Source organism: Abrus precatorius, unplaced genomic scaffold (assembly GCF_003935025.1).
Source record: "Abrus precatorius isolate BTA unplaced genomic scaffold, Abrus_2018 Scaffold4, whole genome shotgun sequence".
Classification (NCBI taxonomy): Eukaryota; Viridiplantae; Streptophyta; class Magnoliopsida; order Fabales; family Fabaceae; genus Abrus; species Abrus precatorius.
In genome coordinates, this window is record NW_020874384.1 from 18,698,124 (window position 1) to 18,837,845 (window position 139,722).

General features: G+C 31.6%; 20 protein-coding genes across 44 annotated transcripts; 9 read left to right on the top strand and 11 right to left on the bottom strand.

Moving 5' to 3' along the window:
• Nucleotides 1-1,034: 1,034 nt before the first annotated feature.
• LOC113864787 (adenine phosphoribosyltransferase 1-like) lies at nucleotides 1,035-4,937 on the bottom strand. Of its 2 annotated transcripts, none has more exons than XM_027498899.1 (7): nucleotides 4,628-4,935; nucleotides 4,435-4,548; nucleotides 4,243-4,353; nucleotides 3,469-3,561; nucleotides 3,088-3,237; nucleotides 2,516-2,574; nucleotides 1,035-1,562 (listed from the first exon to the last, which is right to left on the bottom strand). In XM_027498899.1, exons 1-7 carry the CDS (start codon nucleotides 4,800-4,802, stop codon nucleotides 1,509-1,511), a joined length of 756 nt encoding a protein of 251 aa, XP_027354700.1. In that variant the 5' UTR covers nucleotides 4,803-4,935; the 3' UTR covers nucleotides 1,035-1,508. The 2 variants fall into 2 exon arrangements, with proteins under 2 accessions (XP_027354700.1, XP_027354699.1); XM_027498898.1 differs by having other exon boundaries at nucleotides 1,169-1,562; nucleotides 4,435-4,551; nucleotides 4,628-4,937.
• Nucleotides 4,938-10,170: 5,233 nt separating this feature from the next.
• LOC113864821 (zinc finger protein ZAT10-like) lies at nucleotides 10,171-12,323 on the top strand. The gene has a single exon (XM_027498964.1). The coding sequence runs from the start codon at nucleotides 10,301-10,303 to the stop codon at nucleotides 11,009-11,011; it is 711 nt and encodes a 236-aa protein (XP_027354765.1). The 5' UTR covers nucleotides 10,171-10,300; the 3' UTR covers nucleotides 11,012-12,323.
• A 5,573-nt stretch (nucleotides 12,324-17,896) lies between these two features.
• LOC113865980 (LOB domain-containing protein 38-like) lies at nucleotides 17,897-18,461 on the top strand. Its single transcript, XM_027500826.1, has 2 exons — nucleotides 17,897-18,084; nucleotides 18,176-18,461. The coding sequence occupies exons 1-2, from the start codon at nucleotides 17,898-17,900 to the stop codon at nucleotides 18,448-18,450; spliced, it is 462 nt and encodes a 153-aa protein (XP_027356627.1). The 5' UTR covers nucleotide 17,897; the 3' UTR covers nucleotides 18,451-18,461.
• A 4,339-nt stretch (nucleotides 18,462-22,800) lies between these two features.
• On the bottom strand, nucleotides 22,801-25,338 carry LOC113866264 (QWRF motif-containing protein 2-like). The gene is made up of 6 exons (XM_027501142.1): nucleotides 24,688-25,338; nucleotides 24,484-24,603; nucleotides 24,219-24,335; nucleotides 24,005-24,094; nucleotides 22,997-23,128; nucleotides 22,801-22,944 (listed from the first exon to the last, which is right to left on the bottom strand). Exons 1-6 carry the CDS (start codon nucleotides 25,336-25,338, stop codon nucleotides 22,801-22,803), a joined length of 1,254 nt encoding a protein of 417 aa, XP_027356943.1.
• Nucleotides 25,339-30,007: 4,669 nt separating this feature from the next.
• LOC113865460 (transcription initiation factor TFIID subunit 4b-like) lies at nucleotides 30,008-39,024 on the top strand. Of its 17 annotated transcripts, none has more exons than XM_027500031.1 (18): nucleotides 30,014-30,187; nucleotides 30,877-31,015; nucleotides 31,114-31,219; nucleotides 32,631-33,154; nucleotides 33,272-33,367; nucleotides 33,474-33,537; nucleotides 33,613-34,031; nucleotides 34,230-34,376; nucleotides 35,572-35,690; nucleotides 35,781-35,868; nucleotides 35,967-36,102; nucleotides 36,209-36,264; nucleotides 36,341-36,397; nucleotides 36,484-36,624; nucleotides 36,768-36,833; nucleotides 36,941-37,178; nucleotides 37,701-37,874; nucleotides 38,372-38,732. In XM_027500031.1, the coding sequence occupies exons 2-17, from the start codon at nucleotides 30,977-30,979 to the stop codon at nucleotides 37,871-37,873; spliced, it is 2,469 nt and encodes an 822-aa protein (XP_027355832.1). In that variant the 5' UTR covers nucleotides 30,014-30,187; nucleotides 30,877-30,976; the 3' UTR covers nucleotide 37,874; nucleotides 38,372-38,732. The 17 variants fall into 17 exon arrangements, 14 of the variants coding, with proteins under 14 accessions (XP_027355819.1, XP_027355829.1, XP_027355822.1 ...); XM_027500030.1 differs by having other exon boundaries at nucleotides 32,631-32,864; nucleotides 32,952-33,154; nucleotides 33,474-34,031; nucleotides 36,941-37,202; XM_027500029.1 differs by having other exon boundaries at nucleotides 30,021-30,187; nucleotides 36,941-37,202.
• A 5,698-nt stretch (nucleotides 39,025-44,722) lies between these two features.
• Nucleotides 44,723-47,286, top strand: LOC113865016 (subtilisin-like protease SBT1.7). Its single transcript, XM_027499325.1, has one exon. The coding sequence runs from the start codon at nucleotides 44,838-44,840 to the stop codon at nucleotides 47,124-47,126; it is 2,289 nt and encodes a 762-aa protein (XP_027355126.1). The 5' UTR covers nucleotides 44,723-44,837; the 3' UTR covers nucleotides 47,127-47,286.
• A 579-nt stretch (nucleotides 47,287-47,865) lies between these two features.
• Nucleotides 47,866-49,597, bottom strand: LOC113865451 (protein arginine N-methyltransferase 2). Of its 2 annotated transcripts, none has more exons than XM_027499998.1 (3): nucleotides 49,286-49,597; nucleotides 48,820-49,215; nucleotides 47,866-48,338 (listed from the first exon to the last, which is right to left on the bottom strand). In XM_027499998.1, exons 1-3 carry the CDS (start codon nucleotides 49,560-49,562, stop codon nucleotides 48,022-48,024), a joined length of 990 nt encoding a protein of 329 aa, XP_027355799.1. In that variant the 5' UTR covers nucleotides 49,563-49,597; the 3' UTR covers nucleotides 47,866-48,021. The 2 variants fall into 2 exon arrangements, with proteins under 2 accessions (XP_027355799.1, XP_027355801.1); XM_027500000.1 differs by having other exon boundaries at nucleotides 48,820-49,207; nucleotides 49,286-49,565.
• A 1,830-nt stretch (nucleotides 49,598-51,427) lies between these two features.
• On the top strand, nucleotides 51,428-54,271 carry LOC113864908. Of its 2 annotated transcripts, XM_027499138.1 has the most exons (5): nucleotides 51,428-51,806; nucleotides 52,075-52,189; nucleotides 52,267-52,842; nucleotides 52,958-53,141; nucleotides 53,698-54,199. In XM_027499138.1, exons 1-5 carry the CDS (start codon nucleotides 51,730-51,732, stop codon nucleotides 53,721-53,723), a joined length of 978 nt encoding a protein of 325 aa, XP_027354939.1. In that variant the 5' UTR covers nucleotides 51,428-51,729; the 3' UTR covers nucleotides 53,724-54,199. The 2 variants fall into 2 exon arrangements, with proteins under 2 accessions (XP_027354939.1, XP_027354937.1); XM_027499136.1 differs by having other exon boundaries at nucleotides 52,958-54,271.
• Nucleotides 54,272-56,258: 1,987 nt separating this feature from the next.
• LOC113864909 (protein TRIGALACTOSYLDIACYLGLYCEROL 5, chloroplastic) lies at nucleotides 56,259-71,451 on the bottom strand. Of its 2 annotated transcripts, XM_027499139.1 has the most exons (6): nucleotides 71,387-71,451; nucleotides 71,264-71,308; nucleotides 69,554-69,586; nucleotides 68,197-68,348; nucleotides 56,846-56,896; nucleotides 56,259-56,664 (listed from the first exon to the last, which is right to left on the bottom strand). In XM_027499139.1, exons 1-6 carry the CDS (start codon nucleotides 71,424-71,426, stop codon nucleotides 56,311-56,313), a joined length of 675 nt encoding a protein of 224 aa, XP_027354940.1. In that variant the 5' UTR covers nucleotides 71,427-71,451; the 3' UTR covers nucleotides 56,259-56,310. The 2 variants fall into 2 exon arrangements, with proteins under 2 accessions (XP_027354940.1, XP_027354941.1); XM_027499140.1 differs by lacking the exons at nucleotides 56,259-56,664; nucleotides 56,846-56,896 and adding an exon at nucleotides 67,922-68,143 and having other exon boundaries at nucleotides 68,178-68,348.
• A 710-nt stretch (nucleotides 71,452-72,161) lies between these two features.
• LOC113865348 (3-oxo-Delta(4,5)-steroid 5-beta-reductase-like) lies at nucleotides 72,162-74,591 on the bottom strand. Of its 2 annotated transcripts, none has more exons than XM_027499827.1 (2): nucleotides 74,430-74,591; nucleotides 72,162-74,345 (listed from the first exon to the last, which is right to left on the bottom strand). In XM_027499827.1, exons 1-2 carry the CDS (start codon nucleotides 74,466-74,468, stop codon nucleotides 73,215-73,217), a joined length of 1,170 nt encoding a protein of 389 aa, XP_027355628.1. In that variant the 5' UTR covers nucleotides 74,469-74,591; the 3' UTR covers nucleotides 72,162-73,214. The 2 variants fall into 2 exon arrangements, with proteins under 2 accessions (XP_027355628.1, XP_027355630.1); XM_027499829.1 differs by having other exon boundaries at nucleotides 72,909-74,342.
• Nucleotides 74,592-77,909: 3,318 nt separating this feature from the next.
• On the bottom strand, nucleotides 77,910-80,186 carry LOC113866265. Its single transcript, XM_027501144.1, has 2 exons — nucleotides 78,338-80,186; nucleotides 77,910-78,019 (listed from the first exon to the last, which is right to left on the bottom strand). The coding sequence occupies exons 1-2, from the start codon at nucleotides 80,184-80,186 to the stop codon at nucleotides 77,910-77,912; spliced, it is 1,959 nt and encodes a 652-aa protein (XP_027356945.1).
• Nucleotides 80,187-87,028: 6,842 nt separating this feature from the next.
• Nucleotides 87,029-87,524, top strand: LOC113865713 (peamaclein-like). The gene is made up of 2 exons (XM_027500437.1): nucleotides 87,029-87,125; nucleotides 87,226-87,524. The coding sequence occupies exons 1-2, from the start codon at nucleotides 87,041-87,043 to the stop codon at nucleotides 87,408-87,410; spliced, it is 270 nt and encodes an 89-aa protein (XP_027356238.1). The 5' UTR covers nucleotides 87,029-87,040; the 3' UTR covers nucleotides 87,411-87,524.
• A 2,147-nt stretch (nucleotides 87,525-89,671) lies between these two features.
• LOC113866266 (putative pumilio homolog 8, chloroplastic) lies at nucleotides 89,672-92,589 on the bottom strand. Its single transcript, XM_027501145.1, has 6 exons — nucleotides 91,796-92,589; nucleotides 91,468-91,630; nucleotides 90,657-90,820; nucleotides 90,310-90,568; nucleotides 89,866-89,950; nucleotides 89,672-89,706 (listed from the first exon to the last, which is right to left on the bottom strand). The coding sequence occupies exons 1-6, from the start codon at nucleotides 92,587-92,589 to the stop codon at nucleotides 89,672-89,674; spliced, it is 1,500 nt and encodes a 499-aa protein (XP_027356946.1).
• Nucleotides 92,590-95,403: 2,814 nt separating this feature from the next.
• On the bottom strand, nucleotides 95,404-99,129 carry LOC113865058 (metal transporter Nramp2-like). The gene is made up of 4 exons (XM_027499413.1): nucleotides 98,474-99,129; nucleotides 98,225-98,361; nucleotides 97,449-98,101; nucleotides 95,404-96,120 (listed from the first exon to the last, which is right to left on the bottom strand). The coding sequence occupies exons 1-4, from the start codon at nucleotides 99,019-99,021 to the stop codon at nucleotides 95,899-95,901; spliced, it is 1,560 nt and encodes a 519-aa protein (XP_027355214.1). The 5' UTR covers nucleotides 99,022-99,129; the 3' UTR covers nucleotides 95,404-95,898.
• A 3,276-nt stretch (nucleotides 99,130-102,405) lies between these two features.
• Nucleotides 102,406-104,429, bottom strand: LOC113866267. The gene is made up of 8 exons (XM_027501146.1): nucleotides 104,317-104,429; nucleotides 103,977-104,196; nucleotides 103,794-103,893; nucleotides 103,626-103,685; nucleotides 103,125-103,345; nucleotides 102,970-103,027; nucleotides 102,520-102,886; nucleotides 102,406-102,484 (listed from the first exon to the last, which is right to left on the bottom strand). Exons 1-8 carry the CDS (start codon nucleotides 104,427-104,429, stop codon nucleotides 102,406-102,408), a joined length of 1,218 nt encoding a protein of 405 aa, XP_027356947.1.
• A 1,733-nt stretch (nucleotides 104,430-106,162) lies between these two features.
• On the top strand, nucleotides 106,163-109,601 carry LOC113866268 (agamous-like MADS-box protein AGL104). Its single transcript, XM_027501147.1, has 10 exons — nucleotides 106,163-106,347; nucleotides 106,679-106,732; nucleotides 106,855-106,870; nucleotides 106,972-107,033; nucleotides 107,130-107,157; nucleotides 107,260-107,321; nucleotides 107,441-107,540; nucleotides 108,955-109,091; nucleotides 109,178-109,266; nucleotides 109,516-109,601. Exons 1-10 carry the CDS (start codon nucleotides 106,163-106,165, stop codon nucleotides 109,599-109,601), a joined length of 819 nt encoding a protein of 272 aa, XP_027356948.1.
• Nucleotides 109,602-113,476: 3,875 nt separating this feature from the next.
• Nucleotides 113,477-115,125, bottom strand: LOC113866269 (putative cyclin-A3-1). The gene is made up of 8 exons (XM_027501148.1): nucleotides 114,880-115,125; nucleotides 114,547-114,776; nucleotides 114,378-114,453; nucleotides 114,199-114,275; nucleotides 114,082-114,115; nucleotides 113,845-113,994; nucleotides 113,617-113,751; nucleotides 113,477-113,539 (listed from the first exon to the last, which is right to left on the bottom strand). The coding sequence occupies exons 1-8, from the start codon at nucleotides 115,123-115,125 to the stop codon at nucleotides 113,477-113,479; spliced, it is 1,011 nt and encodes a 336-aa protein (XP_027356949.1).
• Nucleotides 115,126-116,330: 1,205 nt separating this feature from the next.
• LOC113865637 (putative cyclin-A3-1) lies at nucleotides 116,331-118,475 on the top strand. The gene is made up of 9 exons (XM_027500332.1): nucleotides 116,331-116,660; nucleotides 116,741-116,973; nucleotides 117,068-117,143; nucleotides 117,249-117,325; nucleotides 117,410-117,443; nucleotides 117,532-117,681; nucleotides 117,795-117,929; nucleotides 118,019-118,258; nucleotides 118,414-118,475. Exons 1-8 carry the CDS (start codon nucleotides 116,367-116,369, stop codon nucleotides 118,082-118,084), a joined length of 1,065 nt encoding a protein of 354 aa, XP_027356133.1. The 5' UTR covers nucleotides 116,331-116,366; the 3' UTR covers nucleotides 118,085-118,258; nucleotides 118,414-118,475.
• Nucleotides 118,476-119,383: 908 nt separating this feature from the next.
• On the bottom strand, nucleotides 119,384-124,458 carry LOC113865418 (WD40 repeat-containing protein HOS15-like). Of its 4 annotated transcripts, none has more exons than XM_027499939.1 (14): nucleotides 124,386-124,458; nucleotides 123,819-123,962; nucleotides 123,347-123,715; nucleotides 123,148-123,242; nucleotides 123,011-123,057; nucleotides 122,188-122,338; nucleotides 121,995-122,058; nucleotides 121,715-121,873; nucleotides 121,499-121,620; nucleotides 121,240-121,314; nucleotides 120,821-120,874; nucleotides 120,667-120,740; nucleotides 120,222-120,296; nucleotides 119,384-119,685 (listed from the first exon to the last, which is right to left on the bottom strand). In XM_027499939.1, the coding sequence occupies exons 1-14, from the start codon at nucleotides 124,444-124,446 to the stop codon at nucleotides 119,466-119,468; spliced, it is 1,710 nt and encodes a 569-aa protein (XP_027355740.1). In that variant the 5' UTR covers nucleotides 124,447-124,458; the 3' UTR covers nucleotides 119,384-119,465. The 4 variants fall into 4 exon arrangements, with proteins under 4 accessions (XP_027355740.1, XP_027355742.1, XP_027355743.1 ...); XM_027499941.1 differs by having other exon boundaries at nucleotides 123,347-123,707; nucleotides 123,817-123,962; XM_027499942.1 differs by lacking the exon at nucleotides 124,386-124,458 and having other exon boundaries at nucleotides 123,817-123,943.
• Nucleotides 124,459-126,251: 1,793 nt separating this feature from the next.
• Nucleotides 126,252-127,092, top strand: LOC113865673 (MFP1 attachment factor 1-like). Its single transcript, XM_027500382.1, has one exon. It carries the CDS (start codon nucleotides 126,343-126,345, stop codon nucleotides 126,832-126,834), a length of 492 nt encoding a protein of 163 aa, XP_027356183.1. The 5' UTR covers nucleotides 126,252-126,342; the 3' UTR covers nucleotides 126,835-127,092.
• The last annotated feature ends 12,630 nt before the right edge of the window (nucleotides 127,093-139,722 follow it).

A 139,722-nucleotide genomic window follows, 5' to 3' on the forward strand; every position in this document is an offset into this window, starting at 1 on the left:
CCTGTGAAACTACTAAAACTTAGAAAGATGTTTCTTTGACAAACAACAGGTATGATAATCGACAACCAAAATATGAAAATAGCTGGCCCATTCTTAGAAATTTTAATAGGACTCCATTTTCCCTTTCTACCTTTTGAGAAATGAAAGGAAACAGATTCTTCATACACAACCAAAAAGTGTGCATTTTAGAAATTTCCAACCAATTCGATTATACTCTTTTCTAAGATCAAGTTTAAACATCATAAAAACATATTTACCCTGCGGTAGGTTTCATCATATTACACTTATTTTCAGCATTTCATTACAATTTTTTTTAAAAAAAATAAGATGATAATTTAATAATTATATATATATATATATATATATATATATATATTAAAAAAAACTTAATAGCCCCTTATATTTTCCTTCTTTAAAAAATGAGTTAACCCACAAATTAGTGAATCATATTATCATACATTTTAGTCTATAAAAGTTTCAAATCCCTCTGAAAACCCCAGGCCTTCTTACCAAACAATATCCACTTTATATGCTTATATTTATAATCTCTATTTTTTTATTGTAAAATATATACTCTTAATAGTGAATGCACCTTCCAATAATATTTTATTTTTGTTTTTCTACAAATTTAGTGTCGGCAATAATTAATTTTTAAACATTTTGTTATTGATTTTAATATTTTTAAAGATCTAAAAAATTTCAAACATTTTTGTTGTCAATTTTAAAATTCAATTTAAAATATTTTAAAGTCAAAATTAATTGTAGTCATAGCTATCAGCCTATCATGATGAGAATTACATCGAAAAAAAATTCTAAAAACCTCATTTACATTGAGATAATTCAACTACAATATTTATTCATCTCTCAGGGCAAGAATGTATATTAAAAACAAGAAAATAAAATAAAATTTAAGAATATCTGAGAAGTGAACAATGTAATTTACTCTTCAAAAGAATAAAAACTATACAAGTATTTACGTAATGAAAATTTCAAATGTCAGTAGATTTCAAAAACTTGAAGGAAATATAAAATTGAAGGAAATGTGAGCATACATTGCATAAAATATAGTTATACATCGACCTAATAGCAAAGGTTGAAACCCCAACTTACCTTACATGTGATTGTGCTCATTACATGTCATTTCAGTAACTTAAACATAGGCTCTTCGGTTGCCAAATGGCAAACAAGTCCTTTATTATAGTCATAACTCCTCGAAACCTTAGTACCAAAATAGGGTAATGTTACACAGAGATCCGTGTGGGCTCTCTATTGGTGCTTTACTATATCAAATAATATAAATTACGACTTTAAATCAAAGGGAAAACACAGAAATTGAAAAGAAAATAACAATAATAATAATTAAGCAGACTTGAGCGCACAAACACCCGAGCTTTCAGCAGCAAATCCCATCAAATTATATCTTAGAGGAAATGTAAGCAGTCACCAATTAGCTCCTAACAAGTGCCGGCTCAAATTGTCAATAACTATAACAATAACAAGGACAAAGATCAGGCTCCATTAACTAAGACGAATAGCGACTTGTCTCCCAGCCTTTCCCGCCCCTGAAAAAAAAAACAGAAGAAGGAAAATTAGTTTATACTTTATAGCAATGAATTTTCAGTCCCAACTCTTTAAGATTTGGTATTCAAAATTGTCACGTAATGCACTCAGGAGAATACACTAAGGAATGTCATATAATGCACAACACTTTCCAAAAGTAGTTACGCTTACTTAGTTAAGAGTAAGAGTCAGACCCAGTTAAAATTTATAAGCATACTTATTTCAGTACGATTCAGAACAAAAGAATGCGGGAGGCTATGTCCTTTCTTTTAAATGCAAAGTAAAAACTCCTACATTGAAGTATGCTGAGAATCATAAGTGCCTGCGACAACTTCAGGACCAGAATTACTAAATAAACCATGTAGACAATAATCAGTAGAGAAGAAGAGTTCAGGTGGTCACATAACTTTTGACGAACCACCAGGTAGATTTGCACTAGCATCATTTTAAAATCAAACATATTAGATCAAGGCAGGACCAATGATGGCCCCCCGAAGTCCACATAATTTCTGCAATCATTGCTTCTTTTCACCCCAGAATCATGGAATGCAAGGGACTAATGAGATCTTATTGAGTAGACATGATGCATTTTCAGTTTGGAAGTATAAGACTAGTAAAATACAGTTAGTTTGACAAGTCTTATCAGGAGGTACTTCAATTTGAAAAGTCAGACCAAGTCATTCTCTACTGGCTCATTGCACAAGTTACTTTGCACATCTCAAAAGACAATTTTCAAAGATGTAATGTAATTCAACTTCTACCGTCATTCTTTAGTTCAAAAATGTTGCTTGAGTTCCTACAATGTAAACTGTAACTTATGAAGATAATAGCCACCAGATTACAGTGTTTATTTATTTTATTATTTTTTAAAGTTATGACATGTATCATACGTGTAAGAAACAAATTAAGCCAAACAATTAGCCAAGGTAAGGAAGAACATATGTAAAAGCCATACCTTTAACTCCGGTAACTCAATCACACAAGCGCACTCCACAACATCCACCCCAACACGTTCTGTAATAGTGTAACAGAACAACTAAGAATGTATTGAAATACTGATGTTATCATTAAACACTATAAAACGTGCTTCCAAATTAAACAGCCACTTGAAAACATGGTTATAGTGGCAGATCAAACAGGTGCTATGGGTTCATTAGTTACCCAGAAGCAAGCTTTCCAATTGTCTCCCTACTAATGATACATCATGCATGTATTATTAGTCTGAATGTAATAATAAATAGAAAGAAGAAAGAAAATCAAGAATGCTGAAAACACTGCTAGGATTATCTCTTTTGTGGCTCAATAGGACCAGGCCATTTTGATCATTTTCACAACTTATAAAATCTTTCTAATCCATAAACAAACTACAAATTCTTTCCTATATAAGATACACAAACCCTCCTTCCTACAGTATGATATCTAGGCTGGACCACTCATGCACAGCTGTAAAAAGGGAGAAAAATAGCTTTCACATTCATAATGGGTTTTCAATTGTTAGCCTAGAAGAGTTCACGTTGATAAGTTTACCTAGTAGCTTAATTGCAGCACATAATGTTCCTCCAGTGGCAATAAGATCATCTATGACTAAGGCTCGTTCTCCAGGTTGTACAGCCCCTACATGCATCTCCATTTTGTCCGTTCCATACTCTAAAGAATACTCTTCTGAGATAACCTCCCCTGTAAAGATAATTGAAACACAATCATTCAAACAAATCAAAGAACTTCCCCGTCATTGAAATTACAAGAGCATTCAACAACTGAAAAAAAGCAGTTACTACAGAACTTAGAATTAGAAGACTTTATGCAATACAGAGATTCAAAAATCTTAAACCATAATTATATGCTAAGAAGGAATTTCTGATAACGTTATATACAATTATGTCAAAAAGAATAATGAAAAACATATACCTGGCAATTTATTGGGTTTCCTCATGGGCACAAATTTTGCTCCAATAGCTAATGCAATGGGTGGGCCAAATATAAAGCCTCTTGCTTCAATGCCTGCATTGGGTCATGAATGAAGCTATCAGACACAAATTAGCAGCTTATTTTGAGCAAAAGTACAAGAAAATAAACCATCTAGAATTCTAGTGACTCGATGGCTGATCGGTATTTAATTTTGCTTCTACTATATTCTGATTTTGGAATTAAGGAAAAAGCCACTGTGGCAATCTGTATGGAACTCGGTGGATATTTGGTCGTTGAAGAGATCACTACATTGAAAAGAGAAGGTCACAATTATCACTCGTGCCCATAGGCAAGAAAACAATGTTGCCTCACTCCTCACAAATTAAAAATCGTTAATTGAAAAAAAGAGGCGTTCATTGTCATAATATCAAAAGTTGAACAACATAACGGTGAAACTCTTACGCATCTAATAGTTAAATCGCAAATTTGGATCCTCTCATGTCATCAAGTTACATGACAATGTGATGTTATAAGAGAGAAAGATACAAAAACAATTATAGTAGAGCTCCAAACATAACTTTGTCGCGTTCGTTACTAACATGAGATTTTTCTAACTCCAACTATACCCAAATTTGCAATAAAAAGTTGGGGCTACAAGGGAAAAGGACACAGTAAATAAAAGATCGTGAGTAGAACTCTGCATCAGATTTCCCTTGCCCTGACAGAAACAGGTATAACACCTACTAAACATGAAACTATGGATAGAAACAGTACCTGCGACCACAGAAATGTTTTGATCTCTGTACCTCTCAACAAACAAGTCAATGGTGTCTTTGAAAGCCTTCGTATCAAGAAGCAGCGTGGTTATGTCTTGAAACATGATACCTGACACAAACAAAGAAAGCAATATAAGCACGACGAAAACCAGGTCACGTGTCTGGATCAGAAAAAGAAGAAAGGAAAAACCTGATTTAGGAAAGTCAGGGATGACTCGAATTGCAGAGGAGATTCTGGCTAAGCGTGGGTCTTGATCTTGAGCATTATTGGAAGCCATTTCAGAAACGTGCGTGGAGTCACTAGCTGCTCAAGAAAACAAAAAGGAGTGATTATGTTCCAAGAAAGGGAAGAAAGAATGGTTGCTATTGAAGAAAGAAATTACGCGAAGCAGTGGCGCGAAGAGGTGAACGAGTTTGAAAGCGGATCGAAGACGACGACTTTAAATTAGCGATCAACGGAGGAAATCTAAGACGCGCCGGAGAGAGAGAGGGAAGAGTAGCAGTGACGGCTGAAGCAAACAAGGAATTGGAGGAACACACAAGCCTACTTGATTGCATTCTCTTCTCCTCACTTTTTCTCACACATCCTCAAAAATTAAAATTAAAATTAAATTAAATTAAAACATAGAGAAATAAAAAGGATCTGTTGCTTGCAAGTTGCAATTGGAGAGACAGACAGCTCTTAAATTCTGCTTTTATTGGAAGGCAAATCAACCGGATAATAATATGCTTTCTCTCCAAAAACATTCACAATTTTAACTTAATTTTTATAAAATATTTTGATTTTTTTATGAATTATTATTTTAATAGGAAATTAAGGATGGACAATATTTTAATAGAACATATCAGATAAATTAAAATAATAATTTATAAAAAATTCATTTTAACAATATATTTTATAAAACTAATTTTAAATTATGTAATTTTTACACAGATAAAATATTTACTTAAGTTCAACAATATTAAGGATTTGTTTTCCTTTATTTCTTGGCTTTCCATTTTTCATCATTATTAAAAATAATAAATTGTCATGGGAAGGGCGTTATGGTCCGTGCAGGAGTGTCCTTTTTCGTGGTTCATGCCTTGCGTACTCTCTGTTTACTTTTCGCTTTCGCACTCCAATCTTTAATGGGTTGGTGAGGTACATGTTTTATAAGCTGTATTATTTAAATTATTAATAATTAAATTACACATTATATTGTGTATTAATATTTGTATTTTATATATATATTCTATAATTATTTTAATAGTACATGCTTTTATATTAAATATACAAATTAAATAACTTTTTAGAAGGACTGAAGGACTAAAATAAAAGGATTGTGATATTTTTTAAAATTAGTTTTTTTTAAGCCTGTATTTTTTAATTAAGAATATACAAGCAATGAAACATTTTTTTTTATTTTATATATATATATATATATATATATATATATATATATATGCGCGCGTGCGTGTGATAACTATATAGTTGGATAGATTAATTGAACTTATCTAGATTTAGGAGGTCTAAAATAACTAAAAAAAATAAATAGGTAGATTTTTATGGGTCATGTGTGATTGGTTTTAAATTTAAGTAATTTTGAGTTTAAACGTGAGTGTTAATCCAACTCAATGATATCTAACCTAACTTATAATGTGTATAAAAAATCTAAATAATTTAATCATAATTTATATTTTTGTCTCTACTTTGTTCTTTTTTATCTTTATCATACAATTTCATTTTTTTTCTCTCTAATCTCCTCTAGTTTATCTTATTTTTAAATCTTTACTCTCATTCTCATCCTTTATTTCATTGTTTTTTTATTTTTCTTTATTTGTCCGCAAGTATTTTGCTTAAACTTGGTTTTTTTTTCCTATGGATCTTACCCCAATCTTAAGAAGTGAGATGGGGTGTAGAAAAATAAAACAAAACTTTCTGAATTATGAGTAAAATGAAAATATTTAAAAACTGTTTTTACATTTAGATTTCAAATTTTTTTTATAATGTTTAGTTCTTTTATCTATTATGTTATAAATAACAAGAAACTGTTTTAATAGAGATAATTAATTTGTTATAAGTTGTATCATTCACATATATTGTGACTATAATTAATATAGATTTTCTATCGTTACAGCGAGAAATAAATAATTCTTGAAGTTTTATTTATGATTTTTAAGTATATTTTTTTTATTGTTTTTTAGTTAAGAATATGTATTTGATTTTTAGGACAGTAAAATTGTTTAAAATTACTCGTTCATCATCTTAACTAAAATCTTCCCATTTTAACTGGTATCTTAAATAAAAATATGTCATAATATAAAGATATTGATTTAATTTAATTTGACTGAATACAATCATGTCAACCCTTAGATAACCATTATTATATATTTTAAGTACCATTGTTTCATACTATGAGTAGAAATAGATAGTTGCAATATATATTTAATAACAATAATAATTTGAATTTTTCTCTTTTTAATTTTAATTCTTTAAATATTTTAAGTTCAATTAATTTTAAAATTAAGAAATTTTAACTTTGCATAAAAACTACATCTTTAAAGATTAAATCAACTAAATAGTTTTTATTATAATCATTCTGGGCCCTCCATGTATGACATTTGTGCCATGTCTGATCGGATGCATGCCCCCAAAGCCACCGGATTCATGAATATGTCTGTTTTCCTTCTTCTAATTACTGTAATGAAATATGATCATGATCTTTAATGTTCAAGATAAATATCAATCTTTATTGAACAAGTAGATGAGTTAATAAAAAATTATTTTATTTTACTTTATGGAATTGAATTTAAGTTCAGTACATACTACAAAAATTCTGTAGTCGATAAAAAATATTAATTTTAATATAATAATTCAATGATCCATACAATGCCCTCTAATTTTATTTTAAAATAAATATACAATTCAATAATTAAAAAAATTAATTTTATAAATATACATTATAAAATTAGTTTAAATAATAATTTTTTAAATAAACTATTTTGACTTAACTTTATAATTACAAATAATATGCATAAAAATATATAAATTAATGAAATTAAATAAAATTTTCTATTAAAATTAAATAAATTATATATATTAATAAATTTAAGAGATGTAAAACTTTTAAAAGTAATTATAAATTTTAAAAATAAAATTTTATCAAAAATATAGAAATATACACAAAGTAATAAAGGAAATTTAAGTAATAATCTTAATTTCTAAAATTTATAATAAAATTAATAAACATGTAGATAAAAAGTAAAATTATTGTATCATAGAAAAATATAATTCACACATCAATTTTAATCAATTCTAATATAAAAGTATAGATGTGATAAACTATGAATGAAAGTAGTTTTATTAATTAATTATTTTTAAATAGTAAATTATTTTTTTTTAATAAAAAATTTTCATCATATAAAAAAATAATACTTTATTTTCTAAGTAATCAGTACTTTTCAATATAATTTATTTAATATTTTTAATCAATTCAATATAATATTCACCTTTAATGTTAATTATCATTATGTAAATTATAAACTTATTTAAAAATACATAAAACATTTAATACATCACACTTAAGTTTTTCACTGAATAAAATATTTTTTCTTAAATTAATTATATAAAATAATAAATAAAGGACTAAATGTGAAGCAACATGAATGTTAGTTTCATTAATAACGTATTAAAATAAAAATTTTCTTTTTTTATTTTCTTTTGCTCAACGTTTTAACAGTTATTATTATTCTTTATTTATATTAAGGTTGTGGATAATTGTTTCAAACGATTCAAGTAATAAAAATGACAATAATAGTTTAAGAAGAAAGGATTTAAGTGTAAAAATTTTAGTTTGATAAGATTTTAGAAGTTTTAGATATGAAGTAATTTGTAAAGACGTAGTAGTTAATAACGGAATACATCTTTTATTTACAATAATAATATCTATCGAGTTATATATATATATATATATATATATATATATATATATATATATATAAAATGTATGAAGTCTTATATCTAGATGGAGTATACAGATTATAAGAATATAATTTGATAAAATTAAAATAAAACAATTAAAAATTATTTGTTAATAAATTTATTTTAAAGTTTTTGTAATTTTATTATTTTCCTTTTCAGATGATTAAAAGTTATATTATTAATTCTAATGATTTTTTTCACATAATAAAATCATATTAAATAAAATTTAAAGGTTGTATTAAGAACACCTTATGACATGTAAATTAAAAATTAAAGGGCTGAAATATCATTGTAGTATTTAATATTATTACTTTATATAAAATATAGAACAGCTTAAATTAAATATGATAAATTTGTATAGTATTTAGTATTATTAATACATTAAATTACATCTAATTTATAATTTATAATAATAATTTATTATATTTAAATTTTATCTTGTACAATATTGTACATTCTAAAAAAATATTTTAATAATTATAATGCAACCACAACTGTAATTTTAAATATTAACATACAAAAAGTTTTACTAAAAGTTGCAAATCAATAATTAATAAAAATGTTTTGAAAATTATACTATGCTTCTAAACAATGCAAACTTTCAAAACGAAGGCTTAATGCAATATTTCTTGAATTAAATATAAAACATAATAAATTTTGGTAGTACACAAATTTATAACAGATTAGTTAAGAAAAAAGTGAGAGTGCAGATTACAATGCTGAATGTCCTCTTTTTCGGTTCATGAATGTTAGTTGTCTTATCTCTTATTCGGTCAACCAATTTGGGTTTCTGTTGACCCATAACAATTAGTACGACGACTACGAGTAGGGCCAATCTAGAAACTATAGAAAATTATTTTGAGAAGCGCACGTGTGCATTTGGATGCTTCGGGTAGCTTTCTAAATTTTCGTTCTAATAACTTCTAGATTCTTGTCTGAATAGAGGTATTCAAATGCAATAGTTGTTACTTGTTATACCCTATCTTCTCCCTTGTACTAACACCCAGGAGAGTCAAAAGTCAAATCTCTAAAATTGAACTCCCTTCACCTCCACCCTTTCATTAATTTCACATGACGTTTTTTTTAACATAAATATAAATTAACATGATGATTTAAATAAAATAAAATTAATTTTTAGTTCTATTTTAAAACATTTTAAAGTTAATTTTTTACTTTTAACTCTCTAAGAAAAACTCTCAGCTACCCTGAATAATCTGAACTCAGTTGGAACAGTTCATCAGCCACTCGAATCATTAGAAAAAAAGATAGCAATAGCCAATTAAAACTCTACATTCTGGAACCTTCTAAAACAGGTACAGTGTGATCCACTTGTTCGATCTAGTGAAGGCAGGACTGAAAATAGTAGTAACAGCACCCATGTGATCTGGCCCTTTGATTCCTCAGCCATGTAACAAACCAAGGGCGTGGCAATTATTTTTTATTTCTTAATTTGTAATTAAGTTTTCATTCCCTGAATGATGCATGAACGATTCACTTTCAAAGTTGCCAAACAGTACTTAGTTATCCAAGTCGGCTCCTAAGATGTTGACTAAGAAGAGTCGTTGGTGGCTTCGGCTGCTGTGGTGTGGAGTACTAATTTGGACCGCGTACCCTTTTCATCAAAAAATAAGAGAGAGAAAATTTATTATTTTACTTTTTGCTGATTTTGACTTTTGAATCAGAGAACTCGTCTTCCTTACTTCACTTGTACTTGGATTTCTATCACTCACCGCTTCTATTTTTCTTACTTGCTAAACAAAATAATAAAAATAAAAAATGGTAGCAGTTAACAACACTTTATTTGACCGACTTTGGAAAACAATTTTCATGACTAAAACACGTGCTCCACTCTTTCTGCCACCTGTGTTATGTCTTCATCATTAATCTTTTTATTTTAATTTGAATTAAATAATAAAGATAAATCTATTATAAGTTGGGCACTGCGCCTACTTTCTCAGCACTTGTCACGCAACTTCCCTCAATTGTTCACCTTCACTGTATATATAAACCCACCACACCCCAGCCTTCACTCACACTTCACCTCCAAACACAAACACAAACACAAACACACTCTCTCTTCTCTTTCACGCAACAAATGGCTTTGGAAGCTCTCAAATCACCCACCACACCTACACCTTCCTTTACTCCCTTTGAAGAACCCAATCTCAGCTACCTAGAAGCACCGTGGGCCAAGCGAAAGCGCTCTAAGCGTCCCCGCATGGACCCTCCCTGCACTGAAGAAGAGTACTTAGCTCTCTGTCTCATCATGCTCGCTCGCGGCGGCGCAGGCGGAGTCTCCACCGCCAAACCTGCTCTCTCCGATAACGAGTCGGCGCCGCTACCCGCAGCCAATCTCAGCTACAAATGCTCTGTGTGCAACAAAGCCTTCTCCTCTTACCAAGCGCTGGGTGGACACAAGGCCAGTCACCGGAAATTCGCCGGCGCCGCCGAGGATCACTCGACCTCCTCAGCCGTGACTACCAGTTCTGCGTCGAACGGTGGTGGTAGGTCCCACGAGTGTTCGATCTGCCACAAGTCGTTCCCCACAGGACAAGCCTTGGGAGGACACAAGCGTTGCCACTACGAAGGCGGTGGCGGTGGCAGCAGCGCCGTAACTGCCTCGGAAGGAGTGGGGTCCACCCACACAGGGAGCCACAGCCACCACCGTGAGTTCGATCTGAACCTCCCAGCTTTTCCAGATTTCTCAACAAGGTTCTTCGCAGACGACGAGGTTTCAAGCCCTCTACCATCGAAGAAGCCTCGTCTTAATTTGACCATACCCAAGATTGAAATCCCTCAGTACTAATCAGTATCTCCTAGAAAAAATTCAGCTTTCTTTTTTTAATTAAATTATTCGATATTAATTTGTTGCTGTACATATATAGTGGTTGGAGCTTATTCGCTAGTTTTAGAATTTATATTGTACTTTGACAGTGGTAATTTAATTCAATTCAATTCATTTAGTTATGGGAATGGAATTATCTAGAATCGCAATCATGAAATAGCAGAGCCGCGTGATCGGTGTGGCATATCTTTCTGTGACGGTTTTTACTGTTGCTACAGGTCACACAAAAAAACAGCCACGGTCCCCCTTTCTACTAAAAATAAACATTTTTTAATAAAAACTTTGATGATTAAGATTGGGAATGAATATTGAACAGTGATTGAGTAGCTGGGCCTGGGTGGATGACATGGGAGGAACACGCCGGATGTTTCGCGTTTGGTGTGAGGATAAGAACGAAAGTTTCGGATTTGGCCATCTACTCGCTGTGATGATAAGGACACGTGGAATTACTTATCCTCACGTTGTTGTTATTGTTGTTGTTTTGAATTGTTAGATTCAAGAATGCCAACTATTTTAATTTTATAGCATTCTGGTTGTTGTGACACGTTATTTAATGGTCCTAATTCAGATGGCTCAAGGCCAGAGTTTTGGTCTGATACGCTTTACATACGCATGAGCATAAATGAGTTTAAGCTGCCTTTAACAGGTGTAAGATTTAGCTAGAAAAAGGCAATTGGGTTCATTGTATTGTAAGTGTCAATTATTTACCATACTTATCTTAGTCTTCCTTTTCGCTCTCGCAATTGCTATGCCACAGTCACACGCGGTATCCAACCTTAGAATTGGTAAATACTAAAAGAGAAGGCGTCTTTTAGTTGGTTAAGGAGGTGCCCAATTTTATACTCAATTCTGGTGGTGTCGAAGATTCGCATTAAATGAACCATATTCCTTGTAGGCTTTCAACTTTCAAGTATCAACTCTATGTACCTTCTCCCTTTCCGTGTTAGCGGAAAAAAACGTCCACGTTAAATTAGTGTTCATACTGGGAATCTGGAATGTTTTCCCTTTGGCAATCAACTAACTCGTGCATAACGCGTTATTTGCATGTTTTCTAAATGCGGTTTCACACGAGCGTTAAGACAGTTTTTATATACTTCTCGAATGATCATTTGTTTATCATGAATTCAATATATAGTAAAATTTATATATGATAACATGTTAAGTTCGTTGTTAACAAATAAGTTTTATTGTCACTTAGTGATGTACTATCGTATAATTTATTGGATTCGATATTTGAGCTCTCAGTTTCATTGAATAATATGTATTCTACTACATTATTGAATGATTGTGCAGATTTCTTATATCCCAATATTAAAGTTAAGATTTAATTATTAATAAAATTTATTTAATAATAAGTTTAGATAAGAATAAAATATTCAAACAAGGTTCGCACTCAAAATGTGGGTAAGATATTTAAATATGGCTATCTACTTGTTAATGTAAGATGACTAATATTAAATTCAAAATCTTGGTCAGTATTGTTATAGCCAACTAATTTTAATTGACAATTCATTTGAAGATATTCGATAAAGCCATGCAACTCATAATGTTATAGAATATTACATGTGGACTTTTTTTTAATATATATATATATATATATGAAGTTACTCTAATAATGTCAAAAGCGTATATTATCAAATAATGTAAACATTTTCCAGTGTTTCATTTTAAAAAATATATGTAAATTGTCTGCGTTAACTTTTTTTTTAATTGTAATTTTAGCTTAGAATAATCCAATCTATCACTGATCCTTAATTTCTCATATTTGTTTCATATATAACATTGAACCAATGTTATATATTAATTGGTTCAATGTTATATATTAATTAAATCACATTATACTGTATAATAATATACTGAACCAATGCTAACTTTGATGATTTTTGGACTTGGCAACAGGGCAAGATGTTACTCAAATTGGGACGTGATTATTTAATAATGATAATATATAAAATATCTAACCTAAGTCTTATCCCTGATGTTGAGGCCATGTGCTGGGTTGGATGGATAAGAACCAGAGACTATGGAAGATTGCAAGCCTAATGAATTCGGCTGAAAACTCGTTTGTTGCAATGGGAGAGATTCGTCTAACTTTTCAACTGCCATGAATGTCTTTGCACAATCTTCTTGCGGGTCCACGTTCTTCCAATTTTGTTTTTCTCACTTCCTAAGGCGGCGCCTTGATGCTTTAATTAGAAGCTACTCTACAATGATGTGAAAATTTATAGACAGATATAACAGTTATAAAATTAATGTATATTTCTCTAACAAATAAAAATAATTAATGCTTGATTGTATACAGATGTTTAAAATTTTAAATATATGTAAACTGATTAAGGTATGTATGTCATCTAATGATTCTTCTGTATAGGATTTTTTTTAACATTTAATGATATTGGACATACAACACTGGAAATTCACGAATCCTGTCAGATATGTGTTGACCTCATCCATTGTTGCATCAGATCACACAATGAACATCGTTCCTTGTCTTCTGGAACAAACATATATAATCAGGGTCGATTCAGTGAACAGTCAATTCTTATCTTGTAATCCCTCCGACACCTTGTGCTTTATCTGATTATTGATAATTAATGTTAGCACGATTTAATTTATCAGAATTAAGCAGAGCAAATGGATTAAAGGTGGAATCAAATTGTATAATAATGATAACTGATAATTAAATGACAGTATGATCCTAAGAAAGTTTCATTGAGAGAGGAACAAGAAAATAAAAGCCCTCCTTCAGCAATTTGTTTTGCTTCAGCACTTTATAAAGACATCTTCCATTATGAACGATATTTTGAAGATGTATGAATTAAGCTAAATAAATTTATTTCAAAAAGTAAAACATTTTCAATGTTTACGTTTTATTGTTGACAAGATTAGACTCTGAAACCTTAAATCAAATTTCTTATTATTTAGACTAACACGTGCATGGTAATCGGTGGTTAACTTTTCCTGCCAAGAAAATGACGAAAAAAAGTGAAAGCCAATGAGTACCGACTGTGCTCCTTTCAGCATCGTAGAGTAATTTTACACAATCAGAAGAAGAAAAAAACGTGTGGTTTTTTTTCAGTGACATAGCATTAGCAAGTGCAACCCCTTACTCTTAAATATTACATTGATGTTGCGACGTGAAACGTAGTTTGTTTGCATTCATGTGGTCTCAGCTGCAGCCATCACCAAACACGTGGCACTCATTCGGACACGGACATATCCAAAATTAGATTTAGAAAAAAGACGAAAAATTATATATATATATATATATATATATATATATATATATATATATATTCTTCATAATAATGCGATTAATTAAAAATTATTACGTGTTAATTTTTTTAATCACATCATCACTTAAAAAATTTAAAAAGATTATAATTACGCTAAGGATTGGATGACAGAATGGCAGCACGCCAACCCAGTGACATGAACTTCGGATTTCTATAATTTTTGTTATTAACCAAAAAGAAAAGAGGTCTTTGATTAAATTAACTGGACAGATGGAAAGTGATAATCCTTGCAAAACTTGCTCCATATAATCTGTAAATAAAATTTTCGAGATGGTTAATTGTGCTAATTGATCCAAACAACCCTTTATACACAATATCCGTGACAAATCGAAGGAAAAAAAAAGCAAAGGGATCTGAAACCCTCACAAATCAAAGAAAAGACGCATAATCTTCATTAGACGGGAGACAATTGGGGGGAGTAACGTGCTCAAGCTATAGATTTTAGGAGATAAGGCAAATACCCAGTATCCTTTTTTAGGTAAGCAAACTAAATTTTGTTAAAACACTTGAGTACAATCAAAAGAGTTAGTAGCTTATATTATCCTTTCAGGTCCCCATTTGTAAGTCACCTTTCTGCGATGGTTAGAGATGGTCGTTGTAGTTCCTGTTTATGAATCTTCCACTTCCTTCGACAACTTTTGACATTGGCTTCTATGCAGATTCAAAATAAGGAACTTGAAACAACAAATGATATTGGTAACCAATGGCAAAATAGCAAAGCATAGTAACTGCAAAAAACAAAGATAGACGGTAGACTAAGAGATTAACAACAGAAGTCAACCTGTTTTCGAGCCACTTCTTGCTCCTTTCTTGGCTTGTTACCCTTCACTTTCCACTGCGACAGGAATGAAGCCCTTTGCTTAGCTTCCTGTAATATATTTTTAGAACTGATGTGAACAAAAAATATTTTAACGCATCAAGTGTTCCATAATTTGAATTTTTTGAGAATCAACATCTCTTAAGACTTCCAAAACTTCAAGTTCTCACCTCAATGCTTTCGTCTTGGCTTCATATTCATTCATTGGCGAAACAATTTTCTAGAGTCAATCATGTATTCAAAGTATCAACAAATACTTTTATCTCAGCTGAAAGGCCGAACAACATCATCTTCTGGTATTTTATCTTGTTAGAAAAAAATAACAAATTATATGAAACGAAAAATAGTAACATAACAATGCTTATCACCTTAAGCATTAAAAATTAAGCGCAAAGAGGGGAAGAAAGTACTTGTTAACTTGAGAGATTGGTATGAGAAACCCACTTTCAATTGATTAAACGAAATTTGAAGTTGCATGGCTCTGACTTTAGCACATTGAATGTTGCAAGTTGGGAAAACAAGACGGGGTTATGTGTATTGAATGCCTCATGATTAGAGTCTAGCTAGATCTTTTTCAGAATTCTGAATTTCAATTGCTTGAGAATTATGTGTGAAAGTTGTACAGTCTAGCCTTGGAGACATCTTTAGATTATTTATGAAATAAAGGACATTTATTTACATCCTGGACAGCAACATTCAGTTGTTGTTTCACGAGAGATCCATCTTGTTTCAACTCAATTCAGATGAAGGTTGGTCTTCTTGTGGTGAAATTGTTGGGACTCAATTTTGAGTGATTCTGATTGCCATACATGGCCACTATAGTAATGAAAGACCAAACGAATGGTTGCATTTTGTAGACTAAAAAGCAGCAGCTATGATTCCATAAAAAAAGCGCATTAATAATTTGTGAAACAAATACATAAGTCGCTTAAATCAACAGTCAATCAGACCTTGCAATGTAATTTTCCTGGGAATAAAATGTAACTATAGAATTAGAAGGAAAAAAAATGTAATAAAATAGTGTGAGAAGAATGAAAATAAGAAAACAGGAATTCATCAGTAAGAAAACGATTACTTAATCAGTATTGGCTTTAACGGAACACACGGGATAAAAGACGAAATCAAGTTGAGACATTGTTAATTGTTGTCAGCCACCAGTATACTTCTGATTGAATCATCAAATTAACATAAAGTTAGGGTATGTTTGTTTTCTATTTTTAAAAGAGTTTTTAATTTTTTTTCTAAATATAGTATAAATTTCATACTATATTTAGAAAAAAAATTAAAAACTCTTTTTAAAAGAGAAATCAAACATATCCTTAGGCTATGTGGTTTTAATTTTATACAAGTAATTTTATACTATATTTAGAAAAAAAATTAAAAACTCTTTTTAAAAGAGAAATCAAACATATCCTTGCTATGTGGTTTTAATTTTATACAAGTAATGCACAGTGTTGAATAGTAGTGTAATAAACCATAACAATGAAGAAATAGAAAAGGCCAGAGTGAGAGAGCATATTATCCATTAATGTGTGCTGAAAAGTTTCCACGCCCCTTTAATACATCGCTCATTCTTTGAACATTCATTTTAGAATTACATAACCACTGGACTGCAATTATCCAAGGGCGTTCCTTCTATATCCATTTTAATTAATTGTCAATTTTAAAATCACGAAAACTCAAATAATTACATTCATCATGCTCATTATTAGTTTAACTTTCTCAGTTGCAAACACTAATGACATATAATTAATTTGTATATATTAATAAATAAATATAAATTAATGACGGATCAAATCTCAGTTATTCTATTATTAATTATTAAATAAAATTTAAGAATATTGAATTTCATAAAAATCCTTTGAAAATTTTAGAAAATAACATGATTCTATTATATTTTAATTTTCACCCTTTAAGTCACGTGTGATATCAGTTTTAGTAGCTTTTTTATTATAATGTTAACCATTTATATATTTTTTATTTTTAATTTATATAAATTAATATTATGTCATATATTTATTATATTTGTATTGATTATTAGATAAATTTTAGAGTAAGAGACTTTAATAATTAGAAAATAAAAATATTAACTTAAAGGACTCATTTTAATAAGCTAATAATATGTAATATTCTATTAAAAATACTTGTTACACTTTTATAAATTTAATATAATGAATGTATTTTTTCAATAAAAATATAATATTTTTAGATGGTTAAACTAAACAAAATTCATTAAAAAATTATGAGAATAAAATATTGAAATTAAAGAAATTTATTATATATTGCAAATAGAAGTATAAAGACTAAAACATAAATAAAATAAAACAGCTATTAACATTCGTCATGACTCAACAGCTTTATCAAAAATATTCTTTTAATGTTCAAATTTTCAATTATTTTAAAATCACAAATCTATCTTTTATATGAAATATTTTTTTAGTTAACTTTCTCAACGCACAATATTTAAAAAATTAACATATACTGCTCAAACTAATACTTGTAAGACAAAACATTTAAAGAAGCATTCTTTTTCTTCTTCTTTTTAACTTGTTATCAGTTCTCTGGCAGATTCCACGCCCTAATAAGGGCGAAACTTATAATTCTGTTTTACAAAACAGCCATAAATTCCGTACGTAAGTGCCATCCCTAACCCTCGAAAGATTGTTAAAATATTTGGAACTTACTTTTTCATCTTGAGAGAGAGAGAGAGAGAGAGAGAGAGAGAGAGGAGATGATGATGAGCTGCAACGGTTGCAGAGTCCTCCGCAAAGGGTGCAGCGAAAGGTGCATCCTGAGGTCATGCCTGCAGTGGATCCAATCCCCTCAAGCACAAGCCCATGCAACTCTCTTCCTCGCTAAGTTCTTCGGACGCACCGACCTTATGTCTTTCATTTCCTCCGTTCCCTTTAACAAGAGAACCGGTTCGTTCCATCGTTATTTCTTCGTGTCATTCCATTAGTTACTTTTTTTTTTCTTCTGGCATAACATTATTTGTTAATGTTTCTTCAACAGCGCTGTTTCAGTCTCTACTGTTTGAAGCGTGCGGACGAACAGTTAATCCCGTCAACGGTGCTGTTGGACTTCTATGGAGCGGTAACTGGCACGTGTGCCAGGCTGCCGTCGACACCGTGCTCTCCGGAGGCGTTATCCGGCCGTTACCGGAGTTTGCGGCCCCGATCTTCGGCGAATCGGATCAAGAGTGTTGCTACAACAGCACAAGTTCAAAGAGAGGCAGCGATGATATCATTAGCGACAATGAGAAAAAGCTTTTGAATCTTTTCGTGTGATTAATTAATTAAGACTGCATTTTATATTATAATTAAATACAAGTGTATAATGTAATGTTAGAGCTTAGACCCTCAGGGATCGATCGAGACGGAGATTGGGTTCTCCAACTCTAAGTGGAATTATGCTAAAAAGACATTAGAAAGAAAGGAGCTACCTTTCGAAATTGTATGTACGGAAATGAGTTTTGGTAAAATTTTGGCTCAATTTTAATGATTCATCGTTCTTGTTTAATTTTGTGTTATCATAATTTCTATTCTTTTTCGTAATTTCGCTTCTTCCGGAACTCAAATGTAATTTGAAACACGCGAAAGGAGGAGGTAATTAGGGAAGTGTAATTGTCGGTTTGTGTTATCTTCTGTAGCAATGTGACGACGTGCGAGGGCATAGTCTGGACCGTGCAACTACATCACACGAGGTTTGTGCAACAGCTGAGTTTTATTGGAAATGTTTTTTTGTTTGGTACCGTTAAGGTTTGAGAATATAATTTTACGATAGATGTATATAAGAAAATAAAATTAATAATGTACGGAATCATATGCTAAATCAAACTTCAGTGGTTCACATAATTAAATTAGAGTTTTAATTATTCATTAGATTTTGCATAAACTAGGGTCGTCAAATACAAGCGAAACACCTGCACCGGTGCCTGCCATGTGGGTATTGATTCTGTTTCCATAAACTGGGATTAGGCGAGTTGTGTCCAATATTCCACTCATAAACTAATGTTTTGTCTTCCATGAACCGTACCGTTTTAGTTTTCCAACCAGAAAAACGTTTTAAAAGTCGTAAGATTAGCTCAAATTTTGATTAGAGGTCGTAAAATTGGATTTAACTTATATGACGCTTGAGAGCCATATGAATTTTTTGGGTCCAAATATAGAGTCGGGGTGAGATACTTTAACCCACTTTGGGGTGATGGTTGGTGCATTACTTTAACGTTACGCCGCATGTGTGTCAGAAAAATTGAGGAATCGACACGAAAGGAGGTCAAAAAGAGATGGGAGATAGCTATTTTTTCTTAGGATTTTGCAGAGCAAATCCACGTGATAAAAACGACGATGGTGCGGTGCACGTCAAACATGGATTTCCTCCACTAGAAATGGGTTCCACGCCAAAAGCCACCATACACCATAGTCTTACTTTGACATGAAATGCAAAGAAAAAACAATGTAAAGAAAATACTTTCCATATTTAAACTATTAAGATTTATTTATTTTTATTATTGTATATACACATTCCAAAAATAAGTTTTAAAATATAAAGAGATTCATTCTATTTTAGTTGCAAAACAATACTCGATCTTTAAGAAGAATGGTTTTTTGGTTTATTTTTATGCTTTAATAATTTTATTTTTATCGTTATTTTGTAAAATTAATATGTTAATTATTTTCTTAATTCTGATACAAAACTTTGAACGTAATGAAACGAATACCCAATTGAGTCGCTTCGCCGCGTGTCGCAACATGTCTTGTCATTGTGGATTCCTAAATTACTCATCAAATCCACCACCGCAAATTAATCACGCCCCGGTGTCTACGTGTCAAGCATCGGAGGGTTTTGATTCATCAATCGTCGTATTCATATATATGGAGACAAAATAATAAATATGCTGTGGGATATAATCTTTTTGGAAGAAAAAAAGTCAAGAATAAAATGAACAAAAATGTCATTTCATTTGAAAATTAAGATTCATTGAGTATCGATTAGCATTACAGTAAAGTTTGCCGGCACCAAAAGTTAATAACATGTTAAGCTTAGCTGAATGAAGGAATTAACTCCTTACATTAACATTTTAAAATCAATATTTTTAAAATTTTAAATATGTTTCTATTCCCAATATATTTGCAGCACTTTATTTTGATTTTTTTCTAACACAGTCTTACAAAAATGAATTGTGTTTCATTCTCTCAATTGACATTATCAATAATTAAAATTGCTGAATTTGAAAAAGAAAAATACTGTTTGTACAAATAATAGAACTCTTATGAAAAAAACCGGTTGCTTTTATAAACTAAGATCGCTTATAAGTAATTGTGACTTCATGATACTCCAATAGTGAAACTCAACTTAATATTAAGGCATCGGTGATTGAGATAAGAGATGCTCTAAGAAATGGTTTCCTTCCTTTTGTTTACATTTTTAATATTCTTCCAAGTCTTGTCGAAGGAAATGCTCACAAAAATGAATAAGGAAGGAAGATTTTTTTACCTGGTAACTCATATTCAATACCAAAGCAACGGTTTTTCGTCTGATAAAATTTGAGATTGTAACAAATATAAAATCAAGATAATTAATAAAAAGTTAAAACTCAATAAGATCACATGTTAAACTTAAACATTTATATTACTTAATAATTTTTGTTATGAGATGCAAGATTAATTAATTAACAGTTAAAATATCTTATGTTATCTTCATGATTATGTATGATAATTTTTTTATAATTTAAATATTTATAAATACATTATTTAAATTTTATATTTATTTATATTTTAAAAGTATATTACTTGTTAAAATAAAAATAATATAATAAAATATTTATTATTTTATATTTATACAAAATTTTATAAAACTAATTTATTTAATAAAAATCCACAAACTAACAATTAGACTTTTCAACCATAAGTTTTATAAAAAATTACTAAATAATATTAATATCTTATTTCGACCAATAAAATATTTATATATTATTACATTTCTTAACTAGCAGTGGTAAATCACTTTAACAAATGAACTGCTACAACTTTATACAAACTTTACCATATAATGTAAAAAATTTAAATCTTAAAAACATTAAACTCTTATATTATAAATTTGAGTTTTTATTCCTAAATAAAAGTATTTTTAAAAAATATTATTTTCCATATCATACTCCATATATATATATATGCTAATAATTTTTAAAATATAATTAATATCTGAAGGTCATATCAATAATTCCTTTAAGACACTTATTAGGCTTTTTTAAAACTTTTGTTTAGGGGCTAGACCGATATAAGCTAATTGCACTTTGCATTGAGCTGCTAACGAAAGGTTTTGTTTCGGATATAAGCCCAAACAAATAAGCCCGTCAGAATGACGTAAGGTAAACAAAATTAAAAATGGAGCACCCACTTGCGCCGTGAAAAAAAGAAGATAGAGCACCCACTAATTTTTGTTCACTAAGCCCTGTCTTGAGAAAACTTATTGACCAAAAAAACAAAAGAGCAGAACTTCAAAATATCCGTCTCTCTATTTTAGAGTAATACAATTGTAAAAAGTAAATAATTTTTATAACAAAGACAAAGACGAAAAGTAAAGAATAATGTTAGTCATTCAGCTTATTGTTTAGGTGAATAAAGTAGAAACAAGAGAGAGAGAGAAATATACTTTTTGGAACAAAATATCCTCACATTCATCTTCTCTTACATATTATTTACATTTGCTTTTTTTTTTTAATCTTTTTTTTTCTTATCACATCATTTATAACATTCTTATTTTTTTTTCTCTCCTACTTGAATCGATTCCACACTCTTTTCTGGAGCGCTTAGTAGAATGACAATGCCGTAGCCCTTGGAAAACTTGCGTCACCTTTGCTTTCGCAATTCCCCACTGACCAGTAAGTAATCAATCACTTAGGATTTACCTTTGTTGTGCGTGTTTCAATTAATGTTAAGAAATTAGTAAACATGACAATTAGTAGTGTTTGAATTTATGTTTGGATTCATAACCAGTCATACATAATCAAACATCCACGTTATGAAAAACAAAAAATTCATTGGGAGAGTGAATGTTATATTACGTGTGAATAGTGTGGGTAGTTTACCATGGGATGCATACCAACCGTCCTTATAATAAGAAAAGAAAGGAAACGAACCAGATACCTTAATAACCGCGACATAGTTATACAATTTATGAGCTAACAAATACAAATGATTCAACTAAAATATAACATGCTACACAGTTTATATACATCATTTGGCACTTTTCGAAAAAACCGAAAAAAAAAAAAAACTTGCATTTTAAAACGAGAACTTCCAATCTTGACTACTAATATGATCAATCATCATCATGCAGGAATGTCGCAAGGCCAAAATAAGCGCACCTGTTAGCAAGTAACACCATAACTTATGATATGATGCGTTAGCAGTGAAAGTAGGGCCGGTCATATACATACAGTTATATATGCTTGTTACTTTCATCGTTGAGCTTCAGGTAAGCATTTTTGTTGCGAAAGATGCGTTCTCAGGCTACATTCTCTGACCTGCTCGTGTAAAAGTTTTGCTGATGAGCTTGCAGGCATACAGTTGAGTAAAGGAATAACAAGTCCTATAACTTCATGTATTCATCTAATAAAAATGAGCAGAAGTACTTTAAGCTTCACTGCCTCTTTTAGATACAAAATTTACCTGCATGGCTTTGACCTTTGATAGAAGGTCTTTGCATTCATCAAGCAAAACATGCTCCTTTGCACTCAAGTTGGCAACTTCAACCACCAATGAATTTACATGTCCAACCTATCAATTGCAAGTGCATTTCATAAATTTTGACACGTCAATAGAACCGTACTGAAAGCCACAAGGCCCAAGGCATCACAATGTTGCCAATGTCTAACCCTTTTGATGGTAAATACTCAAAATATCTTAATTCAAGTTTAACAAGATTTTGAAACCAGAACTTAGTCGTAGCTCTGACACGAATCTCAAATCATAAACATAATGAAGTTTAAATGACGCAAACATGGAGGACAGGGTTGCACAGTCAAACAACAAGGATGAGGGTTCCATTCTTTCTCCCAAAAAATGAATCCAGAACTGACAGAGTGGTGAAGTTGTAAAAAATACAAGTCAAATTTAGAAGGGGAAGGAAATGGGGAGAGATACAGATACATGTAGACAAAGTACAACTTTTGAGCAGGTGGTAACGTGTTTACAAATAACAGAACAAAAGCATAAAAGGAAAATCAGAAGCTGGAACTGTAAGGATGGTAAATTAAGCAAAATTTTGATTCCAATCTCCACCCGCATAATTTGTAAAGAAGAGCTTCGGCAATTTGCAGCTACGACCTGGTTTATGGGGATGCTAAAAGTATAGTATTTTAGGATGTTATATATATATATATATAGAAAAATGACAGGATTATCCTAATGGGGAAGGAGAAGATGAAGCATATGGGTTGTATTGGCAACAGCTCATTTGTTGGAGTCTATACTCAAACCCTCCTTTTGGATCACTCAAAATGGCATTTGGTAACAATTTGAAGTCTTCTCTCCGAAAGTTGCTCACCGCGTATGATAGGGAATTAGGCACTGTTAAATTATTATTTTAAGTGACGAAGTAAATGAGAGAAGCAAAGAATAACAAGAAAAGTCTTTTTTATCTTCTGTCCTGCTGATAGTGTTGGACTACAAGTATATAACAAATAATATTTTACCCGCATAATCAGAATCAGAGGCCAGGATATCCAAGTAATTTAAATTATTAATAAATTCAATAAAACTTATCTACATTCATAATTTCAACCAATAATTAACATCAAAGACCCCAAAAATCACTTTGGTGAAAAGGAATATGTACCTTTGGTGACAATAAGCATAAGGAGGTTGCCATTGCCCGCATTACATCCACCGCTGAACAAATCGCATCCTTCACTTTCAGCCCATGAGCCTGACAAAAGCTTTTTTTTCATATTAATCCCAAAATATGCTAAGCTAATACCAACTAAACCAGTATAACACTATCTATTATGAAAGGAATAAAAGAATAAACAAGAAGCAAAAGCGAAAAAAACCTTTGCCACATCAACAACAGGAAGCCGGAAAGTGCTAGCCTTCAGTGCTTGAATCGCTCCTGAAAGTGAACCACTATACACCGAATCCAAAGTACCCCAATCTTCCAAATACATCATCTACAGAGAAAAAAAAAAGTTTCAAAAATTGAGAAGAATTAACCAAGTGGAATTTAATGGACAGAGTAATGGACTATGGAATTTGAAATCGAATCAAGCTAAAAAAAATGTATAAGCAATTTCGGCAGCGGGTAACGATAGATCTTACTTGCTCCCTGAGGATGGAAGTCAGCTTAAACTGTAGCTTCAGCAATTGTAACTCTCTTCTTTTGGCACAAACAGATTCTCGTAGTTTACAGGTAGACGCCGAAGCATCATAGAGACAATTCTGTTACATCATAGGGAAAAAAAATTCAGACATCGAAATTTGTATTTAATTTTAATATTAATTAAAATAAAAATAAAACCATACCTCTGCATTGAATTTCTGTAGAGAGAGGTCAGTATCTGCTCTGGCATTTACAAAACGCCATTGCAAGAGTCTGTTATACAAAAGTCTCAACGAATGTCCATCAACAATTCGGTTCTCTCCTATTCTCCCTCTCTTAACATCAACAGCAAAACTCAAAATAGAAGGTTGGTTGCTGGTTGAAGCATTATTGAGAGTAGGTGACGCTCCATTTCTGAGTCGAGAGGGGCTCACGCCTCTAGAAGAAGATGCTACTGTGGGAAGTTTGTTCGGTGATGGAGGACGTGAAAATGAAACTTGGCCACGGCTATTGAGAACTGCTCGTGGAGACGAAGAAGTATCGAACGGTGATTTTCTCGGCACGGCGAGTTTAGGTGGTGGAGCGTTGATTGGTTTGGATTTGCTAACGGTGATCCAGAACGACTCGCCCTGAAACGACACGGACAAGCTCCTAGTTGTGGTGGAAGTCAAGAGCATCTTTCCAGACGGTGTCATTTCGGTGGCGCCACTGCGAGGTCGGTTTCGCTCCACCGACTCTGATCTTTTGGAGCTCAACGGCGAATGGCATGATGATGACGTGGCTTGTCGCGGTTTGGGCGTGCGAGGTGTGAAACTGTTTTCGGGTTGTGAGGGGGTGGAAATTACAGCTACCATTGTGCTTGTGATACCGTGAAGCTTCTTCTGGTTACATAGAAAAAGCTAAGGAAAAATTATTGAAAATGTGATGGGAAGGATGTTTTGACAGTTACGCTGGTGGAAACCCAGATTTTGGAGCGTAACCGTCGTATCAAGGTTATTGAAGTGTGGGGCAAGGAAAGTGTGCCGCCGACGGTGGGTGTTCGGTAATTCTATACGGATTTACACGTCAGAGCTTTGGTCTACGTTGACTGTTCATCTTTCCTTCTTCTTTTTCTCAATGGTAATTGGTAAATGCCAAATAGCAAAAGCAAACGTTGCTCTACGTTTGCAACCACAAAAAAAAATGTTGCTTTACTTAAAATAAAAATATTTTATTAAAAATATATAAAAATAGATACACTTTAAATAGTTTTTATGTATTTTAATGTAGTTTTTAGTAAAAAAAATGTTTAGGTCCATGTGCAAATTCCTTATTACTAATCTGGTCTTATATTTGCATATTATTTAATATATTGGATCCATATAAAAATGAATATTACATAAATTATTATAAGATAAAATATTATCTTATTTTTATAAATATGACTAAATTTAGACGACTAAAATTAACAACTAATATTATTTAAGGTAAATTATATAAAGATTAAAACTAATAAAAAATTTAAACATTGCAATTAAATTTAATCATATTTATAAAGAATAAAAATATGTTTGAGTAATTATTATATTATCAAATGTGTTATTTCTGTTAATATTACACAAATCACTGTATAAACAATATTAAATAAATTGTTATAGATTAAAAAATTTATATTATTATAATTTCACGATTTACTGTGCAAATTTTGAATAGTGTAAGCATTAAACTTAGAGATTTACTTATTGTCTGGTTTAATCGGATGCAAAAGCGAAATACATTAAAAAATGCGACAGTATTCATAAGTCATTAAAAATATTTCAAAGAATATATTTAACATCTGCTGACCTATATACCTAGTAAAAAGTCATTATTGCTTTAATGTTATTTAAAAAACAAGTATAAATATTTCTATAATATATTTTTTAATTTTCTCATTTATTTAAAAATATACATTTTTAAGATATTAAATATATTTTATTTTTTTAAATATTATAAAAATACTAGTTAATAGTATGTGTAATTACCCATCAAGTTCACTGAAGCATTATAAGAAGCTATGAGAAACTTTTTTTATCTTAAAAAAATAATAAAATTTCACTTTAATATCTAAAATATGCAATTTGACTAAATATAAATTTTTAGTTTCTTAAATTAACAAATGTGTTAGTTTTTGTCATTAAGAAACATTAAAACTAAATAATACAGTGATAGTTTATGTAACACAGATAATAATAGTGGACAATTTTTGTCTGACCCAAAACTTCATATATATTTTTTAAATATAACTTAACAAGTTGAAGATCTATCAATCCAAATCTCATCCCTCGATTTCATATTTCTCTCTTTTGAAACACCCTAACTTCACATCTCTTTTCATACCTTATTGTCTCCAGTCCTTACTAAGTCTACTTTTTTTATCAAATTTGTTTTGAAGTTTTGCCAAAATCTTTAGGTGCAAGGCTTGAATCTAACAGTTTAGACAGAAAAATTCAAAATGAAAAAAGATTTGCACCATAAACGTCGTTACAACAGTGGTCAAAATAAAAGAATAAAAAAAGAGAATACTATAAAAAAAAAAGGTGCAAAAGACGAGGTAAGAACATAATTATTTGAATTTCTAAAAATTAGAAGAAGATTATTTTTTTAAATATTATAAAATAAGATTATTTTGTATATAAAATTGGATTATTACGGGTTATTTAATATAAGAAATTATCACTTATTTACTTAATTTTGATTAAATAATATTGCATATTTCAATAACCAAAGTAAATAAATAATTTATAATAAAAAAAAACCACTTAAGTAAACATGAAACGATAAAGGTTAAATTTCCATCAGAATTGAAGAGATCCGAATAAGGCTCATTGGTTATGATTCGCTTAGCTTGATGATAGTGTATAATCGGAAGTTCACCTAATTTAACCCAAAAGCACCTTTATTTTTGGGTAAAATATAAGAAAATGCCAATGGTTTTACAAGGCTGGACAAGGACAACATATCATAAGATTAAAGCCACTTTGAGCGCCCAACTGACACATCCATGCTTTTCCTACTGACACAAACGCTTTCTTTACGTGGATATTTAGCAATGCAAAATAAAGTTATATTTTTTAATTTTGGAATATATATATTTTAAATATATACATAATAAATTAAAAACAAGAGATGCAATATGATATTATCTACAAATGATAGAATTGTTTAGTAATTTGTTATTAACTGACAAATTATGGAACCGTCGTTTCGACCAAGTGACATCAAGTACTGTTATCTCCGATGCTGTTTAGTCAATGCGTTCATGAAGCATAGATAATAAAAACAATAGTAACTGAAAAAAGGTATTTACATTGCCATTTCCCCAACTGTTTGCTTAGAAGTTCAAAACATGGGAAGCATATGAATGAGTATAATTTCTAAAGGAAACTGAAGTGACTTACTCAAAGGTCGAGCACTCCATAAGAAAAGGAGAATAACATCACGAGGGAAAGTATGTGAGTGGGGTTGTTGGTTAAGAGGACCACTTAAAAGACTTATCATTAACTTGATGACCAGTTAAAACCAAACTCTTGTCATTACAGTAAAAGAATCTTCTAATTTGAGTTTCTTATTTAGATAATGTCTGCGAACATAAGCATGTTCCCTCACATTGAAAGGTTCTTGGGGCGTCTCGAATGATGCCTGGCTAGGTCCCATTGCCATGAGTTGTATAACTTAGTCGGAAGAATATTGTGTGTTTGAGCAACTTTATTTCTGCTATCTTACTTTTTTTGTTAATCCTAAATAAAGTTACATTCTGAAGACAAGTTGTTCTACACGCCGCATTACAATTTTAGTGAAATCAAGGTACCAAACCCATTAAGATACAGAATTAAAGCTGCTCCTATCACAGGATGTGTTTGGATAAATATTTATTTAATGAATTTTATTATATAATTTTTACTCTCCAGCTACTGTGCAAACTCTAAATCAACAACTGAAATCTCACTGGAGATAAAGCAATTGGCAAATTACATATACGCTGCCCTTCTAGCATATCCCGGTTTAATGTCAACAAACACCTGTTCATCATAGTCCATTTTTTATTGTCTTTCAAGTCACAAAAAAAGCCAACTTTTTTTGACATTATGCTTTGTAATAAGCATTAATAGAAGCCAAGAATAGCTATTCTCTCTTAAGTTAGATTGTAATGATCCAGATCAACATTTATTAACAGTTGTATGTTGCGTTATATTGTTTTATAAACTAAGAAAGGATTGAAAATTCTTCTAGCTCAATATAAATTCTGTATAAAAAAAATATTTTAGAAACATGAGATTTAATTCATAAAAATATTTAACCATTGGATGAATTTTTATCTAATTATGCAATTTTAATGTGTTAAAAAACAAATCAATACAACCCGTAGATATCATGAAACCAATGTCAATGTATTCAATTTTTTTTTTTTAACATTTTCCTGAATCCAAGGCTCAATGTAGGTTTTGAATGACATTTGACTTCAATTTGTTATTTATCTTCTTTATTAATAATATATGATCTTTCTTTCTTTCGTCCTCTTTTATATTTTTTTATTCGTCAAAATCTTTGCAGCCCAATATGCTAATGACTCCATTTATCAGTTAAAAAAGTAATACAGAACAATAATGATAATGATGCATAAAAAACAGTAATTGTCATGTCAATACTCAAACTTCTTATTGTGTTTTTTCTTATTTGATGTATAAAAAAGATTACATTCTACATATTTATTACTGTACATATTTATAACAAATATTATAATTATTAAGATTTAAAATATTTAAATTCATTTGATTGATTAGTGATATGGATGATTAGAATAAATGTTGGTACATGTTACAAACAAAAATAACATATTAATTATAAATTATATTTAATAAATATTTATTGAAATTAATTATAATGTTTTTTATAATTTAATAATTAAATTTTTCATTAATTTATAATTATTACCTTTAAATTATATTTAAAGAAAGTTTATTATAATTGATTATATATAAAATTTTATATAGATAGTTATATAATTTTAAAAAAGACAACAACAAATTTTCCATGAGTGATGTTTAATAAAAATTATTTAAATTTATTAAATATTAAAAAAATATAATTTCATTGTGAAATATTAAAAACAGAACAAAATATTAATTAAATGACTATTATGTTATCATGTATTTGATTGTCATTTTATTGGTAGTTTATGGATGGGAAATAGGAGAAGAGATTGAATTTTTTTTTTAGAGATTAAGTATGATCATTCTTCTAAATATCTCAATTGTTATTATTATTTTTGGTCACCACACAATACAAATCCCAATTCTTAACCTTTTGTTAGAGATTTTTTAATGCTATATCACACCTAGGGCCCATTTTCCAAGATTGAAGCTAAAATTCCGAACTCCATGCCCAAACCACAAGCCCAATCCAATTTTTTGCTGGACTGGGTGGCATTGGTCCATGCAATATGGGCCTAATACTTGATAATATTTTTTATTATATTTTATATAAAAATGGGGAATAGAGAGCCAGATCAAGAGTTATGGGGTTTGAAATCTATCAGTTTGCAGCGACTAGCAAGGACCTACCCATTCATCTCACACGCGGTGTTCTTGTCAGAAGCCGGTGACTGTTTCCTGAATTGTTCTTCAGAAATCAATAAGTTGAATTTGAATACTTGTTTTCGTCCCCAATTAGCTAATTTCCAAGGTTAGTCTCTCTTATTTTGCTCGCATGCCCCACATGTTTGATTAGTTCTAGCTCAAGTCTCTTCAGTGATACCTTTCTGGTTGGAAGGTGTCTCTAGTCCTCACTACTTAGATAGATTTGGTTTGTTTCAAGTTTTATATATCTATTATGCACTGTTTATCATCCTTATAACTAGAGACTTCTTTTAGTGCCATTCTTCATTTTCTTTATTGGTAAAGTTTATTTTACCTATTTATTTATTTTAGTAAAGAAAATTGCTGGGTATGTGGCTACAAGCAGCGTTAATAAGATATGATTAAAGTCTCCTGTCAGCACAGACTAGGTTGTTCCAAAAATTGAATGGCTAAAGTTATCGTCTTATAATCTTATTAAACTTTATGCCATAAGCAGAATACCTTGTTAATGGATGATAGCAATTTAGTTTCTTTCTTTCTCCCTGCATGTATTCCTTACATTTTTTAAACCATTGGTCCATGGGCACTTCTAAGCTAAACAACGTGCTTAAGTTTCGCTGGGCTTGGTTCTAGGCCATAGACACCTAAGACAGCCTTGTTCAACACCCTAATATAAATATATAGAGCCCCGCATGTTGCAGTGAAATGAATTGAAATCGTGTGATTCTAAATTTTGTAGTAAAACAATGAACAACATGCATATATCCTGATGCATATGTTGATCACACTGTTTAGGTTCAGCTGCTTCCTGTATTAACTAAGCATTGTGTAAAGGAAATTTCTTAAGTGCTATTGGTTAAAAAGAACAACCAAGACAGCTGTGCGTAAAATTGCTATGGACCCATCTATAGTGAAGCTTCTTGAAGATGACGAGGTTTTCTCTTCCCTTCTCTATACTTTCTTTTCAAAAAGCATCTGCTGTTACTGAATTGGGGCTTAACATATCCTATCACTGTGTTTGGATGTCCCCAGGATGAAACTATGCACTCAGGGGCCGATGTGGAAGCATTCCAGGCTGCATTAAATAGAGACATAGGAGGAGATGCTTCTACTTCTCAGCTTTCTGGTTCAGACACAGGTATCCATCAATTTACTTTATTTTCTGAGCTCATGCATTTAACAGTATTTGAGGGCATGAGGTCATGTGGTCAAATACTGGAAACAACCTTTCTGCTTGTAGGGTCAGGCTGCATACATCTTACTCTCCTTAGACTCAGGTATTAGGTTGCCCTTTTATGCCTTTAAAGGTATCTCTCTCTTTTTCTCTTATTCTGGTCCCTTTGATTTTTTGTTGTTATGCTATTAAAATTTGCCATTTCTTAAACCAATGTGAGTATTTTGTTTGTTCTGTTGATGGCAAGTTAATGTACTGTGCCTCAAGTTTCATCCCTTCCAATGTATAATGAACAAACCACCTTCAAAATTCCAAATCTAACTTCTTGGCAGAAGCTGAATGAGAACTAATCATAGTGATAACATTTGGTTTCACTTTTTTCATCTCACTTACCCTTTCCTCAAATGAAAGTAAGCATGCCTTCTCTAGCAAGCTGCCTTGTGCAAAGGCAGTTATTATAGCATTCCAAGAAACGTTTTTCCCTAGAATGTTGACAAAAACTCTATGGTCCATCCAAAACCCCACTTGAACCATAAAAATGTTACTCTTGTTACTGATAACATTCCAAGCTGCCTTGTGAAAATGCAGTTTTTGCTTTTGTTTGCAAATTGATGTGGATAGCAGATTGATTATCATCTTTTGTTATTTAATTAGTTTTCTTGCTAACAATCAATCTCTTGAAGTCTTAATGCTATTGTTTATTACCAAAAAGAACTATGGAAAACCTCATCACAAAAGCTAGCTGTTGTAGTTGAAGAGCTCTAGACTTTATGAGCCATACATTAAGATCTCATACTTTGAATGTGAGACTCAAATTTTATACTTTGAATTAGATCCCAACATCCCACCATGCTTCACAATCTCAATGCCCACATAGTTTCAGTGTGCACTTGTTCTTTGATGAATCTTGGTAAAAACCTGTTATGTCAAAGTCAGCACCTGTGTCACTCGGTTGCAACTAAGAGACATGGTTGTAAGCATTGATAACAAGTGACAAGAACCTTGGAGCACCATACCACAAAAGTTAGTTGTTGTTGAAGAGTCTAAAACTTTATAAATCTCTCACTAGGATTTCATTCATCCAATGTAGGACTTAAGTCTCATACCTTGCAATAGGATCTTAACAAATACATTTGTCCTTCTAATTCTCATTTACTATTTGAAAAGAAAAATTTGTATCTAATTGATTAGTAATAACTATTAACTTGTTCATTAGTAATGAGATATTATTGGGTCCAGTTTAAAAATACAATCAGAACCTTAGGAGCATAAGAAAATTATATTGACTGTTGATTCATGTGATTATTGTATTTGCTTGGTAAATTCTTTGTTGCACATGCTTTGTGTATTATGATTCCTTCATTTTTGTCTGAAGGAAGCAATAATTCATTGAGTCAGTCATTACCTAAGTGGCCAACTTCTAGCCAGGACAACCAAACTGACTGCCAAAATCAAGAACCTAAAAGTGCACAGCAGCAAGAGCAACATTCATCTGAAATGGAGCTAAAGGAACAAGGACCTCTTGTGGAACAGCTACAGAATGTTGCTTCGCAGGATGCAAATAATCTCCCTTCATCTCAGAAACAATCTCAAGATGAATCTCTCCAAGGTCATAATGTACAAGTTTCTAACCAAAATTCACGAACAATTGGAGTTCAGAACTCTGAAAAAGATCCTGTCTTTAACCAAGAGGCAGTTAACACGCATAATCCCAACCATGAATCGCAGTATGCAAAACTGCAGCAGATGAGTAATCAACAGGCCACAGTGAATGAGCAGCCTAGCAGCCAGATCAATCGGAATAAACAGGTACCATTTGGCCTGTTGCTCCCTATATTGATTCCCCAGCTTGCCAAAGACAGGGCCATGCAACTTCAAACTTTATTTAATAAATTGAAGGTGGGTTTATCAAACCAATTTCACTACCATGTCCTTTCCCTCCTTCGTGTTAAATTTGTAAGGCTTCGCCATATTACTAACTTTTTGTTTTGTCAATTTCGTTTCTATTTGTTCCAGAAAGATGAAATACCCAAAGATCATTTTGTGCGCCTTATGAAAGGTATTGTAGGGGATCAGATGCTTAGATTGGCATTATCGCAAGTGCAATTACAGGTGGGTAGAGAAGATGGTTTGTGTAGTGTTAGATATGGCTTTTTCTTATTTCAGTTAAATATTAACATTGTGTTAACCTAAGAATCATCCTTTTATACTGTTGTAGCCAAGATCAAACTCAGGGCCTACTGGGCAGCAGCATCCTGTAAGGATGCCAAATGTTAATTCAGGTGCACCAAAATTTAATGATCCCCATGCATTAGCACAGCTGCATCAGAGAAGTACTAATGCTGCTGCTGCTGCAGACCAATCTCATAATACTTCTACAACTGTCCAAGCGAAGAATGAATCTCAAGTAGAACCTCAAGGAGTGCAACCAAACCAATTACCACCATCCAGTTCTAATGCTGTTGGTCAAGAAACTGAAAGATCCTCACTTCACATACAAGGCCTTAACAAGCAGCAGCAACAGCATCTACATTTCCCTTCAGCATATGGTAGTAGTGGCAGTAATTACAAACCTTTTTCAGGCTCAGCCAGTAATTCCACATCTTCTCTCAGACCACAACCTCATGATTCACAAATGAGGCAAATTCCACATCAGAGCATTGGTCCAAATCAATTAGGTGGGGCAACTCAGGGTTTGATTGGTATGGTAAAACTTGAACAGCAAAATTCTTTCAATGATCCGAAGAGAATGCCAGGTGGATCTGTGTCACCTGTGGTAAGCAATAGTGTGTCACAGCAACCTTCAAATTCTTGGCAACCATCAGCACACAAAGAACAAAATTCAGGCTCATTTTCATCAGTTTCATATGTTAAAAAGGAACCTAATGACCTTTTTTCTACTGAGCATCAACATAGGCATAATTTGTCTAAATTGCATGGGTTGCATTCTGTTAATTCTGCACAAATTGAACAGGGTAGTAGTGCCAATCAAGGCACCCTAAAGGAGGATTTTTCAAGAGGCCTTCCAGCATCCACAAATATGCCACATTCAACATCTGCTAGCTTGCTGCCGCTCAATTCTGCTTCCCCTTCTGTATCTCAACTTGACCCGGGTGTCACTGTAAGTTGGAAGCTAATATGCTTGTTTTTGTCTAAGATATAATGAACATATATTGGGGGCCAAATAGTGTCCAAAGTTGTTTTTATTTTCATGCACATGATGCATCCTATATTAGACTATAATATATTGAATGCATCTTCACTGTAAAATATACAGAACACTGGTTTTTCAGTGATTTGTATTCAGGAAATAGTGTCACTTATATTGTTAATAGAAAAATCCTTTTTCTAAGACTATAATTCTGTGAAACATTTTGTGATATTTGACCTTTATTATCAAAGTAATCAATATATTCCCTTCTTTTCTTTTTGTTTTGGTAGAGTTATTACAGCATATTTGATGGATTGGGAAGCTTTGTTACATTGATTTTTTATTTTGTTCTTTTGTTTAGGAGGGTTCCTTATTCTGTTTCTCTTTGCTTCTTTTCTTTCTGTCTCTAACTTCCTTCTTTTTATCAAAAAACAAAAAGAACCAAGTTATCAAAACTAATAATCAGAATAAGTATGATTTTTCCTTATTGTCAGTAATGAAGAGTGATATTTAGAGTCCTATCTTAGTAGTTCATAATTTTTAGGAGTATTAGGATCAGTAAATTGTTACTTCAGTTAACTTTATTAGATCTATTCTAGTGATACTGTATTAATTTTGCACTAATAGGTGTGTGGTCTATAATGAGGGTTGCGTTTGCATTTCTTAGGTAATATTAGCTGATTATAATGTCCATGTCTCCTTTACTTGGCAGGCAGCATTAAAAATTCATGTTCTTTGTTGGAATTCTCCCTAGAACCCATCAACCAATTGCGCTGGCTCTGAGATTTTACCTTTTGTAACTAAATTATTATTGCTTGCAAAATTGCTCTTGCCTTGAGATGCATACTATTAAATATTAACCTTTGATCCACCTTTGTTTTCTACTGCCAATTGATGCAGTACCTTTTACATCTAAGATTTTGCAAGTTCAATGAAGAGTAACAAGGGTACAATTATGTGTTTAGTTTCCCTTTTTATATCCTTGGGCTTCCAGTTTGCAAAGCACTCTGCTATTATGAAATGTTGATTTAATTTTTTTTGTTATTTTTTCCCCCTTAAACACCAAGATATCGTTCTGTCTGTACACAGAACATGCCTTGTGTTTCTAATAATATCTTCATACTTGGGGATACCTAATTTTCTTGCACCCTTTTGTATTTGTCAGTTAAGCTCTCAGATTCCATCAAACACTTCTGGCATAAATGCAAGAACACCTCTGAAAAAGCCTTCTCCAGGCCAGAAGAAACCACTTGATGCACTTGGTTCTTCACCTCCACCTCCAAGGTGATATGTAGTATTGTTATGTTTCATGATTCACTTGTTTCTGGGTTCTCACTGATTTTGATATGTGCATATCTGCTTGTTATCCTACAGTAAGAAACAAAAAGTGTCTGGGGCATCTTTGGAGCAAAGCATTGAACAACTTAATGATGTTACTGCTGTTAGTGGAGTTGATCTTAGGGTATGATACTTTATCAGGTTGAACTAATCATATAGGTTGGAAATGTGTACTTGTTCATTTAAAACCTGATTCCTTTTCTATGTTTCTCTCTTTTAAAGGAGGAGGAAGAACAATTATTTTCTGGGCCCAAGGAGGACAGTCGAGCTTCAGAAGCATCTCGAAGAGTTGTGCAAGAAGAAGAGGAAACTCTGATTTTGCAGAAGGCTCCATTGCAGAGAAAAATGATTGAGATTAGTTAGTCCTATTTATGCCATTTTATTATTTCCATACTTCATAATTATGTGGCTATGTACTAGTCCTACAAAGTCTCATGGCTTTTTTATGTTGTTACCTGTGGCAGTAACTGAATGTGGCTTGAAGGGTATGGGTAATGATTTGGAGAGATGCTTGTCACTGGTGAGATTCAAACAATTATTCAATTTTTATTGCAGTACGATTGTATGTTATCTTATGTCTTAAAGTAAATGTTCAGTGTGTGGAGGAAAGAATGCGTGGAATAATAAGTAACATGATTAGGATGTCAAAACAGGTCAGTTATTTTCTCTAAACTGCTTGTATAAATAGTCTTTTTCATCTATGTATAAAATTTCTTATTTTAAATAATTTCGTTACCAGCGGGTTGATTTTGAGAAGACAAGACATCAGACTGTTGTCACCTCAGATGTTCGACAGCAAATCATGACAATGAATAGGAAAGCAAGGGAAGAGTGGGAGAAAAAACAGGCAGAAACTGAGAAGCTCCGGAAACTGAATGATGTGAGTTCTACTTCTTGGAATCCTGTGTTGAGTTTTCTGACACAATATAAGCCTTGTCCCTGCATGGATATACTTTTTTATGATTACTTCTCTGACCTATGTGTTTATCAGTTAAAACCTTGTAATGCTATTCTTAAGTATAGGTAGAAGGTAATACTGGAATTGATGGTGACAAAGAGAAGGATGAGGGACGAACTAAATCAACAAAGGTACTATCCTTTTTTTGTGTTTGGTAAAGGTGTTATATCTTCTTAGATAGTACATTTCACCTGTATCTACCTGGGAAATCTTATCCTTGACCGGTCATATTCTGCAGGTGAACAAAGAAGTGGATGACAAGATGAGGACAAATGCGGCAAATGTTGCTGCCCGAGCTGCTGTTGGGGGAGATGACATGCTGTCCAAGTGGCAGCTTATGGCTGAGCAAGCCAGACAGAAACGTGAAGGGGGTATTGATACTTCATCTGGTTCTCAGCCAGCTAAAGATGTGAGTCGCAAATCTTCATCAACATCAGGAAGGAGTACAAAAGACAATCATGCAAAGGAGAAAAAAGGTCCAACTTCTCTTGCAACTTCTGGTGGGTTTCTTCTCTGTTTTTTACGTATCATTTCAACTGAGTAAGTAACTCGGTAGCAAGAGGGGAGGAAAGTTTTCACATAGAAGAAGAAGATAGGTGGACTGCAAGGATATATCACATAGAAGGGAAGAACTAAGCCTTGGCCAATATCGTTGTTTTGGTTGGAAATGTTTTGGTAAACATAATTAACTAAATGTAGAATATCCCCCTCTTCCCAACTTCTTTTAATTAGACAAGTGAGAACAAACAATGTTGCATGTTTTCCCCCAAGTTCCTAATTTTTGTTATTGTCTACTTTAAGTTAGTTGATAAACTGATTCTGCTAATCCAGATATGCATAAAATAGTGTTGTAAAATTCGTAGTTCAACTTCAATAAAACAGTATACCTCCACCTTCACCGGGTAGCAAATAATGTTTGGCTTGTACATACCTACTGTCTGATTAAACTGTGCAACTTTTTAGTTGACATTCTACCTGTTGATGTTATATGCCAACAGGGGCTGCTAGAAAATTTGGGAGAAATCATGTCACCGCACCTCAATCTAGTGTAGCTCGAAGCATCTCTGTGAAGGACGTGATTGCGGTCTTGGAGAGGGAACCTCAGATGTCCAAATCATCACTCATTTATCGATTATATGAGAGGATTCATTCTTACACCTCAACTGAATAAGGTAAAAATGAAATACCTAGGTGATGTTGGGCTTCTGATTTCATCACTTTGCTTATCATGATCTTTTGCTTACCAACTGACATAAGTAGGTCCAAGTTGGTCATCTGCTGAATTGACTTGAGATTTGTTAATATCACCACACTAATATAACCTGGATATTTTACCGGTAGTTGGGTTTGCTCTTATATTCAAGTCACCTTCTCAAAAGCTGAATTGCCCATTTTTTGTCCAGCCTCTAGATTCTTCTTTTTATATTCAAATCACTATAGGGTAATTTGGAAATAGTGAACTTAAACTGAAACTCCACACCGGACAAGATTGAGGGTTCTTGGCAAGGACTTGTTCCTTTAAAATCACTGCACATATGGCTCCACCTCACTTAAAGTTAACTGTTTAACTGACAGAGCTATCAAACTGTAGATAGGGTTGTACTATTTCAATGTCCAAATATTTAGCACCGATGATGCACTGCATTCACTTGAACTTCTAATTGTACAGATCAAATTTCTGTAGATAACGGGATGTATATCAACAGTAGTTTGAAAAAGACCCCCTACACGTTCAATGGAAGGAGACCTGCAATTATATATTTTTTCTCATTTAAGGTTTATCAAACATGGGAGTTTCTCCTAGAAGGACACAACCGGACGGAAAATACTTGTTTTATAGCAGTCATCGTTCACATCGCTGCCCTTAGGGATAGGTAGCAGAATTATTGTGTACTTGCAGAGGTTGGACTTACTTCAAAATTGTGTAGATATAAAATGACATGTAAATGTATGTATCTACCATTCCTACTATAAACTGCGAAAGTGGACTTGATTTATTTCTGAATGGGAGTGATTTGTGATCTGTACATTTGAAGAGTCAAACTTGTCAAATGCCTCCTCTTGAACGGTGATTCTTTTTATCACCCTTTTTTTGATAGCTATAATACTTTTTTTTGTCACTTTTAAAATGTAACTTTTGTATTTAATATATTTCAAAAGTTAAATTTTGGAAGTGACAATAAAAGGGTGTTGTGATTAGTAAAAAAATGCGATAGAAAAAGAAATTTCTCTCTTGAATTGAGAAAATAAATTCAATTACTGATAGATGATCTCTTTTGTATTTTACAAACAAATTCACTATAAATTTTATCCTATTTATTGTCATCCTGTTGCTCACACAAGTAAAATACAAGGCAAAAGAATTTTTTTTTTTTTGGGTCAACAAGGATATATTCTACTATATATAGAAGGAAAGAACAGTTTTTTTTTTCCGTCATGAAGGAACCTTCTAATTGCATATGTGTTCATGATACTCATGTTCGACAATGGGACTTGTGGGTCGATGGCAATCGATTCACGTGAAGTAAATGTTGGGAGGCGCAATTCGAAGACAAAGCGTATATTCTGTTTGCAACTGTGACCGATGATTTATTGCGTGGCATTCTATTGCCTATTGGCAATGTCAAAATGTGTTGGTAAGTTGATAATGTTGAGCAGTGTGTTAAAAACACAAAGTCTCTTATATGTTTTCAGTTATTAGTTAATTTATTTTTATGCTTGAACTCCATTTTTCTTTTAAATTCGTAATTTTTTGTAACAAAAAATTCGTATCAATATCACTACTCTAGGCCTATATATCCTCTCTATTTAATATGATCACAAGATATTGTGAATCATGAAAAAATAGAGAGTAAACTTCATAAATAGTGAATCATCATTATTTATTTATTGTTAGTGCGTTAAAATGTAGGAGCTGCAACCAATAACTCGATAGTTATGACACCGTCGTGAGCGAGAATTATTAAGATGCTTTACATTTGTGTGTGTGATTTAATCTTTTTAATGTCTCTTAAGTTTCTGTTGTTATTGTTTTAATGTGTTATAATAAAAAAAGTATAAATTATGAGTTATTATATACAAATTTTAACTGTCCTTGTAACCTTTGGGTTCGCAATAATGTTTACTTAGATTCTTGAGGTTGTATCGTTTGAACGCATCAGAAAACACAAAGCAACAAACAACTTAACGATAAGATATTTGGCATGCGCGTCTACTCATTTGCAAAATTGCAAATGCTTTTCCAATTGCATGTGTTTAGTTGATATGTTATAATTATGATTCATATGTGCTTTTAAGTTTTGTTGGTTGTCATTCTAGTCAGAAGGAACGTAACAAGTCAACAAAAAATGAATTCTACAATTGATTTTCCTAATCCTTTTGTCTTTTTTCCGGTATGAGAATGCAACTTAACGGCTACCATACCATATAATTTCAGATCTTAAAAATTGTGTATTAATAACGTAGATTCTGATATCTTTAGTCACAGTGAATATAGGTGTGTGTATATATTATATATTTATTAATTACCTGTAAAAATGTAAAAGTCAGTCAGTGACTTATTATTTCTGCCGCAAAAAAGCTAATCCATGAAGTAATAAATTTGTGGTTTGATATTGAAATGCATGTAATTTGGCCGAGACTTAAAAGTCATTTTCTTCATATATGGGCCGCTGTAACTTAGAGACCACAAAGCAAACATCAGATTCCATTAGGTCGAAACCATACAAAGGATGACAGTGTATATATTGTAAATGATTCTTATCTTTCCTCCTTGGTGGCTTATTATTTCATTTTGTCTATTTACTTCATTTGGTGATTATGCTTACTTCCAAAATCTACAGCATGTGGGAATTGAATGAATTTGTTGTTTACTAAGATGGTACAGCTTAGGCCCCTTAAACTTTATTGTGCTTTGTCTAGATATATGGATTATCTCACTTTCTCAACTTTCTTGCGGTAAAGCGGGCCTGATTGCAAGCTCAGCAACGTTCAATTGTTACACGACTTGATTCAGAACAAAAAAAATGCTTGTCCCGCATTCGTTTTGGATGTCTCCGAACATATATTGAATAGTCTTGCAAGACAATTGGCACTTTCCATACGCGGGTATGACACGAGAGTTCTGTTAAGGCCCTAGTTTTTTGCTTTTGGTTACACCCTACTTAGGCTTAGGTACATACAAATAGTGAAAAATCTAGAAAACATCCTAGTAAGCATTGGATTGACTCTAAAACCAAGTGGAGGAAAGATGTAAGAGAGAACAAAAAAGTCAGAGGGAACGGAAAATGCAGATGAAATAAGTGGAAATAATGTATTGTTTGATTGATAAAATAAATGAGAAAGAAAGGAATCATTTTTTCTTACTTGTTTAGATAAGTGGAAGAGTAAATATATATTAAGTAAAATGAAATAGATGAATATAAGTAAAAGTTTATATTGTAAGGAAGAAAAAAAAAAAGGGTAAAAGTGACAAACAATGTTTTCATTTTCTATGAGGTCTGCATGCATGAGACGAGAGAAAGAAATGAAAGATCTGGTGCATCACGAAGGGAGAAATTTGTTCGAATCCTGCACTAATAAATTTCTATTTCTCCTCATTGTTAGATGTTTGTATGATTAGTTACAATAATGCATATTATTAGATGTATAGATGGTAATTGATGATGAATTCGACCATTTCTCTATTCTGTATATAAACTTATTAATTAAAAATATAATAAATACTTGGTTTAGCAGATATGTTTAGCATTGATGAGTGGTAGGTCCATTCAAGGCAATTGCCACAATAATGCACACTCTATCTTTCTAAAATACTGCACAATTCTTTGACGATGGTGAAATATCAGAAATTTGAACTGTAATAACTAGCATTGATGAGTGGTTTATTCCACTATATATTTTAGTGGACTATAACAAGCAATATCTCAGTGGGTTCGGTAGAAATCAAATATATGAAATTTCATAGATTGTATGGGTATTTATAAATTCAATAAAATATAAAATTTAAAATATGGAAAAGTTGGTTGTTTAATTAATAAAAAAAATATTTTATAGATATTAAAAGCATAAAGTAAAGCATAAGATATAAACATTTAATTTTTTAAAGTAATTTAATTGATTAAATATTATTTTGATAATAATTTATAAATATTTTGTAATACTTAATGATGATAAAAATATTAATTTAAAATAAAAAAACTAAAATACTTCTGATGTAAGATAATTAATTAAAGAGAATAACTATTAATCTAATTTAATATAAAAATTCAACAAATATATATTATAAAAATGAAAAAAAAGTGTAACTATCTACGATTTTTAGTTTTAAAGAATAAGAATTCTAGTTTAATATTATATGTGTAAAGACAAAATAATGTTATCTTATCTTCTTATTTATCCTTTACCATTTTCCACATGCGCATCCTTGATTGTCAAAAAAGCAAAATAATAATTGCCATTTAGTTTCTCGTTGATTGGGTAGTGCGCCTATACAAGGAAGAATCCTATGGTCGACATGTTTAATTTAATGTATTCTTAGTACTTAAATTGAAGTTATGTCGAATGGGCCACTACGAACCAATTATAAAATGAGTGTAAAAAAGTGCTTTATTTAATTAATAACATTATTTTATCAAACAATTTTTAATACCAAGTTATTATTTTTTAATTATTTACTATTAATTCTTAGAACTGAAAATAACATTTTAAGAAAATATCATTAACCTTCATATATTTTCCTTTTTAAATATTTTAGTTTTAATATATTTTTAATATAAATTGTCAATCAAATAAAAATTATTTTAAATATAATTTTAAAAATAATTATTATAACAATTAATAAATTTTAATATATAAAAATTAATAATTATATGATAATACAAAATTTACGTTCATGTATTTCAACTAATTTCTTTTTAAAAATTACTTTTAAATGTCAAGTAAATTAAATGATATATATATTGATAAATTAATATTTTTTCTTTAATTTTTTAACTATATTACTATATCAATCAAATAAAAAATGATAATAATAATTAAAAAAATTAAATACAGTCAACAATTTTTTTTAATTAATATTTAAAAATTAAAAATACTAATTTTAAAGATAAAATCAAACTAAAAAGTTGATTTACTTTTTTATCTAATAGCCTTTGTTATCAGAAATGAGAGGGCTCACCTTGAACTTTAAAAGAGTGTTTTAAAATAATGTAATGACAATATTTTAATTATATGTCACTTCAAATATGTTGAGGTTATTTTTGAATTTAATACACCCTTATGTATTTACTAAAGAATATTTTTTATAATAATTAAAATATAATTTGATAAATAGTTTAATACTATATTTATTTAATAAATTTTTTTATTTTATAAGTATTTATATCATAAATTTAATCATAAAATATATTAAAATAAATTAAAATTTATGAAATTATAAAACCTATGCATAATTTATAACTTTTATAAATTATTTTCAGTTTATTTCATTACATTTTTGGGTATAAATTATCAAAATAAACTATTTTAACTTGTCAAAAAATTATATCATTAAATTTATGACAAGTCATTACTTCAAAAAGAGTTTATTAAATAAATATTTCAATATATATATATATACACTAAATATATTTTTAATATTTTAGTTTGTTTACTTGCTAGTTGCACTTATAGTTGAGATAGTACATGTACAGCAAGCTATAAAATTGACCGTCTATGCTTGACTGTCTCCCACTTTCTTTTTCTTTGTAAAGTACATATAAACATTTTCAAAGAACGTGATGATATGTAAAAGTATATAAGTGGAACAAAAGGAATTCTATTTAAGTATGATACATATGGTAAAAGAGATATGGTCAACCACTGCATATATTTATGGTATCTTTTAAGATAGCTATTATGTGGTTTCCAACTCAAGCTCACTAAATTTGCAGAAGATATGTTAAGTATCTCCCACCTACAGTTCAAGATTCTATTTTCACACTAATAGTTAAAGCATAGTTATTACTTATCCGTTGAAGTAGATGAACATAAACCATTTTTTTTCACACATTCTTTGAATGTTAAGGGATGTAATTGATGAGAGTATTTAATTTGATAAGTGAATAAAAAATAGATAAATCACATGTTATATAGAATTAAATCTAAGTTTTTATTATTAAAGTGCTATCTTAATAATCATATACAATAACAATTAAATAAGACCATCTAAGTTCATTAAATTTATTAATTGAAAGTATAAGTAACAGATTGATGCTTTTAACTTTCATACTCAAATTACCTCTAATTTTAAATAAATTGGAGTTTAAAAAAATTATATTGCAAGTATTTGGATAACAAAAGATGACAAATTACCTCTTATACATACAGTCATAATGATCAAAATAAAGGAAACTAAACGTAAATCATTCACAATCCTAAAAAATAAATAAAGAAAAATATTCATTTTATCTACTCTAGTGGAAGCACTTCTCAATGACGATAAAAGTTTAGAGTGGAGTGTCAGAGTAAAAATATGTTAAAAAGAATAAATTAAAAATATATATTCCTAACATTCCTCTAATATTTATTTTAGTGTTTTATGGGCAACACTATCTTGCATCCAATTATTATTATTGTTAAGTTTAATCAATTTTTTAGTCTTTACAAAAGTTGCACAACTTAAATTTAGTTAATGTAATTTTTTATTATAATTTAATATCTAATTTTTCACAAATTATTATTTTTAGTGATGTGATCTAAATAAAAGCTAACACTTGACAATATTTGAACTAAGTCAATTAAAATGACTAAAACCAATAGTATGGAAAAAAGTAGAAAGTATATCCTAATAAAAAAATTTATAGAGTAAATTCAAATGGTATAATATGTAGAAATAAAAAAATCAAACACTTAATTAAGTTTTACTAATATTATCTTTTAAGAAAAACTCTAAAAGTTCATCAAATTTTATTTTAAAATAATATTATTTTATTACGTAATGAAAATGAATGAACGGGATTAATGCAGTGACGATACCAACTCTATGACCTATCCCCGCAGCCTCAATAGTTCATATCAATAATAAATACCAACTATCACTGCATTTCTGGAGCAAATTCAGAAAAGGCCTGAGACTAAATTGTGCTAAAACTCTAATGGTGAAGAGAGAGCACATTAACAAGATGAATGTGCTGATTATCAAGTGTCTTGAGATTGCTTTGCTGCTAGTTTTCTCTGGCAGACATATCATAGCAGAAAACTCGAAAAAGACATACATAATTCACATGGACAAGTTCAACATGCCAGCAAGTTTCAACGACCATCTTCTGTGGTATGATTCATCACTAAAATCAGTGTCAAATATTGCAGAGATGCTCTACACATACAAACACGTAGCTCATGGTTTCTCCACAAGGTTAACTACCCAAGAAGCAGACTTACTAGCAAAACATCCAGGGGTTCTCTCCATTATCCCTGAAGTTAGATACGAGCTTCACACAACTAGAACACCACAGTTCCTTGGATTGGAGAAAACCATCACTCTTTCACAGGCCAATGGAAAACAAAGCGAAGTGATTGTTGGAGTGCTAGACACTGGCGTATGGCCTGAGCTAAAAAGCTTCGATGACAGGGGGCTTGGGCCAGTACCCAGTAGTTGGAAAGGTTCGTGTGAGAAGGGTAAAAACTTCAACCCATCAAACTGTAACAGGAAACTTGTTGGTGCAAGGTTTTTCTCCAAAGGCTATGAGGAAGCTGTTGGACCCATTGATGAAAAGATAGAATCAAAGTCACCAAGGGATGATAGTGGCCACGGAAGTCACACTTCAACTACAGCAGCAGGTTCTGCAGTTGCAGGAGCAAGCCTTTTTGGTTTTGCTAATGGGACAGCGAGAGGAATGGCCACACAAGCCCGAGTTGCCGCTTACAAAGTGTGTTGGCTTGGTGGGTGCTATTCATCAGACATAATTGCTGGAATTGACAAGGCCATTCAAGATGGTGTCAACATCCTTTCCATGTCTATAGGGGGAGGTTTGGCGGATTATTACAAAGACGTTGTTGCAATCGGAACTTTTGCAGCCACAGCTCATGGAATACTAGTTTCTAATTCAGCAGGAAATAGTGGGCCTAGTGAATTAACTTTGTCTAATGTGGCTCCTTGGGCAATCACTGTGGGTGCTGGAACTATAGACCGTGACTTCCCTGCCTATATCACCCTTGGAAATGGGAATAGATACACTGGAGTGTCCCTTTACAATGGCAAACTGCCACCTAATTCTCCACTGCCAATTGTTTATGCTGGTAATACGACGAGTCAAAGCGAAGGAAATCTGTGCTACACTGGTAGCTTGATTCCTAAGAAAGTCTCGGGAAAAATCGTCATATGCGATCGAGGAGGAAATCCAAGGGTGGAAAAGAGTTTGGTGGTGAAGAATGCTGGAGGCATTGGGATGATATTGGCAAACAATGAAGAGTACGGGGAAGAGCTAGTTGCTGACTCCTATCTCCTCCCTGCAGCAGCTTTGGGTTCAAAATTCAGCGATGAGATAAAGAAGTACGTTTTCTCAGCTCCCAAACCCACGGCTAAAATTGCATTTGGTGGCACCCAGATAGGAGTTCAACCATCCCCAGTGGTGGCAGCTTTCAGCTCCAGAGGACCAAATTTGGTCACACCACAATTACTCAAACCAGACCTGATAGCTCCAGGAGTGAACATCCTAGCTGGGTGGACTGGTGCAGTTGGACCTACTGGCTTAACCGTTGACACTAGGCATGTGAGCTTCAACATCATCTCAGGAACATCCATGTCCTGCCCCCATGTCAGTGGGTTAGCTGCCCTTCTTAAGGGAAATCACCCAGAATGGAGCCCTGCAGCTATAAGGTCTGCTCTCATGACCACAGCCTACAGAACCTACAAAAATGGCCAAACAATAAAAGATGTTGCCACTGGCCTGCCAGCTACCCCATTTGATTATGGTGCTGGGCATGTTGATCCAGTAGCTGCTCTTGATCCTGGTCTTGTGTATGATTGTACTGTGGATGACTACTTGAGTTTCTTCTGTGCCTTGAACTACACTTCATTTCAAATAAAGCTTGTAGCAAGAAGAGATTTTTCCTGCAGCAAAGGGAAGAAATACAGAGTGGAAGATCTCAACTACCCATCTTTTGCTGTTCCTTTTGACAAACCAGCCACTGTCCAGTATAAAAGGGTTTTAACTAATGTCGGTACTCCAGGAACATATAAAGTTTCAGTTTTGCAGTCTCCCTTCGTCAAGACTGTGGTCGAACCACGAACGCTTAGCTTCAGGGAACTAAACGAGAAGAAGAGCTACACGGTTACGTTCACACCTTCTTCAAAGTCTTCTGAAACAACCAGCTTTGCTTATCTGGAATGGTCGGATGGGAAACATAAGGTTACTAGTCCCATTACTTTTAGCTGGAATTGACTCTGACATTAGAAGGCCCCAACTCTGAATTGCCTGTTTCAAACATGGTCGAGTGCGAGAATAACTGTATATCTTTGCTTTGCTTTTGGTCCAGCAAAGAAGCCTGATAGAGCCGGCAATGTGTCTTCTGTTTTCATTTGAAAATCACTAAAGAAAAATTGTAAAGGTAAGAAACAGAGTAATGGCGTATCTGAATAAATGAATAATAGCATTGAACGGTAGTTCATATTTACCAAACATTGCGTTCGTTGGAGTGCGTGGAAGGTACATCTAACAAATGATTGATCCATCGCATACATGCGAAAGGCATTTTACCAACAGTACTATTTTTTTTCCCTTCTGGTGAAAAGTGACGTGCCAAGACTCAGCTCTTTCGTCATCGTCTATCCACAGGTTATCTAATCAAGAATTTTCTAACGATTTGCTTGAAAGTTTAATTTCAGTATCAATATGACATGATCGATATATAGGTTAAAAAATCATCAAGTAAATGAAATGGGGCATAACGTATCTAACAACTACTCTATCACACATTTTGTAGAACGCTAGACATGGTGTGGCTACAATTGACTTTTTCTAATCCATTTTAATCAGAAACACGTCCAGTAACAATTCATTTGGTTAAATGATTTAAGAGGATAATGACGTTAGTATTTTAAAATGAAATCTTTCGATATTTAAAATAATGCATTTTCTTGAACCATGTTGGTTACAGCCAAAGACTTCTAAATTCATCCAATGTCATGAAATTTCCAAATAAAAATCAAGATTTCAATATCACACTAGCTGTATTCTTATAATACCATTTAGAACGTTACACAAGCAGTAACACATCGTGTGTTAGAATCATTTTGACGATATGATTAAACTCAAACCATACAAAAAAAGCTACACATCACTGCGAGTCCTCCTCTGCAGACTGACAGACAGGAAGGTAGTAAGTATCAAGCTGCCAATATCTGTGTTTCACATCTTCCCAAACTTGTTCTCCCAAACAATCCTTAACAGGCAATGGAATTAATTGTGTGGAATACCCCAAATTCTCAAGCTCAAGAGACACCAAGTGACAGTAAACAACATGAAAAAACGCATTACTGCCGCAAAGGCCATTGAAGTACGAGTAGATACCACCGGGCTTCAACAGAGCCGGAAGATGCTGGTGAAACTCCCTCAAATCTTCATAGTACTCCCCATAAGTGTCGAAGAATATTCCTGAACATAATTCAGGCCAATGACCAGTATCAAAAACTGAAGAATACATAATCCATATACAATTCGCCAGGCATCAAATAAAAACAAGCAAATAATAAATAAAGCAAAATAACTTTCCTATGTTTTTCACATAAGACAATCCATTTTTATACATCAAACAAAAATACGATCCAATCAATCATAATGCTGCAACTAGGTATCAGTCATCGTTTTAAAAATTAGACCAAACCGGTTCATTCGACCAATTGAACCAGGAACCAATCAAGTCACTGCTTCAAACAACTAAGAAAACTGATCAAATTAAAAATCAGTAAAGAATTGATCAAAATCAAATATGAACCAAAGTCGAGCAAACTAGTCTGAACTGGTTTTTTCGGGGAAAAAAAAGTTTTTTTTTGCTATTTTTCCTTCACCCGTCTAATTTTAAAAGCATCGTTATAAGTGTTTATGCTCATAACATAAGAACTAGTAAACTAATTACCATCATATGTTTCAAGCTGAGACAGAACATCTTGCCAGCGGCCAAAAACTATCTTCACATTTTCCTTCTGATCCCAACCAGAGCGAAGCATGCGTTGATAGACATCTGGATGAGCCTCAACAATGGTGTGAGACGCAGGTGAATACTGCTGAATTGCTGTATCAACAAGACCCATTCCAAACCCAATATTCAGTACGTGACCACCTCCAGAACAAACAGCTTTAGCGTGTGCCTCCATCAATGGCTTCTCCCACGCCATCATCACAGCTTTGCTATCAGAGTCCATAAGCTTATCTTCACTAAAACTAACCCTATCTTCCAAATAATCATGACCCGAATTAACATTCTTATTTTCTTTTCTCGCAATTGTTCCCAAAATCAGCTCAGCCTGAATCCCTGATAAATCAAAATCAGATCCTAATGCTTAAAAATTCGGTAAAAAAGATGAAATGTTGCAGATGCGTACCGGAATTAAGGAGAAGTTCGACGGCTTCTTGGTGACCTTCTTGCATGGCGTAGTCACCCGCGGAGAGGTTGGAGGGAGAAAGAGCGTTCCAGGGAGCGCCGGCGGATAGGAGAACGTTGAGGACGGGTGCATGGCCGTGCTTTGCAGCGTGCATCAGAGGATTGAGGCCTTCGCCGTCGAAATGAGTGACGTCGGCGCCGGAATCTATGAGAGCTTTCACCTGCTCCGTGTCACCGTTTCTGGCGGCCTCGCATAGTTGCTCTTCTGCTTCCTTCATCTTTGCGCCACCCAAACCCTCGCCTTGCGCTCTAAAACCTCTTGGCATTAATTTTTAAATTTTCATCTCTTTTTCTTTATTATTTATTTGAGTAAAAATCACTTTGTCACTCCAATTTTATCACAATTGTTGCAATTCTCTTTTCTATCTAATTCTAGAGTTAATTTTAACATGTTGTATATTTTAAAATGTTTACAACTGAGATAAGAATTTCAATGACATGAAAATAATGATAAAACTTTGAAAATTAAATCAAGAATAATCAATAGAACGCTTTCAACATTATTCTTTTTTAATACTTTTCTCTTTTTTCTTCAATTTTTTTTTTGTAAAAGCAATCAAATAATTAGATCAATTTTGTTTATTATATGACAATATTATCTCTAACATCAGTCAAATGAGTTACTAGTAAATTACATTAAAGTTAACTTTAAAATTAGATAAGAGAAACATTACATTAATTATGATAAATTAGGATTTATTATGTTTAATTTTATATATGAAAGTGAAAAGTGTATTTTTTTTTATTACAAAAGAAAGATGAAAAAAAAAAAAAACAAGCCTAAAAAAACAAACACCACATTTATCCGCTAACGAACGGTAGTAGAATTGCTGGGAAAAACACTAATTTGATCTTAATTTTTAAATTGTTTTGAAGAATATATTAGAATGATGAAGTATTTTTTTTCCTCACTAATTTAACTAGTTTGTTGTTATGTTGTTTTTACTTAGTTTTATCTTAATTTTTATAAACTTGAATATGTATATGCGATGTACACATTTCTATTTTTTACATTGTAATTTATACTAATAAAGTAACGGCATTATCTTTTTAACCGTGTCTTTATCTCTGTCTATTTTTAAAAAAATTCTATATTTATGAGAACAAGATTATAATTGCATAAAAATATAAAATTTCATTTATATAATAATATATAATTAAATAATATAAAAATTTATACTATTAATATATTATAATTAAATTAATTTTTAAATACTTTGTACATATCATAAACAAGGAAATGATAATTAAAAATAGTAAAAAAAGATAATAACAATTACATAATGGATTGAATATGTTTTTCATTATAAAAAATTTCAAATAATGAGTCACATATTATGTGTATTTTGTAACGTGTATAAACATCATACTTTTAAGGTAAAGGATTAATTTACATGCAACTATGTTAAGATTACAGATGGAACGTCTCATAATGAACCTATATTACAATTATGAATTACAATATACATATAATTTGTTATTACAAAAACATTGAAAAAAGGAACGCTAGCCATTCGAAGATCAATTTTCTAACATGTTCAAAATCATTTAAAGATTACAAGAATAAAGTAAAAATAAATAAATTCATTCAAACATTTTAACGATAAATATTAACGAATAGAACTTTACGTAAACTTTTAATTTTAAGAATTAATTTGAATAATTAAATTTAACAAAAATATATATAAGTCTTACTAGTACTTTTATTTTTAATTTTTTTTGTAGTTTTTTAGTTAATTTAGTCTCTTTATTTTTAATTAAAGTAATTTTTAGTATTTTTGTCCTTTTTTTTTCCAAAATTTTCATTTAATGTCAAAATATTTGAATTTTTATAATGATTTTGAAATATATAAATTTTTACAAGTTTTAAATTTAGTAAAATTTTGATTAAAGAATTATAATATTTTATAAAATATTAGAGAAAATTTATTTTATTTTGAATATAGTTTTATGATATAATCAATAAATTTAAAATAAATAAAATATCTCAATGAACTTAATTTAGAAAAAAATTGAGTTTCGAACGAACTGGCTCCTGACCGAAGGGATGCATCTTCATTCCATTTTTTGTTTCTAATGTTAGGGAGAATTACATGAAACGACGCCGTAGCAGCTGATACGGATATCATCGCGCGTGCGTTATATCCATGAGCCATAGCTTTGATTGAGTGCAATGCATTTCCCAAAAATAATTTTGGGAGTAAAACAGAGAATAAGAACATTCGTAATTACGTTGCAACCATTCCGATCCATCGTTTAATTCGCCACCTTCCACAGTTTTGTTAGGACCCAACACGAATTATATATTTATCAATCGGATTCCTCTTTCTCTTCGTCGTCGTCGTCATCATCATTATTATTATTATTATTCAATTTTGAATATTCATGGCGTCGAGTTTTGATCGATGGGAAAAAGATCCTTTCTTTAACGCCGCCGAAGAAGTTCAGGAATCTACAGACAGGTACATACTACAACCATTCTTCCAATTAGGTTTTTGTTTTTCGTCCGTTTTCCTTTTCTCTTTTAATCTTTAATTTGTTTTTTCCAAATGATAAAACACACGCACCTGTATAATTAATTAATCTCTATTTATTTATTTATTTCCGATTAAACTCAAAGATTAAAAGGGTAAAGGTTGTCAAGCTCATTTATGTGCAAAATTTAAAAATAAAAAAACCTCTGATTCTCCGAGTTTCTTCTTGTTGATTTGCTATCATTGCGATTTGAAGGATGGAATCTGCGTATAGAACATGGATTCATGCAACGAGAGATGCGTCCACCCCATGGAACCGTGATGAACTTCGCCGAGATCTGCATACTGCCCTTGGCACTGCTAAATGGCAGGTAATTTCTCTTGGTATGTGATTTAACTTTTTGTATGATCATAACGTGAATGTGGTGGCATTTTGGTGATAATGCAGTTAGATGAATTTGAACGTGCGGTCAGGTCAAGTTATAGCAAAATTTCAAGTGAGGATACCAGAAATAGGCACCAAGATTTTATTGATGCCATCCTTGACAAGATTACAAAAGTTGAACACTTGTTACAAGAATCTGTTCATTTGGGTAGCAAGGCTTCTCTGCCTTGGATGGGTCTCGATGAAGGAGAACGGGATGAACTTGCATTGTTTCTTTCTGGAATGCCGGATTCTGGCGCCAGAAATCCCATTGAAAATATACAATTAAGTGATAAAGATTCATTAAGCAATTCGTCTGGAACACCAGAGGAGAAATCACATGGGCATCGCAGGGCAGCTAGTGCTGATGCTGATATTGGTGCTTGGAAAATTGCTGTTTCCGATAACGCGCCGCAATTGTGTTCTTCCAATGGTTTGTCTGGTCCTCTACATAGGGTAGCCAGTCTTTCTGGATTTTTTGGTTCCATGGAATCCATCTCTAAGTTGAAGTGGCCTAAGAATGGTTATAGAAAGCTTAAAGCGGTGAACCATCATCAAGAAATGGATAATGCACTGCTACCATCAACTGAATTGAATGGGGTTTGTTCTTTAGCTACTTCTGTTCTTTTTTTTTTCTCTGTTAACAGACTTGCTTGAGTATTTTTAATGTATTCACCGAGTTACTAATACTTCATTTTTAATTTTCCATAAAAAGGGCATCAATGCATACTTTGAAAAAGGTAAGAGCTGCCTTGACAATTGTGATGAATGTTATGATAAGCAATTCCACGGGTGGTACGGGGCTTTCCAAAGACAGCTTCAAAGATCTCAATACCAAATGCAATACAATCGACCAGTTCAAATAACTGTCTGGATTGTTATTCTCCTTTGCTTGGTTGGTAAGTCTGGATCTTTGTTTCTGTGGTCGTCACTACCCTCCATTTTTTTTTTTTGAAGTCCTGGATGACCTTGATGATGCTTTCCATTTACTATTTTTTTTGTCCTGGTTCCTTTGTTCACAAGGCTACTTGTTGGTGCTCTTCATTTCATGGTATTTTGTGATATTGTTCTTGCTTATTCACGCTTTCTTTTTGTATGCTTGATTTTGTTGCTGTTAATGTTATATAAGAATGATTGGGAATGTGAAGTGTTGAGATTTTTTTTCGTTAGGCCCTCTCTTCTAAATTTTGCCAAGAAATTTTATAGTTCCCTTTTTCCACCTAAAGAGGGATGTTCAATGACATTCCTTGTGCTTATATCTTGGTATAGTGTGCTTTGTAACTGATTGAAGTTTTGTCCACATGCCTCACGGGCCAAAGGAAGAGAAATTTTGTCAGTTCTAAATTCTCCATGCAATTGTTACTCTCACGGGTGTTTCAGTTCAATTATCTTCTCGGCCCTTTCTTGTAATAGTATGTGTTGGCTACGTGGCTTACAATTTTGATTTCTCTGCAGTTTTAATTGCTTTTTGCGCGATGTAAAAAAGAAGAATTAGATACTCTATCAATTTCCAGTTGGCGGCAGAATGGGGACAGACAAACAATCTTTTAATTCGAGTTCACATAATCTATGTTGTCGTTTAAGCAAGCGAGAGGTTTTTTTTTTCTGGTTCTCGCTGGCATACACGGTGTCAATATATTTCAAGTTCTTTGATATTACTATTTAGAGTCTTCCACAATGCATAGAAGTAGCACAGCCTTACTTTTTTTTGTTTTTGCTATCAATTTTTCTCTTATTTTAGAAGAATACTATTTTCACAATAATTTCTCAACATTTTTTACCTCTTTATCGCTATTTGTCATATCATCCATTTTCTTTAACCCTTCTCTCTCTTTCTCCCAATCTCTCTTCTTGATGTAAGTATTGTTTTGAGAAACATGTGAAAATAGCATTATTCATTCTAGAATGGTCTAGTGAAGAGTATTCCCTCTGTGCTGCTGTACTGTATTACAAGATGTACATGCCAAAGTTAATCGACATGATGTTGTAACGAATATCATTTATTCTTGATGCGAGAACTGTTATGTGCCAAAGATAAGGTTTGTTGGTATATACTTATTGAGGATAATACTTTCCTTCTCTTGAATTAACAAGCACTCATGGAAGTAACACGGGGTAGGGCACTTATCTAAATATCTACGGCTAAGATATACTTTTGCAGGATCAAAACATAAAAGCATTTGTGAATCTTACCCTCTCCAAAATATTTGGAGGGCTCAAAGCCTATATTTGTCAATGAGATTATATGTTAAATTTCTTTTTAGTTTCTCAGGATTTTTTTTTTTCAACTTTCAGTCCCTATAGATGTCTTATATTTTCATTCTTTGTTTGGATGAATGAGTGAAATAGCGAGGAAAACAAATATAGGAGAAAAAAATACAGATAAGAAATAGAGTAAAAATTGAATGGAAAAAATGTTATTTGGAGTAAAAATAAGAGATGAAAGTGGAAAAATGTGTTTTTTGACTTGTTTGGACTAGTAAAAATGAGACTAAAAAGAAATAAATAAAACATATAAAATGTTTTATATTAATTTAAAAAATTGAATTTAACTCAATTATTTTTAAATGATATGTATTTTTTTTATTTTTCTATACCTTTTTTTGTTATAGAAGTATTATTTAGTTTTAAATGAATTAAAACAAGATAAAAATTGAAAATGCTAGCAGCTTTTTTCTCTCCTGATGCACTTTCAAAGGCAAGAAAATGTTAGAGTGTGGTATTCATAACATTATTTTTCTTGCTTTCATAGCCGGACCAAATTATCAAATCTTAGTAAAATGTTGTCTTTTTGTACAAATTAATCCTTTCAGACTAAATTCGGCGGAACAAACAGAGCGTAAAGATTTTGTTAAAATATCTTGTATTATATTTAAAATATCAAAATAAATAAATAGGTCGTAGAAATTAAGAAAATGTGGGTCTTTGATTTTGGAAAATATATTTGAGACGTATACATATAAAAAAGGTAAAAATAAAATAAAAAATTGTGTATGATGTTAACTTTTAAGTGTTTAAATAATAAAAGTGTAAAAATGAAATCTAGAATGCACGTCATTACTACTTGCACGGGTTTGAATCTAGTTACAGAGGATTTCGATCCGTTGACACGTCATTTCTTTAGGTGCGGAACTGTCGGGGATGAAGAAAAGATAAATAAGAGAGTACATGAATTTAATGGAAGTGTATCCGCATAATTACTCCTCTCGTTAACTATGCTCCATTAAGACACTTGTAAGTGGGTTTGACTTTGCTTTGCATCATTCATTACATCAAAATTCAATTATATGACTTTTCTAATCATACAGTTAAAGGATAAGATTGCAAATATTAAAAATAAGTTAATCATATGTTTTCTCTATATTTTTTTAAATTAAATAAGTCCCAATGCTTTATACACGTAATTTTTTAAAAATAAGCTTCTAATACAGCCATGAAATAAAAAATTACAGACATAAGGAAAAAATTACAGACAAAAACCTGTACACGTTGTGCCCAAAATGTACAAGTTCGTGTTTTGATTGGTTTTATTTTTAAAAAAAAGGGTTTATTTTTAGTCTTTTCATTTCAGAGGACTTTTTTCTACCAAACACTGGTTAACTTATAATTCTGGTAATAATTTATTCAATCGTGTACTAATAATATAAAACGGGTGTCAAGGCAAGACTATGAAATAATTAGATTTGCAGCTACGAACCAATACTTCTTCAAAGAGACATTTGAATGTGCGCTCTTATCAAAATCAAATGAGTTCTGGAAAATATCAAGTCCCAGCAATTGACCCAAACCCTATTCCAAAGGCATACGAAAAGTGTCGAAAGTTTGAAATAATGTTAAAAAAATTTGTAAAAGTAAAAATTATGATTAAAAACGTTAAAATAAATATAGATTCATGAGTATTTAAACATAAATGTAAATGAGTAAATCAAATTACTTATTTTCAATGAGTTGCAAACAGAGAGTAGGGTTTCCTCGTTGAACATATTTTACAACTACCTGATACATATCAAGTCTTAATAAAAATAGTAAAATAGCATTCATTTAGAAAGAGAGTTTCAATAAGAGAGCTTAATAATTGATAGGGTCTGCTCTGGTGAGGCATCGGTAACCAAAATAGACTCCGGCAAAAAGAATTGGAACAAAGAACTCATAAAATGCCCGAGACTTAGACATGGCATCCTCTTTGATCACGAAGGCACTCATCTCTTTGCTATTGGATTCCTTGTCCACAACATCCTTAAAATCCACCTCTTGAATTGTGGCACCTTGGACGACACCCACTTGGTACTTCAGAACCATGTTTTGAGCTGTGTTACTGTGTCCAATAGCATCAAACTCCTTTGTAGCATCCTTCCCAGCCAACTCTAGCAGCACCTCTTCCCCTCCCGGGTGCTCCTCCAAAAACTTGGTAACGTCCAACACCTACAAAATTAGGATAATCATCATGACCCACTTAAAATCGAAAAATTATTGTATGATCCAGTAGTAAGTTGGCCACGTGTTGTATAAAGATTAGCTGGGACCGTAAATATGAGATAATATTAAATTATGCAATGATTTCTCTTTGGGTGTGTGTATTAGACACAAATTAAGAAGGTCCTACTCTGCCATTGATCACGAGCCAGCAATCTTTGTTGGATTTGTGTTGGGCAACCTGTGAGAGGGTGAAAACCTTTCGTTCTGCCATGATTCCTAATTAATGAGAGTTTTTAGCGCAGTTCCTATAACAAGAAATGTTCTAGTTTGAAACAAAAATCATCCGGGTGCCCAAATTTATGGAATGGTGGTAGATGTAAGTACACTCCTACCAGTTACCACTACCACGTGTTTTCTTGCTTCGTCCGAAAGTTATCAACTAACAGTCCACCACGTAGATAGGAAGATCGAAGTGTTTTGAAAAAAATAGTTTTACTTTAAGATGCTTTGATACGGCAAATTTATTTAAATAATGTTAATTTAAAAACAAATTCTTAAATTAGGTTTATTTTCAAACATATTTTCTATCTCGTGTGAATTTTTGACAGATCAGTATTGCATTTATATGGATGATAGCTTATTTTTTTAATTTTTTTAATCCACTGTCGATAACTCCCAACTGATACTCTCACAAAATTTAACACGTAATCGTAGAAATATTTGATTAAATTTAAAAAGAATTTTTTTTTACTGTATCAGACAGTTGAGGTCGAAACCAAGATGGGCACTTGTATCGCAACAACAGAAATGATAGGCTTTTTAAAAATCAACGGTTAGGGGGAGTTTGAATATGTGTCAAAATTGTATATTGTATCGACTGTGGGTTGTTGATTAGCCTATCAGTGCATCAATGGTGATTGTGCTCTGATTGTGACATGTGGCGAGGAACATGCTGGTGCCGTAGAATCCTTCTTCTTCCCTCCTACACTTTCATCTTCCATTAACGGCCGGCCAGAGTAGCATTTCTCCATTTGTAGTGTCAATTTGAGGCAAGAAGTTGTTAATTTTAGGATTTTACAGTGTATTTTTGAACAAAATTCAAAGGTAAAAATCAAATATTGTAATAAAAATGTTTTTATTATTTGTAAAAGAAAAACAACAGTTTATTAAATTTGGAAATTTTGCAGGTGCTGATACTGAAGAATACATAAGTGGAACTCCATTTCAATTGATAAAAAAGGTTAGTGAAGAATAAAAATTTAATATAATTTTTTTTTGTAATTTATTTAAATATTTATATATTTTTTGAGTAATGTAATGTAAAATAAAGTGAAAATGTAATATTTGAATTAAATTATTTTTTTAAATTAATTTATAAGTTTTCATAACTGTTGTTACTTCTTCATTCTGAAGTTTAACATTAAATTAGAAAATTTTAGAATATGTTTAAGTTTAAGTGCAATTATAAAAAAAAATTGTAAATTTTGTGTAAAATATTTAGTAAAATCAGTAAAAATAGATTAAATTTTTTTAAAATGTGAATAAAAAAAATTTTTGGTTGAGTGTTTTTATAAAATAGTAAATTGAAATTAGAGTAATCTTTAATTACAACATAATAAAATATTAAGTTAGCTGAGAAGAAAAATAAATAATGAGTTAAATTAAGAAATTAAAATTACATAGTAAAACAAGATGAATTAAATAAAAGTTGTAAAAAAATTCATCACTTGTTAAAATTAATTAGAAAGGTAAATTATAGGTGTACAAAGTATAATTTTATGAAACATGTTTAAAATGTAGAATAATTTTGAGTAAAGTAAATCAAAATTTCACGAAAACAAATTTACAAAATATTAAACAGTAATTTATAATTTGTTATCAATAGATTAGAAATAATAGAATTTCAAAAGATTTAGATTATAAATAAATTCATTCTTAATGATAATATAAAGAGAAAATTTAAAATATAGTTTAACTGAAATATATGTATATTTAAAATAATAAAAATGTAAAATTGTTAAAAATAATAATTACGATAAATAATTTTTGTGAAGATAGAAAATTTATGTAACTTATCTGTGTTATATTTATATGAATTTAATTTTTTTTTTTGAATTTTTAGGTTATTATAGAGTAATATAGATTTTATAATGATAACATTTGTTTAAAAAATTATAACATGTAGCTCCCCAGCATCTGAAAAATATTGACCTCTATTATAATAGAAATATTAAACGAAAAAATTTACATAACTTATTAAATATATTACCATACATAAATATTAAACAGTACAGCCTAATAAAATTATGTAAATAAATATTTATTTTCTCAAAAGATATATGTAATTCTAGAGTAAAGTAATGGAATTTTTGTTATGTATAACTTTGTGCTATGCATAGTTACCAACCCAGCATAAAAGGGAAAAAAATTTCTAAAAGAAAATTTGATTGGTTAGTATAGCTTATGACACTAGTCTAATTAAATTTGTAACATTTCTATTATTATTATTTTAGTATTAAACACATATAATTGCAATATTTTTATCATGTGACTTCCCATTATTATATTACTACAAATAACTTAATTACTCAATATTTATTAAGAAATTAGTTTCAATATACTATCATATCAATAAAAAAAATTGTTGATTATAGTAATAATTAATATAAAAATTATTTTAATAGCATATTTTAATTGATTGATAATATATTTTTTATACAAATAGTGTATCAAAATTAAACCGTACTTAGTACTATCATATTTATGAAATAAATTATATGTAAATAAATATTTATTTTTTTACGCATATTTTGATACGAAATATTTGTATTAATATAAAATTAAACAAAAACGAATTCTGCATGTAGTAAAATATTAAACCAGCCATTAATGTAAGTAAATATATAATAAAATTGAATTATTAGGTATATAAAATTTAAAGTATATTATTAGAAGTGTAATAAATATTAGGGATAATTATTATATTTACTATTTATGAAAAAATTTAAAATTACAGTTAAATCATACGTGCTAATTTGCAGTAACTAATTTTGTAATGTTAAGATTAATTTAAAGTTTGTAAAAAAATCAAATTAAAGTAATATTGAGTATAAATATGTAATTGTAATATTATTTTATTTTTTATATGATAAATAAAATTTTCAATTATTATTTAACTTGGTTTAATAAAATGTAGTTCTGTATTTAGATAAGTAAAATAATAATTTTATTATTATCTTGTCATTTTTAATATGTTAATAATACTAACATTTATTTTTAAATTATCATATGACATTGTTAAGATTAACTTATAGTTTGTACAAAAATTAAATTAAAGTAATATTGAGTATGAATATATTATTGAAATATAAATATACATTTTCATATGATTATTAAATTTTTCCATCTTTATGTAACTTGGTTCAATAAAAATGTAGTTGTGTATTTAGATAAGTAAAATATTAAAATTACCATTATCTTGTCATGTTTAATATGTTAATAATACTAACATTTTATTTTTAATTACTCAGATGGCATCATCTTCTTCAGAAGGTCTAGTGATTAATCTAAGGCCTGAGGATTCATCATTGTTATGTTTTCAAAGTATATATGTGTCTGAACACATTTGAGATGGTCGAGAGCATCCCATGATGAAGGTTAGGAAGTGTCAGTTTATACCAGCTGGCCTAAACAGTGTGCCACTGAAGATTGTACCACACTTGGAGCTAGCTGGCTTTGCTGGAGTGGCACAACTTGCCAACTTTCCATTAGATAGACATTTGATTACTGCATTAGTTGAAAGATGGAGGCCTGAGACACATATCTTTCATATGCCATCAGGAGAATGTACCATAATGCTTCAAGATATCGCTATACAAATAGGTCTTCGGGTTGATGGGCTTCCATTATTTGCAGCTACTGGAGGTAACTGGCCACAGATAGTTGAGGATAGTCTAGGTGTTAGGCCACCACCAGAGGCATTTGTGGGAGCAGCTTGAAGCTTACTTGGTTAGACCAACATTTCTCTGACGTGACTATGCATTTGTAGAACGAGCTTCAACTGACAAGATTTGCTAGAGCGTATATTATGAGATTGATTGGAAGATTTATGTTAGCAGATCACTCTAGCAGTAGAGTCACAGTCCGATATTTGCCTTTACTTGAGGAGTTTGCTATCACAAGACAGTATAGCTGGGGAGGAGCAGCTCTCAGTTTTTTATACACAGAATTATGCATGGTGACAAACATTGACAGAGTTGCCATAGGGGGATTGACTCCATTGTTAGTTATGTGGGCGTGGGATAGGTTTCTATGTTTGGCTCCTCCGTCACCTCCACATTTGCGGCACGATCTTCCATATAGTGCTAGGTATTCAATGATATAACCTTTGTAGTTTTATAAATAATAATTTTGTTATATATATTTTTTTTATGTTAACTTAGTTTACTTTTTTATTGTTTAGGCGGTTAGTTAATTGGGTGCCCAGAAAGGGGAAGAAGGATGTCGCATATTATAGATATAAACTTGTACGTCTTAAATGGGACGAGGTATTGAATTATATATCACACTTATATAAATTTTATAAATACTCAAATGTTTGTATTTTAATTAATCTTATTAATCATTTTGCAGATTGTTTGACAGCCTTATAATCAGGATATACTTGAGTCATTGCCCCCTACATGCTTGCAAGGAATGAACATTTGGAGGTCAACTGTGCCTTTGATTTGCATTCAGATCTGTGAGTGGCACCAACCGGATCGTGTAATGCGTCAGTTTGAAATGGTGCAACATATTCCTCGTGCTCCATACCAACCTGATGCATTACATGACATCACGCTTAGAGGAAAGACGGGAGAGAATTGGAATGATAAGTTTAGATAGGTTTTAGAATTATGGGAGAGGCGCACTTATTGGGTATTCAGTAATGGCCCTCAAGAGGGATTATTGAGTTCCAATTCGGAGTACATGCAGTGGTATATGACAGTTACTAGACGTTGGATGACGAGAGATGCAGCTGTTTTTTCACTTCTGGTATGTATTTGCATTCCCCCTCGTGGTATGTATATACAATATGCGACAATGTGTTTTTAAAAATGGTTAAATTATTAATGAAACATATACTACCTCCTTATGTAATGCAGGAAGATGCACATGAGAGGACATACTACTTGGCTACTGATGACCAACAATCATTCACATTCGGTGAGCTGCGTACATTAAGTGAGACCATGTTGTCTTTATAGAGAGAACAAGCATGCATCTTGGAACCAGACTCGTCATTTGACCAACCTGTTCAAAGTGGGCACATAGAAGACCCTCATATTGATCTTGGACAACATGAGGGACGTAAAGAAGGGATAGGTCTGCATAGACATAGGACACAAGTGCAAGCGGCAACATGGTCTATACCTCCCCTACCAGTTAGGCAAGACGGATTGTATTATGTCCCTTCACAGGTTCCATTCATCCCTTCTCAATCTACACAGAGTTCTTATTTTCACTCATCACAACCTACGACACATCATAGATCTCCTTTAAACGGTGGACAAAAGTATGTTCCCAACTTCCATCATTTCATGACTTCCCCTCTATATGATCTGTCATTGTTCACACTATTCGCACTAGGTCCATTGTATGACACAGGTGGAGGGTCTTTTGCAGAACCATTGGAGGATACTAGCATTGATCTCAATGAACAGTTTGGAGCGGTTGCAGATGCTAGGGAGCCTCATGTGTGACGTAATCCTCATCGAGAGGCCATAGATCAACCTCGTCAGTGCATCTTGACGCCATATGAGCATCATGATCAGCATGGAGGTGAACAATGATATTATTAATTGAATGTTATATATTTGAACGAGAATTTCATTAACTGACAGTATTTGACTTCATGTGTTTATCTTTTAAACAATTCTCATAATCTATTTTATGTCTTATTGCATTATATTTTAGTCTCGTCATATTAATAATATGCATACAATTGTTCGTGTCGGTTTTGTTGCAAAATGTTGCCAGATTTATGTCATTTTCAACTTACATTATTAAAAACAGCACCGGTTGACATGGAAAAACAAACAATTAAATTAGATGATTTAACACCACATCCTGATTCGCTGATTGACAACTACATTATTACCATTTGCATGATATACAATTAATATTGAATTATACTTCTCTTAAAACCGACACATTACTATTTGGATGTATAAATATTTTTCATTATTATAGTAATACAAAACCAAACTGCACCTTATTATTTTAAAATATTAAGTCATGCCACTTTTTTATAAACCGTGTGCTATTTCAAATGCACATAAACATAATATGATGTGTAATTTTATATGATTTAACAAAAAAACATTAAGCATAACTTACAGTATTGTTTTTAGTATAAATTATAACTTCATTCATTTGTTTTTAACATAACTTATAACCAATAACAGTAAAAATTTTAATTACTTTGCAATACAATAATTAAAATACTCATAATCAGGATAATGGGAAAATGATAAATCATAATATCATCATGGTGGGTTATACGTAAATTGACCATGAAAGTATTACAAATATACCTTGTCCACCTGTGAAGGAACACATGCGTCTTTTACCATTATGTGCATCTCTTGCCACCACAGCAATGTTACCAACATTAAAATGTAAACCAATTTAAAAACTTCGATAAGAAGTACCCCAACGTAAACAGTCCAAATTAAACAATTACACAACATACTCAAATTATCACAAACACTTAATACTAACCACAATGAAATTGGTTCCATCACCACAATCATAACGACTAAAACTCTATTACAGATTATTCTCGGTTGTTCGCCTTTGTATTGGACAATGACGACGGTTGTGACCAATTTGTTTACACAAAGGACATCGTTGACGTGGTTGAGAGTCCACCCAATCCATTTCATTCCTAATACGTGAGGACTTTGGTCGACCTTTTCCCTTCATTCTATGCACGTCAAGTAATAACGTCCACTCATTGGATGTTAATATGTTATTTTCATTTCCAAGAGGGAACCATTGCGATGAGTATGCATTCACAACATACTGCATCAAATATACAGGATCAACCTATTGCCAATAATCTATACTGACTAATGTACAAGCAGCTATGACATGAGAGCATGGAAATCGATACAATTGAAACTTTCTGCATTGGCAATATTGATTGAATAATATCACAGCAAACTTATTACCACCTCGTTGCGTGACAGGATTAAATGCCTCTTCTACTTCAAACCTTGTTCTTTCAATGTCATATCGTCGAACTTGATATGAAGACGCTTCCTCTTGATTTTTTGCCATTTGTTGCATTAATTTATGACAAAGTCTTTTACCATTATTTAGTTCTCTTGTTACTTCTTCACCACGCTTAACAAAATATTCAACTAAACGTGAATACATACATTTTACCAGTGCTGCTATTGGCAAATTCCTTGCTCCTTTAAAAATTTTGTTAACTGCCTCTGATAAATTTGTTCTCATATGTCTATAACGCCTTCCTTGATCGTCGTAGGCCAAACTCCACTTTTCTTTGGAGATATCGATCCAGCTTTTTATATCCTCTGATTGATTAAGAAATCGTTGCAATTTGTCTTCAAATCTGTCTTTGCATGCTATGTATGCTATTAAAACAAATGACATAAAAGTAATTGTAAAAATAATATTCTTTTCACTTAATTCTATGTAAATTAAAACAACACAATATGTACCTAATTTTATCAACTCTTTCTTCAAAATAGGATTCTTGAATCGTTGATTAAAATTGCTTGCTATATGACGAATGCAATACACATGATATGCATTGGGAGGTTGTCATCCAATATGTGGATTAGAAATTGCACCTTTTATACTTTGATGTCTATCAAATATTAAAGAGATACATGCCTTATGTATAACATGAAGACGAATGAGAGCCAAAAACCATTCCCATGCTGACAAAGTTCCCCTTCCACAATTGCAAATGCAATTGGAAGCACACAATTATTTCCATCTTGAGTGGTAGCTATCAATAAAGTTTGTCGGTATTTACTATACAAGAATGTACCATCAACTTGTATTAAAGGCTTGCAAAAATTGAAAGCACTTATGCATTGTCTGAATGACCAAAATAACCGATGAAATACTTTGTATTTATTGTCAACTTGGTGACCCCTCACATAGTCATTGGTTTCAATCTTATAAACAGACCCAGGAGCATGTAATTGCATGTATTCTAACCATCTAGACAATGTCGCATATGATTCATCCCAATCACCAAAAATCCTTACTATAGCTTTTTGTTTTTCCTTCCATGCTTTCTTGTAAGAAACTTGATAACCAAATTGACCATTAATTCTTTCTTGAATTAATGTGATTGGCACCGATGATTGTTCTTTTAACATACCTACAACATTTAAGAATATGAAATTTAGTAACGTTCTTCAATAAATTTAACAATCTTCAAATAAATATCTATAATTACTTTAGTAAAACTTACCAAGAACACAAGAGCTAATGACGTTTGAATCAAGTTTTTTGTGGTCTAGAGACATCATTAGATTAACACATGTATGTGTTCCACCACATCTTGTGATTTTCCACTTGTCGTACTTTTTGCCCAATGTTGCTCTAACTCTCCAAGGGCATCCAATTGTATGATTTGGACACTTTACATATAATTTTGTTGGTTTTGATTCCACCACAAAATAACTTTGATGCGCCTTCATTGCAAAATGTTTAATAGCCATGTTTACATCATTTTTAGAGTCAAACACTTGGCCAACATACAATGGATCACCCTTCTTTCATGCTTCATCTACATGAATATCTAAATTTTTCAATTCTTGATTAGCATGTTCCCAATTAATGTAAGTATAATTTCAACTTGAATTCTAAAAAGGAGTTTCAATCACGCCTGCATTAAAACGAAATGCAACAGTTGTCAAACTTTTTTCATGAAACATATAAATCAAACCATAAACATTACTACCTCCATGTTGTGCATTTTCATGACTATTTAATATGGAATTAAATTCACTCTCCATGTTAGTATCAGATTTACTACCTGTTGAGAAATCCTATTCATTTTTGTTGTCATCACCTTCTTCATCCTCATTTTCACTTTCTACATAACCATCAAAATTGTTATAACATAAAGATAAGTTATAAGAAATTTAATATTATAAACCCTAAACCAAAAATATTACTATACCTAATCCAAAATGAGGTTCATCATCTTCACTTGTAATGTCATGTAAAAATGAAATATTTAAGTCAACACCTTCTGACCGAATACAAGAACTTTCACCTGACACAATATATGCATATACTTCAATTGCACTTCTCTGATTTTGTTTTGAAAAGGCACTTAACATACAATCAACATCTTCATCATCACATATATCAATCATCGTGTATTGTCTACCAATTGGGTCTACTAAAAATCGTAAAATCAATCTAGATAAAACATGATTAGTAGACAACTTAAATTTTTTATGAATCTTTCCTTTCAATGTCTCAAAACAAATTTCACGTTCAATTTTAATCATTTTATTATTTCCTTCAAAAGTAACACCCTTGTTACTTGAGAATATTCGACCATTCCAATATACTATTATCACAAAATTAGTCATCCTGCATTAACAAAATAAATCCACAAACAACAATCTTGATCAGTCAAAATAAATATTTTTTTTCTAAATTATTTATATTTTGCATCATACATACTGCATCAACTATAATCACAAATATTTGCCTATTTACGTAACCAAACTTATTTTATTAAAAATTCACATATGCAACACCAAATAGATTTTATTAAATAATATTGCATTAATATATAAAATTTTTCTACAATTTTTTAACACAATAAAATTAGTATAATTATATTTTAATATCATCATAAATTAAACATTAAATTGTTTAAATTTTTTGCATAAAAAACAACATAACCTATTACAAACAGGTTATAATGAATTTTATTAAACATAACTTTATATGCCTAATTTTATTTTATAAAGATTATAAATTTTTACTCAAATCAGGCATATTTTTTTATATCAATTTAATTTCAAAATAATTTTATTAATTCTGTTAAATTATTTTACATCATTTTTACATTTCTTCTCACAGTTTTTTAATTATTTTCAATATTTTATACAAATTTTTAAATTACTAATACATAATAAAATACTACAAACATATTAAAATCAAATATCATAACAGTTTATATACATTATTTTATCTGATATATATATATATATATATATATATATATATATATATATTTCTATCACACTATTCAAGTTTATTTTAACTACTAAATAAAAAGAAAATTTTTTTCCATAACAAATACAAATTATAAAATTTTATCTAAACTCAATAAATAAAATAACACGCATACTGGAAAAACTCAAGTTACCTGGGTTTACTAAAATTTTTGCTTCACGAACGTAAGACTTTTTTAGGAACGTCAAGCTTTGTGTTCTTTCAGCATACAAGGCAAATGTGTGAAGAGTGCAAAACGTAAACCTTTTTTTCTTCCTTTAGATTGACGCAAATGATAGTGCAAAATGTTAAGCTCTTTCTTCCTTTTGCAAATGATAGCTCAATCGGTGGTCCAGCTGCATCAGCTTTATCGCCTTGCAGAGCGCGATACAAGTGGACACCGGCCACATGTTCACATACATTGGTTGATGCATTGTAAAAAAAATAAAATCTAGCGGTATAATTACAGTCTTCACGTTTATCGTCCAAGCAGATGCGATATAATTGCTGATCTGACAAAAATTCGCACCAAACAGAGAATATGTTTAAAAATAAACTTAATTTGAGAATTTATTTTTAAATTAGCATTATTTAAATAAATTTGCCCTTTGATACAGTAATTATAAACCTAAAAGTCTATCTTATACTCTTTTTAAATTATTATAACATCTTAAAAATTAAAAAATATTTAATTTTTTTATAAATAAACTACTAATACTATTATTTATTATAAAAATATAATATAAAATTATCAGTGATAATTATTTCATATTAACAGATATAAAATATTTTTTAATTTACAAATAATCGTAAAATACCTTATTTTAATATGAGAATGTTTTCATATTACCTAAAATTAAATGTCACATGTATTACACCAAATTCCTGTTAGCTAATCATTTGAAAAAATATATCCAGAAAAAGAAAGAAAAAAGACAACAACGAGAATTGAGAAACCAGACGACCATGAAATGACAGTGACAAAAAAAAGATCCGTTCACAATGTCCAAAGATACTTGGCTTCATATCGTTCACATCATAAACCGTAACTAATTGCAGCGATTACCCAGGAAACCCCTGTAACAGGCACCGCAGTGGCGATGACCTGAAAGAATAATAAAACTGAGAGTCGCAAGTACAGTACTGTTGTCTCTCCACTGGGCTTTTTCTTTTCTTTTTTAATTTGAAAGTGGCTTCTTTTTTGTTATTACAAACGCAATTTATGTCCACAGACTGACCAGCAATTTACAGAAGCTACCGTGCACCTCCTACTTCGGGATTGGGTTTTGAGAACTCCGCGCTGTTACCTTTCTCCTTACTATCAAATTCCACTCCTTGAAATGTGATCCGTGATGACCTATACTTACTACCAAATGCAGTCCCAAACCCCCAACCAAGTCCTACTCCAACGCCACAGCCTCCACCTTCAAAATAAAATCCAATATACCAAATTCAATATGTAAGTTTATATTCTTAATATTAGTTCATACCAAAAAGGGTGAAAATCGATTATCGGGCCTTGTAGATAACACTAATTTCTGATTTGGTCCCCATTAGTATGCACAATCACTTTTACCTGCTATTACCTTACAACGATGTGAGATTCGCATTGTGTTATCGTGAAATACAGAACTAAAATTGAAAATTATTGCTACTTACATAGGCCAAAAAATATATATGCTTATGGTCGTTATATTGAAAATATAAAAGCAACATTTAGTAGTAGAATTTCATTCCTCTAAAGTGCATTCGTAAAGTAAGGAAATAAAACCATTGATTTCAAGATTAATGATTGAGATTATAATAAAATGCATGCACATGTATAATTAATCATAATTTAAATCTCAAGCATTTCAATGAATGACTAATTGGCTATAATTATTTACTCTTTAAAGTAAATCCATAAATTTAGAAGAGTTAAATCCCAGTATTATAACAAGAACAGGCCAATTTGATAATCATAAACGGACTAAATTGAAAACTTTTTTGAGTAGGAACAAAATTGTAAATGAGTCTCATTCACATAGACCAAAATTGTATTTTTATAATAATAATAATTTTAAAAAAATCCAACAACACATACCGTAGGCAGAACTAAAAAAAGGTACAATGCCAACATTACTTGAGTGTGTAAGGGGACAAAAAAGCTAATTAACCCCCTCCGATTCAATTTTTCCTCTAGGGGGATAACACAGTTAACATCCCTGTTTAAATCAAAATTAATATTAACTTCTTCATATAAACCCCACTATTATTTCTCTCTCATTTAGGGTAAGTATGTAAAGTATTTAAAAATAAGTAGAAATATTTACATAATTAAAGTTAACAATTAATATTGTCTTATATTTCTAAATGAATAGTTAAATAGAAACAAAATTTTCTTAATCTGCACAAATAAAAAGTAATGAAGGGAAACAACTTTCAGGGGGTCAAAGGTATATTTTTAAGCAACCAATTCACTACAAGTCAAACAACAGGTACATTTGAAGAAGAGGTCTTTGGGTTTAACCTGTAAGATTAGGGTTCGGGAAGAAAAAGGCTACCCACTTCATATAGCATACCATAGCCATTAAATACTAAAATTAAAACTAAGAAACAAAGAAGGAAGCAAGATTCATGAGTATTATACCTGCACCAAGACCCAATAAGTTCAATGGCATACCTGTCCAACAGACAAAGACAACAGATCAGATAAGATAATTGTAATGTAATAAGAAAAGTGAGAGGGGTAAAAAAAAATACTACGTCCGGAGCAGTTGCTGAGATAAACTGACAAAAATTACATAAAAAAAGAGAGGCTCGGATTATGCCTCAATTTGGAGAATACAGTAATATTTAAAACAGATGTCATTACTGAATACAGATTTTCTCATTCAGACAATTTAACTATGCATCATTTTTTACAGGAAAATACACAAAAGAATGGAGCAACTGGGTCATCAATTTGCCATGGTTATAAAAGGAAGAAGCCAGGCAATAGTAAGATACTGCCTTTTTTCCAAGCTTTTTGATACACAGATAGAACATAATGTAGGTAAGACCAACATTATAACAATTGTTCTCAGAACTACAGGGTAGAAAAATAAAACAGGTATACATAGGTCCAATCAAATGAATGAAGCTTGCCAAGTAGTCAGTTCAAAATAAGAGATATCAACAGCAAGTCTCCCTACTCTCTATTGATCTACCTCATGATTAAGAAAGCCAATATACTTTCTTATATCGGATTCACAATTCAAAACCCATAAAAGAAATTAATCATTTACGTAGCTTTAATACCATAAATGATAATTTCCATAAAATCAGAGCATTAGACAATTTGAAACAAAGAGTGAGAAGGCAGATAAATATGACGTGTCTATAAAGTAGGAAGTACGCCATCTATAACCAAATCCTGCACTCCAGCTCCCATATATCAACTTCAATTTAAAAATAGAAATTTTCAGACATTACTTTTATCCATCAAAGTAATATGGGAGGGAGAGGGAGTGTACTGAGGAATGAGACCTTCAGAAGAGAATGTAAATTGTTCATAAATTAAATGGTTAACATAGCTAGAGGGTAAAATTCACACACCATACACAAGTAAATAAAAAGAGGAAACTGAGACTGATATTTAACAGAAGGCTGGACCAAGGATAGTTATAGATAAACAGAATTTGAGAAGGGTGGAGAAAAATTTGGAATGAAAATTAACACTTTCTTGATGCCACAGAAGAGTGGAAAGGAGTGATGATAGAGAGTGGAGTGCAATATTTTTCACCCCACGCCACCATGTTTGGCCTATAATGAGTAATCCCATAGTATGAAAGTGAGTTAAGAGTCAATTTGGATAAAGTTCTCAACAAGCATATGTTGGAGTAGAAAATAAAATGATTTAAGGAGATAAGTTCCTAAATTATAAGTCCAGAAGTGATGTCCACCCATTTTCCATTCTCTACTAAGAGACTACGAGTGATGATTAAAATCTTTCCATCTAACTCCATTTCCCCGCTCCTCCCTATTATCCAGATTCAATAGTATCCAAATACCAACACAGTGTCAGTTATACGAGCATATCTAACAAATTCGTCAGGAACGAAAATATTAAAATCCGAATAAAATAATTAAAAATGAAATTGGAAACTACATCTAAATTACAGCAACTCAAAAAGATTTCTAACAAACAGAGGGGATAAAAGCTCATAATTCTAAGATCAACGAGCCAAATATCAAAATTGAGGCCATAGGGCACTTAAAATGAAATTTAAAAGGTAGAAAATGTATAAAATGTTTCGGTTTAAAGAAGTCAGAAATGAAAGTGAAGCAGAGAAAAATAATGCAGCTCGCAGCGACATACCTCCGAAACCCCATCCTACACCGAAACCGCAACCTACACCGAAACCTGAAAAATAGATACTAGCGTGAGTTAGGGATTTGAAATTCTGAAAATGCAGAAATCGTAACACCCAAATCACCATACCAAATCCAACGCCGGTTCCGTTGAAGTTTGTGATAACCATTTGTTTCTTTCTGGCTATGCAAAGTAGCGAGTGAAAGAATTCAAGGTATAATAGTAATTAACTAGTCTTTATATTTTATTTATTTATTTTGGTCAAGAGTAATTACTAGTCAAGTGTAGAAACAGTTTTCTTTTTAGGCCATGTGGACCTAGAAGTAGAAACTCAATCTGGACCTCGACTCAGACCCGATACCTAACTCCACTCTTTATGATTACTTTTTGGGAACTAGGCCGAAAAAACTATTTTGCATCTTTGATGATAAATTTTTAAGTTGAAATATATTTTCTATTACCAAAAAAATGTTTAAATGTATTTTCATCTTTTCTGCTTATTCGACTAAATGCTCTTAATTCCAGAATCATAATAAAATATAGTTACAATTTGCAATAATTTATTTATAATGTTAAATTATTGCTGAATAGCATTAGAACAATTTTAAAGCTAAGAGGTATAATCTGAGTACTTTATAATTTTTTAGTTAAAATATACATTTAGTTAATATAGTTGATTTTTGTTTATAAATTAGTTTTTATATCTAAAAAAAATAGATTTAGTTTATATATAAGTTTGATTCTTACTAATTTAATATTATTGAATAACTTTTTAATGATACTAAAATGATAGTGATTAATGTGCACTAAAACATTTACATAAATATTAAAATTTATTTATTTTTATAATAATTAATTTGTAAATAAATATTAACTTTAAAACTAGATGTGCGGTTACTCTTGCAGTGGTATCTATATGTTTATGTTCCTTTCTAACATCTCATCGAATAAATTGAATACATTTTTTTTTGGGGGGACAGTCCTAGAAAACACAAGTCATCCAAACCCGTGACGGGGAAGCATCAAAATTAACAAAAATCTAATTTATTTGTGACAAGATATCAATGCAACATGTACTTGTCTGTCAATCCAGCTTTCACGAAGGACTAAAGTTCAATGCGTGACCAACTTGAAGATGGATTAAACAAGGCAATCTCAGGCCAACGCGATCTGCATCTTTGATCCAGTACCCCTTCATGGAACCCGATTTTGCGGGAACGCGTAAAGGATAATTCCAAATCAGGCTTGCTTCAATCAAATCTCAATTATTCTAGGAACAAACTAGAAACACTCTTCTATCGTTCTCAAATATTTTCTCTCTCCCACTAATTATTCGTTGTATCAGCATATATATATATATATATATATATATACACACCCCCAAGATTATCACTCAATATTTTTTTCGTGATTAATATCACTTTCCAGAGCAGTCTGCAGTACACGGCAACCATTATTTTGGTCATTTACGAACAAAAAATTATCAAAAATATGTTTATGCAAAGCAACTACCTCAAATACGACAATTGACTCAGTGTATTATGGCCAATCGTCGATTTTTCTTGTCTTAGACTAGCAGTCAATCAACTTGTATCATGACGTTTATCCATTAAATTACAAATCCTTCTTTAGTGAAGAAGATATAAGTGGAAGAAATATGAGCCACCTCTCCGGAAATTGTGGTATTTGCGTTTCTTTCAATGTAGTTTTGCTTCCTCTTTTTGTAGATACAAGAACTGAGGATCGCAGGAACAACATTTGTTCTCAAAACACGTAACTAAATCCCAGTGCAGCATTATTACAAAATAGAAACAGAATAGAAAACATAAATCTCTTTCGTTAGAGCACTCATACCCTCGAGTTTCATTTAATTTATTTCATATAAATAAGGAAAAATAATAAAAGCAGAAATAGACCCACACGACAAAATAACCAAGACCAGGAAGAGGATTGAACTTCAAGGCACAATCTTGTAAGCTCTGGTCTTATCTATCCAAGTAATGAAGGAACTCCTAGAGTTTCTGAACCCCAAAAATCCATGCTCTTTGGCTTTGTTCATGCTATCTAACACACCCTCCCCTCCAAAAATGAGATCCGCAAACCACCAATCACCAACCTCTTCCAATTTAGTAGGCTGAAGCTGATTCTCCCTCACAATCTCATCCCACACAGAACCCTTATCCTTCATTAACTCAGACAACCTCAAATTCGAACCCTCTTCAAACCCATAATCCTCAATCCCAAACTGTTCCGCCAAAACCTTCCAAAGATGCTTCCATCTGAACACATCACCGTTGTTGCAATTGAAAGCCTCGTTCCTAGCATAGGGATCCACCGCAGCCCAAATGTGTTGTTCGGCAATCAAATCCGCATCGGAAGCAACAGAGTAAGACTCCCACGAGCCTTTAGTTCCGGGGAATCTCAAGGGAACACCCTCGTGCTTGCAAATAGCAGCGTAAACGCAAACCGTTCCCACCAGATTCATCAAGCTATAAGGAGAGAATCCGAAGATCACTTGGGGTCTGTGAACGGACCACGATAAACCCTCTTTCTTTTCGGTCTCCTCGAACAGAATATCCTCCTGAGTGTAATAGAAATTCGGTGCATCCAAACGCGGTAGATCCTCTGTGAACGGTGGCTCGTGGCTTTTGATCTTTCCGATAAGCTCGAAGGGTCCTAGGTAGTGTTTGCCACCTGTCTGAAGGGACACGTGGCGGAGATTGGGGGCGTTTGGGATAACGGCGCGCAGGACGTTCCGTAACATAGCGCCGTTAACTTCGCAATTTGCGGCCTCGGTGGGTCGGTTGGTCCAGGAAACGTAGAAGATGTGGGTGACGTCCGTCAAGACGGAGAGTTTGGCTTGGGCGTCGTTGGGATCGGAGATATCGCACTGGATGTATTCGACGGGGTGATCGGCGTTCCACGACGGTCGTGGCCGGCGTGCGACGCCGTAGACTTTCCATGGACCACCGGGGGTGTCGGCGAGAGGTAGAATCTCGGCGAGGCTGTTGCCGACGATGCCGGTGACACCGATGACCAATCCCACGCTCTGGAAGCTTCGCGGCGCTTCGTCTTCATCGAACTTCTTCTGCAGGGGAAGAAGAAACAATAATTAGAAAATAGATAAAGAAAAGGAAAAGGAAGAGTGAAAGGTGTTATGGGGTATGCTTGCCTTTGCAGCACCTATAGCTCCAGCCCACCACCAGCTCATTGCTATGAATCTGAGAGAGGAAGAAGAGAAAGGTTGCTGAGGTGATCGGAGAGTGAAGGTGAATTTCGATTCTGCTATTAGCAGATTTGTTTTTGTAGATGAGACGAAGTTCTCGCAATTTTTAATGATAAGACAGAAAAATTAATATTAAAATAAATAATATATATATTTTATTTATATTTTTCAAATTGATCTTGTAATTTATATAATTATATCTTAGTCCAGCGTAAGCTTTTCTCATTAATTCCAGTGCATTATATTATAGGCATAAGTGACGATCATTTCTACTTAAAATGTGAAGAAACAAAATAAAAAGATACGGATATAAAATAAATATAAATAAGATGTTATTTGGATTAGTGTTTTATTTATTTAAATGAATAAAGATAAATAGATGATAAACAAAACTTTTTAAAATAATTCAAATAAATAAATTTAACTTAAAATTTAATTTTTAATACTTTTTATCTTAATATAAAATTATTAAATAAAATTCTAAATTAGTTTCCAAAGACTTAAAATATCTTTAATAATCTCTAATATTACCTTACCTCTGTCCTCTAATTTAGTTATTAAAATTATTTACTGTTAAATAATAATAAAACAATAACATTTATAATTAATCACATGACAAAAATAATATCAATATTTTATTTTAACATATATTTGTTTTACTTTAATTTTTCGGGTATTAAAAATTTTTCATCAACTGATCATCATTCATCTTCTTCTTCCGTATTGTTGCCTAAAATCGCATTTAGTCTATCACTCTACTCGGCTGCACCTTGGAAGAGTTTCAATAACCATTACCCATCTTGCAATTTAAATAGACCTAATTTTCTTCATATTCACTGCTCACCATCGTTGTCCCTCATCTCAAATCTGTCAAACCTCTATACCTCAATAATTTTTATGTAAATCGTCACTCTTAGTCATTGAGTCCATCTTTCGATTGCCAATTCAATTTTAGTTATTTTAAATTTTAAATTTTTATTACATTGTGTGTTGAATGTGCGTATAAAACAACTCATATACTAGCATCATTATTTTAAAATACATGCGTGTTTTACTTACATTGCGGGTACTATTTTTTCATAGTTTTATTTACGTAAACAGTAAAAGATATAACATTTTCTTCCATTAGGATCTTTTCTCTTCCCGAGCTTTTATATCCTTGCTTATCCATATCCATGGCAACTAATATATTGAAGGATAAATTATATCTATATTTTTCAGTTTAATAAAGTTTTATTTTATATTTTATATTTTTATTCATATAATTGTATAAAAAAATAAGAGTAATTTATGTAATTAAAAAAGATACACAGTATTATATTTAATATGAATATAATTTATCCCATATAAAAACATCCCTATCTTCATGACAGTCAACAGAACTCCACATCCCCATTTTGACAGAACTAAATAGCTAGGAAGAAAAGGTGCAATGAATTTTGACTTCAAGTCTTGCCAAACCGCAAAGTTTTCCATTGTGAAAACCATCACCATCATGGGATCAATTTCTTCCCTTGCTCACAACAGTAATCATCATCTTCTCTACCATGAACAAATATCATATACACTAGACATCGTTTACATTCCCTTCAGGAACCTCCTCGTCATCATGTTAACTGAACCGCTGCTACGTTACTCATGAGCTCCCAATGCATTTTTCTCATACTATATATAAAGACAACACTTCACCACCCCATGTTCTCGTGGAACCATTATTGTAACCTATTCTCCTGACCCATCGAACCACCCCATCAAAGCCCATCGTGAACTAAAACACACGATGGCATTCCCTTCACAGCAACAAATTGACAAAGCTATGAACCACCGCTACCATCATGTGTCCTAACTAATTGTAACTTTGTCACTAGCCACACATCACCAACACACTCACAAACCTTTATCTCATCTATCACCATATATGTCAAAGAAACAATTAGCTTCACTTCTTTCCTAAACCCATCAAACCCACCATTTGCCAAGCATCCAAAGCTTTCGAGAACCAACACCATATCGGAGTGTCTTCCCTTCATGCACGCCCCCATTGTTATTGCTCTCAAACAGTGTTTTGCCACAATGATTAAGGTAGGTACAAAGTTTTGCCAACGAACATGGAGATGAAACAAGAAAAGGAACGTGAGGGGACCACGAAATACAGCGCCATTTTGAGTAAGGTTAAATGAGTTAGTGCCACTTATGTTGACTACTGTAACAAATTAGATGAAAAGGACAAATATATATATATATATATATATATATATATATATATAATTTTGTAAAATAAAGGTTTGTTAACCATTAAAGTGAAATTTATTCTCTTAATTTTTTTATACATATAGTTAAGACTTAAGAATTCACATATACTTAAAAGATCTAATTAATTACTCATTAATTATGTTAAATTTTGTTAGTGATGAAAAACATTAATATAACTATTTATAAGAAAAATGAAAAACAGTGTAATTTTTTAAGTTAATATTTAAAATAGCTGATAATATTTCTTTTAAACTAATAGTAACTAACAGAGGACCCTAGCTGTCGCACAGGTTAAGTTGGTAGTTATACATGATGATCACCGAAGCTATAACCCGTGTTCATCGACATCCATATGTCACTATGGTCCAACCTTTCGAGTATGCTAAGAAAGCTAATAAGCAAGCAATTCTTATATTTTCTAAGGGACCCGTGATCTCACATGGGTTATAAGTAGTTTAATATATAGACCATGGATTCTTTTTAAATCTTATATTAACAAGGTAACAAGCATTTTTGCATCTAAATTTAAAGCATAATTTCCGTGTATCTATACAGGGCGTTTGTGTACACGTTCAAAAGATGGTGCATCAGTTTAATGCTCCGTTTTGTGAGATGCAACAATTTGTTGCTTCTATTATAACTAACGAACGGTGTAATCTAAATAAGAAAACAAAAGCAAGTACTTTTAAAATTCACAAAATTCATCTTGCCATGGTTCTTCTTGTCCTAAGGAAAGTTCGAGCTTCAAACCCCATTTTCCCCGAGTTTTTTACAGTTCACATTAGAAACTTCTGATTAAGTGGGAATTCTTGATTAGAATTTGTGTGGCACTATTGTTGGCTACTTTTAATCTCAGCAATAAGTTACAATATATATTATTATATTAAAAATGGAAATGTGGTCCTTTCCATTTCCCTGCGTGCGGCTGGGTTATATCAGTCACGCTATTCTTTTATAATTGGCTATTCCATCATGTACCACTCCATTTACCATTTTCAATATGTAAAATAGATTTGAGACCCCTCATTTATTCAATTTCTATAACTTGCCACTGACAAATTAAAGTACAGAAACAAAGTATATGTCTAACATAGTGGCAAAAATCCGGGAGCTAGCTAGGTGGCACAAGATTCTTTTCCTCCGTATGTAACAAATTAAACCATTCAAATTGACTTACGTTGGTTGAGCTACAACACCTTTCTTTAATCTTCTTCTTGCCCTTTCCATCTTTCTCCTACCAGCTTCTTTTGCGTAAAAAGGTTCTTCACTAATGGTTGACAGACCTGAAAAAGTAGTTCACAGCAAAAGTGATTTTGACCCTCACGCACGCAAACGCTGTAAAGTTTGAAGCAACAGAGCAAACCCACTCAATATTCAAATCAGCTACAATACACCCCATTTTTTGAGCTTAAGTCTAATTATACATGTGACTTGTGCATAGTACATATGCTCTATTATATCAAAAGTGGTTTTTAAAAGTGATCCGTGACTCCAAATTAACAAATTTTACTTATAACATTACCACGTCAATTAAATTTTGTAAATTCTAATCATCATTCACTATCCATAAGATTAAACCAGTAAAACAAGGACTTAATTACCGTGCATGAGAATGTTTTTCTTTTCCATCACCATCATCATCAGCGCCTTATGATCAGGTGGTCGCTCTTCATGGTTGCCCTCGTTCGCATCTTCATCCCCGCCAATTTGATTCAACTCTTTTGTTTTTTTCACCTTTGAGCGAGCAGTGGCGAAGATCCACGTGGCATCCATCTGTTTGCTGATCATGCGGGCGGCGTAGTATGGAATCTTGACACGCTTGGTCTCATTTGACTTGATGCAACCGTTCATGAACATTATGCAATCCATGAGGCTCTCTTTGGCCATGCCTTTCATGTCATATGCTTGTGATCTCCTCCAAAGGCTTTTGCCGTGTGTGTTTACCGGGTTGGAGAGACAAAGAGCACGCGTTGAGTCACTGATGGCTGAATCCGCGTTTTTAAGCAACAGATTACACTGCGCTTTGTTACTATAAAGCACCATTCTTTCTGTTCTAAACCTCAAAGGACAAACATCAAGTGCTTCAGAATATTTCACTAAAGCCTCTTCTACCTTTCCCAACCTGAACATGTGATTCGCTTGTTGCTTTATCAAACTCATCAAAACCCTTGTTTCCTCTAATTTCTCTTCAGACATTAGCTTCTCCTTATTCCTCCTATCCACCTTCAAATCTACCACCTCTTGTATTGTTGCTTCAACTTTTTGTCTGTTGGTGAATATTAACTTTTTACTATCTAAAAGGAGCACCCTTGTGATGGTCTCACCCACGTTTGATTTATCTCCAAGGCTTCTAAGTTCAATCAAATCAACGAGGTATGAAGCGGCAACATCAATAACTTTGTACCCCGTATCTGGGTCCTTGAGAAGCAGAACAAGACAATCGATACCTATATACTGCCAATCATCTGAAGATCTTGAAAGGTTACCAAGAGCCATTAAAACTTTTGGTAACTCAGCAATGCTTTTCCTTCCTATTTTACTATAACACAAGATTCTAATCAATCCAACCCCAGCTGGCGATGTATGATTTATCAACCCGCCCCACATATCGCACAAGTCCTTCAGAAACACCGTTTTGCAAATGAGATCCAGAGACCTATCTTTGCAAGCAAAACAATTCAGCAGATAAAGAGACCAGCACTGAAGTTGACTACACCATTCTTCTGCCTTGCGATTCTCCATTTCCAAATCGCCAACCCCTCTAGTTAGCAAGTTTCTATGGTACTCGAGTCTTTTCTTCACATCCTTCACAGCTACGAAGTCAACATAGACCACTTCTAAGCAAGTGGAAGCCAAGTCCAAGGCCAGTTTCACCACCTCTTGTTCGCACTGTGCTACTGATTCGAAGGTACTTTTGTAACTGGCCAAGTGACCAAGTGCTCGAACAGCAACTCTTTGCTCAACCCAACTAATCTTGCCACGAAGCAACTCTAGTAATGGGGGTATGACACCTGATTGCACAGCTAGTTGAGCAAACTCCTCCTTGTTCATAGTGTAAGAGCCAATGATATGAGCTGCATAATAGGGTATGTATATGTTTTGATTCGTGAGAAGCCAGTGCCTGTCGTTTACACCTTTGTGGATTAGATTTGCCATGCACTTGAATATGCCAAGGGAAGGAAACTCTGGGTCATTGGGTTGGCTCATTGCGATGTTCCATAGTCCACTCAGCACCAAGACATGTTCTTGATTCTCTCCCTCAGGCATTTCTTTGAAGCAACTCTCTATTTCAGCCCTTCTGTGAGATGCATCTGGTTCTCTCATGGTGCAAAAGAAACAGCTCGGGCTGATGCAAAGCTCATCCCTAGACCCTTCTTTCACATGATCGTTGGTGTTATAAGGAGTTTTGGGAATAGGGGTCACTCTTTTTTTCTTCATTTCGGACTTCATAGCTGCCTCAGTTGATTGGGGATTTCTTAGACAAGTAAGTTAGGTTCTGTGCGTTATATGAAGATCCTGGGGCCTCAGGGATTCAAGTTTAAAAAGGTTAATGGAAAATAAAATAAAATGATTGCTATGGTTATACCTAGAGTTGAATAAGTGGGAGGCTTTCATAATCCAATAAAGTAATTCCTATCTAAGTAAGATTCGGCATGCTTCATTGAGCCAAAGTCATTTTGCTTCCGGCAATCAATTTATGAGAATAGTTTTAGCATACTTTTTGTATCTTACTTGTTTGCACAGTTTCTCAGCATAATATATTAAGGCGACAATATTTTACACCTTTAAAGTTATTTTGTTTAGATATACGGAGGAGAGAAATAAAGAAAAAAGAGAGAGAGAGAGAGAGAGAGAGAATGTTAAATGAAAGGTGTGACAGAAAAAAATAGTCAAATTAAAAGAGAAATTCGCTGACAATAATATATAAGATAATGAATATAAAAAAAAAATATTATTAAATATCTTATGTCATGATCGTGGGTGCAAACTGTTAGATACGCATGCCTCAAAGGTTTTACGTGAGATGATAATGATATATATAAAATATTTAAGTAGAAAGAATATGCATAAAATTATTTATTCTTTAAAAATATTTAATTGTATTTGTGTTACTTTAATATGTTTTGTTTGAATTTCTCTAAAATAAAGAAAATCCCCAAATTTTCATTTCATACAAATTTATTAATTTAATTAAAATGTCATCAAACTTTTTCATATTATGAATCATTAAAAATATTTATTATCATAAGTCAAACTTAAACTCCTAATTATTTGATTTAAAAACAGGATTTGAAGATAGATATAAAAAGTGCATTAATAGGAGGACTTGATTATACTAACTATTAAAAAATAAATAAAATATTATATTCAATTCAAGTAATTTAATTATTGGGTGACTAAAATTACATAATAGTTAATGTAGAGGGATAAAAAGTATATAAATAAGTGAAACAAAAGTATGTGAATATTTTTTTTATAATTTTGTTAACATATGACATATGAAAATAAAATAAAATAAATGTGTAATTTGAAAAATGCAAAAACTGTTTAATGTTTTATTTAAATATAATGATTTAATAAAAGATATAATTATTTTGTCTATTTCTTAATCGGCCCAGTAGCCCATCACGGTATCAAAATCTATGCCTTTTACTATTATGAAATTTATCGTCATCTTAACTTTCACTTGAGATAATTACTTAAGTCATTGTTCAGGTCATCCACTGAACTAATATATTCATACAAGCAACATGTTCAACACGTTTTGAATGTGTTCATTTGACAACACTTATTTTCACTCGTTCATTGAGTTCACTAAATTGTGCATACAATATTAATCTTTGCTTCGTTCATAAATAACTTGTTTCATTTTTCCTTGTTCTTACCTTTCCACGCGTTTAACTGTAAACCTAGCTACATTAAAGCAAAATCAAATTTATATATGCCAATTGTAAAATACGATAAAAATAACAGAAATATTGAGGCAATTTACATAAAGAAAGGTATAGTTTCTACAATTCAAATTCAAATATGACCTTTATCATTGTGCCAATGTACTCTCCGCTTTTTTTATTTTTTTTTTATCTCAAGTTATGAAACAAAAGAAAACACAGACTATCATACACTATTTTCTTTTCGTTGTAATTAAAGTTAATGACGTAAAAATTATATCACTATCCCTTCACATACTTTACACCAAAAACATATCCTTAAATTAACACAACGTAGAGCCTCAATCATGTTCGTGGTTACAAACTTACACCACAAACCTGTGCAACAAATTAACGATAAGATACGAGCAAAGCGAGAGTATGCACTGCACTTGGACAATTTTATATAACTTTGCAAGACAAAAGCAATATATATTTTTTAGCATATTTTCAAACTTAATTTATTTATATTTTAAAATGTCAAAACACTTGTTTATAAATTATTTTTAAAGAAATATTATTAAAGAGAATATTCAAAAGAAAACAAAAGCATTCCTCTTTTCTATAATGCTCAACACATCTTTACGCTGTACCAAGTTTCTCTTAATTAAGTGCTTCGGTGCGGCGTGGTCCACCACTCATCTACGTTTCTTGTTGGAAGCTAAACGCCTAAACCCGACAGTACTTTATTTTTCGGTCGATAACCCGACAGTACTTTATAAGTCAAACACAAGTTCATGAAAGGCTTTTTTACCTTCAGTTTTTTTTATCATTTCTCATGCAAGAGTTTCTCGTTCTTATGTGACAAAGAGGGTCACGTAAGCAAGAAAATTTCAAGACTTTGATGAGTTGTTGCACACAGTGTATACTTATGTCGCCTTTTCTAATTTTCTATGCAAATTTATCATCATGCTGTCCAGTATCTAGTCAATTTATAAGCTCATCTGTCAAAAACTCTAATGCTAGTCCTAGCCTATAAAGCCCTTTTTAAGCAAAAAAGAGTACAAAGTTCAAGTTAAACTGAAAATAGATTATGGGATTTCACCTACCCTTAGCCCACAATGCCCTTTGATTTTTTCAGTTAAATATTTTTAACAGCCCAAGATATAATAGGTGAAGATAAATGGCACTGACGTTCGTAAGTGAAAATGAGGGACCACATCTTCAAATGGCAAAACAATCCCCTTCAAATCAGTAGCAGAATGTGGTCCCCTCTCATTGCTAGCTTGCACCTTCAAGCAAAAGTATAAACTATAATTCTTAGAAACCAGAATATAGATTAAAAACATGATTAAGTACATATGGTGTTGGTCTCAAGAATATGCAGCTGCATAGGTGGAAAAGCATGAAAAGGATGTTTCTTAGATTTTATCTTTTTCTTAAGAAGATTATTTCGGACATGCTTCAAAGATTCGTTTAACAATGCCAAAATGATTGAGGCCGGGATTTTATTAATTGTGTGTTTGTACCATTAGAACGGAGAAAAATAACAATTAACCGTTCTATGCTCGTGATGGCAAAGACTATATTTATGATCTTGACTCATCAAACTATGCGGAATTGAGCATGTTTTGCTCGGATATAATAACTGTTTCAAAGTTGTTCAAATCCAAATCCATATGGGTCGTTGGAATGCTAGAGAAGTTTCATTTGTTTGTTCATCTGGGTCTTGTTAAGTGACTGTGTTGGAAAGGCTTAACTGCAGAAAATTGTATTTGGATGTAAGTTTCTTTTTTGGAATTTTTTGTGAACATGAGTTTAGAATAAAGAGAAATAGCACACTGCAAAGCAAACGCATATTACAAGCATCATTAATGCATGATACTTATAGATCACTTGGAAGGGAACATAATTCCCTACAAGAAAGTCCAAGGAGTTTTATTGGGAAAATGATTTTTGTACTACAAAAATGACACAACTTTTATCATTTCTTTTGATAATGAGCGTGATAAAAAAAAATTGTATTAAGTGCTAAATATAGTGTCAATTATTTGACGGTCAAATAATGAAATTGATTTACCTGTATATAGGTTTCTTTTCTTAATCATACAAAAAGATACAGTTGGACTAAGGCAGAAAATCATGAAATAATTCTAACAATAACAACAATTAAGTAATTAATTAACAATCGTTACTTGGTGGTAATAAATTATCAACATATATTTCCTTTAAGCATAAATCAGAACTCCAGGGGAAAAAGAAAAGTCATAACAAAATCCAGCATAATACACATTTAACATAGTTCAATCCTGTAAATTTCCGTGAAATTTAGAAGAAAATTCGTAGGGTATCAAACAGCAAAAGTGCATTGGAAGTAAAATCCAAAACTCGTCAGTAATATAAAAATGCCTGCATTTTATTTTATTAAAGAGGGCGCCACGGATATTACGGCTATAAGAACATGTTAAGCCCAAAGGTACTACGCTACTACACACCCTTTGTTTTCGGGGCGCTACATTTGAAACAGGCCCAATAAAGTTTCTGTAAGATCTACCTATCTATCAATGGCTTCCTGGGTAATCAGTATTGTAAAACTGTTTAGCTGCATTTATGATTTTTGCATAGAAAAATTGTTACACAAATCGAAAATTCATGTGAAAAATATGTTTCCTTTAACATCATGTTTTTAAAATATGTCCAACTCATTCGTATGGAAAATTTTCAATTTTGTGATCAGAAAGACGATTACCGAATAAAAAGAAAAGAAAATTAGTCAGGACCTGAAGGCATCGTAGCACCATTACAGCTTAACAAGATTCTTTTTTGGGTGATAGATAACGCAGCCCAAAATTGAGGCCCAAAGCAAAAGTTAAAAATATTATAGCAAGGTTTTCATCTGAATTGAGCCTATTGATAATATATATATATATATATATAACTATAGTACTATTCCATTGCCATTTTCAAAAATCTATTTTTTAAAACAAAAAGTAGTCCATTTTTTTTTTAAAACTAATGCATTTTGAAATTCCCCAGTATTAATCTATTGTATTTTTCACTTAAAAGTTGTATTTTAATTGTTTGTTATTCGAGGTTTTTTTTTGTTGATTTATTATTCGATTTACCTTGTGTGTTATCTTAGCAGCACAGTTGAAATTGTGGTTTTGTGCCACTTGACATGTCAATCGAGACTGACAAGAAGAATAAAATAAAAATAACATAATTTAGTCTATGACTTCTCTTTTCGAATCAGACTCGAGTCAACGTGTCAACTCACATAAAAGTTCCAAAATTACAACGACGAGGAGACAATCATGACAAGACAAACGATATATAAATATAGCATATGAAGAGACTTAAAAAACTAAAATTTTTGTTTAAAAAGTATAATCAATACCTTTTTTTTTTAATAATGTCCTTAGTACATTGGTTAACAAAAACATATAAATATATCCACAGTAACACTATGAAAATTATGTCTAAAACCAAATTTTTTAAGTTTGTTTTCTGTACATTTGATTGTGAACTTTCTTAAATTGCCAAAGGTCAATCAATCATATAGTAACGTTTTGTGACATTTGGAATGGTTGTTTTGAAAGTAATTAAAAATAAATAACAAGTATGGTTGTTTTAATTATATTGATTTGTCTTAACACTTAAAGATACTTATAATCTTTAAAGTTGAAATATATATATATATATATATATATATATATATTCTATAATTAATCTAGAGTTTTATTTTGTTTCAAAAACCCATGATGATATTGCATATTTATTACACGATAAACAAAAAATCATAGTTGGATCATTTGAAATATAATTTAAAAGTACATCTATCTCAAACTAAAATAAGAATTTTGTTAATCTTAGCTTGAAAGATGTGATTAAGTATCTAAAAATAGTGTATTTTTATAAAAATAAAAATTTATTATATTAAATAAAATTACATTTATCAATATTAGTTGGCTAGATTTCCATAATAAATATAGAGGCATCTTGGTATCACGTTAAAAAGATGAATTTTCTAACCATGATTTTAGATCATTGACTAACATTGTACGAGAAGGTTTATTCTGTCTGAGAGAGAGAGAGACAGGGCCACAGCAAAAGAAATTTGTTTTCCGCACGTCATATGAATTACTACGTAATTATCGTTTGCTCGGTGTAAAGGCAAAGCAGTTGGGTATGGTCCCCCAAAAACGTAACATCATCCCAATTAACACTGTACATTCTTCCCTCAGCTTACCATTTCCAACCTGTGAAAATTCCTTTACATTAATGTGGGCTCATCAAAAGAAAAAAAGAAAATTATTTTTTAAACCTCGTTATATATATATATATATATATATATATATATATATATATATAACTTTGTTTTCTCTCCATTAAAAATACATACTTAGGCACCTAACAAAAAACAAGCTAAACTAGTTCGAATGAGCCAAATTACCTCAAGTTGACACCCTGGCAACTTGAGAACTGTGTGTGGTGTTCGGTGTTCGTCGTTTTGTAAAACGGCGATGAAAGGGAAGGTAAGAGGGAGAAGACGCTTGATTGATGATCCAGTTGCAAAAATGCCACTGCTATTAGATTGTGTTTTGCATATTCAACCTTTGCCAATCAATGCAGCATCAATATTTTGACAAGCCATCAATACACAAATTTGTAGCCTTTTTACTCGTATTTTGTAATTTAAATTTTTATTTTCCTTGATGAACATTACAGAAATTTTGTTCAACCACAAGCTGCATTACAGAAATACATAAAAAATTTATGAAAAGTACAATTATTTTTTAAATTATGTCTCTCATCTACTATTTTTTTGTTTCACTTTTAATAATGAGAATGGAGGAGTTGGGACATGGAGACAAGAAGTGGGTGAGTATTTTTCACTCTTGTTTGATTATATTTGTATATGTAATTAATGTTTTAGGTTTATATCATTATATTAGTTAGGATAACACTAAGTTAAAGTTTCATGAACTAACTCAACGCTAACAAATGGAGGAATATAACAGTAATTAAAATCTTAACAAAATATGTTTAAGAACAAATTTCAAAATCTAAACTAGAAACTTATTTAAATTATCTAGAAATTAACAACGTTCAAAAGAAAAACGCAGCTTTCGTCAAAAATATAAAATGAAATATTAGCAACATATATTATACACATTATAAGATATGATTAATGGTTCTTACAATTAATTAGATATTCCCTGGCTAAAAAAAATAACGTTAAGCGCATGAAAAGGATGATGTTGGAAGTACTAGAAAGGCCAGCTGTGTCCTGCTTGCAGTTTGGACGGTCACACGCAATAAACAGGAACCGAAGGAATAAACAAACACTCACGTAAGATCTTAGTACCCTACAATTGTGACTATAAATAACGGCCTTAGCTGGCTCAAACTTGCGCAACACAACCTAGTAAGATGAAGCTCGTGTTTGCAAATGCGTTACTTGTGTGCCTTCTTCTCCTTAGCTCCTCTATGTTGCAAATCTCAATGGCTGGTTCTGGTAAGTCGTGATATGTAATATGTTTTGTTTCAAATAGATGTAATAATTAACAATGATTTGTATAAGGAACTGATTCTGATGAAATTAACGTTGGATTTAGCTTTCTGTGACTCAAAGTGTGGTGAGAGATGTGCAAAAGCTGGGGTTCAGGACAGATGCTTGAAGTTCTGTGGGATCTGCTGCGAGAAGTGCAAGTGCGTGCCATCTGGGACTTATGGGAACAAGCACGAGTGTCCATGCTACAGAGACTTGAAGAACTCAAAGGGCAAAGACAAATGCCCTTAATTAATCGATTTCACCCTTCCATTCCACCCTTATGCCATCCATCTATTTATCAAGTTCCTTATCAAATTATATATAAATATAATCTCAATAAATTTTATTGTTGCGACTTGTAATACAAATCGCCCCTCTCGTGTTTAGTTAATATTGCTTGTTCCCTTCAAAAATTAAATTTTAATTAAAATTAAGAAAGTTAACAACTACTACTTTTAAATAAATATAAATTTGTTTACTTATATTACTTTCTCAAGATTAATTTATTTTTTATTCTAATCCTCTCAAATTCGAGTTTTAATAAATATAACTTCTTTTAAATACTTAAAAGAAAATTTTTATCGTCTACCATGATCTTACTAAAAAAAATGAAAATTATTATTTTTATTCAGTTTAATTTGATTTTTAGTTTTCAGCTTCAATATCAAATTGAACTAAATTAAATTACATTTACATTAGATATTTTGTTCTAAGAAATAGTAGTAAAATTTTTTTTATTGAACTTATTTATATTTTAAAAAATTAAATTCTTTTGAACTTCAATTCAAATTTAGAATAAATTATAATTAATGATGTGATTTAATATTTTATCAATATATATTTAAATTTTTATTTAACAAGGTATCTATTAAAAATAAGAAATCATGTATTACTTTTGGCCTTTTTGTATTTTAGTTAATAAAATTTCAGTCATTCATTAACTATTAATTAAAGTATTATTTCTTTTTAAAAAAATACAAATATAAGAGAATAACTAAATTAATAATCCAACTCAAACCATAAAAGATTGGATTAGATTTGGTCAACATTAATATTATTCTCAAACCAAATAATAATTTTTTTATGATAAAACTTATCAATTCAAATATCCTATATATATATATATATATATATATATATATATAGGATATTTGAAATAAAAAATATGGATAAAATATTTACATCAAATTATTTCTTTTTCATTATATTTTAGCATTATTATGTATTAATATTCCATAATTTAAACCCATTTGTTACAATTTATGAAAAAAAAATTACAATTCTTTTATTTTAATAAAATTCTTGGTATAACTTGTTAAAATAAATTATTTTTAATTTAAAATATACATTATTTTAGTTAAATTATGTATTCAAATTAATCTTTTTATATATTTATAAATTGATTGAGTTCATGGTAAATATTCTTTATTCTTAATTTTTATTTTATTATTTTTTAACATGTATTTCTATTCAAATATTCAAGAAAAATTATTTAAAAAATAAGAATCCAAGCGTAAAGCAATTATTTGACCTATTTAAGTTGAAGTAAAATGAAATTATATTATAACCAAATTCATCTCGTATGTTTATATTAACTTTTTAGACTTCACTAGCATAGTCTTTTTCAACATGTATCCATTTCAAAAGAATATCACAAATTTAGGCCACCCAATCCCATGTATGTTTAGAATGTTTGAAACAATTATTTGATCTTTGATTTTTAATTACAATACTGTTTAGATCACCTCTGCCTCCACCTATTAGACTATACTGGAACTGTTATAATTTTAAAAATAAATTAAGGTGATTAAAAAAATATTACATAACAAGGATTAATTAGAGGAAAGAAAAAAAAAAAGAAAGAATTAGAGGATATGAAAAGAAGAGAAAATAAAATAGAGAATTATATTGTGTGGGTACTATATATTTTCTTGCTATCGTTCTCATTGTACAATTATGATAACGTGGCAGCTTGTTAGTTTTGAGCTTCATTTTCTTATACGTTACTTTTGCACAAGCAAACAATATTATGTACCATTGTCTTGTTAAAAAAAATTCCACTGCATACTGCTTAACAGCTACTGTTCAGTTTACAACTTTTTTAAACGCTATTTATCATTAGATTAATTGACTTGAGTCTCATTCCCTATGTAGTTGATCTCACATAGATTTCATCTGATATAATGAATATATCAGAAAAAAAAATATGTCAGAAATTGTTTCAAGCATTCGTCATTTTTTGTAGTATGAGCTATGCAGTAGTGGACCCTAAGCAAATTTATCCTCATGATTCATTTATTAAACATGTAATACAGAAGAATAATGAACAGTCGAATCATAAGAATACACTTCCAGAAAATCACAATTGGATCACCTACTTAGACCTCCTTGCGAGAATCATTTATGTAGTTAGCTCCTATACAGCAGAGCATTGTCCTCTGTAGTCCAATCTGAATTGTTTCAGTAGCAAGTCGTATCATCCCATGCAAGTCACAAAAAATTGAAAGAAACTAACACAAACTACAAACAAACACAACCTGACAACCTAAGACATGAACATTGTTACCAGAGTTATGAGACAGAAAGACAAGAAGAATGAAATAAGTGTAACTCTTTGGCGGTGTGTGAAAGATCTTTTGAGCAATGTACAAGTCACTGTAATGCATGTTTTATATATGGCGTGTTTTCCCCCTGTCAAACCAACCAAGTAATTTTTTGCCATAGAGGTTACTACACATCATCATGGAATTTAGTTGGATCAGGTTCTCTAAAGCATCTCGAAGAGCACCCTGCTTTAAAGAAACAGATGGAAAAACAAAGTTATTATAACCCTGCAGATTTTAAGAGAATCCATGTGATGTGATCGGATTTTTCAAGTCAACAGAGCAAATTTTGAAAAGATAATTGTATGACACATGCAGGGCACGAAATCAATGTAAGGGGAAAAGGGAATAAATTAGCTAGCTTCTTCAACTATATTTATTTTGTCGGGGAAAATTCCCACCTAGGAGAACCAAATCATTGCAATTCAACCTTTAGTAGCAGGCAAAGATGCCGACTGCCAAAACTATAAGATTATGCAAAATTAGAAATATAGAGCATAGCACAAACGTAAAGATTACAAAAATCGGTGTTCAAGTGAACTCACCCTGGACGCAGACAGTGCTGATTTGATGACATAATTTCCGTATGGATCAACAAGAAGCATAGCAACATTTGGATTGTGGAGCAACTCCAAAATAATAAGTGATGAATGTTGTTCCCCTGATTCGTGAAAGAACTTCTCCACTACATTACTCCCATATTTGTTGCAGGCAAGATGGAAAAAATTTTGTTCAAGCTGTCTCATAAGACTTTCTACAACTCCTGGTATTTTTTGAGACAACAAATGCTGCACAACATAGTTGCTGCCAGACACAGTACATAGGAAAACAAGTTTAGCTAAATAAGTTGGCTAGAAAAGAGAAAACTTGGTATTCGGTAAAAACAACAAACCCATAAGAGTCTTCTGCTAGGAGTGCAGCATTTCTTATGATGGCAGCAATCAGCTGCCTTTTTGTTTCTCCCTGAGCATGGTTAACACATTGCTGCAGCACACAACACCCAGTCTTATCTGTTGCAATCCCAAAACACTTGATTGCCACCACATTCAGAAGATGCTGTCCACAAAGTCTACGATCAGAACTTAAAGAAACCAGGAATACCAAAGCAGAGTAATTTGACAAACAAGGACTTATCCAAAAAGACCAGTGAACCTTTTTTCTTTCATTCAAATTTCTGTAAACAATTAAAATACTGAAACTTTAAGAGCAAATGGATCAATATTCATTTACTTCAGAAACAAAGATGTGAATAAAAAAAGCAAAGCATTAAGAGGAAAAAAAATATAATATAGAGTAGCATGAAGGTATTGATTATGTTTTTCCAGTCCAATATGATTACAATAATAGAGTTCATATTCAGAAACTTAATTAAGACAGACCTAAGGGGGAAAGGAAAGAAACGCAATCAAGAATTAGTTATTATAATGAGCTATGATATTATTGCTTGAAGATGTGTATCAAGAAAAACAATTTCAAACTGAATCACATAAAAGTCAAATTTAAATGCTCTAGACTCTGGAATCATCCCCTTAAAACAAGTGGAAAAATCTACTATTCCAGACAGCAAGGACCTGCTGTTGAACTCACTTTACTTTACTATTACTCATTCTAAAAATAACTTTGGGTGCTCAACTGGTAAGATCTTAGTATCTTCTTCTGTAAATTCAAGCAGAATACATAACAAAACCATGAACAAATACTACCTTAGTATCTTCTTCTGAGAAATGTTTTAGACAATGCAGAAGCACACGATGACCATTCATATCCTTAGCCAATACAGCAGCACTGGGGCTTAAAACTGACATAATCAGACCTCGTTGCTCCTGGGTGGTAACATGCGCCAATAACTTCTCAACAGTGCGGGCTCTAGAAGAAGAAAATAAAACCACTTATTTAATACAAATATGCATATATAAGAAAAAAAAAGGAGTCAAATAAAGATTCTTGGTTGCTTCACAAACAAAAAATAATTCATGAAGATGAACAACCAAACAAAAATTCTCGAAAAGGAAAGAGCCAGCAGCTATATACCCATGGGGGGTAAGACATATTCTGACTAACTGAAGATTAGACTGAGTCAACATTAAAATGATCTGAGTTCGTTGTTCTTTACTGCAGATTTCCACCATCCTCTGAACAACATAATTCCCAAAGGGATCAACTATCAACTCAACCACATGATTTATCAGCTCCGAGAAGATGATAGAAAGCTCCTCTCTTTTCAATATTTTCAGTGTTTCCTGCAAAGTCCTACATTCATGTTGATCCATAGCCAATAACAGAACCCTCCCCCTAAAATCATTGAACCATTGCAAGCGCCTTTCATCGACATTAAACCTCGGACCACTCGACCTGTTACCCCAGCAATCGTTCAATAAATTACTACCTAAGGGTTTTTGTTGCACCCCGTTCGAAAGTGGCACAGTGGGATAAACGTTACCAAATTCTCTCTGTCTCGCCAGTGGCTCCGAATCAAGAAACCCATGATCGTAGCTTGAAGAGAAAACGTTGGCGCTGAACGTGGGAAAAGAAGAAGGGTACAGATCGGAACTTTGAGGGGTTACAAGAGTCCCACTTTCATAACTAAAGCGAGAGAGAATCTTAGCGTTGCCATTAACACCAGAAGAAGACCCAGGGCCAAGAAGATCAAGAGGTGGGTGATTAAAAGAAGACGCAGAGACAGAAAGACCAGCAAAAGCATCTTCTAGGGTTTGATTCACGTGATAGGGGTTTTGGCTTCGCAACAAGAACTGAGATAAGCATGACGATTCAGACGACAAAAAACTAGACCCATCATCGTTAAACAGAGATGATCGTTTTGACATTCTTTGTAGCCTGTGAAATCAGTGAAGGATGGAGGGTTTAAAGAAAGGGTTTTTAAAAAAGCAATTAAGGGTTTTTATTTATCAACCAATAATTCCAAAAAAAGGAAAGAAGGGAATTAGGGTGATAAATAGAAAAGGAAAAGAGAAAGAGAAGGGAATGAAGGGAAGAGGGAGTGGGGTTTAGCAGAAGTAACAGTGAGGGTAAGCAGAGTTTTGCTTTGAGCAGCGTTGTGCATGCAATATATAGTAACATTACATGCGAGAACCCCTAATGGACGAGAAAAAGAAACTGTACCTACGAGGGTGTGGATGTGAATGTGATGTCCCATTGTTTCCTTTTTATAGAACCTTAATCCTAATGTCCTTTTCAGCCCAAATGCATGTGGGCTTCCTCCCTCCTTTTTTAAGTTTCAGTCAACGCTCTACCAAACTCCCACGTCAATATTTTGTCTCTATCTAGATAGACTCCAAAAAATATATATTATACTTTTTAAACATATTTAAATATATAATAATAATAATTAACAAATAAAAAATTTATTTAAATTATAATATTTATATTATTAATATATTAATTATATAATATCTTATAAATTTTGATGTAAATTATTAAACATATATTTAAAATTTTGAATTATATTTTATCTTTAAATGTGCAATTAACTTTGCATACATGTCGTGAATGAATTGACTTTATTATTTCCTGTATTAATAATGGAATGACTTGGGTTTGAAGTTAATAATTTCACAGTGAATATATAATTTTATTTTAAATTTTTAAAAATGTTAATTTCAACTTAAGACTAAAAATAAATAATTAATAAAAAATTATTATATTTTTATAATTTTAATATAATAAATATTGTTTGTATAAAAAAAAATTGTGCTTAAACTTAGTTTCAGAAATTGAGGGTAACAAAATTTTAATTTTTTTCATCAAAATTAATGGTTAATTTTAAATATTTAGATGAAAAGGTTCATTCCTCTGCCTAGATGTTTTTTTAAGAAGAAACAATGTATAAGAATAAGTAAATGAAAAAAGAGTAATTAGTATTATAAGAAACCGATTCAACATTTTTTCAATTATAATTAAACATGTTGTGTAAAAAAATAACAAATTACAAAACTATATTTGTGCCTACATTACATGTAATTAAATATAATTTAAGTACACAAGTATTCTAATATTTATTCATCTTTATTTGTATGGGTGAGTGTTTTGTTATTTATTGTAAATTTTTCTTGATCTTTAAATTATGAAGGTATTTTTCTCATGTAATTTAACGAGCTAAGAAAATATACAATTATAAATACTTGGGAAATGAAAGAACTCGAGCATTATGAATATCTATTTGGGAATGACCTTTGATTTTCGAAGATGGGGACATCTAACTAATTTGACCATTATCCAATATTGAATCTAATGAAAATTATAAAACAGCATTATCACAGATGACCGCGTGGGAGAAGAAATTCATTGCTAGGGTCAAAGTGTCAACATAAAAGGAATTGTTGAGCAAGACTCCAAGTAACAGCACCTGTTGATATAAGTCTGTCACATGCATGGAAATCACTATGAAACCTCCAAGTTAATATAAAACATATATTTTTCTTAGTTTGGGTAATAAAACTAGTTAAATTATGTTAACAAATTAAGTTTTAATATGAAAATTATAATGTGACATTAAAAACACATAATTAAATATGCTATTAATATATTGATTTATCTATTTTGAGAAAATTTACACACGTTAAGTTTTATTAATTACACACTTTTAACTAATTTTTAATAATTAATTATACATTTTTTTCATATTTATTGTTTTCTTATTTTCAACCGTTTCTTTACCATACCAAAAAACTAGTGCTTCGAGTAAATACAATATAATAGCAGCCAAAAACAATTGCATGATTTGAAAATATATTATTTAAAATTCATTAAATATTTTAAGATGTTGATTAAAATTAATAAAAAAAATATTAAAAAAACTACAGTGAAAATACATTGATAAAATTTTATTTAAATTTCTTAATTAATACTTTAAATTTTATCTTGAGCAATTTATTTAATAAAACAAAACAATATTTTGTAATCTTTTTTAAACATGAAAAATAATTACAAAGTCATGAGCAGAGAACTAGTTATAGCTTTTGATATGCATACTCAGCTGCACTATAAAAATGATGGGCAGGGTATCATAGAGTTTGAAATATTTTAATTACTAATTCACACACACATATAGATAAATTATTTATCAACAACATCAAATAAATATATATTTTTTAATATATATATATATATATATTATAATATTATATATATCTTTTATTTTAATTATATGCATATATAAATATATAATACCATAATAATTTAAGAAATATTTGTATATAATGTAAAAAAAATATTCTATCAAGTGGGTAGGGGCTTATATTCCAGCCAGCATATCTCTCTCTTTCTATTCCATCATATTTCGATCACTGATTTCATTGTTAAATGCCCATAGACAGACTATGTTTAATTAATTAATTCAACAAACTTATAAATTAATTTATAGTGTACTTTTTTACCTTGCAGCTTATAATTTCTTTACATTTTTCCTTTTTATATTTTAAAAAATTCTTCTTTTATCCCCTCTCAATTTTCATTTATTTTATTTATTATTTTGAAAATAACATCATAAAGTATGATTAAAAATATATTAAAAATTTATTCAACTTTTAACTAACTATTTTTTGTCATTTGGCTCTAAAAGTTCAACGGTGTTATACTCATCAACTGAGTATCACCTTCGCCCGAGTCGAGATCATAACTAACAAAAAAATGATAAAATAAATGTACTCCACATTGCACTATTAATTAACCCCTACAACTTATGTTTTTCGTCTTACCTGGCTACCCTTAGCAATTGAAAGCAACATGTGCCAGTTCTTCCAAGTTAAATACAAACTGTTTACATTAAAGAATAATAGAGCAATTCACAACTTGTTAGAAAAAGGAATAAGCAGGCAGGACAGTAATTTATCCTGCAAGTTGTAAGGATGCTCCCTCCACATCTTCCATTACAAAAAGATATCTCCACTTTGTTACGCATGGAAGGTAAACTCTAAGTGTATTGCAAAAATTGAAGTGCAGTTAAATCTAGGTACTTTCTACTATCTGACCTTGTATTCCCTTTAGTGAAGGTTGCAAGGTTAGATAAACTCTATAAAACTTTATGGTGTATGGAGCAAAACTCCTCAAGCAAAATTGTCTAACAGAAGTTTGCCGTACTGTTTCCAAATTTTCAATGGTGTGTGAACTTTGTTGACTTAATTCCCAGTAAAAGAAAATCCCTTGGGAAGGCGATTAACCCAAGCAGAAGGAAGAGCACCGCTCTGTGAAACCAAATATACAATGAATGCAACATAGGCTGCTGTGCAGGAGCAAGCTACAAGGCCAAGCAGCAGGCCATTCACCTCAGAAAGGAAGAAATCTAATAAGAGATACCCATTAATTACTATTATCAGTCCAGCAACAGTCCACGCCACTCTCTACAAAATAAACAAATAAAATAAGCACACATTAGTATGGAAAAAAATCATTTTGACAACTTCAAATCAGTTCACTGAATGGATATGGTATTTGCACGCGTATTTCTTTAAATTTTGTTTACATCAATCCAATTCAGGCAAAAAGGACCACAAGCATGTGAATCCTGTACGGGAACAAATCCTTGTGCCAGAAAATTCATGATATGAGGAACAATTTATGTCAGAAAATTAGCACTTCAATGACTTGAAAGTGCATTCGAACCTATATTTTGTAAAATTAGTTTTGAGAAGGTGATCAATAATCCCTCACATGTTTTATATAAGTAAATATATATCAAATTTTGCTACAGCACAGATGGTGTTGAATTTTGTGAACGGGCCCAATCCAAGTCCACAACGTGGGGAAAGTGATTGGTTTTTTTAAAATGGGATTTGGGCTTAAGGTTACAATTTTATCTAAAATGCTCAGGGCAATTGGACTTGTGCACCTCTTTGCTTATATTTCGTTTACTTTTCTCATTTTCAACTAATGTAGGACTCCTTTATTTTCTAACAAATGGGACTACTGGATCACTAGGTTGTCACTTCTTAAAAATTCAAATTCGTCCAACCATTCAAAACTTCATAGTCAATCTCATTAATGTATCCATATACGATACACGAACCATTGATGTCTCGAATGGAACACTACAAAAGTGAAGTCCTTGCGACACAGTTTGGAGAAAATAAATGGTTCAGTACCAAAATGGTTGAGTTGAAGCAGAACTCCAGGTAGTTTAAATTCAATTTTGCAGATCAATTCTACTACAGGAATACAGATCCATTTACAAGCACTTACAACTGGAGCATTTATTCATTGCAGACTGAACTAGTATTCACAAAGATAATCATAAAAAAGTATTAGAACTGAATGTATCTAACCTTAAGTGAAACAAGACAACAGATAGAAGCAAATACAGACAAATGTCAAGCATGTTACACTCTCTTAGTATATTACTGCATCTCTATTTCCATTTTTACCCAGCAAACAAGCACATTGATCGAATAGCCAATAGATATCATGAATAACCTGAGATTTTCAATATCAGAATGAATCTGACCGTTAATCCAGACAGACAACCATTCTAAACAAGAGAGGAAGGGATTATTAGCTTCACAGACAAAGCTAAACAAAGGAAAACTACACTTTTGTTCCCTTACCACCCAAATCATTGTGTCAAGTTATCTAGTCAGGTTAAAAACATAACTTTCAACCATGATGGGAGTTGCTTAGAGATTTTACAACTAAAATTTGATCAAATGAAATAAGAGTGAGATGATCAACTCACCTCAAGAACAGGGCCAACCCTAAAGGTCCCCATGATCTGCTCTTTTGACACCAATGTGAGGAGGGGAATCAGAGCAAAGGGAATTTGCATGGACTGAAGCACATTGAGCCATTCATTCAAAACATCCAATGAGGCTTCGGATCTATTAAAAACAATAGCTACAATTATAGTTGGCACAATTGCAAAACTTCGAGTGATCAATGCTCTCAACCATTTCTTCAAACGAAGGTTGAGGAAACCTCCCATTATGAATTGCCCAGCATACGTGCCAGTGATGGTGCTACTCTGCCCTGCTGCCAACAACCCAATTCCCCATATATAAAGAATAGGGAAGAGTCCTCCTCCATACTTTTCTTCAAGATACTGTCCTGCATTCACCAATCCTATGCTACTTGCCTGCTTTGTTCCATAAAAACCCTTAGCAAAAACGGTTGTGACAAATAGATTGATCATGAAAGAGACCAAAAGCGCAGCCGATGACTCAATTGAATAGTAGTTGAGAGCCTCCTGTACCCGACCTTTCTTATTGGGATCAATCTTCCTTGACTGCACCAAAGCCGAATGCAAGAAAACATTGTGAGGCATAATGACACAACCCACAACACCCACAGCCTGACGAATTGTTTTCGAGCTTAGTCTCGGAACCAAAATACCTAACAAAAGAAACACATATCCTTTTAATCCCTGAATGCCAGTAGCAAGGGCTATTAAAAATCACAGCATTACAAGCCATACATATAATCAATATTCCAACTACACCATCAGATAAAATTTACCCATTAAAAGTTCTTTCCCACTAGGTTTTGCGTCACCAAACATCCAAGCAAAAGAAAGAGCCATGGTAGCGATGAGAACTGCAAAAGCAGCTTCCAACTTCCTCACTCCATAGTTCTCAAGAAACAGAAAAACAAAGCTGTTCAACAACAGAGACAATAAACCAAAGTCAAACAAACGTGTTTGAACATGAAAACTCGGAAGGTTGTTCTCTAACAAACTTTAAATTTAAAGTAAAAAAAGAAAAATACCAATCAGAAGCAGTAATTAGAACTCCAGCCCAGAGAGGGAGAAAGCCACGGCTAAGAATTTGGATGGCAATGGCACTTCCAATAACCTCTTGAATATCAGCACCAATCAGGGCCAGCTCGGCCATGAACCAAAGCACGAGGCGAGCCCAATTGGGATACTCGTCCCTGCAAAGCTCGGCGAGGTGGCGGCCCGTGGCGACACCAACTCTGGCAGACAGAAGCTGGATCAAGAGGCCCATGAAGGTGGCCCACATTAGCAGCCAGAGAAGTGAGTAGCCCGCGATGGCTCCAGCTTGTAGATCCCCTTCAAGATTCCCTGGATCCAAAAACGCTATGCTCATCAAGAACCCAGGCCCAGTGAACATCCACAGCTTCTTCCATGAGAAAGGAGGCACGCTCGAATCGTCCACCGAATCAAACTCGAAATCCACCACCAGGATCTTCTCCCCCGCTTCGTAGGCTACCTCTTCCTCCTCCGGTTGCCCTTCCAGTAGCCGGTTCTCCTCCTCGTCCTCTTTCGACTCCTCTTCTCGCGACGGAGCACTCATCGCCGATCCAATCAAGGGCTCCGGAATGCAATTTTCCGGTGAGCGCGGGCGACGGAGACGCCAGTTTGCGGTGGAGTTGCCGTGCCGTGATTTGCTACGCGCGCATACCCAGTGCGCCTATTTATACTGCTGTATAATTCTATATAGCATACAGCATAACCATGTGTGAGTAATTATTCAATGCTTCCGCTTGCAGATGCAATCGGGGAATTTACGCTAGCACCAAAATGACACGTCATTGATGTAAGGTTATTTTCGTCATTTGAAGAAGAGCAACATTTCCGCTGTCTGTGATGTGGGCCGTTCGATTATTTATCTAATCTGACACGTTACTTCAGGTGATGTTGCGGTGAAGACCTTTTTGTTTGAGAAGTTTATATACAATAAATTTGTAATATTTAACAATAGACATAATTGTTGAGTTTTAACAATATTTTTATTTAGGAAACGATAAGAACAATTAGTTAAACCATATAAAGATATTAATATCATATATTTTATATTATTTTTAATTATTTATGATAATATGTATGAATTTAATACTAAAAAAATGTAATGTCACTGTTTATCAAATATTATTAAATAGTAGATGTTAGCGACTTTTGACCCCTATAATGTATGTAGCAATCTGAAAAGCAAGTGTTCATATGCTCTATTCAATGAGCATTGGGCGTTTTTAGCCAAAGAAACACAAGAGAATCTCGACCCTTTGGTTCTCATCCAATCCTTTTCGTGATATCTAATAGGCGTGTGGCAATCCCGTGGAATGAAACTTTTCTTGTTTTGTTGTCTCGGATAATATATATATATATATATATATATATATATATAACGTGATTTGTCTCAATATATCGATGCTTTACCTAAAACAAATTAATTATGAACATAAATTACCAATTCAATAAATAATTCATTAATATTTTTAAAAAACTTATTAATTAAAAATAGTTTTGGGTTATAAAAAGAGCCTTTTTGAAAAAAAATTATATTATCAAGAAAAAAAAGTATAAAATATTAAAAGAAAAAAATAGAAATTTTGAAAAGGAAACAAAAATTTAGAGAGTGATGAAAGAGTGCATTTTTTTTATTTTTTATTTTTTTTTATCTTTCGGTAATAAAGCAGGTGCGAGCGCTGAATTTGTTATGTTTTAAGGGGTTTTAGCTGGAAAGAGAAAATTATATTTTAAATAAATATATTTAAAATTAATAATTTTTAAAAATTAAATATATAAATTAATATATTAATATAAATTTAATATATTAATAATGTATTTTTTATTATAAATAATATATCATTTTTATTTTAAAATTTAAAAAAATATTTTCTCTAAAAATTTCTCTTCAAGCGTTAAATTTTTTGTTTGTAAATTTAGAAATAAGAAAATATAAGAATTTGAAAGGAAAAAGAAGCAAAAATAATTGGAGAAAAAAGAAAGATTAAATTCTTTATTTTGATTTTAATATTGAGAGAGAAAAATAATAAAAATTTTAATATGATATTATTTTTTATATTTTTTATTCATATATATATTTTTATTTTTTTAATATTAAAAATAGTTATTTTACTCTTTAAAAATTAATATTTTTATTTATATTTTTTATAATTTAAAAAAAAATTATACTTTAAAAATTAACATTTTTTAAAAATAATTTATTATTATTATTGTTATTTTAATTTTAAAATATATTAAATAGTTAATTTAACAAATAAAAATAAAAATTATAAATTTCGTTGCATGAGTCAGAGACTCTTAAAATGAGAAAATTAAAAAAAAATTAGAGAGTTTAGAAAACTCTTAACTCTTGTTTTCATATTTAATTAAAGGTGCTTGATCACTAATATCTTCCTTGCCGTTCTGAGCCCACCCCGTGCTCGACATAAGATACAGATAAAGCCTAAAGGAAGTTGCAGAGTAATGAAATTTAAGTCACGTATTACTTGAATTCCTAGTACATATTTGTAGACGATAAAAACAACTACTTAACTTTTACCGATTCTAATAGCTATAAGAAAGCGCAACAGATATGCTGAACTAAAAATATTGCATTACCTAACTTGATAAACAGCACTCTTTGTGTTTCTTTGAAACTCATCTGTCAGCAATAACCAATAGGCTCCAATTTTAGAAGAAGAGTGAACAACCCAAAAAAGTGCTACAGTGTGCTACTATATATGCAGTTGATTTTGATAAGAAAGTGAAGTGGGCCATGCTAAAACACTTTCATCGGTTCCCTTTTTTGATTCTCTGATGCTTGCCCATTCTTACGTTCCCAGCAAAGCACTTGTTTTTATTCAGTTGCAAGCTTTTGCAAATTCAGAAATTCTTCTTCAGAATTGGATTGGTACGTGGGAGTATGAGTTTGGAGTGTTTGTCAGCTTTCGAGAGAGGGAAAATGACATTTGTTCACCACTCAGAACGATATTGGAGCCACTGACAGCAACAACTTGGAGCTAGGAGTGAAAAACTGGCATGTAAATAGTCCATGAGAATAGTTGCACCATCATTTTAAGCCACCCATAGAGTCAATGCTGTAGAGTGTAGACCCTTTTGGCAAACGAATTGGCACATTTTAGCTTGGGAATAATTATTTCAAGATTGAAGATGAAAATTCTTAGCATCGGTGTGAAATTCTTATCCATTATTCTGAAGTTGATATGATCATTTCCTATCACTGGATGGCTCTTTGACTGTGGCGATAAGTTTCTATTCACCAAACTGACCAAATCACTATGTTTCAGCTATCAGACTAACAATAGGGGTAAACTTTAGCTTAACAGTTGGTAGATTAAAGGTTAAGACTTAAGAGTGGCTACTTCCATTCTTATGCTAAGTAACTTTAGTGCCAGTACTATATCAAAGGGTGAGGACACATTTTTTTATATAAAATGACGTCGAGTGCCATGACCGTATCAGAGGGTGAGAATACAATTTTCAACACAAAATGACTTGTTTTCATTTAAAAAAGAAGGTTGTTTGTTATTAAAAAAATATATATTCTTAAAGAGGGAATAAGAAATAACATCCAAGACAAATTCTATAATTGACCAGAATCCAGAATCAAGAACTAATCAACAAACTCTGAAACAGGGTAATTCATAATTCAAGTCCTCTCTTTCAAGCATCCTGAAGTGAATTAGTAAAAATCAATTAGTGCTGATAAGATTAACTCTGCTCAAATCATAGTAACTCCATTCCCCGGCCTGCAGCTTAATGCGAAAAATATCAAGTCGTAAAAGTCGAGCCCGGAAAGAGTAGCACCAAGAGAAGATAACGTCACTCATTCTCTTCCAAAACCTACTCCCAATGTTTAATTTCCTATAATTTCCCCCCCTATCTACCTGATCCCTCAAATCAAATCACTACAAGACACAATTTGATAAGCCTAATTATGAAATAATCTTCGTACTTTGTGAATAAGCTTTCGACATATAGGACACAGTTTGTTCTCCTCATTGACAATCCTGCAAAATGCAATCTAATGAGAATCTACCAAAACATGCACGTAGGTAAAGCATATGAAAATCTTGGGCATGTGTACCTCTGTGCACAGTCATAGCAAGTAGCACAATGTCCACAAGGAACAAAGAAGCTGTTGCGTTGTTCATCATAACAAATGACACATAATTTTTCATCATATAACTCCTCTGAAGAGCTACTGGATGCTCCTGAATCTTCATCATCTTCTGCATTTGTTCCATATGTCAATCGAGTTGACTCCACTCGCATCAACGGCTCAGTTTCGGTTTGTGTTGCAACAAGATTACTTGTTCTGTTTGTATCCACTATCACATAATTATTCTGATCACTACCATCATAGACTCCAAGGAATTTCATAATCAGATAAACAACAATCATAATAAATCCTACAAATAGAAAAATGTAGCATTTTAGTAACAAAATATATAATTAAACTAGGGCTTTAGAAGACAAATTTTAATAATTGTACCTAAAAGTAATATGTAAGCCAACACACGAACCACGAAAAAAATTTCAGCATACGGTCCCTCACCTTCCTGTAATCATTTGGCATAACATAGTTTGTATTACTTTGGTGAAAATCTGTAAAGATATATGTGTTGGACAAGGTTTTTTTTTTCTTACATTGTTAGTTGCCGTAAGAGTAACATATTGAGTGTTAGGGAAGGGAAAACTGAGGCTGCAAGATCCATTTTCACTAGAGCACATTTTCTCAGCTGTGGTGGTATCATATACCTTCGCCGAAACATTAACATTCATAGTCAAGATTATGTTCCTGGCATTCAAGTTTAGAACCCCTATGTGGTATCTATCATCTTCTTCGACTATGTATTCAGCTTCTTTACCTAGCAATGTACAAAAAAATCAAACACACATCCTGCCTCTTTTAAAATCTTCATAGTTTTAGCTGGATGCTAATCAAGATAATTGGGCTTAACTTAACACACGAGAGGAGAACTGGAGATCTTGGCGCATGTTTGGTGACGATTTTTTTTATTGAGGAAAAATTATTTCCTTAACTTTTTTTAAAAGAAAAAGGAAATTATTTCTTTAACATGAGGTTAATCTAATGAAGTTTCAAAATTATTGCCAATGCTCTTGGCACTTAACTCTGGAATCAATTACCATTAGTTTCATTGGGGAAGCTCGTTGGCTTAGGCTGTAGTCGTTCAAATTTATTTTCTCCTGTGAAATAAAAAACCATGTTTCTTAAGACAAACCTGAAATTGATTCATTCTCACAGAAAAGAAAAGAAAGAGATAACCGTGAAATTCCCCCTCAAGAGGAAATTACCTTGGATCACCATCCCATGTAGCTGATTCAAACTACTATTAGTTTGTGATTCCCACCTAATGTGGATGGTGGAGCCCTTATTTAACCACAAAGAAATCCCCTGAAGTTGAAAAACCAATATCTTCATGCCCATTCTCTTGTGACAGCTTAAGCCAACCAAATTAAACCTTATGACAATGTTACCTTTTTTCTATACGCTGCAATATTGAAGAAATTCAACGTTGTCCAATTAGTTTCGGAGCTTAACTGGGGCTTCTTTTTGAAGGCATGAAGAATAACTTGATTATTACTGTCCTCATTTGATACATGAATCCGCTTCACAAAAACAGAGTTGGCCTTCAACAAACGCGACGAAGCAGGCCCAAGAAGGATACGAGAATCCCCGTAATACCCATAACGGAGTGTGAGTGAAACTGCAAAACGGAAACACACACACACAAAAAAAAAAAAAAAAAAAAAAAGACAATGCTTGAGAAAAGGGGGTCAAGGGAATAAGGGGACCATAAAGATGATGAAAAATTACATGCCACAAATCCAAATGGTGAGAGGAGATAGTATGTGGGTCCAAGTGTGTTGCGACCGCTGAGCCTGAGACGGCGGAGGAGGAGGTAGCCGTCGCCACCGTGTGGGGTACATGGGTCGGTGTAACATAGCAGAGGCAGTGATTCGAAAAAGCATGAAGAGGAAGAGAAGTGGAGATTGGACTTAATTTGTGACTAACTCGTTTCACTGTTCTTCTATGAAGTCAAGTTCAACTGTTCAACCAACCGCTTGTGCTGTGATTGGCGGGTATTTTGAATGGTAGATATTTAGAATGTTTGGTAGTCTTTATTATGTTATTTTAAGGAAAATGTTTATATATATATATATATATATATATATATATATATATATATATATATATTTGTCAGTGTAAAAATATAAAAAGTAAGTAATAAATAAATAAAAATAATATAATATAATGTTAATGTTTGTGTATTTATAAAACTGTTATTTTACCTAACAATACAGTTCTGCAACCTTTTTTTTAATTTAATGTTTTAAAATTGTTTGCTCCCGAGATTTTGTTACATCTATATTCAACTTTGACCCACGTGCAAATTTTATGAGGGACGCACACAAATTTATTAACGCTTTAAGTTAAGTGAAAATACTAATCAATCTTGTGAGAATATTGATTAAGAAATTAAAGTAAAAATTTTATTAAAAATATAATTTTTATGATATTTTTAATATATTTAACATTGTTTTATTAAAGTATTGAATGATTTAAATATATGGCAATTCCATTCTCTTTTTGTAAGCTCAATTTTTCATAATAATTATATATAACAGTCCGTACCTATAACAGGATTCAAATATTTCATACTTAAATGTTGATTTTAATTTTATATTGCGTATTTTGAGTATACAAACTAAATTGTTTTACCCATCAAAATCTATAATTGGAATAGAGAGCCACACAATGGGCTTATAATGGACTCAAGCGCGATCGTCCTCCCTCTTCCATCATGCTTGAAAGTTGAAATCACAGCAACTTCGTCCCTTTCCCCCTCTTTCTTCACATTCTTCTCAACACGAAATGCAGCTTCCTAAGGACAAATCTTCACTGTTCTCATTTGATTCAAGCTATGAATTTATGACAATCATTTTCACGCGTGACATAATATGATTATGTTAAAAAAATTATTCAATTAGAATTCACATTGTAAGTTTTATTAATTAAAATTTATAAAAATGATTGTTTTCTCTTTAATATTATAAACATTAATTACTTTTACACCCACCACCTCTTCAAAATCAGTTCTTGGGAGATGCTATGCCGCAGCGTGGCAGCAGTAGGAAAATAAGCAAATTTACAAGGAGATGGGAAAACATCTACGCAAAATTAACACAGAGAGAAATTCCTGACAAATAATTTAAAAACAATGGTTAATAAATAAACTATACAAAATTATTAAAAATTAATATAATTTTATTATTTCTTTTATGTATCTTTAATGTAATGAAACGTTTTTATCATTAATTTCTTAGTTATATGTTTAATAATATACTAGTCTTGGGAAAAACAGCATGGTTGTGAAGTTTTCAAGTTATCTGCATACAAACCGCTATCTCTTTCTTTCTTAATGTCCCCAGGCGTCACCTTCTGTCAATGGCCTGACAAAGACAAAATCCATCGCCTACATTTCTTCCTATTTTTCTCTTGTTTTCTTCTACTGTTGCCGCCTTTGTTTCCAGATGCAGTTCACATAGGGTAACATGTGGTTTGGCTCAACCTCTTATTAATTTATACATCTTTAGTTATTATTTTTATTTCCTTTTCCTATATATTTTATAGGCTTCTCGTGAAGAGAACAAGGTGAAATATGGGGAGAGTGAAGCTTCAGATCAAAAAGATTGAGAACACAACAAATAGGCAAGTCACTTTCTCAAAGAGGAGGAATGGACTAATCAAGAAAGCTTACGAACTTTCTGTTCTCTGTGATGTTGATGTGGCTCTCATCATGTTTTCCCCATCAGGGAGAGCCAGTCTCTTCTCTGGCAATAGAAGGTTCGAATTAATTATTCCCATGTATGCATTTGTGTGTGCTTCTTTATTATTATTATTATCCATTAGGATGTAATTAATGTGAAGCGAAAGGATGTGTAAGAAAAAAAAAATAATCTGTGTTTACTGTTGATTTTAAATCAGATAAGTATAAAAAATATATTTAATTTAAATCAAACGTATATATGCTTTCATTTTTTCATTTTGCATGTTTTTGTTTACTTTATTGATAATTCGTTTATCGATTTTATATATTTTATTTCAAAAGTTTTGTTTTCCATTGAAAAATCAAAATGACTCGTTCTTTTTTTGTTTTTTAATATATGTTTTGAAGTATTGAGGAAATTCTAGAACGATATGTTAATCTTCCGGAGACTGAACACGGAAGGTAAGGGTTTCTTGTCACATTTATAATGATTGATACTAATTAATTTTATCGTAATGTTGTCACCTTTGATTCATCGGCCATATGGACTTAATGTAAACTCTTGTTACCATGCAACTCTGAAGGATGCACAATCAAGAGGTAATCAAATCTTACATCACATAAGGTTTTGAACTGAACATCAGTATTAGAAGATTGTCGGGAATATTATTCTGAAATTTCAATTTTTTCATTCTCTGTAGCACGTTAAAAAGTTGCTCACTAGGTTGAAAATTGAAGCTGATCAAATATGCAAAGCCCCACGGTATTTTCAATAGATCTAGTTTGGTTTTTTGTTATTTACTGGGGTTTGAATCATAGTCTTTTATTAATGATTACATTTGATCGTGTTGTTATGCAGCCCAATGACTCCAGATTCTCAACTTGAGGTATTTGTTATAGCAAGCATTGTATATCACCCTGTGATCTGTTTCCAACTTCAATTGATGTTATATGTGTGTATAACTGATTATTCTATGCGAATTCTTCAGGAGATTCAAAGAGAAATATCTATTTGCAAGTCTCAATTGGAAGAGATGGAGAAGAGACTAAGGTTCCTTTGACTTCATTTATCGTTGCTAACAATTTATCATCAATCCAGACCAAAAAACAAATTATAATTTAATTATGGGTGAAGGAATATAGCATGTTTACCGTCACATTATTTTTTAGGATATTTGAAGGTGATCCTTCTGAGATCACAACGTTGTGCGAGGCTGAATATCGTGAACATGTTCTTCGGGAAACACTAACACAAGTGCAACTACAAAAAGTAAGTTTCATTGATTAATTAATTACCGTTAACAGCAGCCACACAATAAATTTACTACTGCTACTGTTTTTATGTACAATGTACTTAAATAAGTTAATCATTTATATGAATTGTGAAATGTCTCTAAATTAGAAAGCAACTTACAATTTTGTCTTGAACAGTGTGTTTTGGAAGAAGATAACAGTTATCGTGCCTCTCAATCTCCACAGGTATATAAAGATTAAGCTTACTTAAGAGTGAATTTTGGGATGTATAACCTTTTTAATTTATTTGATTAACATAAATTTATTTAAATAAAAAAAATTTCTTAAAAAGACTTTTTTTTTTGGGGGAAAGTAGTAAAAAAACTTATTTATTAGTCTATAATGCTTTTTAAAATTTTACTTCGTTTAAATTTTTCAGTTTATAAGTCTCTAGCCCCCTCTCACACACGCCACAAATATTATTTTGTATAATATAATATCATTTTGTATAATAAAAGTATTTAAAAATAAGAATAAATAAAATTATTTTGGTGATTTTGAAGATAATTAATTATTTAAGATAAATAAATATAAAAAGTGATAATTATTAAGTTATAATTAAGTAATTAAATAATTTTCTTTATGTTAATTTACACTTATCAATTTTTAAAAATTTATTTATTTAAAATATTTTAATTTCACCAATTAATTTATTAATTTTAGCTAATTTATTAATGAATTTTGATAAATACACCTTATATTAACATTCTGTAATCACCCCGTTCTATATATATTCTGAAAAAAATAACTGACAAGGAGTTTATAAATTAATATTTAATTTTTTCACTTGATAATTTTTTTTTTTAAAATGACGTAATCGACAATTTGATGAAGCCTTTTTCTTAGGATATTTGATTAAGCCTCGGTTGTTTTAATTTGGCGCAAAAGAATATTAATTTTTATACTTATATATATATCATTAAAATTAATTTGGTCACATCTTTAAAATTTGTTCAACAATTCAAAATTGATTCTATTCATTTATAAAACAAATAAACCCTAAAGTGCTTCTTTGTATATGTAAGATCGAAACTTAATTTTAAAAGACAAACACGATTACAATGGAATTTTATCAAAAAAAACAAAAAATCCTATGAGCAAAGGCATTTTTGACAACAGAGTCTATTAACAGAAGTATCTAGCTAAGGAATTATAATGATCATAGAAATGTGTGCCGAACACGTCTATAATGATTCTATTCCCCTAAAAATATAGGACACGTTTTTCAAGAAAGGTATTCTTTATTACCATGCACGAGAGACTATTAGAAACAAGGTTACAACTAATAATATATATGATCATTTTGTTAAATTTAGAACTATGTATATAACATATGTTTATTGCAGCTAATCTTTGATTCCAACTTGCAACTATTATTTAAATATCATTAGGTACATGTTCCAAAAACTGTAAATGAAAATGGATTTGTTACCAGTACCTCAAAGAATCCAGTAGATTGGTTTTCACAGGGAGATCCACGTCCTCAGATTTTGAACTTTGCTAATGCTTACGACTCTGCTCCTGTAAGGTACTCTTTATTGCCATTGCTCCATTTGTCAATTCCTACAAAATTTGCATCAAATTGTTCATCTCTCTCTTTCTTTCTGCACTCAGAGATCAACAATCAAACAATAATGCTGTTGTTGATATGTTAGCGCCAAATTCGACCCTTCTGCACTCTTGGGAGCACCTTCGTCCTTTAGGTACTTACTACAATATAATTTTATTAAAAGTAACTTGTTGGGTTGGTTTAGAAAAAAGTAACTAGTTGTGTAATAATTTGATTTGGATAGAGCTGCCCAACTGTATATATATATTAATTGAAGATAAACTTAATTAGTGAAAATTTACTTTTTGCTTCACAAACTTGTCGCGTTTATTGATGCTTAATTATCAACAAATATAGATTTGGAGCCATTGCTTTGTATTATTGATGTTTAAACTATTGGCAGGGAGTGGATCTTTATCTATTGCAGAGACAACTCAGACAAGGGAAGGAGAACAACTAGAACAGTATTTTTCTCAATTTATCCCATAAAATGTTTTAATACCCAATCACCACCAACATTATAAGAAGTCTCTACATATATTTTTTACTGGAAAATATAAACTCAGATAAAAATGGGAAAACATGAATATGTACATTTCCTCAGCTAGCAGCTGAAATAAAATATTTTCTATGTCATTGTTTTTTCGCTTTCATGTGTATGACTTGTAGCCATTTATTAAGTTGTACTCCGTAGCTTGATGAATCTGAGCGCAAAACAAAAATGTTGTTTCCTACGAAGAAGTTTTGATGAAATTAGATGTCTTGCATGACGTGTGTTCCTTCTTGTTTATGCATTTGTATCTCTAATCAATTTTATTTTCACTGTATGTGTTTGTAATTAAGGATGAAAATAAATTTAATTGTTCATTAAAAACATGAGTTGAATAAGAATAACATAATATAGGAATGAGAGATGATCTAATCTTAATTATTTTATAGTTAATGCACATGTGAAACAACAAAATAAGTTATAATCCATCAACACTAAATATTAAGTTTAAATACTTATATTGCATAATAATTTTTTATAAAATATAAAATTAATCATTTCAGTCATTAAATCATGTAATATTATTTTCATAATCATACATATCAAATTTTATATAATTTAAATATACATAAGTATGTTATTTAAAAGTTGATATTTATTTATATGTTAAAAATATTATAAATTAAACTAAAATAATGCTACAAAGTACTTATTAATTTTATTTTTATATAAAAACTTATTAAATAATGTAGCTATTCAAGTTTGAAATTTAATATCATAAAATTTGACTTGCTATGTTATTCTATTTTATTTATTTTTAATTTGGAGTTTTTACAAGATAAAAATTTAGGCTAAAAAAATGAGATACATCCGGCTTTATTAATTAAATAAATATAGAAATAAGATAAAATAAGAAAAGCAATTAAACCGAACCCTCTGTTTATTACGTCTTTTTTAAAGATCTATTTAAAAGAGTTGGATTTCTAATTATCTAAAGAATGCTTAAATTAGATGAATGTATATATATAGTACAGTAATAATAGTATCATTATATAGGCCTATGTTATTATTATTAATAATAAATTTGATCTAAATTTTGAAGATTATATGCTTGTTATATTTAAAGACAGCCCATTAATCTACCTCGATATATTAAAACTAAAACTCAATTCTTAAAATAATACTTTTTAAAATAATTTTATTACCTTACATGACTTATTTTGCATTATTTATTTATTTTGCTAATTTTTATTCTTTTTAGGCATTATTTTTACTTTATTTAGATTTAAATTTTGAATCTTAATATATTATATAACTATATTACAAAATATATATTTAAAAAAAAAGTAAGAACACATAATCTAATTAATTATCTTATCAATTATCGTAATATTTGCACATTCTATTAAATTTTTTTATAACTATCATATTTCAAAAATTTATTTTTTAAAATTGCTAAAAAGCCCAAAAGCATTGCCATATTAGTTAATATTTGTTCATGCTAAGAATATATTGGTCTTCTCAAAACTCCTTGCAAGTGTCATTGACTTTTCTTTGTCTGACGTGGGAAGTGTACCTGCAAAAGGCACTTCAATGATAAAGTCAGGTGTCAGTTTAGGCAATAAATATTATTGAATATTGAGAAATCAACTCTTTACTTGTATCTCTTACTTTCCTTTTATAAGCAGTATTATGAACTAATAGGCTTTATGAGTCAGTCCTGTCTTTAGCCTTCCAATTAAGTGAATAATGACCTGATTATTTACCCTAATCAGTTCAATTATCCTTTAATTCATTCTTAATCTGACCAGAGGGAGGTGCTCGTCTTATTTAAACCAAAGGGGTATTCAAATTCCTTCTTTTATCATTGAGACCTAGTGGTATCTTATCTAGTACACTAGCCCGACTTAAGGGCTTGTTAAGTCCTGCTGACCCTTTTTGTTTGTGTCATGATTCTCTTCATTTAGGTGAAAATGATATGGTTTGACCGATAATGTATTAAGTTTTAAAATATGTTGGTGCTTCAGTTGAGTAGGCCGAAGAGGTATTCAGATTCCTTCTTCTATAGATGAGATCAAGTGGTGTCGTTTTAAAATATGCTAATATCTTAAGGGTCTTAGGGTTTCAGCAAATTAGGGTTTTATCGTGGTTCGTGCTTTTGAAATGAAAGGTTGGTCGCTCGTATCCGTTAATCTGAAAAAGATCTGACGATTGGAGAGCGGTGCGACTCTTCATTTGCCCAAACTTTATGTTTTATAAATATGTAGTGGTCCAGGTATCATATACGTTTTCTTGCTCTAAACCGAAGGGTAAGTTGTGCTTATATTGTTGGAAGCTTTTCCTTTCTTCTTTTTGAGAATTTCTTGAAGGTACGCTTTGTTTTATTTTATCCTTACTTTCTTTTCTTATCCTTCTTATGGCCTATTCCATCGAGTGGGAGGATTCGTTGTCGGATCTAGCAAGACTGACTACTTCTCTTGAGGTTGGGAATCTCAATGAGATTGAAAAGTTTGAAAAAGTTTCTTTGCGGCTGAATGATATTGTAAATGAGCTGGATATGATTGCTAGGAAACTTAAAGATAGGGAGTAACCTGATAAACCAATTGAGAGCTGGTCCATAAAGTGAGGTGAAAAAGATTTGGCATAATAATGCATCATTATCTGTGTACAAGCCGATTTGAGTTGTAAAAATATTCAAATGCTCCTCGGAGTCAAAGGTTCCGTCATACTTTTCCAATGTTAGGTCCCTCCAATTTTTTGGTAACTTAACTTCCAAGATAAGCTGAATGAAAGGGCTCTGGTTTGATGTTTTGTGTCGTTCAATGGAAGTAGTTCTTGTTTAAAAGGAAGTTTTCGACTTTTCTTGCAAGGCCAAAGATTCTCTTTACTCTTGAACAAAAGGGGTAGTCTGAGAAGGAATATAAGTTATGATTTCATTTCTTAAATTAGCATTTTTCTTCCTTAAAACTAATAACTCTAGAATGTCTTTTTCCCTCAATCTTTGCATTTCTATCATTTCAACCCTCAACTGTCTTACTATCGAAAAGAAGTTTTCATTTCCTCCTCCTTCAGGTATGGGTGTAGTATCTTCCTATTGATGAGAGGTTCTCCATTACTGGCTCTGTCCTTCATGTTGACTCCTTGTTAGCACCATAGTTAATCAAAGTTGAGGCAAATCATGGCCTACAGTGGGTACTAAAATGTTTCTGCTAAGAATACACTGATCTTCTCAAATTTCCTCTTCTGTGAGATAAGATGGCATTCTTACAAGTATCACTGGCTTTTCTCTGTTTGATGTGAGAGATGTACCTACAAAAAATACTCTAATGATAAAGTCAAATGTCGGTTTAAATAGTAAATACTATTATTCAAAAATTAAAATCTTTACTTGTATCTTACTTTCCTTTTATAAATAGTTTTATGAACTAATAGACTTTGTAAATCAGCCTTGTCTTTAACCTTCTAATTAAGTGAATAATGACCCAATTATTTACCTTAATCAATTCAATTATCTTTTAATTCATTTTTAATCTGACTAAAAGGATGCTCGTTTTATTTAAGCCAAAAAAGTATTCAAATTCTTTTTTGTATCATTGAAACTGAATAGTATTTTATCAAGTACAATATTTAAATATTAACTAAAGTGAAACTTACATATTACACCACACTTTAAAGCGAATGGTAGTACAATATCAATACCTAACTAAACAAAATCTGTTGTCTAAGAGACCACATCATTAGGCAATGAAGTTGATTGCCTTTCACCATGTAACTTCCAAAATTGAAATTTTCATGCGTCTGGTGCAAAAGGGAGCAAGTCCCATCACCCATTGAACCACTTCAAAAAATTTACAAGTTCCATCCAACTGCATCACTATTGCTCAAAGAGATAAAAAGGTACATGTCGAGGCGCAGGCAGGTTCGTTACGTGTTTAAACTGTCACAGTATAAAGAATTAAAGTCATTCAATTTGCCATAATGGAAGCAAGTGAAATGCAAGTGAAAATAATCAACCTTGTGTTGCTTGTATTTCTCCCTTGTAGCTTGGAAAGACCCACCCCTCCTTGCCATGTACAAGTCATGCAAGATGAGAACACACTCTTTTAAGTCAACTGATTTATACCCAGAGCATTCACACAGAGCTGATGTCTGTCACACAAACACATTCATAAATGTCTTTTACCCTTAATTTGGCAACTTCTTTTACATAAAAAGTTATTATCAATACCATCAAATACATACCCAAGGTTGAAGTTCAGGCCAAATGATAAATCTAGCAAGAAATATTACAGATGCAGCCACCAAAGAAGGCAAGAACCTCAAACAATAATAGTCCAACAAACTTAGCTCGGCAAGATAGTAACTCATAAACTCAAACTGCAAATTTGGAGCCTGAAAAAAAAAAACTATAACAATTAGTAAACTTAACAAAAGCCTGTGAAATAGCCAACACCATATGGAATGAAAAATCAAAATCACCTTTTTATTCTCACAAGCAATCCCAGTAAACCTCCTGTGTACACATAATTATTCCCCTGTCATTCCAATTGAATTTATATGTTTCATATTTGCAATTTGCAACAACAGGGTAATCACCTTAAAAATGTCTTAACAGTGGGGTTGCCCAGTTCAAAATTTAGGGACTTGAGTATGTCAGCTTCCATACTTACCACCTATATTGTAAATAATAACCATGAGAACCAAATTGAAGGGACATTAACAAAATAGAACGAAATAAAATTCAACACGGCTATTACTGAGAACAATTTACTTACCTCTGCTTTGTTATATGAGTTATCAGTGATGAAACAGAACTCTTCCACGTGGGGTGGATTAATTTCTTCATATTTCCTGCACATTTTAAAATATAAATAAAACAATGATGCTTATGGCCGTTAGAGTAAACGGCATTTGCAAAATTATAAAGTAGTGTCTGAAGCATACGATGCAATAAGCATGGAGGAAACACCCAGCAACTGAAGCTTTGGTTTACTCACTGGATTAACCGATAAAAACCGATCAATATACGAAACCGCAAGATGAAGGGTATCCGAAAGAAGCTTGTACTCTTCCGCAACCTCTACTAACCAATCCACCAATATTCCTCTCATGTTAGTAGTAACCTCTGTCTGAACTCTCTCAATGTAGTCAAACACTGTTCTTCGCATCTCCATCTAAAAAATAAATATCAAAATCAACGAAAATTATACATATATAAAGGTTGTTTTATCCAACAACATTGCTGAAATAATAATAATAATAATAATAAAAAGGTACCTCCAACTTGCGAAGATATTTATAGATCTCGGAAACAACAAGGCCATTGATGTTTGATTTTGAATCAACAACATTGTCAACAGTTTTGTTCAAATTCTTGTTAGTGGTGGGTGCTTTATTGAGGGGTTTAGGTTGAGGAACAATGAGATTGGGCAAATTGGAAAGTTCACCCAAAACAACTCTTTGTTTTTTGAGGGGTTGAGTTTGGGATTGGTTGGCCCTTCTCTTTGGAACTCCAGTCTCCATTGGCTTCACTCAGCGCAAAGAAGGAAACAATATTTGATTTTGGAAGGAGTCATTTTAAGATTTATAAGAAAGTGGGAACATCAAGAGGGCCATTCCCTCTATTTTAATTTTAATCATTTGACAAAATGATAGTGGTTTGAATGGCGCTGTGAAAATTTTTGGATTTTTTAAAAATAAAATAGAAAATATCAAAATTTAAATATGTATTTTTTTAAATTTGAAATAAATATAATTTTTATGCATAAAGTACACAAAAGGACTTATAATTTGCATATCCTTAACTTATACTTTAGCATTGGCGCGTTGAAAATTGAGTACACTGGTATATCATGTTAAATGGTGCAATTGATGTGCAAGTTGTTTTCTGTTTATATGATTTATATATTAACAAATATTTTTTTAATTTTATAGAAAAGTAAAACCTTGATATTATTTTGATTTAAAAAAAATAAAAATTTTTGGATCTCTTTAAAAATTTAAAATAAATTATATTTTTATTTTAAAATTTCATATATATATATATAATATGATATTTTTACATCAAATTTTAGCTTTATTTATATTTTGAAATGTTCTAAAATATTTGTTTGATAAAATTAATTAAAAACTTATAACTTATAATAAATTAAGATTATAATTTTTTAAGTTAAACTATAAATAAATAAAATATTATATTATATTTATATTTATATATTTTTTACTTTCAATCCATCAAACAAACAGTTTAATCCGATTAAAAATGTTTTTTATTTTTTAAAGCATAAAATATAAATAAAACTAATCCACATGTACCTATTATGTGATATCATGGATTGTATTAATATTTAATTTAAATCTTGATCCATTATATAAAATATTTGTCGATTTCAACATGATATAAAAGATAAATAAAAGAATTAAATAATTTGGGCTTACTACTAGAGAAGCAATAAAATACATTTGACTAATTTTGATTGGAAGGCATGGCGCAAAAGAAACCCGCCATCCCCGCCATATGAAAATAACTCCGAAGTTTTAACTCAAAACCAAACACATCCAAATTTTGAACTAATCCCAAAACCTCAAAATTTCAAGACACGGCTCCTTAGTAGCGGCATACGAAAACAATTTTGGTTTTGACAATGTTTTGAAAAACCGCTCTTTGTCTTCTCCACCCATTCTATATAACTCTCTCTCACTTACTCACCCCACCATTCTTCTTTGCTTTCTCCCTCTCTTCCAATCAACAACACACTAAGGAGATGGAGACTCGTGCTGCAAAGAGGAAGGCAAACGCTGCAAATGTAGTTGTAGTCCACAATCAACACTTAAAAAAGAAGCGGATCGTGTTGGGAGAACTTCCCAATATACCCAATCTTATACATCCCGCAACCTTGAACAAACACAAAGAGAAACTTCAATGTCAGAAGAATCCCAATATCAAGAAACAAGCTCTCTTAAAGAAGACCCTTTCTTCTCCTGATGCCAACTTTGATGACCCCCAGATTGGTGAACCTTATATATCTGATATCTATAAGTATCTTCGTACAATGGAGGTAATGCTTATTCTTTAATGTAAACTAAGTTTTCATTAACGTTGTTCGAGTGTTTAATCTTTAAGTTGCTTCTTTCTCAGATGCAGAGAAAGAGAAGGCCAAGGACTGATTATATCGAGAAAGTTCAGAGGGAAGTTACAGCAAACATGAGAGGGATATTGGTGGATTGGTTAGTGGAGGTTGCTGAAGAGTACAAGCTTCTCTCTGATACCCTTCATCTCTCAGTTTCATACATTGATAGGTTTCTATCAGTTAATCCTGTGACCAAATCTAGGCTCCAATTGCTGGGTGTTTCCTCCATGCTTATTGCTTCGTAAGGCTTCAGAAACTACTTTTATTTTTCAGACAATTGGGCTCTTGACATGATTATGCATCTTAATTTAATTTTTGTTTTTGTTAATATGCAGTAAGTATGAGGAAATTACCCCTCCCCGTGTGGAAGAGTTCTGCAGCATCACTGATCACACTTATGACAAGGCAGAGGTAAATGTGCTATTCTTTTCTTTTGAATGGTACGGAGTTATGATTTTGTTTGTTATTTCAGGGTTCTTTCTCCCTTCCTCATATTGGTTATTGGTGATAATGTAGGTTGTGAAGATGGAAGCTGACATACTCAAGTCCCTTAATTTTGAATTGGGCAGCCCTACTGTGAACACCTTTTTAAGGTAGGAACTTTTTGCAAATGTGAATGATTAGGGTACTATTGAAATGGAATTAATTGGATTAATTGAGTGTAATTGCTGTTTCAGGAGGTTTGCTGGTGTTGCTTCTAAGGACCAAAAAGTAAGTTGAACTGTTTTTCACATTCTTTGCTGTTATCTCAATAGCTTTAACTGTGTTGTTTACTAATTATTTTTGTTTTTATTTTCAGAATTCAAATTTGCAGATTGAATTTCTGGGCAGCTATATAGCTGAGCTAAGTTTGTTGGATTACAACTGTATAAGATTCTTGCCTTCTATTGTGGCTGCCTCGGTTATATTTCTTGCAAGATTCATTATCTGGCCTGATGTGCATCCTTGGGTAAATATTTGTTATTTTGGGTAGTGATATATATGTTTTCTTTATCTTTAAGAAGAATATGTTAGTAACTGTGTTTTTCAAGGCACTAAAAAAAAGTTGAAAACCTTTTGCAGACTTCATCCCTGTGTGAATGCTCGGGTTTCAAACCAGCTGAGTTGAAAGAATGTGTTCTCATATTGCATGAATTGTATTTGTTAAGAAAGGCAACATCCTTCCAAGCTGTTCGGGAGAAATACAAGCAGCATAAGGTGGTTGTTTTCACCTTTCTTTTGATTTATATACATTTCAATTCTAATTACGGCAAATATAGTGAGTTTAAATCTTTTGACTGGAACAGTTCAAATGCGTGGCAAACCTACCTTCCTCTCCATATGTACCAAATCATTACTTTGAAGATCAGTGATGGAGTGGGAATTCTATGATAAATGAATCTCATAGTTGAGCAAAATCACCACTTTTGGAAGTGTTATGCTGTAATGGAAGTTGATATCTTCTACCAAAAAGTATTTTGTTTTAAACACAGCAGTGAAGTTAATTACAAGGTTAAACCGCATTTCGCAATGAACTTTCTGGATAGGTACATGCTACTGAATCTTATATATTTGGTTACTTTATTTTAGATTATGGGTTTGGGATGTAGAATGATTTTCATGTCTGGGTTTTCTTCAAAATGGTGCAACTGTGTTCCTTTAACTCATTTTTAACTGATATCTTTATGCCTTTGAACTGCAGGGATCTCAAGTTACATGCCTAATTACTGTTGCTGAATGCCAGCTGCTTCTTTAATGATAATTTGGTTGTACTACTTATAATCAAGTTGTAATACTGCTTAGTTTCTTGAGATCACATCGATCATAAAGTAATGTATATTTTGACTGGGGGTATTAAATGGAAATACAAATGTCTTTCATTGCTGGTGTATGAAGGCTATATTACATGATCAATTTTCACGATCTAGTGGGTAAGGTTTGGTAAATTGTGAGGGTAAAAATTTGTCAGTGGAGATACCTGAAAAAATGGGTTATAAAAATATTTATTATTTTAGTATATAAAACCTGTCAAATTTAAAGATAGTCAATATATTAAATTTATTATTTTAAATTTTTATTTTAATTTAATAAAACTTTCATCAATATACTAAAAATTCACTAATTTACAAAAACAAATACTTTCCTCACATCTAGAAGTGACAAAACAGGTTATTCAATTTGATTCATGCTTCGGACTTCATCAAGTTGGACGGACGAACATGACGCCGTTACTGATTCCCGATGTACTCGTTGATCAACTCCCCACTCTTCACTTCCCATCTCGTCGGTTTCAAACATTAAAGCCGATACACGCTGGAATAAACTAGATTGGTGGTCGATGTACATTTGGATTGAATAAATTTTAAAAGAATTAAATTCAAAATAATAATTTTTAAAGAAAGATTGTATTTAAGAACACTTAAAAAAAAATGGAACTGTTTAAATAGCATAAGAAAATTACGTTTGAAGCATAAATACATATTCTTCAAAACTTCATTAATTTTTAAAAGTTAATTATATTAATTACAAAATTATTTTAAAAGCCTACAAAATCACCCATAGGTTACTTCAGGGCCGGCCTTAAAATGGTTCCTACATATTTGAGTAACCGAACACCCAGGTAGAAGAGGATATGTTAGAAGCAGGAAAAAGTTGAAAAGAAAAGTAGGAAAATGTTGCAAATGGCCCTGTACAAAATTTGTAACTGTTTGTGGCACCGAGGAAATAAATATTAGCAGTAAGCACCCCTGTAATTTACATTCGGAAATCCAAAACACAGACTATATTGTTTGAAAAACAGGCAGCAACTTTATCACCGTCTTTGCTCCAATTAACTTCAAATATCCCACCATTTCCCGCGTATGTTTTCACAATCTTGCCCTCCTTCACCGACCATATATGCATGTATCTATCCATGGAGCCACTTGCCAGATACTCGCCATTAGGGCTGAATGCAACGGAATATACAGGATCCCTAAGTGTTGCAACATAAACCAGTGTTAAAATGCTAAAAATATAGGAAATTGCTAGCTTTGTCTTAGGATACTGGTTGGACCATTCATCTCTTATCCAATCAATTGCAGTTTGTTGCCGTTAGAATCTAGATATTCTGTTACCTTTTCAGTTATTATTGGTTGTTGATTACCCACTAACTCAATTGTATGTGTAGTTCTCTTTGTACTGAGATCATATTCAATTTTTCTCAATGAATCACATATTCCTTTTGATTTTTATAAGTACGGAGAACCACACTATTAAAACCCAGTTATTATAATTAGAAAGTCCAAGACCTTATAAATCTCACACTAGAATCTCATACTTCTAATTTGAGACCCAAGTTTTATATCTTGCAATTAGATCCTAACAATTTTTCTCTCTAGCTTTATAGCATATCATATATTAGCATGGACAAAAATGAATTGATCCATTCATACATATAATAAGCATGTATTTGTGGGGGTGTGTGGGTATGTATTTTGCTCATAAAGTACGTTGATTTAGTTTCAGCACCTGTGGCCATTTAAGCTGTAGAGTACACTCCCTAGTTCCACATCCCATAGCTTTATTGTGGAGTCGAATGAGGCACTGCTTAAAAATAACAATAAGAAGCATTAGGGGGATACAAAACACAATTTTTTTAAAAAAAAAATTCAAATCTCTTTAACATTGATTAATTTAAGGGTTTTGTTAATGTGTGCCTTTAGGGAAATGGTTAGAAAACATAACATTTATTATGTATCGAAAGTACTCACGGAAAAAAGGTATTGAATGCATCTTAGATTTTTAAGATATTAAATGTTTGTACTTTTCATTGAATAGTATATATTTTTTATTTCTCAACCTCTACCCCAAGGACACAAGTAAACAAAACCATTGGTTTAAAATAAAAGGATTTCACGAGGAGCCGCTTTCATATCTTCTATTGCCAATTTTCATGAGTAGAAGCATTATTTACCTTGCTAGTACTAACTGCTGGTTGGGACTGTTGGTACCTGGACCTGTAGGGCTCCATCGGATAGTATATATCTCCTAAAGGATCATTGCTTTATTAGAAAGAGAATAAAGGGAAACGGCAAGGAAAATGCGCACACAGCAAAATATATCCAAACCTTGACATGTTCCTTTAAATCATGTAAATGCTTGTCCTGCTTTAAACTCCATATCTGCATCACAATTTTATGAGCAGTCAATTGGATACTCAAATACTTCAAAGCATAACGACACTCAGGTTTACGTTTCCAGAAACAGTTTCCTGTCCATGTTTCTTGTCCAAAAAAGCCCAGAAAAGGTCATATTTCCCAGAAATGCTTCTTGTATAGAAGTATAAAAGACTAAATTTAATAAATAATTTTTTTCAACAATTACACCCCCATTTTATTTTCTGCAAAGCCCTTATCTATACTATCTATCCATTATACCATTATAATAAATTCTCTTAAAATGAAAATGCAAATCTATACACTCCACTGATGCACTCTATTGATATGACAACAAAAGTGAACCAAATTGCTAATTTTCTGTTAATTACTTTTGCAGTGTGATCATCTGAGCAGGAAGCCAGTAAAGAACCTGTTGGATCCCATTTAATGGCATTAACTTCATCCTGAAATGATAACATTTCAAAACATCAAGCAAAGAATAAAACCGTAATTGAATATCCTCATAGCAGATAGTAAATGAGTATGTTAGTCTATTCTGTCATGGAAAATCACTGTATCGTTTCCAATTAAAAGTTAGCATATTAATAAAAAAAATCATCAGCAGCACCATTGATTAGGAAGAGATACCTGATGCCCTGAGAAAGTTTTGATTGGTCTATTCTCCCCAATTTTACAAACATATATCATTTTATCGGTGGAGCATGTTGCAAATGAAACATTGTTTCGCCAATCAACATCAAGAGTTGGTCCTGAAACAATTTGGGAATAATTATGATTACAAGGACAGCCATCAGAAAAACAAAAGACTTTTCACCAGAAGACAGATACAAAAAACAAACTTACCAGAGTGAAATTCAAATTGTTGTTTCCATTCCCCAGTCTTTATGTTCCATACAACAGCAGTTTTGTCTACACTTCCACTAAGAAGATAATCCCCTTTCTTGTTCCACTTTAGAGAAAAGATTGGACCTTTGTGCTTGTTTAGTGTACTATTCAACTCGCCTAAAGAACCTCAAAGCAACACTTCAGTTAACATCAAAGAATACAAGGTCCAGAGTCACAAATAACGCACATCTCATGCCAAGAAATGCATATTTGTAAAATAAATTATGTAAGAGCACACCATCTCTACTCCATATTCTTGCTTGGCCATCATAAGAACCAGTTGCCAATAGAGTTCCGTCACCCTGCATAATAAAAAGCATAGTGGAAGATATCAGCTGGGGAATAAGATAGGAACACAAGAGGAAGACTAGAGTTAATTATACAAAGAAGCATGGCAAGTATGCAACCACAACAATGCTACAAAGACTTACATTCCAGTCAAGTGTTGTGACATCCTTGCTTTCTTCATTGGTGCTTTCTTTTAAGTGCTGCAGCACTACAACATTTACTGATTCATTTTGCACACTAGAGCTACAATGTCCATCAGCAATTTTCCAAATTCGAGCTGTTGAATCTCCAGATCTGGAATGGTTAAAAATAAAAACATATTGCCAAATCTTTAACTTGAAATTGATCAATAGAAAAAAAAAAAAAGTATAACAGTCAATACTGTTTACTAGTTATTGATCCTGCACAAGTAGCATGAAAGACTGTACGCCAAATTACACCATCATACTCTCTGTTTTTTAAGCAGATCTAAGTCAGAGTGTACATAAATATGAAGTGCAGACATCTTAATTTATGCTAGGAAAAAAGAAAGAAATATAATTTAAATTCAACACTAGATATAAGAAAGCAAAATTCAAGAATTTGATAATTTCATTCAATTTGAAGGACAAACCGGTGCTAAAAACTTAAAAATCATGAAAATGCTTGTCAAAACCTGGCTATTCATCCAATTGTCCATTAATATAAGTATTTCCTTAGACTTATAAACAGTTAGAAATTAAATTTTAAATTCTTGGATGGGTAGACAATATTTCTCGAAGTATCCCTGCTTGGAAGGTTATTGTATGGAACTAATAGAAAATATGATTCTAGATATGGAAACAACCAACAATTAATGAATAGAAGAACAAAGTTGGGGCAGTAAAATGAACAGAACGAAAAAACAAATCTACTATCAAAGTTCAAAATAGACTGGGTTGACTTTCCCATTTCTGGTGTTTTCTTTACAAAGTTGCTTGTACTCACCCAGACGCAAGAAGTGGACCTGATGGATTCCATGCACAAGCAAAAACCTACCAGGAATGAAAGAACTTTACAACAAGCCGTACAATAGAAGTAAACCAATGGGGAAGATAATAAACAGTTTACAGATAAGTTCAAACCTCTGATTTATGGCCTTCCAAAATTTTTACATCAGCACATGGAGTTTCATTAGGCAATGACATGGAGCTCTGTGAGATTTCCATTGGTTCAGGCCCTATACCATAAAATTTATACTTTTTTCCTTGTCTGATATGCTATTGATAAAGATTGATAGCTGATAAATAAAAGGGTAAATAAAACTAATCCATTAATCTTTACCTCCATGCGCTCTATTTTCCAGATTTTCAACAATAATCTTATCTTCATGATTCTCTGTATGGTTTTGATCGGTGTGTTGTGCTTCTTTATATTCACCCTTCACTTGCTCTGTCTCTTTCTCTAACCGTATTTTTTCCATTCTTTGTTCATTTTCCTTTTCTTTCCTCTCTTTCTCTGTATCCTGAACACGTTCCCTTCCGTCGTCCTGACTCAATTCATTCATTATTATATTTGATTCGAATTTATGCTGACGTAGGTTTTCCTTTTTGGCTTTTACTATATTGTGTAGTTCATATGGGTCCTTTGTGATAAGATCCAGCGGCTGTAGAAATGATAAATCTTCATCCATGTCAGCATCACTCTGTAGACCTAACGCAAGCACCAGTCAGCTTAAGGTCCGCAAGCATGCATTATGTGCATGTTAGTAACAACTATATGAATAACATACAACCAAAAATTAAAATGCTTACACCACTCAAGTTTGCTTCCAGCTCAAGATATTGAATTCCTTTCTGTATGAAAGTAACAAGAGCACCCGGTGGAACCACATTAACATCAATTCTGCTGTTCTCGATTCCTGCTTCATACCCGAATGCAAAAGCAGAATGAGTAAAACCTGAAACGAGGTAGCCATCAAAAGTTATGAGAGAAAATTGAATATCAGAAGGAAGAAAAAAAAAAAAAAAACCAGCACAGAGCGCAATGCCAAAGTTACACTACAAAAGGTGGTTTTCTGCTCTTTAAACTTATTACAAGCAATACGTATGTCTCCAAATAACTTGGAAATTTATTATTCTCCCCCTTTTTATACCCTTTCCTTTTGTATACAAAATTAAAAATCACATTACAGGAAAAATTATACGATATGTAATTATGTGAGCATGACCATCACTTTAGACGACACTATACGACATGATTTCTCTAAACTATTAATTACCTCGATATCGCATACAATATCAAATATGCAAAGTTCCTAAACCATGGTTATGATGAAGAAAAAAGCAGAGAAAGAGAGAATTTAATTAGGACAAGGAGGAACCTGATTCGTGAAGGTAACGGAAGACTAAGTAGTTCAATTCAGAAGAAGAGATTGAGATCATTGTGATGATGGATCAGTGGTTTGTGGCAATAAGTAATAACTTGAGTTGCTGAACTATGAACTGCAAGACATAAGACAGGTGCTGAGGTAGTGGGTTTGGCAGTGGCGCTCGGGTCGGAATCAGGTACAGCCCGAATCTCAACATCACTAATTAATGTTTCGTTCATTTTACATCAATCTCATGTTTTCTTCTTGGGCTTTAGTTCTTACTAATAAGGTTCAGCCCACACTTGTGAATATTTCAGGGATTCTTTTGTCAACCTTTTTCTGTCTTTTACACCATAATTTTAATTAATTGATCTTTTAGTTTTGCTTTAAATTTTAAATTTCATTTGAAACTTCACTCTTTATCTCTATTATCATTTTTTCGTTACTCTAAGTTTGATTGCTCCTTTATTATTAGCTTATTTAAATGTATTTTACATATTATTACTCTTTAGATATTTTTATTATTTTAAATATATTATAAAAATAATTTTAACATAAAGAATGAAATCTTTGTCAACATCCATTAGCTTATCAATGTTACTTCTCTTTCTAAATAAGTTTATTGAATTAAGATTTTATATTTATAGAAATTAATTTTTAAAACTATTAACAAGTTCAAACAATAAGTTTCTAAATTAGCATTCTACACATTCAAAAATTAATTTATGAAATTATTAATTATTTCTAAAAATGAAATTTTAAAATTATGATTTTACACTTCCATGTGTTAATTTTTAAAATTAATTTTCAGAATTGTTAACTTTTTTTATAATTTTCAAAATTCAGTTTTTACACTTCCAGAAAGAATGTCAAAATTGTTAACCATACCAAAAATAAGTTTTCAAAATTTGGATTATACCATTTTAAAAAATGAATTTACAGAATTATTGACTATTTTCAAACATAAACTTTAGAAATTAAGATTCAAACAATTTTAAAAATAAATTTTCACATTTAAACTTTTATACTTTCGAAAAATAATTTCTAAAATTATTAACTATTTTTAAAATAAAATTTTCAAAATTAATAATTTACATAATTATATAAAAAAAGAAAAAATTTACAAATTTTTTAATAGGAGTGTAAAAAAAATCCTAAAAGCAACCCCCAATATTTCTCATTTTGTCCACATCTAAGTCGCTTGAAAATGAAAAAAGTTATGACCAATAAACAAAGAAAATAAAGAAAGAAAATGACAAAAGAAAATTACTCTTGTATTGTACTTTTCAATATTCCGTATATTATATTATTTAAGATTATTTATTTATTTTTCTTCACTTTTAAACTTAATCGACACAATAATAAAAAACAAAAAACAAATTTGGACGAGTTTTTTAAAGATTTTATAAATTATGTTCAATACATTTTTTAAATCATTTGCAAAAAATTATTATTAATCTCAACAACTATTTAAAAGATAAATATTTGAATTTGTCTGAAAAACAAAAACCCACGTGCCTATGCTTAAATGTTATGAATTTAATCAAAGAGTTTTTATTAACTAGTATTTAGGATTATTTGTTAAAGAATTAAAAATTTATTAAAATTATGCTCTGAACTTTAAAAAACATATTAATAATATTTTAAGATAAAAAGTTTACTTTGAATTTTTTTACTGGTTTTCAATATCCTTAAATATATTAAAAATGTAAACTTTATTATATTATAGTTCTATTATAGATAATAACTAGTTTAAAATTGAATTTATCATATTTTCAATTAATTAATAATAATAATTTTTTATTTAGGTGTTTATTATTTTTCTTAAAAAAAGTGAATATCGTGTCCTTTCCTTTTCCTTCCGTGGCCCCAAAAAATCCCAAAAATCTCGCCATTACACATTATACTACGCTGACAGGCCCTTCCTCAAATCGCTGTTTTTGCGAAGCAAACTCCTATCCCTTCCAAAATGTCCGACCCGGAAATCGCACCCGCCGCCGCATCGGAGCAAGACTCCGCTCCAACGCAGCAGCACAACCAAGACCAACCACCGGCCACCGCCAAACTCCCCCCCGCCGGCATCTCCTTCAGCATTTGGCCGCCCACTCAACGCACCCGCGACGCCGTCATCAACCGCTTAATCGAAACCCTATCCACTCCCTCCGTCCTCTCCAAGCGCTACGGTACAATGCCCCCCGACGAGGCCTCTGCCGCTGCGCGCCAGATCGAGGATGAGGCCTTCTCCGCCGCCGGTGGTTCCGCCGCTTCCGACAACGACGGCATCGAGATCCTCCAGGTATATTCCAAGGAGATCAGCAAACGGATGCTTGACACCGTTAAGGCCAGAGCTACCACAGGTTCCAACGCCGTCGATAACGGCGTTGATCAGAACCCTACCTCCGATGTTACTCCTTCCTCCGCCGCAGAGAGCGCCCCTGCTGCCGCCGAATCCGAAACCTGATCCTTGGGATTATAGTATGTTAGGGTTCCCTTGTTGAGGGTTTATATTCTAATATTTTATAGTATGATGATCTATCTGTAGAACTTTGTTTATTTCTTGTGCCACCAATGTTGAGTATAAATTATTCCCCTGAACATCTTTAGTTGTTTTATTGTTTACCTCTATGTGCTTCGCTTAGTGGTGAATTTCCTTGGCTTTATGCGATTCCTTTGCTTCTATGTTATCTCTTGCTAAATTTTGTGGAAATCCGAGACATTATTTTGGCTTGTCCAAACTCTTAAAATTTGTTTCTATTACAACTTTCCAGCATCGTTTGTGTATATGTCATGACTAAAATGAGTTATTATTATTATTATTATTTTATAATTTCGTACGCATGCTATGGTGTTGCTTTTGCTGAATTTTATAAGAAAGCTTCTCTGACTTGCGGGTTGCTACGCCCGCAAGTCATTGAACTATTTGTTGATGATTGAACCTGGTTACTTAGTTGTTGCTGCGTTCTCCTCTTTAGTGCAATTGAGTTTGATGTGTTTACATGCTGTCTTCTCTATTTGAAGTCAAGTAGTGTTCTAGAATTAGATAAACAATCAGAGAATGTAGACAAGTAAATATACTGTATCCCGTGAATGGTAAGTAATCTATTTCTTATGTTTTCTTTATTAAAAAATAAGTTTTTGGAAAGTTGGAGTTACCATTGCACCAAGTTCTATATTCGCAGGTAACGGATTACATGAAAATGTGGTTTAGGAAAGTTGGAGTTACGACTGGACCAAGCTCTATATTATTGTGTAACGGATTGCATGAAAACGTGTGATGTCAACCAAGGATTTAAACTGAAATATGATATTAATGGAAAAAGATAATGACTTGGTTTGGAGATGGGAGGAATCAACCTCCTTGGATGTCTGAAAAGATCTCAGAATCCAATGTAATCCTAGAAATGAAGGGTGTGCCCTTCAGCCCGTCTTTAGGAACAGTTAAGTACTTAAGTTTAACTTGTAAGTGGTAACGCTTTACTAATCTAATGAAAAGGACCTGAAAACATCTAATTTGTAGGACCACATAAATTGCAATGTTCTAGAGCAGATTGGACCTATTACTACATTTAATTACCAAGATCCCTAATCTTGCGATTAGACTTTTCTATGCACAGAAAAATGATTCTTTAATGACTTCTTATATAATAAATATTTCTCATTCTGGATCAATCATCTATGTATTCAGATTACACTTTACTCTGGTTAATATTTCTTTAGGAGCTTTGGATGTTATTATGCACAGATAGCGCAGGGTGGTTAGAACAAGAGAAGGCATCTCATATTTTAAAAATCATTATAGAATTATAGTGACAGTGTATCATTTGTTGATGTGTGCTGTTTATGGACACATTTGGTACTAATTGCTTACATATTAGTGATTGTATTCTGAGATTGTACTTTCAGTAGAAATACGAACTTAACTAGAATGGATCATCATCCTAATCTGAGTTTTTTGCTTATTAGATGATGTGTATTTTGTAGGGAAAATAAGGATCTTGAAATAGTGTAATATATATTGTCACTTAGTATTTAGTCTTGATTCTTCAGCTGAAATATATAACCGGGTGGTGAGTTACCCTTTATTGTTTCATTATTTGATTTTTTCTTATTACGAAATATCATTTTGGCGTAGTGATGAGGAGCAGCACACTGGACTGGTTGCAAGTGATGCAAGGCAATTGTTATGCCTTGTTCTTTTTATTTTATTGTCTGAACATCATAGCGTAGGCATCTTTGTTTGATGTCTTGTATAGCATGATTTGTGTACGATGGACTCTTTGGATTTTTATGAACTGAAAGAGAAAAGGTCCAGTTTTCTTGGGGAATAAGGTTCCATTCTATTGGCCTCTATTCTTATTGAATAGGTTCTTTGATCGAGGATTAAATATATGGGTAGTGTTGGTTTGTCATGTTTATTTCCTTCCCTCTTAAATTTGCAGGCGATAATGTCCTCATTGCATTTCTTAGAGACTGTAGAGTTACTTGTCTGAAAACCTGAGAAAGGTATTTCTCTAGGGGTGTTCAATACCTTTAATGATCGTGTTTGAATTCTCATTCCGTGCCTCATTTTTGTGAGTTAGCCACAATGTATTACATCTTATGTTGGTTTTTTTATGGTAATTTTATGTGGTTGTGCTTGTGTCTTTTGACCATGAGAATATAACATGTTGAGATTTCTACCTTCATTTTCTAATCAACAACCAACATTGATGTTTCCTTGAAAACCAATTCATTTGATAATAGGTCAATTTTTTAATGTCCTGATTCTACTCAAGGTTATTCTCCTTTTCTCTATTGCAATTTATGGTGATATCCAGTTGAATACCCTTACTACAAAGCTCTTATCTGATGAGCTAAAGTCCGTGTATTATCTCCCTGATTTCCATTCCTTCGTATCTTTTACCTGGCGTATGGCTAAGTAGTATTTGCCTTGATTTTGATATGCATTGTCATTCCTTCGTTTCTTTATTGAGAGTAGTTAGTTGTTACACAAGCTACTGTTGATTTGGCTGTCTACTGTTTTTCTTTTACTCCAATGATTTGGCTGTGAACGCACTCTTTATAATCTTAAGATAAAAGATGCCAACCCATTAACTATACATCAGGTAGAACTATCGAAATGCTCATTTGTTACAATTGTTTTAGTCCATGTACAGGCAATTTAAAAACGTAAGTCAATGTTGATAAGATAAAATTTGATGTATTATATAATGGGCCTTCTTAACTAGTGTCTTCAACAATTGTGCGAATGTATTGATAATCATAGTTTTTAACATTTTTAAAAACTAGTTAAATGGTAAAATTGTTAAAATGCAATTGAACTGATATTTTCTCGAAGGAAATTTTGTACGATAAGCTAAAACGGTGGTGTTACAACGAAATTACTCTAGTTAAAACTCCCTTTAATACTTTATTGTAAGTGAATTAGTGAATTGACAAAGTACCTAAATACAATTTTGTAAACCTCAGAATTTATGCTACATTAAAAGCTATTTAATTTCGAGAGTGCATCTTGGGTATGATTTATGAGAGATAGGTGAAGGTTGTTGAGATAACATCAATGCAAGTTTCCAAGTGGAGGGGATGTTGGGGGAAAGTTGTTCTTTCATGCACGGCTACATGGGCGGCCAAGTTATTGGACCATCTTGTCTACATGTGTGAATCTTATATAATTTGGTCTTTGAAGAATGTGATCAGACTCACCCTCCCCAACATCTCTCACTCTTTCACGACTCTAACATGCTGTTCTCACCTTTAATATATTATTTTATTTTTTTGGTCCAGAGGCTATCTTTAATCGAAAGTAAATTTGGTTACGTTAAATAAAAATATTTTGATTGTTAAAAGTGTTTCCTTTTAAATATTTAATGCGACAGTATTCAAACTCAAAATTACTTGTTAAGTTAGAAAAGTTTTATATAATTTAGGATTTAGGGTCATTTACCTTTACTATGTTTTGGATGCTAAGAAATTGAAAAAAGATATCATAAAAATATCAAAGTTTTAATGTCTATTTGAAAATAAAATAAAGAATTTTTTATATATAGTATCGATGTATAAATTTAGGACATCGAATACAAAGAGGAGAGGGACGTGATGCATATTTTTATGGTTTCGCCGACTAGTATTGTAAAGACATTATTAAAAAAAATTAAAATTAATTATAAAAATCAGAATATTAGTAATATTTTAAATTTTTTATTTTTTTAACTAATATCCTTAATGATCACCTATTTTTATTTAATATTTAATACCTTGATGTTTGATAATTGGATAGAATTTTTCTCCCGTCTTTTTCTCAAATTTAATTTGATGGATATTAAGTAGATGTCTAAAATGACCAATAATGTCTTAAAAAAACCCTACGTTTTCACGATGATTTATATAATAATTTAACTCATATTCAGTAATGAAACGCTAGAATAATCTTACTTATAATCTATTCATTCAACCAAGCTACAGTAGCATTTAAGTATATTTATCATGTGATTTTTAATAGTAAAAATTTATTACATTTTGGCTATTTTAAAACAATGACGATACTGTTTAACTAAAAAATTGTTAAATCGGTAGAAAACCCAATATATAGAAAGTAAAAACTTTCTAACGTTGAGGGCAAGATTTGATTTTAAATATAAAAATAAACATAAAATTCATTGGAAAAAAATTCAAAACAAACTAAACTAAAATTAAGACTCGGTGACTGAACAATTGTAACCATTTGGTGTACTTTGATTGCAATAACAAAATTAATAGAGTGATATGTAAATATGTTTTGATTCTCATCTTTGGTTAATCACTAGTAAAGATAGTAAAATATAGGTGTTTTTCATCATCAATAACTTTTTTTAAGAAAAAAAAATCTATCAGGCAAAATATAAAGCCCAACTTTTTTGTGCTTTGATAATTAATTAGTCGTACGTACGCTCTGTTAATGAATCATTTTTTAATTGTAACTTTTCTTACTAGATACTCAAGTAACTATGTAATTGTAAAAATGTACAACTAACAGATACGTTAATTTCTTTTTGTTGAAGAATGGATAAATTAATGGAAAATTCATGAAAACTGATAGATTGATTAATTGAATAAAACTATTTAGTGATATAAATCGTTGAACAGGCCGGTAAATATAAAATGACATGACATAGTAGACCTTACCTGATAGTTTTTTCTCCTTAAAAAAAGAGATTGAGAACTTCATCATCTTTACAAGTAATTCACCAAAGGTATATGAAAATCAAAACCTATCTATTTTGTCCTTTTAGAGCTTTTCTTAAATATATCCATTCTCCCTTATGTCAAATATCACATTGATCTAAATAGGAAAATCTTTTTCATATCCAGCCAATGTAGTAAAACCAATTCATGTCCCGCTTGATGATATTGCATATACTGAGAGGAAGCAGCCAAGCAGGGTCAACGTTTTGAGGCAGTGGCTCTCATTCGGAGATGATCTTATCTTTGACTTGAATTCAGAGGTAGGTGTTTAAATTGTCTGTAGCTTCGGGACACTCTGACATTGCTCAGCTAAAAATAGCATAACTCAAAGTTGATTAATAATTTAATTTCAAGGATTTTGTTAGACAGAGCTCTATTACCATTTATTTTTCTCATTTTTCAATCACAATCAATAGCCCAAGAGCCAATGCCTATTAGTTGAACTGCGTCAAGGAATTAGGTTCCAGGTAGGATCCTCTATTAGTCTTACGCTTTGTGAAAGAATCGTTCCCCTAATTGTACGCAGTTGCTGCTAAAAGATACTAACGTGCATCATTCCCTTGTGTTTACAATAATATAATGAGTTGAAGATAAGAACGCATACGTTTAAAAAATTTCTCTACATTATCAGTTTAATAAATCTAAAGAATAAAAAATAAAATACTGTTTTATATTTCTAACGAATTAGATACTCAAAATGCGATTATAGTCATGATCAAGATGAGATGTCAAACATGTACCCATGTATTCAGAAGTGTGTTACGCATTGTTTTTACAATGATCAAATAATCAACAAACTACATACACGTATGAGATCAGTGTCTGTGATAAGTTTTTCTTAAACAAAAAAGACAAAATACTGAAGAAAAAAAGCATTAGTAAAACCCAAAATCGAAAGAAAAATAAATGTAAGAGTCTGAATTTAACGTGGTTAGTTAATGGCCAGGTCCTTTTCTGCTAGGTCCAGAAGCTAGTCTGAATGCCAAGCTGCGTTTTGAAGGACGAGCGGTGGAACTGTTAGAAGAAACAGTAAACGACGTCGTCCCAAGAGTTGACATGGAATTTTCAGCTGTCTTTAAAGCCTCCGAACGAAGAACTCGGCTATGCACGAAACAGAATTGCGATGACAGCAGAAGCAATGTGATAGCCGACACAATTGAAAGGCTCTTCTTCATCGGCATCTTTGTTTCACAAAACCCCTTTGACAATTATTATTCCTTATTGTTACGGACCTCTTGCTATAATTTTGTATTTCTAGCTTTTGTATATTAGTTTGTTTTGGGCTAAACCAAGAGCCACAACTTCCTTTATATACAAAAAATTTCTGCTGAGGACGGTGAAGCGCTTTGCATGTGGGCCCTTAAAAGTTGTATTCTGATTTGACATTAACCATCCTACACTGTTTCTTTCGAGTAACATCATTCGAAGAATTGTGGTGGCGCCCGTCCAAGGATACTGTTTTCTCACTTGTGTATCCTTCCTTTGAAATTCTTCAATTGTTCGAATCTGATTTTGATTTGTTAACCAATATTTTAAGGATATATTAATAATAATAATCATATAGACAAATGTTTTGAGATACTAATTTTTTCTTTTACTTTTAAATTCCTTAAGTAACTAGGCACTTGTTAATATTCTCTTAATGATAATATTCAAAAGGAAGTAAGTTACATGTTAGTCCATGTCGCGAAGGATAATGATAAAAGAGATTGACAACGAAAAATGCAAAAGGAAGGTTAGTGAACTCTCTGGTCTACGATCTCATGTGTGTGTGCTTTTGCATGTTCACGTTCAACCTTTTAGTTTCACACGGTTTTTTGACTCATTGCTAGCGTTTGCAATCTGTTACGCGGTGCATGCTCCACACACACACACATTGGAATTTTAAATATTTGTGTTCCTTTTTTGCATGCCACAGTCCTTAACAACTAAGAGGTCTCCATTGAAATTTATTGTCTACCTGTCAATTAGGAAAAGAGTACTCGTTTAGTTGAACTGTCGCCTCTTTTCTTGAGTTCGAGACGGTGCATGAGACAAATGGCCCATGCTAGCGAAAGCATGCGCATGCAAACGCAATATACAAATATTAATGGGTTGCTTAATTTCCCAGGTAATATACATTTCTATTTTATCTTAGTGTTTAATGTCTTTCTACCTAGCTGCTTCATAGGTTTTGTTTAGTTATTATACCTTTTAACTTAGAAACAAAATTTTCCACTGAGCAATAATGAAAATGATTTTCACTGAGAGTTTGTGAAAGCTCAGGAATACAAGAGTGGTGAAATGGGTACCATATCTGTCTGTCTGACTTTCCAGAGTCGCAAATTTTGAAACAGAACCAATGGTCGGAACAAAACAATTCAAACCAAAAGTGATTCATTTGACCAATTAGAATAAAAGTAAATTTCCATCAAAATTTCACCACGTCACATTTGTATTTCTGCGTCCAATTTTTTTCCAAACAAGTTAATTTCCGGAATTATTTGAAAAAGGCCGTCTTTTATCTGTCAATATACTTACATACTAAATAATTCTAGCCCATCAATCCTCCAGAAACAAAAGGATAAAAAGCTAGAACTTAAGTGTAATATTAAAGATTTGTTTTTTTTACTATTTTTTGATAAAAATTAGAATTTTAACTCAATAATGCATATTAATTAATACCGAGTCTTTAATTATCAAAGTGAATATTTAATATTAATTTATGAACAAAACTACATTCAAGTTTTGTCCAAAGAAAAAGTGCAACCCTGCCTGTTATCCTTAGCCTAATTATTGTTTACACGAGAGCGATCTAAAAATCGAAAAGACCTCCGTAATAATTTTTATTTGAAGATTGACACGAATGTATATACTGCGCCGAATTTTCTCCTTATAAGAAGATCACACAGTTTATTGGATCGTAACTAGGAGCAATCACGCACCTAATACCCATATCTAGCTAAGTTTCTGTTTTTGTATGGCTTTTGAATAGCCCAAAAACACAGTTCAGTAGCATACCCTTCACTGCACAAAAAGGTCATCGATGCTCTTTTAAAGTAGAATTATATTATTCATATAATAAATTTATGAGATATTATTTATAATTTTTTTAATCTCTTTTTGTAATATCGTTACTTTATCTTACACTCACTCTTTCTTTATTTTCTATTGTATATTTTTTTGTACAAAATTTGTGTATAAATATTTCTTTTTGAAGTATTAGTTGGCAAAAAAAAAAAAAAAAGGATTCATTTAAATTGTGAATTTAATTTTTACACAAATTTTCTTGGCCAACTAATATTTCAAAGTAAACCCTCCAGGCTAGTTCTGGAACAACTTGACAAAGATATACGGACAAGAGATTTGAGATTATCACGGAACAAATGTATTAGATCTTGAAATCTTATTAGGTATATGGGCTAGTTCTGGGGTTTAGAATAAACATATAAATTATTTTTATATATTACTTATTAAACGAGTCTTGCGTAAATTTACACATTCTTTTATGTTAGTATTAAAGATTACCTAAGAAGTCGTTATTATTATTATTATTTTTATAATAAACTAAATTGTTCACATACTTTATCTAATAGTTAGTCACATTATAAATAAAATATACTTTACATTATTTATGTGTTTTTTCCATTTATTATTCATTTTTCTATATACCCAAATCATAAAAAATACACTCAAATATAAAAGAAATATTTAAAGTTGTCTCTTTTGAATAACACACAATATTTTCCTAATACATATACAAACAGTGGAGGTGCCAATGACTACACGTGAAGTCTTGAACCAATCCCCTGCATTATATATAAATAAACCATACGACTAACGATGTCCTTGTGAACCACGAGGTTGACATAATCTCTTGCAACGTTTGTTGTTTACAAGGAGGAAGTTGATGAAATGTCAACACAATACATGATTCTTTGGAAACCTGATTAACTGCATCTCTTGTAGAATAAATGTGTCACATATTTCTAATTGCAGTTCATACGATCTCGTGAGCTCTTTGATAATAAATAATTAGTTTAGTCTTTGTCTTCCTAATTATAACATTCTCACACTACTCACAAACCACAGAATGTGGAAACAGCCAAAATTATTATTAGAAAAAAAAAGTCTTCAATATTCCATATTGATATTTTAATATTGAACCAAATATCTGATTAAAATCTTAGAATGAAGCAGTTGGGAAGAATGTTTCTTTTTCCATCTAATTGGGTAATTAACTATTTGCAACTCTCAGAAGCCGTACCTAATCCCAGAGACAAATTAAGTCGGAATCTCTTAATTTGTATTATCCATATTATTCCTGTAAGATAAGCATAGAAAGTATGCTATGATGTCATCAAATGGGTCATTTTCTCCGTAGTCTCCCTAACGATTCACACCCAGCTTTATTCTCCACACAAGCTTGTTTACATTGTTGAGATTTGAGACAACTCAACGAGTATTTAATAATTCATGTATAACACAACCTCCTCGTAAAACCCTACCATTTCTCTCTTTAGCCTTCTTCAATCTATATATATATATATATATATATATATGTGTGTGTGTGTATATATGACGACCCCAGTTACCGTGTGTTAAGATCCAAATCTGGAGATGAAATGTCCCAGTGTCATGTTGCTCACCCTGCAGCATGCTCTCTTAGTCATTATTTTGTTCCTCATCTTATTTTGTCTCTCACCATGGCAAGTTGAAGGATCAAGGCACCTACAGCATCAACTTTCACCTGATTCCTTGCCCTTCAATCGCTTCACGATGGCTCAAGCATACTCTGGTCCTAGTAGAGGGGGAATGGGTCATAAATAAATTTCTTAAAGATTTTACGCTCTTAAGATATATGAAGATTATTGTTTTTATTAATTATTAGATGTTATCACGGTTATTTCTTTCTTTTGTTTTGCACCTTCTCTTTAATCTTATCGATATTTATGCATGGTTGCTGATAAGCACAGAATGCTGGTCATGAACTTAAATGAAAGCATTCAACCATTTGTTGAATCGGGGATATATGAATGTTAGGGAATTGAGGATATAAAAAAATATATGAAAAATTTAGGAAAATAGTTTATAGTTTTTCTATAAATTATTTTTAATTATTTTAATTTTTAATATAATCTATAAATTAAAATGATAACAATGATCAAATTTATAACATGATTTTTTATATAAAAAATTTATTAAATAAGTATTTAATTATATTATTGATGTTCAGTACTGATTAGTGAAGATCAATTGCGTCATCATAGGTTAGCTCTGTTGTCTCATATAGAGGCATAGTTCACAATTAAGGCTACGAATGATAATTTATGCATGGCGGTTAGACATATAAAACGAGTGCGGTGATTTCATCTCACTGTATTAACATCAAATGAAATCGAGAATGAATCCGATTATGCGTAAATTTTTTTGTATAAATAAATAAATAGAGAGATAGATGGGTAATTTATTTTGTACTTGAATGATAAAGTGCATGATGTATATTAATTAATCGTTAATATGATATTTTTCTGTTAATAATAAATAAAAGTATTGCTTAATTACTGCAAATAATTATTTTTAAATCTTCAATAAAATTTGGCAGAAACATATTTTATGCATGACATGCGTGCAGCCGCATCTAGTCGACTAACTTGATAATTATTTGTATTGACAACAATCAAAATACAAAGAGTTATATAATTTATGAAAAAAATTGTGGAACATTTTTATAATATTTTTTTGTCATCATTGCATTAATCATTTAATTTCATAATGTTTTTCCTCTACTTATCTCTTTTTTTTTTGGTACATATCTTTAAGATAAATACATTTTCTCAAAGACAAAAGAATGCAACTGAGGAACTTACTGCAATGCATATCGAATTTGAAATTAAAATATACAGTTCATTGTGGGAGAGTCCAAATACATTGCTCAATTGAGAGAAAATTATTAGTTGGATCTTGCTATTCTCGAGTTTAACACTGCTGAATTCCAAAACATTCTTCATTTTCATGATTTTACTGTCATCTTACGATTGACTGTTAATTAAAATTCAATGAGCATAGTTATATATTTTATACATTTACTCTGGTTAATATGTAATCTTTCTTTTTAATATTTTTATTTAAATTTAATTCAAATTTTTTTATTATAACAATTTAGTTCTTTTGTCACTTTTTATTTATACAAAACCCTTAAATCGTCGTTTTTTACTCAAATAATATGAGGTTTTGTAACAAAAACTATACAGGTTTAAAACAACATTGAGATAGGAAATGATTTAAAAGGTTTGAAAAATAAAAGATTGATGAAATTTGAAGAAAAATAAAATTGTAGCTAGGATGTGTGAGGTGAAAGATCTTTAGAGGGGGAAATTTAAACATTTTTTCTCTTGAACAAAATATGTTCCGATCGATCGGCTTGAGCAAAAGAGAATTTAAAATGGTTTAATAAGTTTAATTCATTGTATTTTTAAGGAAAAATAATGAGAAACTTACTTTAAGAAAAAAAAAAAAAAGTTAACTCCCAGAGAGTTTGAATCGTGGACGCCCCTAAACATATTCATTCATAGAATAAAATTGTATTCGGATTTTACGTAGATACTGGGTGCGGCGATGTGTGGACTTTTTAGCAAAATTTGTCAAAAAGAAATTGTAAAAATTAAATTGAAAATAATCAAAATAAATATCAATTAGGATTATAATCAATTAAAAAAAAAGTAAAAATTTGATTCATTCCACCACATTTATTTGGTCACAGTCTAGGACAAAGGCCCAGACGAGCTAATAAGCTCAACGGCCCAAAATCAAAGAGGCGCCCTAATCTGTTACAACACTTTGTACGACTTTATATTGATTTATTTTTTTGGGTCAATGAAAAATCATTTTTTCAATTTTTATGTCTATAAAATATTTTATTTATTGAATAAAAATATTATTTTTTTATTTTTAAAGATATAAATATAAATATTTTTTAGTATTTATTTTATAAAGTAATAAGAAAATTATTAAAAAACATAGCAAATTTTATTGTATAAAATTACATAATTGGACCCATTGCCATGAAAATGAAGCCCATTTAGACAAGCCCTAACCTCTCATGTCAGTAATAAACGAAGAAAGTTCGGGCCATGACGCCCTAACCAACGGAGTTGACGAACATAGTATTTGTATATCTTTGAGTTAAGAATATTTTTACGATGAAACTGCTTCCTAAAACATACAAATATACCTTCATTCTTTAAATATATCTTTATGAATTTTTAATACTTTTTTAATGAAAGAATCAAATATAAATATCATTATGAAAAATATATTAATTATATATACAAAAATTTATCTAAAGACAAATAAAATCATCAAAGTATAAACATTATTTTTTTATTATTTATTCAAATTCATTACTTCTTGTGAATATTTTTTGTGAGTATCTAATAATTAAAAGACCTATTATTATATCTAAACCAGAGTTATCTGCATTTAAAATGAATAAATACGAAATCAATGTAAAAAATTATAAAAACACGGATACGGAAAACCACCGTCGTATCAAATTATCATATAGTTCAATTGTAGAGAAAAAAATTTAAGATACATAATTTGGACAGTAATTAATTTTAAAAGTTAAAAATAAAAAATAATATAGAATCAACCAAGGTTGGAGATTTATACGAGACGATGGATGATGGAACCGAGTAAAGACGGAGTTGAAGTTAATGCGGGTGAGAAAATGCCAAACGAGTCGTTTTCAAAAGCGATTCTCCAAATATTGCTTCCAACTTTTGTAGGGATTAGCGAACCATTGGAAAACCCCTAAATGACGGTAAGCACATTCCTACCAACGTGGAGTTGGTCCGAACCACGCAATCTGCTATTCTTTTTTCTATTGCCCTAAATATCATGAAACTGAAACAAAATAAAGGGCTCAAATTTGCTCCACTCCGACCAATAAAATCACCATGTTAGACTTCAAAACTGAAGCCACATAATAATCAAAACCACTTTATCTATTTTGGTTTAGCCAATTAATGACACGAATGAACTCACAATTAACTTTTATGTTTTCCATATACATTGATTTAATAATTTTTAACTTAATTTTACTACTCTGAAAAAACAAATGGTAGGACAAATTCAGTGAATCCAA

Bases quoted from the DNA above. Each gene is read 5' to 3' on its own strand.
- LOC113864787 (XM_027498898.1), bottom strand. From the start codon at position 4,802: ATGCAATCAAGTAGGCTTGTGTGTTCCTCCAATTCCTTGTTTGCTTCA. The intron at 4,354-4,434 runs GTTTTTCCTTTC...TGTTTGTGTCAG, and splicing joins CCCTGACTTTCCTAAATCAG to GTATCATGTTTCAAGACATA. The intron at 3,562-4,242 runs GTACTGTTTCTA...GACCCAATGCAG, and splicing joins AAACATTTCTGTGGTCGCAG to GCATTGAAGCAAGAGGCTTT.
- LOC113864821 (XM_027498964.1), top strand. From the start codon at position 10,301: ATGGCTTTGGAAGCTCTCAAATCACCCACCACACCTACACCTTCCTTT.
- LOC113865980 (XM_027500826.1), top strand. From the start codon at position 17,898: ATGATGAGCTGCAACGGTTGCAGAGTCCTCCGCAAAGGGTGCAGCGAA. The intron at 18,085-18,175 runs GTTCGTTCCATC...TTTCTTCAACAG, and splicing joins TCCCTTTAACAAGAGAACCG to CGCTGTTTCAGTCTCTACTG.
- LOC113866264 (XM_027501142.1), bottom strand. From the start codon at position 25,338: ATGGTAGCTGTAATTTCCACCCCCTCACAACCCGAAAACAGTTTCACA. The intron at 24,336-24,483 runs GTAAGATCTATC...TTTTCTCTGTAG, and splicing joins CTTCCATCCTCAGGGAGCAA to ATGATGTATTTGGAAGATTG. The intron at 22,945-22,996 runs GTACGGTTCTAT...TGCAATTGATAG, and splicing joins CTTGGGCCTTGTGGCTTTCA to GTTGGACATGTAAATTCATT.
- LOC113865460 (XM_027500018.1), top strand. From the start codon at position 30,977: ATGGACCCATCTATAGTGAAGCTTCTTGAAGATGACGAG. The intron at 31,220-32,630 runs GTATCCATCAAT...TTTTGTCTGAAG, and splicing joins GCTTTCTGGTTCAGACACAG to GAAGCAATAATTCATTGAGT. The intron at 33,368-33,473 runs GTGGGTAGAGAA...ATACTGTTGTAG, and splicing joins TATCGCAAGTGCAATTACAG to CCAAGATCAAACTCAGGGCC.
- LOC113865016 (XM_027499325.1), top strand. From the start codon at position 44,838: ATGGTGAAGAGAGAGCACATTAACAAGATGAATGTGCTGATTATCAAG.
- LOC113865451 (XM_027499998.1), bottom strand. From the start codon at position 49,562: ATGAAGGAAGCAGAAGAGCAACTATGCGAGGCCGCCAGAAACGGTGAC. The intron at 49,216-49,285 runs GTACGCATCTGC...TTGATTTATCAG, and splicing joins CGAACTTCTCCTTAATTCCG to GGATTCAGGCTGAGCTGATT. The intron at 48,339-48,819 runs GTAATTAGTTTA...AATTATGTTCAG, and splicing joins TCAGCTTGAAACATATGATG to GAATATTCTTCGACACTTAT.
- LOC113864908 (XM_027499136.1), top strand. From the start codon at position 51,730: ATGGCGTCGAGTTTTGATCGATGGGAAAAAGATCCTTTCTTTAACGCC. The intron at 51,807-52,074 runs GTACATACTACA...TGCGATTTGAAG, and splicing joins GTTCAGGAATCTACAGACAG to GATGGAATCTGCGTATAGAA. The intron at 52,190-52,266 runs GTAATTTCTCTT...GTGATAATGCAG, and splicing joins TTGGCACTGCTAAATGGCAG to TTAGATGAATTTGAACGTGC.
- LOC113864909 (XM_027499139.1), bottom strand. From the start codon at position 71,426: ATGGTTATCACAAACTTCAACGGAACCGGCGTTGGATTTG. The intron at 68,349-69,553 runs GTATAATACTCA...TTTATTTTGAAG, and splicing joins CTTATTGGGTCTTGGTGCAG to GTGGAGGCTGTGGCGTTGGA. The intron at 56,897-68,196 runs GTAGGAGGTGCA...ACCCTCTCACAG, and splicing joins TCTCAAAACCCAATCCCGAA to GTTGCCCAACACAAATCCAA.
- LOC113865348 (XM_027499827.1), bottom strand. From the start codon at position 74,468: ATGAGCTGGTGGTGGGCTGGAGCTATAGGTGCTGCAAAG. The intron at 74,346-74,429 runs GCAAGCATACCC...CTTCCCCTGCAG, and splicing joins GAGCTATAGGTGCTGCAAAG to AAGAAGTTCGATGAAGACGA.
- LOC113866265 (XM_027501144.1), bottom strand. From the start codon at position 80,186: ATGAAGTCCGAAATGAAGAAAAAAAGAGTGACCCCTATTCCCAAAACT. The intron at 78,020-78,337 runs GTAATTAAGTCC...CTACTTTTTCAG, and splicing joins GAAAAACATTCTCATGCACG to GTCTGTCAACCATTAGTGAA.
- LOC113865713 (XM_027500437.1), top strand. From the start codon at position 87,041: ATGAAGCTCGTGTTTGCAAATGCGTTACTTGTGTGCCTTCTTCTCCTT. The intron at 87,126-87,225 runs GTAAGTCGTGAT...CGTTGGATTTAG, and splicing joins AATCTCAATGGCTGGTTCTG to CTTTCTGTGACTCAAAGTGT.
- LOC113866266 (XM_027501145.1), bottom strand. From the start codon at position 92,589: ATGTCAAAACGATCATCTCTGTTTAACGATGATGGGTCTAGTTTTTTG. The intron at 90,569-90,656 runs GTTTGTTGTTTT...TGTGTCTGGCAG, and splicing joins CTAGCAGAAGACTCTTATGG to CAACTATGTTGTGCAGCATT. The intron at 89,707-89,865 runs GTTGGTTTGACA...TTCATGTCTTAG, and splicing joins CTATGGCAAAAAATTACTTG to GTTGTCAGGTTGTGTTTGTT.
- LOC113865058 (XM_027499413.1), bottom strand. From the start codon at position 99,021: ATGAGTGCTCCGTCGCGAGAAGAGGAGTCGAAAGAGGACGAGGAGGAG. The intron at 98,362-98,473 runs GTATTTTTCTTT...GTTGTTGAACAG, and splicing joins CTAATTACTGCTTCTGATTG to CTTTGTTTTTCTGTTTCTTG. The intron at 98,102-98,224 runs GTAAATTTTATC...TTCTTTTGTTAG, and splicing joins TGGGAAAGAACTTTTAATGG to GTATTTTGGTTCCGAGACTA.
- LOC113866267 (XM_027501146.1), bottom strand. From the start codon at position 104,429: ATGTACCCCACACGGTGGCGACGGCTACCTCCTCCTCCGCCGTCTCAG. The intron at 103,346-103,625 runs GTAATTGATTCC...GTACATTGCTAG, and splicing joins CTTCCCCAATGAAACTAATG to GTAAAGAAGCTGAATACATA. The intron at 102,887-102,969 runs GTACAATTATTA...TTCTATTTGTAG, and splicing joins GGCTTACATATTACTTTTAG to GATTTATTATGATTGTTGTT.
- LOC113866268 (XM_027501147.1), top strand. From the start codon at position 106,163: ATGGGGAGAGTGAAGCTTCAGATCAAAAAGATTGAGAACACAACAAAT. The intron at 107,541-108,954 runs GTAAGTTTCATT...AAATATCATTAG, and splicing joins CACAAGTGCAACTACAAAAA to GTACATGTTCCAAAAACTGT. The intron at 109,267-109,515 runs GTACTTACTACA...AACTATTGGCAG, and splicing joins GGAGCACCTTCGTCCTTTAG to GGAGTGGATCTTTATCTATT.
- LOC113866269 (XM_027501148.1), bottom strand. From the start codon at position 115,125: ATGGAGACTGGAGTTCCAAAGAGAAGGGCCAACCAATCCCAAACTCAA. The intron at 114,116-114,198 runs GTGATTACCCTG...ATGTGTACACAG, and splicing joins ACTGTTAAGACATTTTTAAG to GAGGTTTACTGGGATTGCTT. The intron at 113,752-113,844 runs GTATGTATTTGA...TTTGTGTGACAG, and splicing joins GGCCTGAACTTCAACCTTGG to ACATCAGCTCTGTGTGAATG.
- LOC113865637 (XM_027500332.1), top strand. From the start codon at position 116,367: ATGGAGACTCGTGCTGCAAAGAGGAAGGCAAACGCTGCAAATGTAGTT. The intron at 117,326-117,409 runs GTAGGAACTTTT...TTGCTGTTTCAG, and splicing joins ACTGTGAACACCTTTTTAAG to GAGGTTTGCTGGTGTTGCTT. The intron at 117,682-117,794 runs GTAAATATTTGT...AACCTTTTGCAG, and splicing joins GGCCTGATGTGCATCCTTGG to ACTTCATCCCTGTGTGAATG.
- LOC113865418 (XM_027499939.1), bottom strand. From the start codon at position 124,446: ATGATCTCAATCTCTTCTTCTGAATTGAACTACTTAGTCTTCCGTTAC. The intron at 121,874-121,994 runs GTGTGCTCTTAC...GAGGTTCTTTAG, and splicing joins AAGAATATGGAGTAGAGATG to GCGAGTTGAATAGTACACTA. The intron at 120,741-120,820 runs GTTTGGATATAT...ATGATCCTTTAG, and splicing joins ATTTAAAGGAACATGTCAAG to GAGATATATACTATCCGATG.
- LOC113865673 (XM_027500382.1), top strand. From the start codon at position 126,343: ATGTCCGACCCGGAAATCGCACCCGCCGCCGCATCGGAGCAAGACTCC.